The sequence below is a fragment of the Phaethon aethereus genome (assembly GCF_964289735.1).
Source record: "Phaethon aethereus genome assembly, chromosome: 23".
NCBI lineage: Eukaryota > Metazoa > Chordata > Aves > Phaethontiformes > Phaethontidae > Phaethon > Phaethon aethereus.
Genome location: NC_138599.1, coordinates 7,604,495 through 7,748,673, shown reverse-complemented (window position 1 = coordinate 7,748,673; position 144,179 = coordinate 7,604,495). Strand labels below are relative to the sequence as shown.

Genomic DNA, 144,179 nt, shown 5'->3' with positions numbered 1-144,179 from the left:
ATGACGGGCAAGGAGGAGTTCTGGGACACATAAATCTGCCCCACACCTTCTCCAGCTTCACCCAGGAGTCGCCACACGAGAGAGGAAGATGAAGGTCGCTGTGCTCAGCGTGGCCCTGCTCTTCACCATCCTGCTGTGCACCCCAGCAGATGCTCTGGTGAGTCCCCAATGCCACAAGGATGGGCTCAAGGCTGGGGATGGGTCTTGGCTGCAGGACATCAGCTCTCCTGCAGAATGAAATCGTAATGGTGAGCACAAAACCCCTTGACCTCGGTTCTCCCTTTCCCAAGCAAGGGGCTCCTGCAGGCTCCCCTGCACCTCCAGTCCCAGGCCATGCAGCTTTCTCCCTTCCACAATTCCATCTGTTCCCCCCTTCCCCCACAACGAAGCTTCTGATGCCCAGAGCCTGGTTCCTCGGTGAATGGCTGGACGTGCCCCCTCCCTGAGAGGGGCCACCGTAAACACCTGTGAGGGCCCCCAGCCGGTTCCTCGTCTTGGTGCCCCCACATCCCTCCCTTTTGGGCCTCCACATCCCATCCCATCCCATCCCATCCCATCCCATCCTTTTGGTCCCCTCAGACATCTCCTCGCTGGGTTTTCCTCCATGCCCTATCTGGGGTCCCCAAATGCCCTCCCTTTGCTCATTCCCAGTGCCTTTCTTGCACTCTTTCCCCTCAGTCCTTTACCCTTCATCCTGTCCACTGCAGCAGTGTCCCCATATCCCCGTTCTTGAACCCCGACTCCCAAACACTCTCCCAATGCCCTTATTTTGGTCCTCTGCAGTCCTCTTCCTTCTGCCCCCACCAACCACTGCACCTGAAGTCCCCGTATCCCCTCCGCTTGAATTCCTTTCCCCTCACTTCCATCTCATGCACTCATGTCCCACCAACACCCTCAGCCCAGTCCCTTGGGGTCCACTAATTCACCCCCGTGCCCTATCTTTGGGTCCCACCAGCCCCCATCCTCTCTGGAGGCCCCCAATTCCCCACACTACCCTTGTCTCCATCCCCACCTCTGGTCCTTGCATCGAGCGGTGTCCCAGGTGAAACTTGGAGGAATGGGGCTGGGGGGAGCAGGAGGGACTCCCCCCCCTTAGACCAGGGGGAAGCCATGGGCCTGGGGGCACTGGGGACACCTGTGCCCCACCCACAGCCCCACCGAGGTCCAACCCAGACCAACCCTTTGCTCTTTTTTCCTAGCCATTCTTCGAAGCAAGTGGAGGTTATTGTGTCAATGTAAGTAGTGGGGTGGACTTGGAGGGCATCCAGCCGGGGGCACTGGAGGGCACTTTGGTCCTCCTATCCCTTGCTGGGACTGGGGACATCCCAGTGACCAGTGAGGTCTCATGGTCTCTCTACAGCGCGGAATCCGAATCGGGCGAGTGAAGAGGGCTGAGGTAGGTACTACAAGTTCTGCTGGCCCCGGACCCTCCCCTCCCATGGCCACAACACTCCAGGGCACCCCAGTGTGCCTCAGTCCACCCCACTGCACCCTCAGAGAACACCCCTGCACCCCAGTGTTTTCCCAGGGAGGCCCCTTCCCTAGGGCCCCCATTGCATTCCCATCCGTCCCATGACAACCCAGTGCACCCCAGGATGCCCCGGTATACAACCATGCAGCCAGGTGGGCCCCTTCCCCAGGACCCCCACTGCTTTCTGGGCACCACCATACAAACTCGTGTACCCCATTTTTCCCCGGAGGCACCTTCCCCAAGGACCCCATTGCTTTCCCCTGCCTCCCAGTACACCCCAGTGCACCCGAGCGCGTCCCTAACCCTCCCTTTCTCCCCAGCCCCCTGTGGCTGACCAGATGGTGGACCTTGTGCGCCAGAAACGCATGGCTGCCGCCGAAGTCTAGGTGAGCAGCATCATGGGGTCTCCAGCCCCACAAAGGACCCTGGGCCCCAGGGGATCCCTGAGCCCTCGGGGGTGGGCAGAACTTGTGTCTGCGAGAGGGAAACAGAGGGGAGTGCCCATGATCTGTGGGCTGCCCCCACACCTGTCCTTGCACTCAGTGGGGCTCTACGGACCCAGAGGGTCACGGTGCAGGCCAGGCAGGGGCTCTGGTGCCGGCCAGAGTCCCAGGATCGCGCTGAGGGCTGGGCAGGGCTCTGGGAGATTGAGGAGCATCACGGGGTCATGAGACACAAGGGGCTCTCGGATATCCATATGGATCTCAGGAGAGCCAAGTCCTGGCCTCGGTATATGAGGGCTCCAATTCCCTCCTCCTTCCCCAGGTCTCTGCAGAGAGACAAGGCCCCTCTCGTGTTCCAGCAGACGCTGGGGGTCACATTTTTGGGCTCTCTCTTTCAGGACTGCAACTGGTGGGGACACCCTTGTCCTGTCCCCTTCCGGCAGCATGAGATGGTCATGCCTGGATGACCCCACCTGATCCCCTGGGAGCCCTGGGCCATTCCCCTCTCATGACCAATAAACCCCTTCAGCAAAGCTATTCTCTGCCTGTGTGCGTGTCCATGGCCGTGTTCCCTCTCCTCTGCCAGCACCCGGATGCCTGGATCCTCTCTGGCTGCCCCCCTGCGATGAGCAGGCTGGCTGAGGGAGCCCGGGCACCGGGGGTGTCTCTGTAAAGGAGATCCCCTTCCCACCCACCGTGTGCCCCCAGAGAAGGGCAGATTAGGGCAAACTGGGGCGTCCCCCCGGGAGGCTGGAAGTGGCAAAGGGCAGACGGTGCCAGCTTGTTTTGGAGGTACAGAGGGAAAGAGCTTCTTACCGGGGCTCGAGTGAGCACGGTTTGGTGTCGGGGCAGGAGAGGAGCGCGGACAGACAGCCCGGACCCCTGGGTCCTCTGCCCTGCGCTGGAAGGGGCAGCGGTTCCCTGCCCCATGGCCTCAGCACTCCTGGGCTCACAGGCAATTTCAGAGCCCCACGCTGGGACCACGCGCCCTCCTGGAGCCCCAGCCCACACCTTTCTCTGGAACAGCCCCCATCACAGCTCAGGAAGGCGTCCTGGGACCATCGGACACTGCAGAGAATCCCCCAGGGATGCGTGGCCCAGCTCCATCACTATGGGCGTGGGAGAAGCTGGTTCCCTGGCGCTGAGCCTCTGTGCATCTTCTCTGATGGCTAGGTGTAGACTTGGGCACCCGCTGCAGTTGGTACCTCCACAAAAAGGCACAGGCAGGGCTGCTCCCTCGAGCCTGGAGGCCTGCCCTGAGTAGCCCTGGTGATGTGGGGCGCTGGAAGTGGCCAACAGGGCCAGACCTTCTTAGGGCTGGGGAAAGACAGGGGCACATGATGGAAGTGCTGTCATTGAATGCTTATGGCCTCACCTTGGGAGAGAGCTTTCTGGGAGCTGGGCTAAACCTCGGTCCTTGTCTCTGTGCTGTGCTTCTCCTGCCACTCCAAAGCCCTCACACTGTAGCAACAGGACAAGGAGTAATTGTTTTAAACTGAAAGAGGGTAGATTTAGACTACATATAAGGAAGAAATTTTTGATCATGAAGGCGGTGAAACCCTGGCCCAGGTTGCCCAGAGAGGGTAGATGCCCCATCCCTGGGAACATCCCAGGTCAGCCTGGACGGGGCTCTGAGCAACCTGCTCTAGTTGAAGATGTCCCTGCTCACTGCAGGGGCATTGGACTAGATGGCTTTGAAAGGTCCCTTCCAACCCAAACTACGCTATGATTCTATGATCCATAAATGCAGGAAACATCTGCTCATTCCTGATTCACTTTTAACTTTTAGCCTATGTCTGTGACAGCTTCATGAGGCCAGAGACCCTGCCTGCTCAAGAAATGTGACATTTATTCCACGTAGGCTTCTCCTCTTCCAGGGAGCCAGCTTCTGCTGTGTTCCTTCATTTAATGCAGATCTGATCAACCTTTGGAGAGGAGCAGGGAAGAACTGTCAAATTTGCCTGATACCGACCACTGCCTGACACTCCAGCATGCTGCACACTTCACCCCATCCTGCTCCCAAGTGCCTGCAGAAGACTTCTCTTGCTGTCATCCCCATTTCCTGACTGCTGCTCTCCCTGTCAAGGAGCTGTCATGGAGGGGAGCAGGGAGGTTAAAGGGCTGAGCTGGTCTGAGCATTTCTGCTCCCCTGAAGACCCTTCACCAAGGCTACTCCTCTTTGTTCAAAGCATGCAAACCACAATCAGTGCACCCTTCATGCAAGTAATTGAGACTGAGCTGTGCTTCAGCCAGTGGAAAAAAGCAAGGTGCCTATCTTACAAAAATGGGAACACTCCATCAGCAGCCCCCTGAATGACCCTGGTCTGTACAGACCCTGGCCTTCCTTCAGAAAAAGTACCTTCATAACAGAACCCTTCTTTCACTGAGAAGAGACAGAACCCACCCATGCTCACAGGGCAAAGATCTCCCAGTGTTGGAGAGGTGGAGTCTTTGCTCCATGCATGGAGGACAGTCTGGGGACAGGACAACCATTTAAGTCCAGCCTCAGATCTTACACCATGAAAGAGCAATGTAGTTCAACCTCTCAAAAACCTTAAGAAAGAGGTAATTATCTGACTGGCAATTCTAGAAATGGGCTATGACTCTCCAGGTTGGATGCTAACATGGCTGGGAGTTCATCGTACATGGCTGGAATGAAGCAGTACCAGTGAACTTCTTTGGGCATTAAGTGAAAATCCACCCACTCCACCCCACAAGGTACACCTGGAAGCCACCTCAAAGGTGTAGGACGCAGGGCAAGGGAAGAAGATTCCTGGAGGAACACCCCTTTCATGAACTCCTCTTGCTCTCTGGGCAGGCAGGGAGAAGGATGAGCAGGGACGCAGTGCTGGAGGCTCTGCGCAATGGCAGCCAGTCCCCATCTCTGCAGGCAGCAGCTGCCCAGCCCCATCGAGTGCTGCCTGTGGGCCAGCCAGGGAAATGCCCCGAGGAGCTCCAGGTCCCTCACCGCTTGCTTTCCAGCTGCCACGTAGAATTCTTCAGCCCCTCGGAGAGCAGCTGCACCCCAGGATCTCTGAGGTCTTTAGTACCGAGGTCCAGCTGCCACAGGCTCTGGTTGGTGCTGAGCGCATCGGCCAGGTCCCCGCAGCCAGCACTGGTGATCCAGCAGCACTGCAGCCTGCAGGGGAGGTGCCCCAAAGAGGAGCCGGGGGTGTTGTCAGCCCCGTGGGGGATGCAGCCACCCAGCAGCCCCTTCCCAGCCAATGCCCATACAAACCCCACCGCTCTCAGAACACACTCACTCCTCAGCCAGTGAGGGGACAGCACAGGAGACACTGCCTCCTCCCGGCCCTGCCCATGGCCTCCCCACAGCCAGTCCCCTCCCAGAACGGACCAAATAGGTCTTCTCCAAGGTGCAAAGGAGAAGGATGAGAGCAAATCACAGAATCACAGAACCATTAAGGTTAGAAAACACCTTTAAGATCATGAAGCCCAACCATCAACCCACCACCACCATGCCCACTAAACCATGTCCTGAAGTGCCATGTCTACAGGTTTTTTGAACACTTCCAGTGATGGTGACTCCACCACCTCCCTGGGCAAATGAGCCTGAGGGAGTGAGATAGATCCTAGCATGGTCCAGGACTCCCCATCCACAGGCTCCTCTTGCTCTCTGGGCATACACACAGCGATGGGCAAGGACCCAGCACTGCAGGCTCACCTTGATGGCAGCCTCTCCCCGTCCTTGCAGGCAGCAGCTACCCAGTCCCAGCCCCATCGAGTACTGCCCAACAGAAATGCCCTGAGCAGTCCCGTGTCCTTCACTGCAGCTTCTCCAGCCAGCAGGCAGGATGCTTCAGCCCCTCACACAGCAGCAGCATCCCAGTGTCTCCCAGGTTGTTTCCACCAAGGTCGAGCTCCCACAGACTCTGGTTGGTGCTCAGCACTGCAGCCAGGTCCCCGCAGCAGGCACTGGTGAGCTGAGATCACCACAACCTGCAGGCGCAGCAAGTCAGGAATACAACGGGTCTCATCACAGCTGCAATGACAGATGCACACAGATGCACAGGCAGATGCACACACCTCACCAGGCCATTGCCCAAGAGCAGTGGTCACAGATCCCACCTGGACCCACAAAATGCACATCCCTTGGCCAGTGAGGGGCCAGTGCTGGAGACAATGCCCAAGAATATCCACATACATTAGGAAATGCCGATTGGGCACAGCAATGGGGAGAGCTCCCACACCCTTCCTGGGAAATCAGCATGGCTGGTCACTTCTCTGAAGTGCTGTTATGCATGCATGGCAGTCTGCATGCAGCCACAGGGCTTTTGTAGCTCATTGGGATCACAGAGTCATACCAGGATAGCTCACATGACCCTAGTGCTGCAATGAGTAGATACAGGCTTTTTTGGAAGGACATGCTGGGAGAGAAAGATGGGGGACTTGTCCTTTACATGAGAGAGCAGCAGATCACAGCACTAGAATTCAGAAGAGCTGACCGTGGCCTGTTCAGAGATTTGCATGGAAGAATCCCATGAGAGACTGTCCTCCAGAGAAGAGGGGTCAAGGAGAGCTGGTTGACAGTCAAGGATCACCTCCTCCAAGCTCAACAACTATCCATGAAACGTATGCATACAGAAGGTGGAAGCACTGGAAGGTATCCTAGGACAGAGATGCTGCCCAAGTGTTCAGGGATCAGGTTAGGAAAGCCAAACCCCAACTGGAGCTTGAATCTGGTGAGGGATGTGAAGGACAACAAGAAAGGCTTCTGTAGGTACATCCACAGCAGAATGAACAATACAGGAGATGTCAGCATGCTGCTGAATGGGAGCAGGGACTTGGTCACAAAGGACATGCAGAAGACCGAAGTACTGAATACCTTCTTCACCTCGGTCTTCACTGGTAAAACTGACCTTCAGCAGTTCCAGGTCCCTGAGACCAATGGGAGAGTCCAGGGCAAGGCAGACTTATCCCTGGTGCAGCGAATCAGGCTGGGGAATGTTTAAACAAACAGGACATAGGAAGGGATTTTGACACTCTTCTGCAGCACTGACTTAGAGAAACTGATGACTGTTGACTAAAACAGCAGACAGTGAGATGAATTTAAAACCAGCTGAATGGCTTGACTCAAGGATTGTGGCACTGAGTCCACCTGGAGGTCAGTCACCAGTGGTGTACCCCAGGGGTTGACACTGGGGCTAATATTAATGAATATCTTCATCAGACACCAGGACTGAGTGTACCCTCAGCAAGTTTGCAGATGATACAAAAGTAGAGGAGTGGCTGACAGACCAGGTGAGTGTGCAGCCATTCAGAGGGACCTGGACAGGCTGGAGAAGTGGGCTGATAGGAACCTCATGAAGTTCAACAAGGGGAAGTGCAGAGTCTTTCATATTGCGATGAGTATGTTCATACATCAGCAGAGGCTGAGGGCTGACCATCTGGAAAGCAGCTTGGTGGAAAAGGACCTGGGGATCCTGGTGGACACCCATGGTCAAGTTGACCATGAGCCAGCAGTATGTCCTTGCCGCAAGAAAGGCTGAAGATATCCTGGGCTGCATTAGGAGTGTTGCTGGCAGGTGGAGGGAGATGATCCTTCCCCTCTACTCAGCACTGGTGAAGCCACAGCTGGAGTGCTGTGTCCAGTGATAGGCTCCTCAGTACAAGGGAGACATGGCCATACTGGAAGAGTCCAAATAAAGGACCACAAAGGTGATGAGGGGACTGGAGCATCTGTCATAGGATGAAAGGCTGAGAGAGCTGGGACTTTTAGCTCAGACTCACCAGGGTGTATAAACACCTGCCATTGTGGCAGAGAGGGCTGGCACTGTGCACCAGTCACTCCACAGCCACGTTCACTTTCAGCAGCTCACGCAGCCAGGTCCTGCAGCACCAGGAGGACAGCGCCTGGCATCTCAGCACCCAGCAGCAGCCCCTGGCAGCCACTGCAGTGACACGGCAGTGAGGGTCCTTGGTGCTGAGCATGACTAAGGAACGGCCGCCAGCGTGATGCGCTCCTGTCTGCATGAGTGTCACAGAGAATTGTGGTGTCTCTCTGTATGTGTGCCTCCAGCCTTGGCTCCCAGGTACAGCCACACTGACGGGGTTTGTGCTGCCTGCAGCAGAGTCTATAGGGAACAGAGAGGGGAAAATGTACCTCCTGGTTCAGTGAACCCTTTCTTCTGGGTTGGGTTTTGAAGCTTCCTTGAGCAAAGGGATCCCCAGAGAGTCCTCAATAGTGGCGACTGTGACAGAGAAGCACAGGTCAGAGAGCACAGTCCAGCAAATGGCACTGCCTGGAAACACTGAGGCGTGTGTTTGGAGATGGCAAACTGTAGCCGTGCCCAGGTAGCCAGGGGTCACACAGATCAGGTGACAGAGGACTGTGGCAGTAGTGGGAGGAAATGGCAGGGGCACAGTCTCTTTGACTGTCTCCATAAGTCTTTTCACTCCCATCATTGGCGTGTTGCTGAGACACACCTCTGGATTGGCCCAGTCATTGTGCTCCATTTCACCCTGTGGAGCAGCCTCAGAGCGTGGGATCTGGGTTCCCCTGCGATGAGCTGGCCCCAGAAGTTGTGTCCTGGGAGCACAACTAATGCATTCCAGCTGTCTGTAGGCTTCCAGTCCATAGCACAAGACCAAAGGTAAGCCAAAAGGAAAGCAACCCAAAACGTCCCAAGTGTGAACATCAAGCCCTCTACAACAGCAGTTTTGTTGCATGTATCTGATGTCCTGGCTCTTCTCTGCTTGCAAATTTTGACATGGCCTTTCAGCAGACCAATCTCCCCAATAATTCCTACTTGTTCTTATCCCCAGCACAGAATTGGAATTTCTGGCCATTTTGTTTTGTCCAGTCAACTCAGCGTGTATGCTAGTGGTCACACTGCTGTAAGAGGGGGAGTAGAGCTGGATGCTGCTGACTAAACAACTCGAGTGCCATGGGCTGCGCCCCTGATATCCACATGCAGCTTTCAGAGGTGACACAATGTCTGTTCTTAGCCATGAAATTTGGGATGGCAACTGGGAGCCAAGAAGGCTGTGGGAAAAAGGACTGATGGGAGACGGAATGTTAACAGCATGTGAAAATCCCCAGGGAACTCCAGGTCCCTCACCACAGTCTCTCCAGATGCCAGGAAGGATGCTTCAGCCCCCCGCACAGCAGCTGCACCCCAGCATCTCCAACGTCATTATCACCCCAGGTGCAGCTTCCGCAGACTCGGGCTCATGCTGAGCACAGCAGCCAGGTCCCCACAGCCAGTGTGGGTGTTCTGGCAGCACTGCAACCTGCAGGGGAGGCACACAAAGAGGAGCTGTGGGATTGTCACAGCTACCAAGAGACACCAGCTTTCCCAGTTCATTCCCACTAGTCCCCAACCCTGAGTTTCCCCAGTCACCGGGCTCCTCCCAAGGCTACAGACAAGAAATGAGAATTTCTGGGCCCTTTGTTTTGTTCACAAAGTTATCTCAATGTGCACACTAGTCATCCCACCACCGTAATGGTAATTGTGTGGACGCATTCCCACGGCTTGGCAGAGTGCTCTAGAGCAACAGGAGATGCCCTACATGGCTCAAACAACCAGACAGAGCTGTCAGAAGACAACACAGGGCCTACACAAGTGCCCTGATGTTCAGCATGGCAGCCAGGGTGGCAACGTGAGTAAAGGCAAGGACTGGGAGAGAGCCGAGTGGCCCAGCCCAGGATGGGTTCACCCTGGCAGAAAAAGGACTTGTTCCTCTGCCCTCCTTCAGTGCCCCCTCTCATGGGACTGAACCCCTTGAACAACTTGGCTTTATTAAACCTCATACAGTTGGCCTGTCCAGATCCCTCTGCAGAGCCCTCCTACCCTCCAGCAGATCAACACTCCCACCCAACTTGGTGTCATCTGCAAACGTACTGAGGGAGCACTCGATCCCCTCATCCAGATCATCAATAAAGATATTGAACAAGACCGGCCCCAGAACCGAGCCCTGGGGAACACCGCTTGTGATAGGCCGCCAGCCGGATTTAACGCCATTCACCACGATTCTTTCCCCAGCAAAGAGTACACCTGTCTAAGCCACGAGCCGCCACTTTCTCCAGGAGAATGCTGTGGGAGATGCTGTCAAAGGCTTTACTGAAGTCCAGGTAGACAACACGCACAGCCTTTCCCTCATCCACTAGGCGGGCCACCTGGCCATAGAAGGAGATCGGGTTGGTCAAGCAGGATTTTCTGTTATTCTGTTCTACACTGAGGTATCCTCCACCCCACCAACTTAGATTCTAGTGTTTCTTTAAAGATCTGTTACAAACCTGAACATTCATTATTTTTCACCACACTGCACTTTAGTCAGCGACATATTTTTCAGGACAAAGCATAAGAAAGCAGCCTCAGTGCTGTGCGATGGCTGAAAAGGAAACTGAGCGATTACGTGACAACTCCATTCAGGAGTTGATTTTTGCTGCTACCAAACAAAATTAATTCTGTATTCTCTTCAGGGAAGGGCAGCAACCGTCAGTTAACTTGCGAAGTTCTCAAGAGACTCATGTTACAAGTGACCTTGCTTGGTGGGTGTGGTGACCAGGATCAGTTGCGTCTGATTCTACTGGAAACATCTCTCACTCTTAGCGAACATGGAAGAGCTCTAGGATTGTGGTGTTACATTTTGTATTCTTAAGCAAAGACATTTTCCAAATGTCTAAGAATCCAGATTTTGCTGTGGTCTATGGAGGGGCTTTACAATATAGACCTCTTTCAGCATGTCTCACATATCATGCTTGTCTTCACACAATTTTAATTCAAGAGGGAAAACTTTCTACGTTTCACATATAAGGCTGAATTTCCGCATTATTTATTTCCTTCTTCAAGGCAGAACCATCAAAGAGAATCTACCAGCTATCTTTTGAAATTGATGAACACCATAAATGTGATTTACAACTGTTTAATTTCGAACAGAAACAAACTTATTTATGACCTATACTTAGAAGAACAAAATTAAGATATTTAAAATCAGGTGATAACTTAACATTTTGCATGCAATACTGCATTTCCTAAGCATTGATTTTTGCGTATGTGCTGTGAATGGGTTTCTTTTGTGAAGCTGATGGTAATATTAAGATTTACAATACATGGAAAAGGAGGAGAACTTTTGCATGTTGATCTGAAGTAATTTTATTACATCTTGACTTTTGCAGTAAGAGATGCACTGAAACTTCCTCTCTCTCGCTCCCTCTCAGTTTATTTTTGGAAGGGCCAAGAAAAAAGGGTTGTTCACTTAACAATAGATTTATTATATGGTACAAAGACACATAAAAACATTTAACAAGTTAGCTAAAAAAGTATCTGTTAATTGCGAGGATAAACTGACTCACCTCATTTTGTTTTAGACCAAGTATTTCTTGCTAGCTCATACCAATCCAGATCCAAAAGCTCCTGCAAGCAAAGCCTTTACTGGATTCATTGTAGAAGCAAATAGCCCTGGAATCCAAATTGGAAGAATGGTGACGACTGCATATCTGATTTGACAAGCCAGGAATTTTTATTTGCTTCTAAACCAATAATGCAACAAATTGCCATTAAAGAAAAAAGACTGTTAGGCAACTGAACATTTTCACAATGCTCGTGTACAATTATCTTTTCATTTTCATATCACACTAAAACTACTCATAAGACCTACTTAATAATTTTAATTTTATTAATTCATATAAGGAACTATTCATAATGGTCTAAAATAAGATGACTTTGCACAGCTGCAAAAGAATCTTTGAGAATCATTTAATTGACAAGTGCCAATTAATGTGTAGCATGCTTTGCAAGTGTAAGCAGGGTGGACTTTAACCATAAACACACAGTGTGCTTTAATTTTAGCTACTCCTGCTCAAGGAATAGGCCTCGGAGGCACTGGTGGTGGTTCTCTTGCAGGGGGGGTGGACGCAGGGAGAAAGAAGACAAAGAAAGTATTATTTTTAGTAGCAGGCAAAACTAGACATTGAACATTAGGAAAGGAACCCGAAAACTTGAAAATCTCATTTATTTATTTGCTTGTTTGTAGTATAGCTATATTTTACTACTGCCTGCATATTAGGTTCTTTACTTTTTCCTGTCCCATCTCAAAGGATATAGTTGAGGTAAAAAACAAGTTCAAACAAATGAGTGATTACAACTACAGAACTGATTTCACATATAGAGAAAGTAAACCGCCCAGCTTTGATGAATTACAGGCACGCTGGTCTGTAAATGCAAAACTAGTATTTGTTGTATATATTTGGTGATTTTTAGATAAAACTGAAGTGTCTGGGGAAAAAAACAGCTTACTTTACGTTTTGAGTAAACTAAAGAGTGAAAATGTGTTGTACCTTGGAAGAATCCAATTCAGGAAATTAATGTATGTCAGCGCTGCTCTGATACAAGAAGTAACGGCAATGCAAGCGGAACTTGCTAGGATGGCTTACCAAAGAGCTGCATGGGAGCTCGATGCTGGTTGCAGGAATACCCGCGATGCTTCCATTGCAAAGGCATTCGCAGGTGATGTTGCAAACCAAGTGGCTACAGACGCAGTGCAGATTTTTGGAGGAAATGAATTTAATACAAACATCCTGTAGAAAATCTGAGAGATGCTAAAATCTACCAGGTGAGTAAGAGAATGTGATCTTTGTAGCATTATATAATAATAAAATAAACTAACAGCTACTTATTTGAAATCATGATGTACACATATAAAAAAAGTTTTAAGGATGAGAGCAATAATCCTGCCATTTAAAGAAAGGGCATTCAGATCAGGCAAATTCTTGCATACAAAACCCTTTGCATTAGATCAACAACTTGATCTACACAAGAGAAATCTTTAGGGGTGTGGTTTTGTTTTTCTGATGTGGTAACTCTCTTAAATTCTTGGACTCTTCATTTTGAACCTTTTGAACTCTTAGAAAAAAACACTGGAGGAAACACTGATCAAAAGACCAGCGCTTGCTTTGGTATTCTGTAAGTAGAGATGGTTTATGTATAATGCTGTTCTTTTCATCACCTCTTGCTGTGCTCTAAACCTTCTGTCTGAAACTTTGGTATCATAAGATGGGCAGATTACTTCAGCTGAGACAGTTGAGAGATCACCAGCATTGAGTACTGTGGATTAATTATCTTGCACATGTTGTATTAACAGAAGTGTGGCACAACCTGGAGTGATTAGCCATTTTTTTTCCCAAAAAAAAGAACAAAACATGCTCATATTTACTCACGTTTAGCCCATAGTCACCCATAATCCCCAGATCTTTTTCTGCAGTGTTATTACCCAGGAAGTGTTCCGTGTGGTAATTCTTTTCTTAGCACATACTATGCTACAGTTCTTTATTCAGCAAGAATGATTTAATTATGTTCAGCAAAACCAGTAATCTTTTATATTTTCACACCTTCCTGACATTAATAATGAGTAGATAAAACATATCAAAATAGATGACATCAAGAAATGCATGTGGACCATGATCTGCAATGTTAGTTATAGTAGCTATGATTCTTAAGATTCTAGGTAGTTGAAATTTCTCCTACAGCTGACTTTAAAATTAAAACTATTCTCACTAGTGAAGAATTTTTCTCTATCTAAAGATAGAAAACTACTGGTTTGGAATCTAAAGGTTCTTAATCCTACTTGGACTCCTGCAAGTGAGGAAATGAATGAGTAACTGAACTTTGTTATGACTGGGCTTTTTTCCTGTGAGGTTCCACGCTTTTCTAGAGAAAGAGACTGGGAGGGTTAGTTTATTTAAAAGCTGACGCTGTTTTTTACAGGGTCCCAGTTATTTAGATTTTCCATTAGACTGATCCATCATGAATGCATGACTAGGTAACTTTTTTTTTAATTATCAAATTAATCAGATCTAGTATTAAATTTTTGGTGGTTTTTTCCGCTCCCCCTCATCCCTAAAAGAACACAGGAAAGGCTTTTTTGTCTTTATGATTACACTTCCCTATATTACTTCCCAATTCCAGATGGTATATGCTTTTGGCTGTTTGTTTCATGTATAAAAACTTTATTTTCCACCTGTTCTTTTTTCCCATATATTTGGTGTTTCTCCATATGACACAATTCTGCTACTGTGTTTACTGGTAATATTCTTACATGTCCATGCTTTCCTCTGGGTTTCTGTCTACAAATCTAGGCTGCTATGATAGAAACTCTAACTTAGTTTCTCAAATTCAGAAAACTTCCCTTCTTTAATTGTCAATGTTATAAATGATTTAGTCCCAAACAGGATTCCAATTCAAATGTACAATTTATTAAGCGAATAGAGGCAAGCAAACAGCGCTGGATGCGCCGGGAGTCTCCGCTCCACCAAGACGCACGCGGTTCAGTTCCTGTTCCTGGTTTATATCCTGTCCGTTAATACATATTCATGAATAGGCGTGTCTTCTTCGGCGCATGCCCTCTTCTCCTTCTAGAATCTTCTCGACTCTTCCTCAGTGTGATCCTGTTCGCTAATACATAGTCATGTACAGGCGTGTCTTCTAATACATATTAATGAACAGGCGTGTCTTCTTCAGCGCACGCCCTCTTCTCCTGCTAGAGTCTTCTCGAATCTTCCTCGGCGTGCCCCCAGGATGACCCCAAACCTTATGCATGCACTTTCTTTACACAATACTATGCGGTCAGGGGTCAAACTGGTTTGAGCTGATATACCAGCAAAGTAGTTTAACTTTCTCCTGTAAAATACCCCTTTTTATGGTGCAGGAGAAATCCATGAAAGTACAGAAGATTACACTTCATCACACAAATCAGATAAACATATTTCACAGTCAATGACGCTTTAAACTACTCCCATTGGCTTATATACCAAAAGCTTTCTCATGGTTACCTAAGAAGACTGTGGGTTTTGATGTCTTTACACTTGAGTTTCATGGCTGTGTTCATCAGCAAGTAATTTTGATATGGGGTAAGCAGCAGCAGCCAGAGAATTCACTTTGAGAATGAACCGTTTCCTCTGAAGCGAAAAACTAACATGACCACAAGTTGTAGCATCTTTATTTTTTGAAAAGTTTTGTAAGGTTCTTGGGAAGATTATCCCTATTTTATGACTATGTTATCCCTATCTATGAGAAAGTGAATTTGCATGCCTTTGAGCAAGTTGCTAAAGCAAATTTTGGCAGAACTGGGAGCTGAAACACTTAAACACCTAAACTATGTTGCCCTTGAATCATGCTGCACTGTACCTGTGGAGTATATGGCCTTCTTTCTGCATTAGACCTACATATGTGTTTTGTTGTGTATCTTTGGCTTTGCTGCCAGCAAGCCAAACAGAACATATAATGATGATGATGATGATGATGATGATAACAATAAAACTAATAATAATAATTTTATATATTTATATATAACATAAATTATATTATAAATAAATAATGTAATTATTATCATCATCATCATTAAATGTGTTGAAGAGAGTACTAGTTAAGAAGGAGCAATGGGAATAAATGGATGAAAGGGAACATTTGCTATGGCATTGAAAGGCTAGTCAAAGAAAATGCAACACTTTCACCACAGGTCACCTCCTCCCCTCCACCCACCGTTTCAAAACCTACTTTGTAAAACCTAAGTTATGTATTTTCTTACCCAGATAAGACATTTCCCCCATCCTTCTTCACCCACTATGTCTGCTAATTTCATGAGAACCTTACTGAGTTTTGATAAGAGCATCTGAGAGAACACGACTGCCTCTCAGTACCTTGTATGTGGTTTATTGCACTTCACTCGCTGTAGTTATTGAAGTCATGCTGGAGTTTTTTCAGTTTTCTCTGTCTTTCTGCATATCCTAATCCACACTGGTTTAGTGCTATGTAGGTTTACAAGTGTAGAAAGACCTGTTAAAGTATTTTTTTAAATGATCAGCTAACATTACTGCAATTCTTTTCAGATTCATGAAGGAACTGCTCAGATTCAAAGGATGATCATAACTCATGAACATGGTGGCAAATATAAGGCTTAATGAAATGCATCAGGCACGTCTGGCCGCTGCTGTACCATTCTGCGTTCTCATGGAAGAGGATTTTATAGCATTTCTCAATACAATTAGAAAGGTGTAAAAAACCCCCTTTTCCTTCCAAATCTTTTTATTCTGTACATGATTAAGCACTACTTCTCTACTCCACATCCATTCCCCCACTTCATTCTTTCTGAGTAACAAACTTGGTGTTTTCTAAACATTTCTGCATTTCAAAGTGATTGTCATCTTTCCCCACTCACTCTCTTTCATTCAGATCTTTGGTTTTTGGTGGGACAAGAGGCAAAAACCTTCCCTGTAAAATTTATATCACCAAAAAAGTGAACAAAATTCTCATTTTTATAAATTGGGCGGGGGGGAGTGTCTGTGAAGGCATCCAGCATGTAACAAGAAATTGGACTTTAGGTGTTTCTGTATTGTTAAAAATGATACAGATTTGCTCCCACTGTTTGGGTGGTATCATATGAAATCTCAGGGGAAATTTTAAAAAAGCTATTCTGCTTCCTCAGGAATACCTTGTTGCAGCACACGGTCTCTAGGTCAACACTTTCTAAAATAAACACACTAACACTGTGGTTTTGTGGCCTTCAGAAACTTGCATCTTTAAAAAATTTAAAGTGGATACATATTGACTTCTGGGCCTTTCAAAAATATACATTCTCATAAATTACAACACAGATTTGTGTTATTTTTCTCAAACGGTGGCCAGATTACTACTTGGAGATTATCTATATTTTACACATGTTCATGAGTCAGTATGAACAAAAACGACTTTTTGTTTTCATAGGGCTTCTTATCAGTGACTTAACCATCTGCCTCACCTGAATCTAGCAAAGACAGAAATTGTCATTCAATGTGTTCATCTCTGTGCCTCAAAGGAACATTTATGAAGAAATACTTGTTTTCTTGCACCTTAAGCAAGACTACTTCTTTACGGATGAAGGTTAAGCATAGCTCTTGAGAAATACAGGTACACGTTTTTATCACAGTGAGAAAAAAGAAGTATGATCATTCAATTTTAAACAGGTTTTCATTTTAATTGATCCCAGGCAAAATAACCTGTAGGAAACTATGCCTTATTTTCAGTTATAATGATGCTGTTCTAAACTTGGATATTATCCCAAAAGTCTAAGGGCAAGAAATGAAAACCTCACAACACCACATAATTTTACATTTCACTGTAAAATTAGATTATCAAAATATTATTTCCCACAGGCATTGTGGCATTCTAATAAAAAAAATATTTTTAAGCAGATAGGTGTGGTTGCTTTTACTCACTTTGCTTGTCACATCATTTAAATTCTATTTCAGGTAAGTTGTCCAGTGTCTGAAGTCCAGTGTCTGTACTGCAGTTCTCACTGCGCTACAGCCTACAGCAGCTGAATAGCCCTCCCAGCTCAGAGATACCAAGACCTGCATTGCTGATGTCAGCACGTGTGTTGGTTTTAAGGATTTAGATACTAACCAGCAGTAACAGAATATGAGCTTCAGAGAGTGTGGCCTCTTTCACTACTACACTTCTTAAGCAAGTAAATGTTCCATTAGAATGATTCAAGTGAAAGTATGTAGCTTCTCCTGAAGAATGACTTAAAGCATAACACTTATTTCAAATGTAGTATATTTAAACCTATTATTGCTTTCCATCAGTATCTATACTTAACTACATTTCCTGAGAAGGAAGATTTTTTTGTGAGATTTTCTTTTTTTTTTAAACTTGGATAGGCCCTTTTTTCAGCGCTGGCAGCATGCACCTTCCCTGGACTTCTTGGGGAAATCACTCAGCACTGGTGAGGAAGCACCTGGAATGCTGTGTCCAGTGCTGGGATCCCCAGTACAAGCAAGGGATGGGCATACTGGAGAGAATCCAGGGATGGGCCTCAAAGAAGATGGAGGATCTGGAGCATGAGGCTGAGAGAGCTGGGACTCTTTAGCCTGTTGCAAGCTCTGCAGATCTTATCAATGCATATCAACACCTGATGGGATGGAAGGAAGCACAAGGAGCCGCGTATTCCTCTGTAGTTCCCACCAACGGGCAAGAAGCAACGGGCACAAATTAAAACACATGAAATCCCCCCTGAGCACAAGAAAACACACTTTTTTTTACTGTGAGGGTCGGCCAAACACTGGCACAGGTTGCCCGGATAGGTTGTGGAGAGCCCATCCTTGGAGACAGTCAAAACCCAACTGCACGTGGTCAATCAGTTTTAATTTGGAAGGAAAGGGGTTTATTTCTGAGACGAGGCACAGCGACCCTCACCTGCTCTAAGGCTGAGCTCTAGGACTGGGCTCTCCACAGAGCCGCGGCGCCCGGTACGGAGATCCCGCTTCCGGGCGGGGTCCTTCCCTGCCGCAGGGCGCGTCACCTTACCGCCGGGTCCCCCTCGGCCGCGACGCCGCCTCAGTTCGCCAGTGCCGGTCAGGCAAACGGTGCCGGCAGCTATAGTGGGGTCCTGCCGGGAGCTCCCTCGTGCCCCGCCCCCCGGCTGGACGCTCTTTCCGCCGCGGGTGGCGGTGGAGGTGGGTGCTGTTGCCGGCGGGGGGAGAGGGCCCGGCGCGGCCCGGCCCGGCCCGGGGGCGGCGCGGAGGCTTCGGCCCCGCTCGCTCCTTCCAGCGGTGCGCTGACACCCGGCGGGGTGGCTGAGCTGCAAGGAAGCTGTAGCTGTTATTTATTTTCACGTGGCTCCGTTGATGGCACATCGTACTGAGTCAGGGCGCAGCGCTGCCCTGTGCTTGCTCGGGGTGATAAACGCTGCAACTGGCAGCATCGGTTTTAGAGGCGTAGGTTACGGGACGTAGCCTCCAACAATTGGGTTGCAGTTCCAGGAGGTGGAAAAAGTCAGTAACCGCTTATGTCTGGGGGAGGGAAAGCTGCGGTTGTCTTTACTGTCCACAAAAGAACTGGAGGCACCGTTGTTTATGATTGTTGTTGCTGTTCTGAAAACACAGGTTCAAATGCTGCATCGAAAAAATAATGCTTACAGCTAGCATAGGTAAACAACAGGAGAGACAGATATGCATATGAGAATTCCCTTCCTAGTGCAGCTTCTGATTGTGGCAGCTTTGGCACTTGACAGTAAGTTTCATTAAATGTTAGACTTGTTATGTCTGAGACTCGTGGGGATTTGAGCATTAGTTCGGCTACCAAGGTAATAACTGGTGATCTGAAGTGAATTGGTGCCTTGTTACTTGCATGTGTTTAACTTGCCGTTGAGCTTGGTACTTTTAAACTAGAATAGAGGGGAGGAGGGTAAATGTGGTATGTGTTGGTATATATGCACGTGTGCCTGTGTGTATGCGTATGTACAGGCATGCATAATGCAGGTCATATTTATGAGCTGTTCGTACATCCAGAGTTGTTAACGGGTTGGAAAGCATTTGATGCACAAAATTTGTAAATGTTAACAAAGGCACTTTCATTGCTCTATTTTGATGCTGTGCTTATCTGACTAAAAGAATGCCCTGTTTAGGTGCGCAATCTGTCGCAGTATTTGAGGATGAGCAGTGTTTCCTTAGGGCACGCAGCAGTGGATCTCGTGGGATGGCTGTGCTGAATGAAGGCTGATGAAATTCTGGCATTCATCAAACCATGTTAGCCCAAATGTGGTGGAATAGGTGCCAGTGCATGTCACGATCCTCATCTGTTGACCCTCAGCATGTCCAGGCAATAACAGGGTAGTTGTCGAAACAATCACTTTTAGTTAATGATTTTTGATGACTGCAGGTTGGGGAACCAGGTGCTGTTGAATACCAATGGCAAAAGCTATTTCAGTATCTTACTGGAACAGAAAAAATGTAATGGGCAAAACTTTAGTATTGATCTTCTTAGAAAAATTGTCAGATTTGGGAGCAATGAGCTCTTAATGTTCCTTAACTGCATTAAATTAAATGCATGTTGCCTGCATTCTTGAATTTTGTAGCAATCTTCTCAAAAGAGTTCTTAGCTACAGGCTTTACTGGAATTTTGTAGAAAATGACTTTTGGATTTTACAAATAATTTTTGGTGTACGTTGAGGTGAAAGATGCGTATGGAGGAGTAAAGGTTTTCATTTTATAGATACTTATACACAGACATTTATATTGCTGTATACCACAATACATTTAAATAACTAATGATTATATGAACTGTACATTTATGTGATGTGCGTATTTTTTATGTGTAGGTTGTTTACACTTCAGTACTACACGAAAGAAATGTTGTAGTCAGTTCTTCTGTTGTTCCTCGCATCTGCTATTTTTCTGTACAAGTTACAAATTATACCAGTTTGTTGAGCTTTTATGTATTTATTTGGTGTGTACTTTTGTGCTGAGGAGAAGGAATAAGACTGAGACTGTGTCTTATTCTTCTTATTTGTTCATCGTAGCTATCTCCACTGTAGATTAAATTTCTCAGCATCTATTCCGTCTATTATTTTTCTTCTCATGCAAACCGTGATGACAAACAGTACCCAAAAGACTCTGGTGCTTCCAAACAGATGCTTGATTGCTTGCATAATGTATCTCTAGTCCCATCTCAAGGAATGTATTAATGGTCGTACAAATAAATAAGGTAGCATCTTGTTTTAGGAAGAAAGTGTGTTGGATTTGAAACCCTGTGGTAGGACAGAAGCAGATTGCTTTCTTGGGTCAGTGATGGCATGTGTTATCTAATCTGGAGTTGATGTCTGTCACCACTTTAGCTCTAGAATTACTCTGAGACCCAGGAAATTCTAGTTTCCTCAGGCTGCGACCTTGGAGCTTTTCCAAACTGTGGAATCAAATTACTGCCACAAGTTCTAACCCAGCATAAGGAGAAGGGGGCACAGTTTATTTTCTTCAATTTACATGTTGGGGAGGTATAGTTCTTAGCTTAATACTGGATCTTACTGGGAGATGCTTTCACATTAACTGAATGCAACTCTGGACACCCAAAGTTGAAGAGTGTTAGCAAATGCTGATGTAGAGACTTGGTGGTAAACTTAACCTGCCTGTCTTAGCAAGCATGCGTGTTCTTAATTCACAAACACCGTTTAGTCCCGCCTACACATCCAGAATGTTTGAAGGGACAGGTCCCATCTTCCTTTGATCACAGATAACAGTAAGCATGTTCAGATTTGCTTTTTAAGGAAAAAAGGTATGTAACTGAGGGGACACGGTGGTGGGGGCAAGCAAGGAGACCTTGTGGAAGATGTTGAAAGTGACAGCTGGCGTGGCACCATGCACCCGGGCTGCCAGGGCCTTGCAGATATCGCCCACCACAGCGAGGGGATGCTGAAGAGGTGCCCCAGTGCCTGTGGGCCTTGCCCACCCCGGGCTGCTCCGCCCCTGGTCCTGCCCACTGCTGTAGCCCCGCCCTGTCCCAGAGCTACCCCAGGTCCATTTGGCATCTGGCTCTGCCTGGCTGCCAAGCCCCGCCTCCTGGCTGTGGATCAGGCCCTCCCCAAGAGGCTCTGCTGCACCCCCTTGCCTAGTCCTGCCCATACAGCTTGGCCCTGTCCCCAAGCCTGAGGCCACACCCCCTGTCTAGCCCTGCCCATGCAGCCTGGCCCTGCCTCTTCACCCATCACTGCCCATACTGCCTGACTCTGCCCCTGGGGCTCAAGGCCCCACCTCCTTGCTTAGCCCTGACCTATGCTGCCTGACCCTGCCCCAAGATCTAGGCCACACCCCCATGCCACCAGACTCCACCCCTAAATCCCAGGCCACGCCCAGCTCATCTGTGGCCCCGGCCCTAGCCCTGCCCCAAGGCTCACACCCCACCCCTCAAAGCTCCACCCACCAGCTGGAGCCGGAGGCGGGTGGTGGTCAGCTGTCTCTATGGTGATGACGTTGCCGCAGAAGTCGGGGTGAGGCAGAGGCAGATGTGGGGACACTTGGGGCACCCCCCCAAGAGGGACAGGACCATCAGGACCCCATGGCCCAGGACCACCCCGCGAAGAGGGGAAGAGCACGTCAAGAGCACAGACGACATGCCACCACGTGCAGGAAGGGCCCAGAGCATGCCAAGGACAAGCCAAGACACGCTGGTCCCAGCACTGTCACCTGCTCCGTGGGGCCCAGAGCCGTCCAGCCAGCCCAGGGATACTCCATGACATGTGGGTGCTTAATACCGCCATGTGACGTACCAAGGACACCGGTCACATGCCAAAGATGACAGTGGCAAGATCAAGGACACACCAAGGAGATACCACAGGATGATAGGATCGCAGCATGGCTGAGGTGAGGAGATCATCTTGTGTGTCCCCTCTGTTCAAGATGGGCCACCCAGAGCTGGTTGCCCATGACCATGTGTAGTCGGGTTCAAATATCTCTAAGGATGGAGACTCCACCACCTCCTTGGGCAATCTGTGCCACTGCTGGGTCACCCTCGCAGTGAGAAAGTGTTTCCTGATGTTCAGAGGGAACCTCCTGTGTCCCAGTTTGTGCCCATGGCCTCTGGTCCTGGCACTGGGCACCACTGAGAAGAGCCTGGCTCTGTCCTCTCTGCATCCTCCTTTTAGGTACTTACATACATTGATGAGATCCCTCTGAGCCTTCTCCAGGCTGAGCAGTCCCAGCTCTCTCAGCCTTTCCTCACAGGGGAGGTACCCCAATCCCTTCATCACCTCTGTGGCCCTTCACTGGATTCTCCATGTCTCTTTTGTACTGGGGAGCCCAGCACTGGACACAGCACTCCAGGTGAAGCCTCACCAGTGCGGATGGGAAGGATCACCTCCCGCAGCCAGCACTCTTCATGGAGCCCAGGATAGATATCCTCAGCTGCCTTTGCCACAAGGGCACACTGCTGGTTCATGGTCAGCTTGGTGTCCACCAGGGCACATACACACACATATAACACACCCACATGTGACCAAGATTTATGAAGAATAACAGATGATGGTCATCAAACAAGTGCAGGTTAGACTAGATGTGAAGAAGTCAGTACAGATAAAGCATTTGAATGGGTCCGGAGAGGTTACGGACTCCGTTCTTCAAGGGTTTTAGGACTCTGTTGGACAAAGCCCTGAGGAACTTGGGATGGCTTCAGTGTTGATCCTAATGTGAGCAGGAGGTTGGGCTAGAGACCACCCAAGGTCCTTTCCCACCTGGATGATTGATAGTTTCCGTTACCTCCTGATTTATTCCTCCACGTGTGGGTTAGCATCAAGTGTCCCCAGAACAAGGCCGTCTCAGAGGTGGGATGTTCCCTCTTGGGCCTAAAACATTTTAAGTTCACAGTTAATTACACATGACTACTTGCTCAGAACCAGCCATCTTTGTGGCCTGCACCACCAGTGTGTTGCAACATAATGACAAAATTGGTTAGGCATGTGCTGAAAGGTTGTCAGTCAGCCAACCTGGAGCATGAGATGCCTTTCACTTGCTTTCCAAAGACCCTTGCTATCTGGGGAGGAGAGTTTGACATAGAGCAGCTGGTGCTGAGCAAGGTGGATTGTCATCCTGTCTCTTCCCTCCTACTCCGATGGTTTCAGCAGTCCTGACACCCTTGTGCCATGTGTGTAATTGTTCTTCCCCTCCTTAGGAAAGAAAAGAAAACCCCTTCAGAAGGACACTGCAGATGGTACGTGCAATGGACCCGCTTCTCCCTAAATTGAGATGAAAACACACTCCAGTCCAGCTTCAGTACATGGTTGCGATGGATGCTGTATTGGGTCTGGCTGAGATGGAGTTAATTTTCCCCACAGCAGCCCTCATAGTACTGTGCTTGGTACTGGTAGGTAGAACGGTGTTGATGACACACCAGTGTTTTGGCTACTGCTGAGCAGTGCTGGCACAGCATCAAGGCTGTCCCTGCAACATATCCTCCCACCTGGGCTGGGGGAGGGCAAGATCTTGGGAGGGGACACAGCCAGGACAGCTGACCCAAACTGGCCAAAAGGGTATTCCATACCATATGACATCAGCTCAGCAATAAAAGCTAAGAGAAAGGAGGAGGGGGGGGGGGGGCATTTGTTTCCTCAACGTTTGTCATCTGGAAGAACCGCTACCGTACTGAAGCCCTGCTTCCTGGGAAGTGGCTGAACATCACCTGCTGATGGGAAGTAGAGAATAAATCTTTCATTTTCTTTTGCTTCTGTGTGCAGCCTTTACTTTTTGCTTATTAAACTGCCTTTATGTGGCAGTTTATAACAGCAACAAACATGTGTTTGGGGTTTGGTTTTTTTCCATACTAATTTCTTCCCCCCGTCCCGCTGAGGAGGGGACTGTTAGAGCAGTTTGGTGGCACCTGGTGTCTAGTCAAGGTCAACCCACCACAGATGCTTTCTGGGCCTTCTCTAGACCCTCTTTTCCACGGAGTGGAAAGATGAAACACAGAGCTCGGCACATTTTTCTGAGGTTACCTTCATTCTTGGAAGTCCTTCTTACAATCTTAGGTATTTGAGGGATGATTTTTCTGGTTTTACATCCATTTTTGAGAGGGTGAAGAAGAGGGGGAGGAAAATATCTGGAGTGTTCTTCAAAAGGGCCTCTCCAAAGTGCTCTGTCTTGCCCCTTTGTAGGTCAGGAGTGGACAGGGTCCAGAGGACCATGCCCATGCTCTGACAAGACATCAATTTTTGTCCATAAAACAGACTAGTCATGCTTTCCTAATTTCAGGATGTCAGAATTATTTGACTCAGGACCCTCCGTCAGAGAACAAGTAGGTGATGGAAAGAAAGGTTTTCTGACTGTCTGCGGACCCACATTTCGTCTTTCCAAGTATATAGTAGAGGTTCATGGCCTCACCAATTGTAGGCTAAGAATGTCTTCTCACCAGGTTGCTGGTAGGAGGACACTGAAACTTCCACTTCCCCTTGTAATGCCTCTTAGGCTGTGGATAATTGCTGTTTATCAGTGACTCTTAGAAATCTAGAACTCCTTCACCAGGTCCTGAGAAGAGCTTTTTTTTTTGTTTTTTTCAATTATCATGACTTCTTAATGCAGAATAAAATTATATTCTCTCTCCCTTCCTGACCCCCACTTGCTTTAATAGGTGGCTACATACCAGCTGTATTGTAGCCGCTGCTTCTAATTGGATTAGTTAAAAACTGTTGGCCTATGGTTATTCCCCACCAGACCTTGTAAAGGCAAACACCAGCATTCATGCTGGCTCTTACTATTCTCCTACTTAGAAGAGTGTTGAAGCTAGCTGTAGAGAACCTTGTAGAGAGGCAGGTGTGGGGAAACCCATAAGAGTCCGAATACGCTGTGATTGCACTGCAGCTGTAGTATGACATTGGTGGAGCTCAGAGCTGTGCCTGGAGTTTTGTCTTTCCTTTCAAATGACTCTGTTGTATCTGTGATGTGAACATCAGCTTGGGATCCCTCAGGAAAGGCCTCTGGCAATGCAGAGTGTTTCCTGACCAATGCTGAGGGTCCTGGCAGTAGTCAGAAGGATCTTAACGGCTGTTGTGGAGTCCTTGTGTTCTCCTTCATCATTGTATCCATGTGATGTGGCACAGCTAAGTTTCTTCAAACCTGGAGCGCCCTAAGTGTGGACACAACTACATTGACATGCACCTGCTCCCTTATGGGAACTGGCTCTCTTTCCTTGCTTCTTGTCCTGCCATCCTGCCTCATGTTCCTATCAGATGACTAGGACCTTTTTTTTTTTCTATTTCTGTAGCGTTGCTCTACACTTGGCACTGTATCAGGTTACAGAGTGCCTTTAACTTCTCCTAGGGAGAGATCACATCAACCACCTTCATAAACTTTACTGGAGGGTTGAAGACAACAGCTCTGTAGTACTGTCTTGCTTGAAGACCTGAAAGCTCCTGGCCCTCTCTTTTAGCCTGATGAACTTCTCTGTTAGTGACTTTGCTCCTATGTTGCTGCCTCCTAGATCAGAAGAAAGCTGGGTCCATGAAGTATGTTTGGACAGCCTGGAACATCACAGTTTCTCAAAACACAGTGGAGGTTTTGCGTAGGAGGGACCATGCATCTATTCTTTCACTGCCTCCAGAGTGGGAAGAAGGTTGCCCTTATTTTGAAGGACATTGGCAGTATTCTAGGAAAAGATGTGTAAATAATATTTTACAAGAGGTTTTTGCAAAGGTTGAATGAGACTCAACAGTTGGCAGAAGCTCTTCTTGGGGTAAGTTTTTCTTTTCTCCAGTGGTACTTCTTGTTCTTTCAAAACCCTAGCAAAGTACAAGTCAAAGGATTTCTATTGGCCTGCCATGACCTTTCGAGGCTGTCGTGGTTCAACCCCAGCCAGTAACTAAGCCCCACGCAGTGGGACGGCAAAGAGAATCAGAAGGGTAAAAGTGAGAAAACTCATGGTTCGAGATAAAGACAATTTAATAGGTAAAGCAAAAGCTGTGCACACAAGACAAGCAGAGCAAAACAAGGAATTCATTCACCACTCCCCTTCAGCCATCTCCAGGGAAGCAGGGCTCCATCTCACGTAATGGTTTCTTGGGAAGACAGATGCCATAACTCCAAACATCACTCCACCCCCTCCTTCTTCTTCACCCCAGCTTTATATACAGAGCATGGTGTCATACGGTGTGGAATATCTCTTTGGTCAGTTGGGTTCAGCTGTCCCAGCTGTGTCCCCTTCCAGCTTCTCACGCACCTCCAGCCTTCTTGCTGGCTGGCCAGCACAAAAAGCTGGACAGTCCTTGACTGCTTAGCAACAACCCAAAACATGAGCACGTTATCAATATTTTCTCATCCCAAATCCAAAACATAGTCTCATACTAGCTTCTATGAAGAAAATTAACTCTATCCCAGCTGAAACCCAGACATAGGCACATGAACAATCCTGCTAAAGCCAGCTCCCTGCACTGTTTCTTCTCTAGGATTCAGATGACTTGGGAATAGCTGTACTGGATTCAATGAAATATCCATCCAGCCTGGGATTCCATCCCCAAATACTCAGGGAGAAGGGCAAAGAAAAGGACGGGTCTTGTGTGGTTTTTCCTATTAGACTTTTTGGAGGACAAGACTGGAATTAGAAATGGTGCTGGAAAGCTGGAGGAAAGGAGATTAGTCTGTTCTGCCCAGACGTGAGCATGAACAGGAGATGGAGGATAATCTCCAATGGCAACACAGAGGCTTTGGGTTAGAATAAACCTTCTTCCAGGAAGGAAAGCCTGAGGAGGAAGCTCATTTCCCTCTTGGCACTGGAGGTCTTCATTCAGCTTCCTAATGCAGTCCTCCAGGATCTGACATATTCTGCTGCTTCTACTTTGGAAAAGGATGGATGTCACAGTAACTCTCATGTGTCCCTGTGTCCCAATTATTAACACAAGGTGCAAAGGAAATGTAGTGCCTTTCCTTCAGAATGGTGGTTTTTTCCTCTTTCCATGTGCAAGTTTGAGATGGCAGCTAGAAAGCCATTTGTGAGGCCTGTAGGACCTGTGAAGCCCACCAGGGAAGAGGAGTGGGGAAAAGATGATGCCTGGGCAAGATAGGTAGTGGAAGAGCTGGTCACTGGCAGGGATGTGTGCCTTCTCCTTCTGTCCTCATTGGTAGGAGACTGGAGCCATGGCTACAGTGCAATGCCTCAGGTAGCACAAGACACAAGATGTGACGCTGCTTCCCTATGATGGGAAATCTCCAGTAACTCTTGAGGTAAAATCTCAGGGCAGCTCAACGCTCCCAGCTGTAGCTATTCTTTCTGAATGCTCTGTGCTCCGGCGTACAGTACTCCAACTACATTCCAGCCTCTGCTCTGGCTGCTACAATCTTTGGCCCCTGTTTGGGCAGCTGCTGATCTTTGATCCCTCTCAGACAGTACCCACTCAAGACTCTTAAGCTCTGGAGCTTAGGGGTTGGAGCTAAGCTGGAGAAATGTCTGGAGACAAGTGGGTGCCAGAACGGATGCCAGCTCTGAATAGCCATTGAAGGAGCGACTGGAGCTAAGGAGCTACTCAAGCAAGGGCCAGAGCTCAGAAGCCCTCCAGGGAAGATGCAAAGATCATTACCTGCTCTATCTCCTTATAGAGCCAAGGTAGTATTTCTAGCAGGTGTGGTAGTGGTGTGGATGCTCGAGCAAGGGACAAAGTGAAGTTGGAGCCTGAGCAGGGACCAGAGCTGAGTAAGGGCTTGAACAGGGGCTGGAGTTTAGTTGGAGAGCAAGTAGGTTCCAGATCTGAGTAATGTACTGGGGCAGATACTTGGCTTTTCATGCTACTGCAGGTGCTTCTCAAATCCAGACCCTGCTCAAGACATTGCACCCATTTTCAAGAAAGGCAAGAAGGAGCACCTGTGGAACTATAGGCTGGTCAGCCTTATCGCAATCCCTTGGAAGCTGGTGGAGCAAAACCATTTGATGGATTCCTTTGCCCACACCCAGCAGTTGTTACTATCTGAGATGCTCTAGGGTAGCTGAAGTATCAATATGCCGCTTGGAAACCTGACCCAGCACCTGTGGGAGCTCTGCTGGAGCATTAGCTGGTGACCAGTTTAAGTATTTCCAGACACCTCAGTTGAGACAATTTCCTTCTCTCCATTAAAGGGAAGTCTAGACTACTTGATTAGACATCTGCACTGAGGTATCTGGTGTTTGAGGAGACCTCTCTCCTCCCTTTCTTCACCAAAATTGGAGTCAAATATCATTATCCCTGGAGGGAGTGAAAAGGGAGTGTGGATACATGATCTAGAAACACCTTTAAGCAGAGACTGTAACAGAGATACATTGTGAATAGAGCAAATTTGGCCACACAAAAACAGTGTCTCACTGAAGCTGGTCATCCTGTTTCCCAGTATCAGGTGGACGAGCTTGATACCTGGATGGCTGACTCACTGTTTAGTGAGTTGTGGCATGCACACTCCTGGGAGGGAGAGTTTGTAGGGCACAGGTCTCCGTGTGAGAAGCAAAATTCTTTCTTTCTAATGCTGCAGTCCTGACTATAATAGAAATGTTTTGAAAATGTCAATTAAAATGAAAAAATGAAGGAGAAGGGGTTGGAGTTTTGAGCAACAGAGAAGAGCCAGGGGCTGCTGGTGTGTTAGGAACCAACAGGGAAACACTTGTGAAATGCCTCAAAGGAATTAGGGCACATTCCTCTACCAAGCTGTCACAGTCAATAGCCCAGTGCTTCTGTACCGATGCACGCAGCCTGGGTAACAAGCAGGAGGAGCTGGAAGCCACTGTGCAGCTAAAAAGCTACAGCCTAATCACTATCACTATCAATGGGACGAATCACACGACCAGATTGCTGCAAATTGTTCAGCAGGGACAGACAAAGAAGGGGGTGTTACCTTCTATGTAAAAAAATTGATTGACTGCCTGGAGCTGTCTTGGAAAAAGAGAGAGGAACAGGTTGAGAGCTTCTGGATAAAAAATAGGGGCCAAGAAAACAAAGGAAACCTCGTGGTTGGTGTTTACTGAAGGCTGCCTGACCAAGAGGAGCCTTGGATGAGGCATTCTTCAACTGCAGGAAGTATCATGCTCACAGGCTCTGAACCTGCTGGAGGACTCCAAACCCCCTGACATCTGCTGGAAAAGCAACACAGAAAAATGTAAGCAGTCCAGGAGACTCTTGCAGAGAGTTGAAGATAATTTCTTAATCTAGATGATAGGCAGCCTGATCAAAGGAGAAGCATTACTGGACCTGTTGCTTACCAACAAAGATGAACTCATTAGAAATCTCAAGACTGGTGACAGGCTGGGCTGCAGTGATTATGCCCTGGTGGAATTCACAGTCTTGAGGGATATGGACCAGGTGAAGAACAGAGTCGTGACCCTGAATTTTAAGAGCAGATGGGACCCCTGGGGGCAAGCAGGTCTTTAAGAACTTTTTTAGGACACGAGAGCTCCCCCCAGTGCCCAGCCCCTGCCCAGCCCTGCCCATACCCCATGTGTGTGTTTGCAGGCAGCCCTGCTCTGGGGTCTGTCTGGGAGAGGGACAGATACAGGCACTGAGCCCAGAAGGAGGATGAAGCTGATCACATCTCAAAGAGCAGTCCTCCCCCGGTCTGTGGTCAGTGTTCAGGGCTGGAAATTACTGGTATAAGGGGCTGGGTCTGGAACGAGTGTCCAGAGGCAGTTTCTTCTGTCTGTTCAAACAACAACAAGGTGGGCTGGATCTTTGAGGTCAGGGATCGTGTTTGAGGGCCCCTATGGGCATGGGAATGCTCTACACGGTTCCAGAATCTCCTCTGCATGTTCCCTTCTCCTGTAGGTCTCCCAGATGCTGCCAGCCCTGCAAAGGGTTCAGGAAGGGACTTGTCCTCCCTGTGATCACAGCTGGACCACAGGCCTCCAACAGGAGCCTGGCTGAGGAACTTTGTCTAGGGGTTATAACGGGGTGAGGGCTGGCACATGGAGTGGGAGAGATTGTCTTATGGGCTTGTGCTGCAGACGGGGACTGAGGGACAGCAGCAAACTGACATGGCTTTCTGGGTCATGCTTCCTTCAGTGCAAGCTCAGGCACAAGGCTCCAGCCTCCTATTTCATCAAAGGGATGACCAATGGCATTAAGACATGGAGAACTGGGGACTGCAATCCTTCTTCAGCCACTTCCCAGGCCCTGTGGAGCACCAGGACAGCAAGGACAGCTGGCCCTTCACCCATGAGCCAGGTACCTGATTGTACCCATGCTCTGAACATAGGCTTGGGTTAGCTGAATGCCAGCATTGTTCTATTTGATACAATTTCAAGCCCAGGTCAGCTCACTTCTGGTCTCTCCCTATGTCCCAGTCCTGGACTTGCCTTGGTAGAGTGGTATCGAAAAGGCATTGTCAGTGTGTAACCAAGCATAGAGAAAACCACTGCATCAGGCAGCTGCTGCCATGCTGGTACAAGCCCTGCTTCCCAGGAGGGTCGCTGAAGGAGTTTACAGATGGCAATGCAGCAGTCATAGGCCACGACAGTGAGAAGATAAAACTCTGCCGTAGCACAGAAAAAGAAAGAAAAGATCCATGCAATATATCCTACACAGGAGATGGTTCTAGTGTCCCAGACAGAAGTGGACATGGGTGTGGCAAGAGTGGTGGAGATGGAGCCAAGGTTGAGAAGGGAGAGGTTGAGGAGGAGGAAGTACATGGAGATGTGGAGCTTCTCCTTTGGCTGCCTTCTGTTGACCCTTGTGTCCTCCTCCTTCCCTTCTTCCTCTTTCCTCCTGTTGCATCCTGTTGTTACCTTTTTTTTCCTCTTGCTTCCTCCTCCTCATGTTACCTTCTCCTTCATGACGCAACAGGAGGTAATAGGAGAATGATGGAATAGCAGACAAGGAAAGGGAACAGAAGGCAAGAGGAGGAGGAGACAGGAGGGAAGAGGAGGATGCAACTGGAGGCAACAAGAGGAAACAGGAGGCAACGTTAGGAGGAGGAAGAGGAGGAGGCAACAGCAGGATGAGATGGAGGAGTGAACAGGAGGCAAGAGGAACCAACAGCAGGAGGTGGAGGAGAAGACAACAGGAGGCAAGAAGGAGCAACAGGAGGATAGAGGAAGACAGAGAGGAGAAGTAGGCAACAGGAGGCAAAGAGAGTAAACAGGAGGAGGAGGAAGAGGCAAGATAAGGTAACAGGAGGCAACAGGACAATGAGGCCAAAGGAGGCCAAAGGAGGAGGAAGTGGAGGCGGCGGCAAAAAGAGGCAACAGGAGGCCACGGAAAGAGGAGGAGGAGACAGTAGGAGGAAAGAGGAGCCATAAGGAGGCAGAGGAGTAGGAGGCAACACAGGGCAACAATAGGAAAAGGAAGAGGAAAAGAAAGCAACAGGAGGCAAGGGAAGGAACAGGAGAGGAGGAGGCAACAGGTCACAAGAGGAGGAGGAGAAGGAAGAAGAAAAGAGGTAACTGGAGGAGGAGAAAAAAGTAGGCAACAGAAAACAACAGTAAGAGGAAGAGGAGAAGGAGAAGGAGAAGGAAAGAGGAGGTAGCAGGAAGCACGAGCAGAACACTGGAGCAAGTGGAGGAGGAGGCAATAAAAGGCAACAGGAGGCCTGAGAAAGAGGAAGATGCCTTTTCCTTTTGCCTCCTTTTGCCTGCTGTAGCTTCCAGTCCCCTCCTCCTTCATCATGTTTTCCTATTTCTCTCATTGGCTTCACCATCTCCTTCCTCGTCGCCCTCTTCCTCCTCTTACTCCTTTTCCTATTATATCTTGTTTCCTCCTGTTGTGTCTCCTGTTGCCTCCTCCTCTTTTTCTTCCTCTTGCCTCCTTTTGCCTCCTCCTTGTTTACCTCCTGTGTCCTGCTGTGTCCTCCTGTTGCCTCCTCATTCGCCTACTCCTATTGCCTCCTGTTGCTCCTGTGGCATCCTGTTGCCTCCTGCTTCTTGAGCTCTTACTTCTTGTTGCCTCATCCTCTTTTACCTCCTGTGTCTGCTGTGTCTTCCTGTTGCCTCGTCTTTTTCTTCTTTCTGTTTCCTCCCATTGCCTCCATCTTTTCTTGCCTCCTGTGTTTTCTGCTCCTATAGCCTCCTGTTGCCTCCTTCTCCTTTATCTCATACTCCTCTTCTGGCCTCTTGTTTCACTCTGTAGCCTCCTCTTCTTCCTCCTCCTGTTGCCTCCCATTGCTTCACATTGCCTTTTCCTTCTTTTCTTCCGCATCCTCCTGCACCCTCCTGTTCAATCCTCTTGGCTCCTGTTGCCTCCTTCTCCTCTTCCTGTTGCCTTTTCCTTCTCACCCTTCTATTCCTCCTGTCACCTTCTGTTATATCCTGTTGTCTTTTCCTCCTTCTCCTCTTGTTGCCTCCTGTTGCCTCCTGTTGCCTCCTCCTTCTCCTCCTGTTTCCTCCTTGCATCCTGTTGCTTCCTCCCCTTTATGTTTGTGTTGCCACCTGTTGCATCCTATTGTTTCCTCCTATTTGTGATTTTGTTACCTCCTGTTGCCTCCTTCTTCTTTTGTGTCCTGTTGTACTGTGTTCTCCGGTTGCCTCCTCTCTTTTTTTCCTCCTGCTGCCTCTTGTTACTTCATGTAGCATCCTGTTGTCTCCTTCTTCTTCCTTTTTTGTTGCCTTCTGTTGCCTGCTCCTCCTTTACCTTCTGTGTCCTGCTGTGTCCTCTTGTTGCCTCTTCTTCTTTTCTCCTCCTGTTGCCTCCTGTTGCTTCTTGTGGCATGCTGTTCCCTCCTCCTCTCCCTCCTGTTGCGCTCTCTTGCCTTTTCCTCCTTCTTTTCCTGTTACCTCCTTTTGCCTCCTCCTCCTTTACCTCTTGCGTCCTGCTGTATCCTCATGGTGCCTCCACTTTTCCCCCACACCATTGCCTCCTCCACCTCCTGTTGCCTACCTTTCCCTCCTGGTACCTCTTCCTCCTAAGACCCGCCCTGTTGCTTCTGTTCCCTCCTATTGCCTGTCTTTTTCTACACCTCGTAAGACTCTTCTCCTCAACTCTTGCCTTCGGCTGCCTCCTGTTGCTTCCACTTCTTCATCCTCCTGTTTTCTCATCTTGCTTCCTCCTTCTCCTACTCCTCCTTTGGCTGCCTTCTGTTGTACCTTGCTGTGTCCTCCTCCTGCTTCCACTCTTCCTCTTTCCTCCTGTTGCCTCCTGTTGCTACCTGTTTTTCCTTTTGCTTCCTCCTCCTCGTGTTCCCCTCTCTTCCAGAAGGCAACAGGAGAATGAGGGAAACACAGGGAAGGAGAGGCAACAGAAGGCAAGAGGAGTATGCAAGTGGAGACAAAAAGAGGAAACAGAAGGCAACATTAGGAGGAAGAAGAGGCCGAGGCAAGAGCAAGATGATGTAGAGGAGGAAACGGGAGGCAAGAGGAACCAACAGCAGGAAGTGGAGAAGGAGGAGGCAACAGGAGGAAACGAAGCAAGTGGAGGATAGGAGGAAGACAGAGAGAATCATAGAATCATCGAGTAGTTTGGGTTGAAAGGCACCTTTAAAGGTCACCTAGTCCAACCCCCTTGCAATGAGCAGGGACATCTTCAACTAGAGCAGGTTGCTTAGAGCCCCATCCAACGTGACCTTCAATCTTCCAGGGATGGGGCATCTACCACCTCTCTGGGCAACCTGGGCCAGGGTTTCACCACCCTCACTGTCAAAAGTGTCATCCTTGCATCTGGTCTAAATCTACCATCTTTTAGTTTAAAACCATTATCCCTTGTCCTATCACAACAGGCCTTGCTTAAAAAGTCTGTCTCCATCTTTCTTAGAAGTCCCCTTTAAGTACTGAAAAGCTGCAATAAGGTCTCCCTGAAGCCTTCTCTTCTCCAGGCTGAACAACCCCAACTCTCAGCCTTTCTTCAGAGGCGAGGTGTTCCATCCCTCTGAACATTTTGGTGGCCCTCCTCTGGACCTGCTTCAACAGGTCCATGTCTTTTCTCTGCTGAGGGCTTCAGAGCTGGATGCAGTACTCCAGGTGGGGTCTCACCAGAGCAGAGCAGAGGGGCAGAATCACCTCCCTCCACCTGCTGGACACGCTTCTTTTCATGCAGCCCAGGCTACAGCTGGCCTTCTGGGCTGCGAGCGCACATTGCCGGCTCATGTCCAGCTTTTCATCCACCAGAACCCCAAGTTCTTCTCAGCTCTTAATCCCTTCATCTCCCAGCCTGAATTGATAACCAGGGCTTGCCCGATTCAGGTGCAGAACCCTGCACTTGGCCTTGTTGAACCTCATGAGGTTCACACAGGCCCATTCCTCAAGCTGAGAGCAGGTTGCCAGGGAGTCCTATTGACCAACTCCCTCAAGAGCTGGAAGTTTGCTTTCCTAAATTCAGGATCCTGACTTTACTCTTCACCTGCCCCATATCCCTCAGGGCTGTGAACTCCACCAGTGCATGATCACTGTAGCCCAGGCTGCTTCCAATCTTGACATCACCAATTAGCTCACATGCACTGGTGACCAACAGGTCCAGTATGGCATCCCCCCTGGTGGAGCAGTCTATTACCTGGTACAGGAATTTATCCTCCATGCACTCAGGAGTCTCCTGGATTGCCTACAGCTCGCCGTGCTACTTTTCCATCAGATGTCGAGATGGTTGGAGTCCACTGTCAATGTCATTGATGAACATACTAAAGAGTACTGGTCCTAATACAGACCCCTGAGGGTCACTTGTCTTCTCTTAAATGTCCAGTGCCATTGGAAGTGCCCCTGGGTACCCCATTTGGCTGCAAATAACCTCTGTGTTAGCAAGGCCTTCAACACTGTCTCCCACAATAATCTTCTGTCCACATTAGATGTTAGAGTCTACATGGCTGAACAACAACATGGGTGAAAAACTGGCTGGCTGATATGGTTCAGAAGGAGTGGTTAATGGGTCATACTCTACTTGGAGATTTGTGACAGGTGGATTACCATAGGGGTCTATCTTGGCACCTGTCCTGTTTAACACCTTAAAAATGGACTGCAGGCTTGCTCATTGACCTTGTGAAAGACACCGAGTTGCAGGGGGATCAGTCAATAGGATCAAGAGTGAAGCAGTCATCCAGGGGGACCGAGACAGGCTGGAGGAATGGACCAAAAGGAATCTTGCGAAATGCAACAAGGACATCAAATTACTGCTGAGTGTCTCCCTCATCATGGCTGTTCTTGAGCACTGTGCTGTGCCTGCAGACTCACAGTACTTAGATTTTTGTTCAAGAATAACTACAAGTTCAGTTCAATGTTTAATATTTAGGCAGGTTTATTACACACAGAAACAGCTGTAAGACATTTGGATTAGTGATTAGCAAGTGAGTGGTCCAAGCCTCCAAGCATATGCATTTGGGACGAGGTGGGTGGCATAATCTCAAAGGGCAATGCTTAAGACCACTGTGATCATTGCTAAGTATTTGCTCTCTTTTATATTATGAAGAAAATAGCTTCCATTTGTGTCTTTGTTAGTTCTGAGTGTCTCGTTCTAGATTTTCTGATTCTAGCCTTATCTTAATCATCCTAAAACCTAAGACTTCACATAAGACAGCTTAGTCTTTAGTGACTAACCAGTGGGATAACCAGAAACAGATGACTGATCACGAGGATGATGTTGCTCGTGTATGTTTGATACAGTAAGTACCAGAAGTTGATGTTAACCAACTTTATTTGAAGTATAGAAACAAAAGAAATCTTATTACATCATGTGCTCATTAACATCATGAATCTTAGCCAAAATCTTCCTAGGAGAAAATGTCCCGTGTTACCTACACTGTGACTGTATAGAGAACCAGAGGGAATAATAGCCTCATTGTATTTTTTGCACTGTAGCAAGATCTCTTGGGAAAATTGCTCAGTGCAAAAAGTAAACACAGGAACACAGTTTCTTGGAGTTCTAATGGGGTCTGCTGAGAGTTATTAGAGAGGAAACTGTCAGAAGAAATATGAGCATCTCTCCCTGTGGTGATGACTTAGAAGGGAAAGTCAAAGGACCTGGTTACAGGAAGGTAAAAGAAGATGACAGCCAGTTCTATTGCCAAATACCCTCTGATGCATTTTGTCAAATAAGAAATGTCTTACCCTGGTGAGCCTGCTGTTGTCCTTGCCATCTTCCACACCATAGATATTGTCCCTGTTTATGTATATTTTTTTATGCCACTGCACATTTCCCCGCTCATTCATTCCTATGGGAAAATTTGCTATTAAATTAAACATAATATTCTATTTAAATATAAAACTCTAGTATTGCTATTAAATAAAAAAATCCTATTTCCTATGGGAAAAATTGTTTAGCTGTTTGTCCCAGTATTAATCATTGCCTTTCTCAGACATGCATTCTTGATGAATCATGAGGTGCAGTTCAGTGGGAACATCACAGCCACATGAGTCAAGCTCATCTCCAGTGACTCAGTCCCCACCACTGCCACTATCTTGCTTCTCTTGAGCTTCCCAATGTATAGTTCTCTGTGAATCTGCTCAAGCTCACTGAATTGCTACACACAGGTGACCAGGGGTGGGGAATGGCCAGACAAGGTTACTGACCAACATCTCTTAACAGGCCACAGATCCTTTTGATCCACTCATCCCTCCTCCATTTTCCCACTTTTGTTCCTCAGATTGGCACGGGCCCAGCCATGGTCACCAGGCAGGTCGTCCAGGGAGACAGGGAATGGAAAGGAAAGGGCTTTCTCTGGATACTGAGGAACTGCAGGAGTGTAGGAAATCTCGGTGGGATCCCTCCACTAGGTTCTTGGAAAGAATTCCTCCGTCCCAGGGAATTTTTGGTCAGATCCCCAGCAACTGCAGATCTCTTCTTGATGTTGGAGCTTGGGTTTTCTCCGCCTCACATCTTAGATTTCCCCAGAAGACACACGCTTAGTACTGCTGTAATCCCCATAGCGTGACCTTCTTTGAAAGCAAGCAGCAATTCCCAAAATGAGTGACCCACAGATCTCTAATGCCCGCTCAGCAAAAGGAAATTACATGTGTGGGCTCAGGAGCTGAGACAGTTTGAGGTCTTTCCAGCAAGGAAGGAAGCATGACATGGTAGGGTTGCTCATCTGAGGGCTGAAGGTGTTGAGGCACACGAGGGCTTTCCCAACCCTTTGTGCATGGAGGTGAAGGACGATGGGCAGAGCTGCAGCTGAAGCCAGAGGAACAGAGCTGGAGCTGGATCTTGCTGATCCATCAGAGGAGGAGGGAAGGCTGTAGAGACTGATGTTCAGGACTCTTTCTAGGGATGCCGTCTCAGATCCCAGCCATAACTACAGCCCTGCCTCCCCACCCCCTTGCCAAAATTTCCTATCTCTTGTTGCAGCTCCTCATTGCTGCCATCTGGTCCCTAAGGCTGTGCGTCTCCCTGGGCCTGGCCAGAGGAAGGACGAGAGTTGAGCTCCACCTGTTTTAGCTCATCAGGCCCAGAAAGATGTCCTCAGCTGCATCATAAGGGCAGGCATGAAGAGAGGAATGACATTGAGACTAAGAGTTTGGAGAGCTGTTTAAGCTCAGCAGCTCCAAGCAAGGCTATAGCAAGTCTCTCGTGACCCTGCTTGCCAGATCACAGTGGGACGGAAAGGCTGCCTCTGCTGAGTTGCTCTCATGGACAGACACGTACATCTGCTCCAGGAGTCACACCAGGTGCTGCAATAGAAGTGAGGGGAGGACTCTTGGCAGGAGCTGGGCTTGAGGGAAGGTTCCTCTGCCCAGGGGGATGGCCATCCAGAGAGCCTCTTCCCATTGCACTTGACCCCCCAAAGAGGCAGACTGCATGTAGCCTGTGTTAGCAAAGGGTTCCCCTTCTTCTACGCCGTCCTCACGCCCCTGGTCAAGCCCCTCATCTGCAACCTGAGGACAAGGGAGGTCAGGGACACCCTGCAGAAAGGACTCAGGAAAGCCCTGGCCTCCAACCAGACTTTGTGGCATGTATTAGACCACAGTGTAGAAACGGCCCCTCTGTGAGGTGTTGAGGATGAAGCGTGGGAAGGCATATGCTGCATTGCAGGTCCTCTGCAGGTCACCGTGCCTTGTGGGCACTTGTGAGACAGAAATGATGATGGAGGATCCAGTTCCTTAGAGACCTTTTTGTCTTACTTAGACAGTGGAAAAGTCCCTGCTTGTGTGTATCCACACAATTCCACATGAGCCTTGAGCAGGGCTGGGATGTGGTGCCATTGTTCAGGTGCCCCACGGATCTTTTCCAGAGCTCTTGGGTCACCAATGGACAGGCACTGTAGGAACATCCCTAGTGAATCCTTGGAGAGGGCCAACCAGGGCTCTGTAACTGACCACAAGGAGACAAAATTATCCTGGGTCTCCTGTGAAGAGCAAACTCCTTGTGGAATATTGGAGAGAGCTTGGGGAACCGTGCAGAACTTGTTCTGGGATGTTTGAAGACAATTGTGGGAGTGTGCAAAGCTCATGCTAGTTGCTCAGGGGAAGAGCCAAAGGCAGGGATCTGGCAGAGCCAGAGAGGAGCAAAGGAAAATGGAGAGGTGGGGTGATGAGCGAGCAACCCAACATCAAGAAGCTGCTTCGTTGGGGTGTTTGCCTTATACTTTCTAACCAGGTTCTTTTAGATACTCCATGCGTGGGGGGTGTAGTGCTTAATATCAAGTTCACATTTTTGAAGATAGTGTTACACGGATTTAACAGAGTGATGTACTGAAACCACAATGCAGATGGACGTTATAAGTAGCGAAACATAGCAATTGCAATGCACAGTTTAATCACAACACCAGTGGGATTCCCATTACCAATCTCCATGCTATGTCCCCTGTCCATCCTCGATTTGATAGCCCGTAGGTGCAACATTTACTAATTCCACAGTTAGTATTACAATGCAAATGATCTCCTGCCACTGTAGGTACCCATTTAACTCTACTGTCAAAACCATGCGCAGCTTCTCGTACAGTGTTATAAAAAATAGTTAAATTCAAATTAACCTTAGAACTCAGGATTAGTGTAACATTATTGCCTACTATCAGTCCTCGACCTCATGCTATTACAGATGGTATACCTCCTGTAAATGTAGTTCTAAAGATGGGTTTCGAGGTATCTTGGGAGTTGGACTTAATGACCCTTACGGGTCATTTCCAACTCGGGATATTCTAGGATTCTATGATTTTCAATATCTGAGTTGTCCTATGGGCAACGTGGAAAGGCAGAACCTGTTAGAGACAGGTTTTGGATGTACGTTCCAGTTATCAGTGCTCCCACAGTGATAAAGGAAACCCCACATTTTCCTGTAAGAGAAGACACCTAGGTGTTGGACATAATCCAAGCCTCAGTTATGGTTGACTTACCCCCCTTAGTACCTAAAGCATCCCATGCTCCTTCTCCTTCATAAAACAACAGGCACCCAGATCAATCCCTGAGCTGGATGTTTAACCACCACCTCATTTCCAGGGTTCATTCCCAATACCGGTAATTATTTCTACTCCTGGGAGGATGTATTTCCAGCCCTCCTGGTGTTCATTTTAAGGGACTAATACAATCTCCTTGTCAAGTTTCCCAGAGTCCTTTATGTTGCTTAAAAATGGCAAGCTGTTGTCCTTCCACCTGTCCCGCACCGCTATTGGACAAAAATGGATACGCTTTTAGAGTGAGCTATAACATAAATATTTTTTCCAGTGTGGTTTCCCCCATATGTCTCTACCATTTACTTGCCAGTTGGTTTTCATCCAATTTTTCATTGGTTTTTCACAGGGGGGGCACCTGCTCATACAGCATATGAGTCTATGTATAGACACAAGTGGGTCCTTGCTCCAGGGCCATCTCCACTACTCTAAGCTCTACCAGAGCCATCAATTACTTCTGTGAAAGCTTCCCTGGTCTCTACCAGTTCACAAGGAGAATGGCAGCTGTGAGTACTCCACAGGCATCCCAATTCACTCTACACTCTCCTATAGCTTGTTCTCCGTATTTGTCCCATCACTTGTCACTGGGTGATGTATAGACGAAGCCCATTGCTGTACTGTAGTCTTTTGCGCTACACCTAGGAGTAGCGGCTTACTAGTTAAAATCAGTTTTAAAATAAGAATAGGCACACATAATTTCTCTTTCTTGAGTTAATGGCTTGGTGGTTGGCAGCTCTTTTTATGCCGCTGGTAGCACTTTCTAAAATGCAGTGTAGTTCCTCTGGGAGCCTTGCCTGGATTTAAAGGTAGTAGGAGAATCCTTTCCACCTTACACATCTTGCTGCCCTTTAAAATCCCCTTACCCCTTTAACATCCCTTATCATCTATGCCTATATGTAGTGTAAATGGGCATGTAGCATGGATGGGTCCCACAGAGTGTAGGGTGTTTGGATCCCATAAAGCAGTAAGTAAAAATTTCATCTTTTAAAGCAGTTGATGTTTCACAATTTTTCTGATCTCAGTTTCATACTGTGGCTTTCTTCTTTTCTGTTTCCTTCTTCTTTTAGTTCTTCTTTTTCCTCTTTTCTTCTTTTTCCTGTGCCGGATGGCACAGTTTTCCATCCTCCTATCTATCAGGTATATAAAAATGTAACCTCTTGACTTGGTCCTTGCCATTTTGAGTCAGGAACGCTAATATTTAATTCCCGTAAATGATGGACAATAATGTTCATACTTTGGCCAACCGTTTTCTCATCTGGTCCTCTGATCAGAATATCATATACATATTGTAAAATCATAATTTCAGGTGGGAAGATGATTGAGCCTATCTCTTTAGCTAACATGGCATGAGCAATGGGGTTGCTATTAATCTCCTTGCCGTAGGCAATTAAAACCGTACTATATTCCACCCGGTCTTGGTTTTGGTTGGGATAGAGTTATTTTTTTCATAGTAGCTAGTATAGGGCTGTGTTTTGGATTTCTGCTGGAAACAGTATGGAAAATACGAGGGTGTTTTCATTATTGCTGAGCAGTGCTTACACACAGTCAAGGCCTTTTCTGCCTCTCGCACCAACCCACCAATGAGGAGGCTGAGGGTGCACAAGAAGCTGGAAGGGGACACAGCCGGGACAGCTGACCCCAACTGACCAAAGCGTTATTCCATACCGTATGATGTCATGCTCAGCATACGAAGCTGGAGGAAGATGAAGGACAGGGGGATGTTCGGAGTTAACAGCATTTGCCCTCCCAAGTAAGCGTTACGCGTGATGGAGACCTGCCTTGCCGGGGATGGCTGAACCCCTGCTTGCTGCTGGGAAGCGGCAAACGAATTCCTTGTTTTGCTCTGCTTGCGTGCGCGGCTTTCGCTTTGCCTATTCCGCTGTCTCTGTCTCGACCCGTGAGCTTCCTCACTTGTACTCTTCGGATTCTCTCCCCCGTCCCACCAGGGAGGAGTGAGCGAGTGGCTGCGTGGGGCTTAGTTGCCGGCTGGGGTTAAACCACAACACACCCAAAGTTTTGTTCTTGTATTGGGGTTGTAAAGAATGGAACTTTTATGTCTAACACATACCTAGCACATGCATTTGTTGCATCAATTGTATCTACCATGCTAGCAACAGCGGCTCTTAGAGGGTCAGTGACTTTAAATAAAGCCCTACAGCCATGTGCCGTGTCCCATCTGTTTTTTGGACAGGCTGCACGGGGCTGTTATATGATGAATGTGGTTTTATTTTCCCCTATAATACCCGTAATATTACTCTAATCGTTTGGTTCATTCTGTTACAGGTTTTGTGGCAGGAGCAGTTTATTGGTTTGCTATCAGGCAAGAAGGCTGTATGAAATTCGGATTTACATCCACTATTGCAAATGGTAAACCTCGTCCTAACCATATATCGTGCCTTAAGACATGAGTTAACGGTCCACGTCACCACGATTACCAGGACATGTGAGAGCGAAGCATTCAGAGCATGAAGACAAACCTCTCCCATTTCTTCAGCCCCGTGTCAAGGCACGTGACGCTCCAGCCAGGACTCGACAAGATTTCACTAAGCTTAACGATAGAAATTTCGCAGCCTCTTTTGAGGTTTCTCTACTTAACACAAGTGACAAAGCACCATTGGCCGGTGGGGAATCCCTTGTTCTCTCCCGCCGCGGTAAAAATTGGTGCGGAAAAGGAGTCAGTGAGTGCAGCCGACAATGCTCGTCCTTCCTTTGCAGCCCCGTAGCCACGTCAGGCCAGCCAGTAAACCTGGCAGCAGGGGAAACCGAACTTAAACCCAGACCTTCGAGTGGCCGCGCTGCGAACTAAGCCCAGGTTTAAAAAATAAAAAAAAGCAGCATACGTGACCCCATTGCTCTAAAACATGTTTGTGGGGGTTTAAGAAAAAAAATTTTGGGAGGGAAAATATTCTTTGGGCCGTTAATAAATAAAATGAATTTTTTTTGCAGGTACTGTTTTGTCTTTCTCCCAGCTTTATTTAATCCCCGTTTACAAAATGCGCGTAACACAACGGTACGTGCACGTGCGTAAAGAAACCCCTTCAGCGCGGGGGGCGCGGGGAGCTCAGCAATATTTTAGGTATCGAAAAAGGTCGGAGACCACCCCCGGCGGGTGACGTCAGGGCTCCCTTGACCATGACCTGCACCCACCTTCCCGGTGACGTCACCCCATTCCTCCGCGCGTGCGCAGTGCGGTACCACCGCCCCCCCCCCGGCCCCGGCGCGGCGCGGAGGATGCGGGGCCGCAGGTGGGTGCGGGGCGCGGGGGTGTGCGCGCATTGCGGGGGGACGTCGGGGTGCAGCACGGGGACGGCGCGGAGGTGGGGGGGGCACCCTCGGGGGCGCGGGGTGCATCGGGGACGCGCCGCCGTGGTGCATTGTGGGTACTGCGTGCATTGCGGGGTGCGGTGGGGGGATGCGCCGGCCTGAGGGGGCGGGGGAGGCATTTGGCGGGGGGGGGGCACAGCGTGGTGCGCCTCTGGGGCAGGTCTGGGGGCGCGTGCATGGCGGGGGGGGAGGGGCGCGCGCCGCAGCGGCGCATTGCGGGGGGTGCCCGCGCTGAGGGGTGCATCGGGCGTGGCCTTGACGGGCGCGGGGGGGGGGGGGGGTTGGGGGGGTGCAGCACGGAGGGTCGTTGGGGTGCGGGGGGGGGTGTCCCCGTGTTGGGGGGGGCGGAGGCAGCGGGGCGCTGCCTGCCCCCGGGGTGCTCCGCATCAGCGGGCGGGCGCGGGTGCTGCGTGGCGGGACGCGCACGCGCACGCGCGGCGGGGGGGGGGGGGGGGCGAAGCAGGAGCTTTTGGGTGCGTTTTGGGGTGTTCGAGGGGTGTGCAGGCACGCAGGCGCGTGCACGGGTGTGTGCGTGCACAGAGCGGCCCGCGTGGGTTGTGTGCGGCGGCGGGTGGCAGCGCGTATAGGTGTGTGCATGCGGGGGTGGGGGGACTCGCGTTTGGGGGTGCCCGGAGGGGGGGTGTCTGTCAGTGGTGCAGGCGTGTTGGGGTACTCGCTGCACGCACAGCGGTGCACGCGTGTGCTGGGTGCGTACTTGCGTGGCGCACGTGGCGGGTGCAGGCACCCACGGGGCACGTGCGGGAGGAGGTGCACGTGTGCGCAGTGTGTGCTTGCACACCGGTGCACACACGCACCCCAGCACCTGTGCACCGCCTGCGCGTGCGCGTGCATCCTGCGTGCAGGGCACCTTCATCTGCACGCGCCCCTTGCGTGGGCTGCATCGTGCCCGGTGTAGGGACGTGCCAAATTCTGTGTGTGCACGCACCCCTTGCAGACACGCAGCGTGCGTGCGCGCCGTGCGCGTGTTTGTCCTCAGGTGCCCACAGGCAGGGTGTACGTGCACCCCGTACACCTGTGGGGGTGCGTGCGTGCACGGGGTGCGTGCTGCAGACCTGTGGAGGTGCGTGCACACCCACTGCCACACGCTTGCGGGGGTGCACGCGTGTGCAGCGGGCATGCAGACACGCCACACGCACGCGTGTGCACAGGCAGTACTCAAAGCCCCAATCTGGCCAGGTTTTCCCCCAGAAACTACGGCGTGTTTCTGCTCTCCTCCCCAGGGGAAGTGTGACCGGGGCTGGGTGAGTGCGTTGGGGTAGTGGCACCTTTACTGGGCTTACTACTAGGTTACTATTTGCTTCCTATGAGGCTGCTGCGAAGGTATTACTGGGATACTGTCAGTCACCCTGTGAGGGAGTAGTGCGATGCTATCAAGACACAGCTGAGATACTTTCGGGGATGCTGGGATGCTACTAAGATGTTTACCAGGAGTTTACTAACATGCTGTCAGGGTACTCTGCAGACAGTGCTAAGGCACCCTCAGGTTGGCACTAAGATACTGTCAGGATACTATGCGGATGCTACTGAGATACTGTGAGAACACTGCTAAGGTACTATCAGGGCACTACCAGGATGCTATCAGGACACTACTAAGATATTTCCAGCATCTTTCCAGGGCTGATACTGAGATACTATTTATGATGATCCCACTGGAGCAGTGCTAACACAGCATCAGGGTACTCTCAGGATACTACAGCAGATAATGGTTAAGATGCTTTCAGCGTAGTAACATGGCACTAAGGTAATATCTGGATATGACATTGCACTACCAGGATACTATCACGACTCTACCAAGATAATAGCTGTATACTATTACAACAGTGTTAGGATCCTATCTGGACACTGCTCATATATTACTGTGATACTATCAGGGCACTGTTAGGATATAACTAGGATACTATTGGGATGTTCCCTGACATAGTATCAGGGTACTACTACCTGTGGTAGTACACCGTCAGGGCAGTGCTAAGCTATTCAATAGCTGCTACTAGGATACTCTCAGTGTAGTGCAGAGGTACTACCAGGACATTGCTAAGGTGTTATCAGGATACTGCCTGGATACTCCAAAGATACCGTTGAGATACTTTCGCAATACTATCAAGGCACTACTACAGGGCCATTACTGGATACTACTAAGATAGTATCAGGGTACTACTGTGATACTATCAGGATATTATCACAATGCAGTTGTAACCTGTGAGTAGCCTGGTGCCTCACGGGCACCCTCTCCCCACAGCTAAGGTGGCGCACCGACATTGAGGAGGATGGAGGCACCCCTGGTAAGCCTGGAGGAGGAGTTCGAGGAGGGGCCTGGGGATGATGGGGGGACCCCACAACGCACTGCGGACCCGGCACTGGCTGAACTGGAGAGCTTCTCGGCCGAGATGATGAGCTTCAAGTCGATGGAGGACCTGGTGCAGGAGTTCGATGAGAAGCTCACCGTCTGCTTCCGCAACTACGATGCTGCCACCGAGGGTCTGGCCCCTGTGCGGGGGCGTCTCCAGGCGCAGGAAGAGGAGGAGCGCCTCCAGGATGAGGAGTGAGTAAGGCTCCCCTACTCCTGGGGACATGTGCCTCCTCGCGCACCTGCAAAGGCCACCCCCCCCCCCATGCAAACTGGCTTCCTTGCATTGTAACGTGGTCATGCAACACATCAAAGCAGTGGTGTAGTAACCTGTGAGTAAGCCCCCTTGCAGCCTGCGTGCCTCCTTGCGCCCTTGCGAGACTTTCCTGAGCAGCTCCCTGCATTGCGGCGTGGTCATGCACCATGTCAGGAATAGTGCTGTAGTATGCTATGAGTAAGGACTCCCTCAGGGTCTGCATGCCGCCTTGCCCACTAGCAAGGTACACCCCACATGCAACTGTAGCCACGCAGCGGCGTGGAGTAGCTGCATAGTATCCTGTGAGTAGGCCACCCTTGGGTCTGCATGCCTCCTTGCACGGTCATGAGAACACGCCCTTCCCACGGCATGCAGACCAGCCTACCCCACTGCAGCGTGGTTGTGTAGCCCATCAGAGTAGCAGTGTAGTATCCTATGAGTAATGCCACTCTGGAGCCTGTTGCACTTCCTTGCATGATTGCAAGATCTCTACCACATGCAAATCAGCTGCCTGTGCTGTGGCGTGATGATGCAGCACCTTGGAGTAGCTGTGTAGCATCCTCGGAGCAGCTGTGTAGCATTCTATGAGGAGGCACAACGGGGTGCCCCATGTCGCGTTGCAGGGGGTCACGGCAGGCTCTATCTATGTGAGGAGAGCCTCCGGGGGTTGTGAGTGTAAACCTTGAGTAAGGTGTGAGTAGAGCTTATCCTCCTGCTTGCAGCATGCAAGCTCTGCATCAAGCCAGGGGCAGACAATTTGGGGCAAAAACCCCCTAGCCCTGCCAGGATATAGTGGCATTTGCATTAAAATCTTAATTTTCATTTAAAAAAACTTTTTTGTTGTTGTAAAATGCCTTTTTTTTTGCCAAGTTTGTGTGGGTTTTTTCAGCGATGTTTATACATTAATGCCTTTTAATGGACTTTTTTGTGTTTAATTGGGATTATTCTCCAGGCTGCAATTCCTAATACTCATTTTTCACCATGCAAAGTGGTTGTTTTCAACCCAAAAGCCCCCAGATCTGTTTATTTTTGGTTGGGGTTGGGTTTTTTTTTTCCCTTCACCAAAATCCACTGAGGCCGAATTCTTTTTCATAATTGGCCAAACTGATACTTTTTCAGAGAAAAAAAAAATGCAGTTTGGCCCAGTGCCGGGAGTGCCGCGCTGTCGCCGGCAGCCGGCTCACGGCGCCGCTTTGTGCTACTTATTGTGTCTTTTTGGGTCAGTTTGGGCAAAACAGGGCTTTTTTTTTTTCCCCTCCTTCTTGAATGAGCCCTGTGTGCACTGGCGGGGGATGGGCTGGGGCCTTAAAGGCTCTGTGTTTCCCTAATTATTAACCAATTCTGGCATAATTAGCTCAGAAATCTGCTGCTGCTGCTTGCCTGACCCTGCAGGGTGCCGGCCCTCTAAGAGCGCCCAAAAAAAGGCAAATTTTGGGGCATAATCACTTATTTTTTCCTTATTTACTGCATTTTTGTTAAAAATATGAATATAGGGTTTTCTTGACATGTGCATTTTTGTGCGTTAATTTGTGAAATACGTGATTTAGGCGGCAATTCGGGTGAGGTGAGGAGGGAGATGAGATAAATACCCGAAAATGAGCAGGTTTGGGGCCGGGGGGGCAGGCGATTTGGGGGTGGTGTAGAGGGAATCGGGACGTGCGGATATGTGGCAGCGTGTTGGACCAAAAACACCATTTGTGGGGGGAAAATGGGTGGTTTTGCCTTAATCAAGGAGAACTTTTCTGATCTCGTTTCGTGCTTTTTTCCCCATTTTTGACCTCTTTCTCCATTTTTTACCTTTTCCACCAAGTCACCACTTTTCAGCTCTTTTTTCCTATTTTCCCCATTTTTTCTCCTTTTCTCCCTTTTTCTCCACTTTTCCACTTTTTCCCCCATTTTCCCACTCATTCCCCCCTTTTTCTTGCATTTTCTCTTTTTCCCCGTTTCCACCTTCCCGCCCATTTTTTCCTTTTTCTCTCTGCTACCCTTTTTCCTCCTTCCCCATCCCCCATTTTCCCATCTTTCTCTTCCTCCCCTTGTTCCTTCTTTCCCTCTTCCTCATTTTTTTCTTCCATTTCCCCTCTTTTATCCCATTTTCCCTTCCCCCACTTTCCCCTTTTTTCCCCATCTTCTCCTTTTTCCCCTTTTTCTTCTCTCTCTTTCTCCTCTTTCCCCCCCTTTCCCCCTTCCCCCTTTCCCCCCTTCTCCGCTCCTTTTCCTTCCTTTTTTCCCGTTTCCCCCTTTTCCCCCTTTTCCCCCTTTTCCCCCTTTCCCCCCTTTCCCCCCTTTTCCCCCTTTTTCCCCTTTCCCCCTTTTCCCCCTTTTTCCCCTTTCCCCCTTTTCCCCCTTTTTCCCCTTTCCCCCTTTTCCCCCTTTTCCCCCTTCCCCCCTTTTCCCCCTTCCCCCCTTTTCCCCCTTCCCCCCTTTTCCCCCTTTTCCCCCTTTTCCCCCTTTTTCCCCTTTTCCCCCTTTTTCCCCCTTTTTCCCACCTTTTTCCCTCCCCTTTCCCCCTTTTCCCTTTTTCCTCATGTTTCCTCATTTTTCTTCCCTTTTGCTTCTTCCCTCCCTTTTTTCCTCCTTTCCCCTCCTTTTCCCCCCTTTTCCTCCTCTTTTTCTTCCCTTTTCCTCCTCTTTTTTCCCCTTCCCCCCCCCACCCCGTGCACCTGGTTTGTGGTGAAATTGGGCAGAATTGGTCCAGCCCTGCGGGGCAGAATGGGGCACCCCGAATAGTGGGGGGGGGGGAGCAGGTTTGGGGTGTTTGGGGCAGTTTTGGGGTTGTTTCCAGGTGTTTCAGGGCTGTATTTGGGAGCCTTTGGGGGTTTTGGGGCATCACAACTGGTTTTTGGGGATATTTCAGAGCAGCGTTTTTGGGTGTTCCAGGGCTGTATTTTGGGGTGTTTCAGGGTAGTTTTGGGGGTGTTTCAGGGCAGTTTCAAAGGTGACAATTTGGGGTGTTTTAGGGCAACATTTTGGGGTGCTGTGATTGCATTTTGGGGCATTTCAGCATATTCCAGGGCAGCATTTTGGGGAGTTTTGAGGCATTTTGGGCATTGCAGAAGCGTTTTGGGATGTCGGGCACTCGGGGGGATATTTGGAGCGTCGGGGCGATGTCTTGGGGTGTTTCTTTGGGGCATCAGGGCAGCTTTTTGAGGCATTTTAGGGTGCTTCTGGGCAATGTTTCAGGACAGTATTTTGGGGTCTTAGTGGCATTTTGGGGTGTCAGGGCAGGATTTTGGAGGACGTGAGAGCTTTGGGGGATGGTATTTTGGGACAGCATTTTGAGACGTTTCAGGGTGTTCTGGGGCAGCGTTTTGGGGCATTTTGGGCAGTGCTTCAGGATGCCATTGTGGGCTCTTTCTGGGTGTTCAAAGGTGGCATTTTGGGACGTTTTGGGGCATTTCAGGGTGTTTTTGGGGGTAGTGGTTTGGAGCATTTCAGGGTGGCATTTTGAAGCTTTGCGGCTTTGGGGGGCATTTTGAGGTGTTTCAGGGTGGCATTTTGGGGTATTTCAGTGCATTTTGGAGTGTTGGGACCTTTAGGGGCATTATGGGGTGTTCCAGGGCAGCATTTTGAGGTGTTTGGGGGCTTTTCAGAGGGTCTTGGCACTGGGGGGCAGTATTTTAGGGTGGCTTTTTGGGGTGTTGCTGGGGCTTTGGGGACATTTCAGAATATTTTGAGGCATTTCAGGGCATCATGGTGCTGTTTTGGGGTGGCATTCTGGGGCATTTCAGGGTGGCCTTTTGGGGCATCCGGAGACATTTGAGGACATTGCAGTGGCCTTTTTGGGGGTATCGTTTGATGGCAGCGTTTCAAAATGACATTTGGAGGCATCTCAAATGCTGGGGCAGCATTTTGGGGTACTTCGGGGTATTTCAGAGCAGTATTTCATCATGATATTTTGAGAAGCTTTGGGGTCTTCTAGGATATCATTTGGGGTGTTGTGGGATGTTTCAGGCATCTCGGAGTTTGGGGATTTGGGGGGGGATATTTCAGGGTGTTTCTGGGGCTGCATTTTGCAGTGTTTTGTGTCATTTTGGTACGCTGTTTTGGGATGACTTTCTGGGAGGCAACATATTGGGATTGCCGCTCACCACCCACCTCCCTGCAGGGTCTGGGATGCTCTCACCGACGGCTTCGCTCCCCGGGGCTCCCCCCAGCCCTGGCTGCTCCCCAGGGCTGAGACCCCTGACGGCACCGACTCCCAGGTACGGCTGTGTCCCCTCCTTGGCTTCCCAAAACCCACCTGTCCCCACGTGACCCCCTGGTGATGCTTGACAGCTATTAGTCCCGAGGCTCAGTGACCATCAGAGCACTGCAAACTACCCAAAAATGGTATTTTTGCGGTGATGCAGCACCAGCGCAGTGGGTGTCCACATTTTAGGGTGAAATCACACCGAAATGGGCAAGATTAAGTGTTTGGTTTGGCAATCTGGTCTTTGCCAATTTGCCCCCAAGCCAAGGGTTGAGGTGGTGTATTTTTGGGGGTAGAAAATAGTGTGTTCTTCATTGTAGTGAGTTCATGCTGTGAATAGCTGCGTTTAGGGTTGTGGGAGGGCTGCAAAGATGCCCCAAGATCCACTGAATTTAACGCGTTTGGATGTTACGCAACCTGTTGCTAAAGCGCGAAGAGAAGGTAAATTTCTTGGGTTATTTTCTGCTGAAAAGGTGAAATAGGCTGTGAAAGGTGGTAAAGAAGAAGATGCCTCCCCATCCAACATCCCCATCCACCTTCCTATCCAGCGTTCCCCTCTGACATCTCCCCATCTAAGTTCCCCATCCAATGTCTCCATCTGACCTCTTCCCCTTTCAGCATCCCCCCCCATCATCTCCCTATCCAACATCCCCATCATCTCTGCCGGCATCTCCAGCACCTCCCCAGCCAATGTCACCATCCAATATATTAATTAAGACATCTTTCCGTCCAACGTACCTGTACTTCTCGCTGTCCAACTTCCCAGTCCAATGTATCCATCCAACAACAGTCCATCCAGTGTCTCCCCATCCAGCATCTCTACCTGTCTCCTTGCAACACCTCCCTCTCCAATCCCTGTTCATCGTCTCCCTCTCCAGTGTCTCCGCTTAGCATCCCCATACAGCGTCCCTGTCCAAAGTCCCAGCCAACATCCCTGTCCAACATTTCCCCGTTCAGCATCCCCATCCATCTCTATCCAGCGTCCCCGTCCAACATCCTCCCATCCAACGTTCCCATCCAGCGTCCCCTTCCAACATCCTCCCATCCAACGTTCCCATCCAACGTCTCCATCCAACATCCCCATCCAATACCCTCGTCCGGCATCTCCCCATCCAATGCCTCCCTGTCCGCCATCCCCACCCGTCTCTGTCCAGTGTCCCCCCACGCAAACCCCGCCATGCAGCGTGTCCCCCTGAGCTGTGGTTCCTTGGTGGCTCTCCCTGGGCCAGGGCCAGGGCCAGGGCCAGGCCTGTGTCCGTGCTGGGGCCATGCCTGTGCCGGGCCGGGCCTGCGGTGCCGCCAGGGCCGCCCAGCCTGTGTCTCCTGCAGCTCTGCGAGAAGGAGGAGGAGGAGCTCACTGAGAGGAGTGAGCAAGACTCGGGCATCAACGAGGAGCCGCTGCTGACAGCTGAGCAGGTACCGCTGGCCCCCATGGGGGGCCAGACTTCAGCGTGGCCTCAGCCCACCCCAGCCCCACGGCCGTGTGCTCCACGTGCCAAAAACGGCCGAATCCCCTCATCTTGGGATGTGGGATGCAGGGCGTGGGATGCAGATTTGGATGTAGATGGAGGAGCAGGTTGTGGGTGCCAGTGTGGGACTCGGGCGCACATGGGAACATGGGGTGCGGGTGCTGGATGCAAATGGGTGGCGTGGGATGAAGGATGAAAGCATGGGGCCGGAGGCGGCTGCAGCCGCGGGATGTCGACGTGGGAGGCGGGAAGCGGACGCCGGGTGCGGGCGCAGGTGCCGGGTGATGGGAGCAGGACGCAGATGGAGGAGGAAGGGGCGGATGTGGGATGCAGGGTCCCGGAGGCTGCTGCAGGCGGCAGACGCAGGATGCCGGGAGCGGGGTGCGGGCGCGGGCGCGGGTGCAGGGTGCAGATGCGGGACGTAGCTGTGGGCTGCGGGGCGTAGAGGCACGGTGGGGGTGGGCTGCCAGTGCACGACGGAGGACGCTGTGCCCTGCAGGTCATCGAAGAACTGGAGGAGCTGATGCAGAGTTCGCCCGACCCCGAGGCCGACCCTGAGGGTGATGAGGATGAGGATGAGGAAGAGGAGGAGGAGGAGGAAACTGAGGCGGATGATGAAGGCAAAGGCGGTGGCGGGGGCACGGAGCCCATCCTTCTGCACGAGCTGCGTGCTTTCTCCCCTGCCTTCAACAACAACTGCTCCCATGAAGGTACGGCCGGCAAAACCCAGGCCAGTCACTTTTTGGGGGCGATTCTAACCAAACTGGGCGACTGAGTCTCTCCAGGCTTCAGGGCTGGCTTGCCCCCACTGTTTGGCCAGGCCCGTGGGGAAAAGATTAAGCCAAACGGGATCTTGCTTTTAGTGTTGCTTTAAAGGCGCCCGGGGTTTCGCCAAGCGCGCCACGCCTTTTGGGAAGCGCGTTGCGCGTCGCGTGTTGCACGAAATGCCTTTTGCTAAGCGTGCTGTGCCTTTCCCTAAAGCACTCGGCGTTTTGCAGAACGCCCCGCGCCGTTCGCTAAGCGTGCTGTGCCTTGCGCTAACGGTGTCGTGCACCGTCCGTTCTCCGTGCACACCGAGCTCCGTGGAAAATGCGGCGACGCTTTTCGCTAATTGCATTGTGCATTTCCCCAAGAGCACCGCGCGTGCCGCTAAGTGCACCATGCAGCAGGCATTTAACTGATTGCACCATAGACTGGGCTTCTCGCTAACGGCGTGGTGCGTGTCACTAATCGCCCCAGGCATTTTGCTAATTGCACAGTGCATTTAATTTATTGCACCATGCATGTCACTAATTGCGCCGTGCATTTCCTTAATTGCTCTGGGCACGTAATTTGTGGCACTGGGAATTTCAGTAATTGCACAATTGGTGGTCCAGTAAATGTGCCGTGCGTTTCGTTAATCACGTGATGCATTTTAAGAGTTTCAGCGTGTATTTCACTAATTGCCCTGTGCCTTTCATTAGTTGCCCTGGGAATGTCACTAAATGTAGCGTGCGTTTGCTTGCACCGTGCACGTCACTGGTGGCACAGGCATATCACCAATTCCCCTGGACATGGCAGTAATTGCATCGTGCATATCACTGATTGCACGAGGCACGTTACTAATTGCATCAGGTGTTTCACTCGTGCCCCACGCATTTCACTGATTGCTCCAGGCATGTCACTAATTATATCAGGCATTTGAGTAATTGCACCAGGAATGACACTAACGGCACCAGACGTGTCACCAGTTGCGCTGTGCATTTTACTAATTGCACTGGGCGTGCCACTAATTGCACTGGGCGTTCCCCCAGTTGCACTGGGCGTTGCACTTGCTGCGCCGGGCGTTTCACCAATTCCACTGGGCGACACGCCGATTGCCCCGTGCCTTAATAATTGCAGTGTGCGCCTCGCTAATTAAGTAAGGCAGTTCCGCGAACTTCAGCGTGCGTTTCCCTCGTTGTGCCGCGCGTGTCCCTAGGTGCGCTGCGCGCGTCACTAATTGCGCGGGGCGCTCCGTTTCTTGCACCGGGCATCCGGGTAATTGCACCGCGCGTCGCGCCGAGCGGGTGCCTCGCCCTGATGGCAGCGCGCAGGGGCGCGCTTGCACCGGGCACGTGACCGGTTGCGCTGGGCGTGGCACTTAACCGCGCCGGGCGCTTCGCCCGTCGCCCTGGGCCGGCCGCGGCCTCGCGCTTCGCGGTACCGGCGCCGCGCGCGCCTCCCGCGCGCCCCTCTCTAACGGGGACGCCCGGGCGGCAGGGCTGGGGCGGCTGTCGGCGCGGGAGCTGGCGGCGGCGGCGGGGCGCGCGGAGGCGGCGAGCCGGGCGCTGTCGGCGGAGCTGGTGGCGCAGCTGGCGCGGCGGGACGAGCTGGCCTTCGAGAAGGAGGTGAAGACGGCGTTCATCGGCGCGCTGCTGGCGGTGCAGGGCGAGCAGCGCGAGCAGCGGGAGGCCGCCCGGCGCCGCCGTCGCGACAGGGGGCTCAGCCTGCAAGGGGCGCGTCCCGAGCGCGGGAGCCACGCGCCCCGAAAGGTGGAGGAGGGGGCGCGGGGGGGGGGGGGGGGGGGCGGGGCACAGCGGGCTGTGGGCACAGGGATGTGCGACAGGATGGGGCGGAGCGGCGGGGGGGCAGGAGGGCGGGGGGACATGGTTTGGGGTAGGTGGGGGGCGGGATGGGGACAAGGCACGTGGTACAGGGCGTGGGGTGGGGGATGGGGGAGCGGGACAACGTGGGGTTGGGTGGATGGGGGACCTGGGGCCGGGCCGGGGAGGTGGATGGGAGTCGGGGAGCCGAGGGGACGTTGGTGCCCGGGGGGTGCCACGGGGGACGGCCACGTCCCCGGGAGGCGACAGGGTGACGTGCGTGTCCCCAGCGCTTCAGCATGGAGGGCATCTCCAGCATCCTGCACTCCGGCCTGCGCCAGACCTTCGGCCCCGCCGCCAGCGAGAAGCAGGTGCCCTTTTCCTCTTTTTCCCCCCCAAAATTGCCCAAATCTGGCCTCTTTCACCCCCCTCCCTGCCCACCCTATTCCCCTGCATCTCCCAAACGCCTTTTAAAATATTTTAATTTTACAGCCCTGCTCCATCCCATACATCCCACTAATCCATCTTGCAAAAACCACCATTTTTCACCTCAAAAAATCCTCCCTAAGCAGGGGTTCACATCTGGGCAGGTTTTGCAGCATGCAAATGATTCAGTACATCCAAAATTACATGAAAATTAAGTACAGTTGCAGGAAAATCGCACATATTCTGCTTTTGCACTAATTCAGGCTGATTTGTCTTAAGGCATTGCAAAAAATAGGCAGTTTTGTGCCATCTGGATGTTTTTTGGGGTGGGGTTTTTTTTGGCAGTACCTGAACACGGTGATTCCCTATGAGAAGAAGGGGTCGCCACCCTCTGTCGAGGACCTGCAGATGCTCACCAACAGTGAGTATTCATTCAGGCTGCTGTTTTGGGGCAGAATCAGCTGTTTTGCATCACCGCGGTGTGGTGGATTTGGGACGTAAATGCACATTTTGCATTGCTGCAGCCGGTGCGATTTGGGCGCAGCATTGCAACGCCGCCCGTTCGGGGTGCCGTCCCCCTGGTTTTTTGCATTGCTGCAGCACAGGCAATTTGAGGTGCAATCTGTCATGTTGCATCACTGCAACGAAGCCCATTTTGGGGGGGGAAAGACCCGTTTTGCAGCATGGTTTGGGGTGCCGTCACCCATTTTGCATCACCGCAGCACAGCTGGTTTGCAGCACACACACCCTTTTCTGCACCCTACACCAGCACCGATTTGGGGGTAAATCACCCGTTCTGCATTGCCACAGATGGGCTAATTTGGGGTGAACGTGCTTGTTTTGGATGCTCTCAGGCATGGTGCATTGTGGGAAACTCTGGTCATGTCTCTGTGGCAACTGTTGGGCAGGTTTTGGGGTAAAAGGGACATCTGGGGGGCAGTGGGGCTGGGCTGACGGCTCCGTTCCCCCTCGCAGTCCTGTTTGCCATGAAGGAGGGGAACGAGAAGGTGCCCACGCTGCTCACGGACTACATCCTCAAAGGTATCCGCTCCCCTCGTGCAACCCCCACGCGCCCCTCGTGCATCCCTCGTGCAGCTCCCGTACAGCCCTTGTGACTCTTTGCATCCACCATGGATCCCTTCTGCATCCCTGTGCATCTCCCGTGCGTCCTTGTGCATCTCCCAGGCATCTCGTATGCGTCCCGTGCCCATCCCTCATGCATCCCCGTGCCTTCCTTATGCATCTCCGGTGCATCCTCTGTGAATCCTGGGTCCATCTCCTGTGCATCCCTCATGCATCCCTTGTGCAGGCCTTGTGCATCCTCGCACGCCCTTGTAGATCACTGTGCATCCTCCCTGCACCTCCCTTGCAGCGTTTCGTGGTCCCGTCTGCTTCCTTCAGGCAGCTTCATGCAGCCCCTTTCATGCACCGTCGTGCATCCCTCCTGGGCACCCCTCGTGCATCCCCGTTCATCCTCTGTGCATCAACCCGGGCACCCTCGTGCATCCCTCGTGCACCCCTCGTGCACCCCTCGTGCACCCCTCGTGCACCCCTCGTGCATCCCTCATGCACCCCTCATGCATCCCCTGTGCATCCCTCGTGCATCCTTGTGCATCCCCCGTGCAGCCTCCTGCATCCCTCGTGCATCCCTCGTGCATCCCCTGTGCCTCCCTTGTGCATCCTTGTGCATCCCCGCGCAAGCCTGTGCGTCGTCGCACACCCTCGTGCACCCTTGTGTGTGCTCATGCGTCAGCGCGCATCCCCGCGCGCGCTGCCGCGCCATCGCGCGCCAGCGTGTGACCCCGTGCGCGCCGGCGCAGACCCACGACCCCTCTCTTCACAGTGCTCTGCCCCACCTGATGCGGCGCTGCCCTCGCGCCCCCCCACCCCGGCGCCCCCTGAAAACGGGGCCAAACCTGAGGAAAACGGGTCGCCCGCGACCCCCCAGACCCCCCCGCACTCCCCCACCTTTGCACAGCTGGAAAATAAATAATCCGTTTCATTAATTAAGCAACCAGCCTCCAGCGCCTTCATCCCCCCCTGCTTGCGATGTCGTTTTGCAACTTTTCAATAGAAAAATGCGCTTTTTTGGCAGAAGTTACCGACGAGGAAATTTTGCTGTGACATTCATAAATATTCAGCGTTTTATAAAATATGCAGATTTCTGGCTAATGAGGTGCTGGGTGCTCAGAGCCGGCTGCAGCGCCGCAGGCAGCCGCCGCAATACGAGGGGTAAAATTTGGCTGTAAATTCCATTTTGAGGGGATTTTCCCCATTTTTAGCTCTTCTGTAGCCCCATTTTCTGCTAAAAATTGTGCAAAAATAATCTTTTTTTCCCAGAAAATCAATCCATTAATTAGCAATGGCTCACTAGGGAATGGGGAGGGAGCTTCCATTTTGGGGACAATTACTCAGTTTTGGGGTTTGTCACTCATTTTGGGGGACAGTCCCCAGTTTAGGGGTCATTGCTCATTTTTTGAGAGTGACATCCCTCTTGGGGGCAAATACAGTCATTTGGGGGGAAATTCACTTATTCGGGGGAGATTTACTCATTTTTGGGAGCATCACTTGCTTTCGGGGAGAGTCACTCATTTTTGGGAGGATCGCTAGTTTGGGAGAGCATCATTTTGGGGACACGCCAACTCATTTTGGGGACTGTTGCGTGTTTTGGGGGAGAATTGCTCATTTGGCGGAAACATTTTGGAGAGCATCATGGTTTTGAGAAGACAGTCATTTTTGGGGCACCACTCCAAAAGGATCGCTTAATTTCGGAAAGCATCCCTCATTTTGGGGGAACATAACACATTTTGTGGCAGCGTTACCTATTTTGGGGTGGGTCACTTCTTTTGGGGGACCATCACTCATTATTGGAGAATATAACTCATTTTGGGGTGACCATCACGTTTTGGGGGAGAATCACTAATTTTTGGAGAACATAACTCATTTTGGGGTGAGCATCTCACATTTTGGGAGGGGGTTGTGCCGTTTTTGGGGGAGCGTCACTCATTTTGGGGGAATTGCCCCAGTTGGGTAACATAATTCCTTTTGGGGGGCAATCACTCATTTTAGAGGGGGTATGCATCACTCATTTTGGGCTAAAATGACACTGGAGGTCATTTGGGGGGGCATCGCTTACTTTTGCTTTTTTGGAAGTATAAATCCTATTTGTGCCACGTGACTTGCAGATTTGGGTCAGTTCACCCATTTTGGGGCCAATTCGTCTATTTGAGGGGAGTTTGGCCCATTTAGGGGAGAAATTCCCCCATTTTGGGGTTTCTCCCCTCGCAGGAAGAAGCTGCCAATAAAATACAGCTGCGAAACCTCATCTCGTAGCACTTTATAATAAATGGCCATTAATTAATACTAAATTACAATGAATCCTTTATGAAATTACAGATTACATTCACGCCAGATCAGTATCGAAAAATAGGCTTTTCTGCCCATTGCATCATTTTTTTTAACCCCGGCTGCTGCTCGTTGGGGGTTTTTTTCTTCAACTCCTGAAGAGCCAAAACAAAAAAAAGGACAAAAACCGGCAAAAAGCCGCAAAAAAAATCCTTCTTACAGAAACCTGCATTTTTACAGGAGGAACCCGCAGAAGGAAATTCCTTTATTGTTTTTGCCCCGCATCACCCGGGTTTACTTTTGCATTTCCCCCTGCCCCACATTTTAAGGCAAAATTCACCCTTTTGCTAGCATTTAAAAAAAAACCAAAATACATTGGTTTTTTGCAGAGCCACCCCATGGCTTGTTTGGGGTAAAACTCCACCATTTTCCCACACGGGTGGACAATATCAGGGAGAAACCATCTTTCCAGCAACAATATTGAATTTCCTTCCACCCAGGTGAATCCTGGGGGTTGCCATTCAATTTTGGGTGAAAATCTGCATTTTTAAACCCATTTCTTTCCCCATTTTTTCCTCACTCAGTGCCAAAACGTCCTGGGAAAACCTTGCTCCCGGCAGCCTTTGCCCCAACTCTGCATCCAGTCTCAGCCCTTAAAGGACAAGGATGGGGTGGGTTTTTTCCAGATTCGATGGGGTTTTAGCACATAAATTAAAGGATTTGGGGGAATTCCTCCCTTTTCCAGAAAGCTGAGTCCAGAGTCACCAAATGGCCGCAGCATCGGGGCCAAAACAGGGAGGTTTGGGCAATCCAGTAGGTCGAGAGTGTGAAACCCTCCTCAGATCCAACCTGAAGCAGAATTTGCACTTGATGATGGTTTTTTCCCCATGTGCCGATATTTATGCCTGTGAATCATCTTTTGGGGGGAAAACCCCAAAAGCATCAGTCCTAGGGTTGAGGTTTTTTTGCACCAAGAAATCCAAGCGATGGATGCAGTGGCCCACGGTGAAAACCCGGTGTTGCCCAACAGCATCTGAGCATCACGTGGGGAAAACAGCTTCCCCTAAAAACGCTTTTTCTTACCAAAAACGAAGGGAAAAGGGGGAAAATAAGAATAAAACCTGAAAAAAAAAATAAACTGGCCACAATATGTGCCTTGTAAACATGTGTCCTTCACTTCCACGTGCCAACGTGGAGGTCCCCACACTCCTGTGTGCAGCTGGGGCATCCACCTCCAATTTGCTTTTTTCTCACCAATTTTGTTTTTGTTCTTGCCGGGGTTTTTTTGGCATTTGGGGGGGGATTCTGTTTCCGGTGCTGTCACTGATTTGGAGAGGGCGCAGGAGGAGTTATTCCAGCGAGTCACTGTGGTCCAAGCCGAGGTCAGCACCGGGTGCTGCTGGGAGGCCACCAGGCTCTTCCTCCAGCTCTTCCTCCTCTTCTTCCTCTTCCTCCATCTCGTCCTCATCCTCCTCCTCCTCGTCCTCTTCCTCAGTGCCATCGAGGGAGTCGTCGTGGGCCGCCAGCATGGCTTGCTGCATGGCCATGGTGGCCGTGGCTGACGAGAGGGGCTGCAGGTTGTCCATGCTGAGCGAGCCTGAAAAAAAAATACAAATAAGGACGCCCCAGCTAGGGTGAAAAGGACAAAAAGTGCATAAACCAAGAATAAACCAAGCAAAAAGCTGTACCTGGACAGAGCACCCTGTAGTGTGTCCCACATGCCCCAGCCATGCCCCAAGGTCCAACCCTTAATTTTTTTTAGCTAATGTATCTTCATCAAATAACAAGAAACCTTTGTTTTTGAGCAAGAAGATGCCCAAATTCATTGGGCAGATCTTCTCTTCATCTTTTTACTTCCCCCTTCCCTTCATCCTCTCCTCATCTTGTGTGGTCCATGCTCATCTCTGCTCCCTTCACCTTCTCTTCATCTTTCCTACTCCTCTTCATTTTCGTCATCTGTTCTGTCTTCATCTCTTTCCTCATCTTGTCTCATCTGTCTTCTCATCTCACCTTCATCTTTTCATCATCTTTTCATTTTGTTTCCTCTCCCCATGTCCCCCTTTACCTCCTCCCCAGCACCTCAGGGGATATCCCAAGTGATGCCCCATGGTGGGTGATCCTTGAGGGCTGTTTCTATGCCAAGTGATGGCCAACTGGAAGGACCTTCCTTCGTGGGCCACCTCTTCAACATGTTTTGCCCCAGAGAGGCATTAAGGGCTCTAGAAATCCTTAATTGCCGTTAGCCATAATTTAATGTGTGGCCACCCCATCCAGGAAGGGCAGGGGCCACCAGGATTTGTCCTTACCATCAGGGTTTGTCCCCGAATTGGCACCCTGCTGCTGCAGGACCCCAGCAGCAATGGAGTTGGGCCAGAACCGCTGGGTGGGCCGGTGCTGCGATTTGATTTTCTTGGCTTTGGGGGCTGGGTCTGGGTTGCTGGCGTCGAGCATTGGCTGCAGGATGCGCCGCCGGGCGTTGATGAACCTTCCCATGGAAAAGAGAGAGCATGAGAGTAAATAAGTTATGTTACAACAATTTTGAGTTACAACAACAGATGTTACAGCAATTTAATGAGTTGCAATATAAAACCCTTTCTAAAGTGGCTGCATGGTCCAAAAAGCTGGGATTTTTTACCCTATTTCATTTGCCTGTGGCACGTTACACCATTGCACCGATTTTGCAGCTACGAGTCGGCAGCTGCTACATCCCGGCTTTGCCAGGAGAGGGCACCGAGACATCGCGAACGGACACGTCAGTTAAACACACCCGTGCCCATCTCCCAGAAATCGGCCCTAACCGCCCAAGTTCCCCCCCAAAAAGCATGAAAAAATTTCTAAAGCCAGCAAGATGACTGCATGGGCCACCGATGCGCTCACCAGTTGTTGACTTGCAAAAGAGTCAGGTTGGTTTGGGCAGCGATTTGCCTCTTCTCATCCTCTGTGGGGTAGGGGTGCTAGAAAAAAAAGAGAGATGGGGCAGTGAAATAACAACCCATGGGTGCAAAATGGCAACCCCGAGTGAAAAAAAAATTTAAAGCCCACATTTTTTTCATTTTTCCACGCCTGATTTGGTGGTTTCTTGCATTTGCAAGATGTAAGGCTTAAGGGTGGCATCTAGGAGCATCATGGTTTCCCCAGTGTCCTTAGGGTTTTTCCAAGGCTTTCCATCCAAGGCTTTTCCTTGAAGGAAAATATTTTTTTTTTTAGTATTAGCAATTTTCTAATCATGGTTGTTGGTAAAGTTGGGATTTGGGCTTCAAAACCCACTGTCACCCATAGCATTCCTTGTCAGGTGCATCAATGAAACACCCTGAAACATCTGCAGGAGGAGGCTACCAGCACACACAGTTTCAACAACCTCCCAAGCGTGCTAAAATCCTCCTTTCCAACCTGCAAAATAAAATTATTACCAAACCAGCCCCGCATGTAATTTTTCGGAGCCCCAGGCCAGCACCAGCATTGATTGACATGTTTGCCCCCGGAATAGTGTGATTTCCTTGACAAAACTGCACAAAGTCATGGCGTGGAGGAGACTCCTGTCCCACCAGGGCCTCAGGGATACCAAAGTGGTTAAAAATGGGTCTTTTTGGTAAAAGTATGTCCATTTTTGGCATATTATTTCCAGCATTCCTCCCTCCTGCTGGTGCTACAAAACTCCCAAGCCCAGTAAGATGAGGAACATCAATGCTCAGGTGGTTGAAAACCACGTCATTTATGACACCAGATGGAGAAATCTCATAGCGAAGCCCAAGCACCTTCTGACCATGAGGACCAGGCTGAGACCATATATCCAACCATCCAGTAGAAGAACAATTTCTTTTAGTTTTTCGATCCAATTTTGGAAAACTCAAACCATGGGGTTCTGCTGGCACCCAGCAAGAAATCGCTCCTTAGTTTCTGGTCTTCTAAATCCCTTTTCTGCTTGCAAACCTGCAGTTCAGCCCTCTAAAAGCAAGGGAGATGCATGATGCAGCTTGGGATGGTGGCCTAACACGGCGATGTTCTTGTCCTCAATGCAATAAATCCACAATTTCCCATAAAAAGAAAAGGCTGGAAAGTTCCCAACCAGCTGCCGCTCCATATCCTGGGTCATGTTTTACCCCAAGTTGCTCCTTGAAGCTGTTATTTTCTGTCTTGCTGCTACTTTGGGGGGGTCTCCCAGCTTCCAGGAGACCCTCATGCAATTCTTTGCAACCAGCTTCTGAGTGATTTCTCGGCCAAATTATTGAGGAAAAGGGAGGGAGGTTTAGCTTTTTGCCCTTCTCCCAGCCCTCCTGATGGGAGAGCAATCTTCTTGCATGAAAATATCCCGGTTACATCCTCCGAGCTCCCTCCGTCTACCTACATCTCTACCGCCAACCCCAGAAATGGGTCGATGCTGCAGTTGTGCATTTTGACTGATTGCCGACGTGCCGCAGTCGTACCTGTGGGGCAGCTTTCACACCCCGTCTTGCTGGAAAACGGTATTTTAGAGTTAACTGGGTTAACTGCAAAAAAAAGGCTCCATCACCCATCCGCAATAATTTGTGGAACTCCCTCTCTGGTGGTGTTTGCTTCTTCATGCTTTAAGGGAGTGTTTTTTGTCACCTGCAGTGAAAATGGTCATCCCCAAAATGCTCCCAAAATAAAATCAAAGCCACTCTGTGCCTCTGAATACAAATTCAGACAAATCACCACCTCGATTTGTTCATTTTTCGGGTTTTTTGACTTTTTTTCCCCAGCATTGCAGGGTGTTTTGGTGGCTGAAGTGCTCACCATTAGATGCTGGAAGAGCCATGAGCGCATGATGTTGGTGGCATGTTTGGGCAGGACGCCCCGCTTGTTCTTGGACTTCTTGTCCTCACCATCAAGGAGGGAGGTGAGATCCAGGTTCACCTGTGGGGGAGAGGATCAAGGAGAGAATTGGCTGAAAACAGTGATGGGCAACCCAAAAAATAAGCAAAACCAACCCAAAATGGGACTGGGGCGAGTGCAAAAAACTGGCACTTGCAGGGAGCATCCAAAACCCGTTTTATACACCCCAAATTTGCATTAAATCCCCATTTTTCCCCAGGATCTCTATCTAATATCTTCAATTTTCTTGCCACTTCTTTGCAAAGGGCAATGGGCTTTCTCTCCCTGTGATGGCACCGGCACAACTGGCGACCGTGGTGCCAATGTAACAACCATTTGTGATGTGCAGCTAAGGGGGAAAACACTTTTACCTTCAAACAAACAAACAAACAAACAAAAACACACCAAAAAAAAGACTAAACCTGAGGTTAAAACCCTGCCACTCATTAACCCTTTGCAAACCTGTGTTGTTCACCCAGCTGCTTCCCACCACGAGGACAAATGCACCTTTTGAGTGAAAATTTGCTTTTTTCCCCCCGAAAAATAAAAAATAAACATCTTGCTGCAAGGGAAGTTTTAATGAGGTTGCAGGAACTGAACTGAAATCTCAGTGCTTGACTTAAAAAGGGAATTTTTCTTCCACAGTTCTTCATCAAAACACTTCTCCTGGATGAATTAAACATCAGGCCAGCAGGTCCCTGCGATTCCCCTGGGCTCCAGCTGAATAAATCATGCCGGTGGCACGGGAAGAGCATCCGGAGGTGCTTGTCCGGGGCTCTCTCCGTGCCCCGATATTCCCTGCGCACATGTTTTTCCCACCATGGAGGGTTTTGCTGCAAGATTTAAGCCTGTGTCAGTGAAATATTAAAGAAAGAAATCTAAAAAAGCATTGCACAGGCATTAAACCTGCCAGGGACGTGCCACCCATTTCCAACACCCCTTTTGTTGTTTTTTTAAGAGGTTTCTGCAATTAAATTGGGGTGTTTCAGAAAAAAAATTTGCATTTTGCTGACCTGCCCCCAGGAAGCAGCTTAGCAGAAACTGATGGTTTTTTTCACAGATTCCTGGAGAATGGGGGTTTGGAAGAGAGACGGGCAGTGCAGCCAATGGGAATAGCAAGGTGTCCTTATAAATCCATTTTTACCCCAAATTGTCAACTTATTGCAAGAGTGCAGCCACACAGGGAAACCCCGCCTAGTTAATTGCAATGACGAAAAAAGGAATACAAAGACAGCAAATGGCTAAAAAATACCCCAAAATCCATAAAGGAAGGAAAAATGAGCCTTTCCTATGAGTACTGTGACTGCCATATGGGACAGGCAATGCCGGTGATCCCAAATACATAATATAATGGCAATAATATATAACTATCATAACAACATGACACGATATGACGTGATACATCATAGAATTGTTGAATGCTTTGGGTTGGAAGGGACCGTTAGAGGCCATCTAGTCCAACCCCCCTACCATGAGCAGGGACATCTTCAACTCGATCAGGTTGCTCAGAGCCCCGTCCCACCTGACCTGGGATGTGTCCAGGGATGGGGCATCCACCACCTCTCTGGGCAACCTGGGCCAGCGTTTCACCACCCTCGTTGTCAAAAGTGTCTTCTTTATGTCTAGTCTGAATCTCCCCTCTTCGAGTTTAAAACCGTCACCCCTTGTCCTATCGCTACAGGCCCTGCTAAACAGTCTGTCCCCATCTTTCTTCTAAGCCCCTTTAAGCCCTGGCCGGCTGCAGTAAGGTCTCCCCAGAACCTTCTCTGCTCCAGGCTGGACACCCTCAGCTCTCTCAGCCTGTCCTCATAGGAGAGGTCTTCCATCCCTCTGGTCATTTTGGTGGCCGCCTCTGGAATTTAGGATACTCCAAGGGTTGAATTTATGGAGAAACTGGGGTTTTTGCTTGCTCCAGCAGGGCAAAATATTGTGTAGAATGGAAATTTGAGGTGGGAAGGTCTTACCTGGGCGTTGGGGATCTGCAGGGCACCAGGGGCAATGGCTTGGGCAAGGACCTGGCCTTGCGACGTCACCATCGTCACGGGCTGGTACAAGGTTCCACCTATGGAAAAAAAGGCTCGTGGGCGTACCGAAACCCCGTATTTCTACCCCCCAGCAGCTTTCCCACGGTCCCTACCTGGCACCGCGGGTGAGCCGCTGCCGGCACTCATGGCCAAGTTGCCTGGCGGTAGCGCGGCCGCCGGCACCACAATGCCCGGCGGAGGGTTAGAGGCGGGCGGCAGCGCCGCGGGTGAGCTCTGCAGCATCTCCTGAAAAAAATACATTAAAAACTTTAATTTTAACACGTGGCAGAAGCATGCAAGGTTTTAATTTTCCCCCTGCAATAAATTCATCCCGTTGCCTCTTTTTTTCCCCCTAGGTGGTTCAACAGGCAAAATTACAGAAAGAAGGGATTTTTCAGTTTGTTGCAATTGCAAAAAAAGATGGAAAAATAATGATTTATGCTTTGCAAAGCTCCCGCTTAGCGTCTTCCCCAACTTCATCTTCTTTGTGCAGCCACTATTTCCCATACAGAAAAAGGAGAGGAAAAAAAGCACGATAGACAAGAAAGAATTTCTTCAATCTTCTTCTTTCTATAAATTTCTTTTTTTGGTGCTTTGGCTGGAACTGGATGAAGCAACACTTGCTAAAAACTGGGGCAAGCACCGTAGTTTCCCCTTGCCAGAATAATAGTAAAATAATTAAAAGAATAATAATATAACCAATTTGATATCATTCCTTGCAGCTTTAAGCTAACTCCTTGCCCTGGAGCAGCTCTTGCATGCGAGCAGCAATTGGAAAAAGCCCAAATTGAATCATTATTAGAGTATTTAATGCAACATTTTGGGAAGGGAAGGGTGCCGCGATTAAGGATATGGGGGACTTCAGGGCCATGTACCACAACCTCCCAGACAGGCAGGATTTTTGTGCATTATGCCAATAATATTTAGAAAATTATTTCAAAATAAGCCCAAGACAACTATGTAACTCTAATTCACTCAGCTGTAATGGAAATAAAACTGCACACACTTCTTGAAATAAAAATATTTTTTCCCTCTTTTCTACCCATTTTCCCATTCTGCATCACTTGCCTGGTGTCCGTCTGGTTCTCAACTGTTGAACAAAATGCCAACAAAAGGGATTTTTTCAACTTTTTATTCATTTGCCCTTCATTTTGGTGCCTTTCTTCAAGAAACCTATTTCTTGGCTTAAGAAAAGAGGATTTCTCTGGACTAGTGACATGCAATGACACTGGAAAACGTGACCAATGCAAATGTGGTCGTGTTGAAAAAAGCCATAGCTCCTCTCTTCCTTGCAATAAAACTACCGGGATGGTAATTTGAACACACAAATCAATTAATTTTACAACAAGAGATGATGTGGGTGCATCATTTGGCAGGGAGCTAGGCTACCCCTGTGGCCACATCAATGCATTTCCCATTGCTGGGGGAGGAAAACGTCAATTTTGGTCCTTTTTTTTTTGCTTTTCCCCATTACCTTCATGCTTCTATCAGCTTTTTTCTCCATCAATCACCATCGATTTGCCTGTGCAATAGCTCTGAATAAACTCTGATTTCCCTGTATGCTTTTGCTATTAAAATCCCTTGCTGCATTTTCCCCTCCCGTGATGCCGACCCCAAAACATTGCAGCCACTGCCTCTGCCATGTGTTATTTTTGTCCTCTCCATTGATGATACGAGTATTATTTATCTGGAAATTTTGCTGCAATTGCTGTGACTTTAAGCAAAATGGAGCAACGTCTTCCAGAGATTCATTTCCATAGCTAAATGAATTTAAAAAGATGCAAATACGACCATAAAATACTTGTACTTTTTTTAATATCCTTTCCCCATCTCCAGCCTTTTGGGCGAAATGGTTTTTGGTTTGAAAAATGAGGACTTCTCAGCGTACAGAAACCAAAAATCATTTGCTTTTGCATGCACTTGGACTTGGCTTTTGCTAAGCGTCTGGCTAACAAACGCAGTGGAAATATTCATGTAAAACTAAACGTGGTCCTTGGAGAACTTCAAAAAGCAGTCAGATACGGCCAGGGGCAACAAAAGACTTGGACTAGCCCGGGGACCTCCAACTTTCCTCTCCCGTCTTGTTTTTCCATGATTCCTCCAAAAGAAGGGCATCCAGAAAATCATTTTTGGAAGTGCGTTGGGAAGAAATAATTTAGGATATTGAAAAATGGGAACAAGAAACTGCCATTTCCAGATATAAGGGTCCAAGCCATTTTCAACAGCATTTTATGATGACAAAAATTGCATTTTTTTGGTGGCATAGAGGAAAACTGTCCCAAAACACCAGCTCAGTGGTATCCAAAAAGGCAGAATATTGGTAATTACTAGAAAAAGATATGAAAGAAGTTGGTGTTTCCGCAACTTCACTGTGAAACCAAGGGTACCCAATGAAAGTGGAGGCTCTGCCTTGAAATAAATATAGATGCCTCTAAGATTTAGAAAATATATTTTTGCATACTAAATGCCTTGGATCGCAAATGCCAGCCAAATTATATTACACTTGCAATTTTACTGCAGTGTTTTATATTTTAGCACTCAAAGAAGTTGAAATGTTTCTGGCAATTTTGAAACTTTATTGTAAAAAATGTATCACTAGGTGTCTCTGCAGATCTGCATCTTGGCACTAACCTTCTTTCTATGGCAAAACACAGCTTCTCTGAATTAAAAATCACTTTAATGAAGAAAAAGACCTGGTACATATTACATTGCACAAAATTTCACTTCGTGAACTTTATTCGTGCTTGAGTTAAAGCTGTGGAAAATTGGAGTTAGTTGGGGAAAAAAGAAACCTATGAGTTTGCTGAGAAAGAGTTGGCCAAACTCAAATTCATGTAAGGAGATTCAGAGGGCTCCTTCATGGATGGATGGGTGGATGGAGGGAGATGAAAACAAGTTGGCTTTAAATAACAGAGAAATTCAGGGGATAAATTAAGATCTCTACAGAGAAGCACTGCATCAAGTCAGACCAACCCAACCGTCAGCCTCCAGCCACTAGCAAGATGTGGAGGAAGACAAGAAGAAAATGCCTATATAAACATTGCCAATCTGCTGCAATTCTTGCTCAAAATGAGAGCTGAAAAATGCAAGATTTGATCCAATTTAAATGTCCCTGGCAGTGCTGTGGTTCCCAGTGTGATTGGCTTTGTGGTGGATATCTTCTTGCAAGTGAAGTCAACTGGAGAGCAGTGAGGACTACTTTGATGTCGAAGGAAAGTTGAACTGATTTACTTCAAGTGTTGGGTTAGCCTTTTTCTATGCCCTGCAACAAGCACCTCCCCTTTCCTATCCCTGTCTGAAAAATTCAAAAAATATTCATTAAATAAAGAGAGGGAGTTAAAAAGGGTCCGATAAGGACTCCAGGGAGAGGAATGAAGCCATGTGAAAAACAGCCAAGAAAAATGGAAGAAGGTGAATTGCTTGGTGGATTTGCAGGCCAAAGAAAAGGCTAAAACTCCTCCACAAAACAAAGCAGAGCACAAAATGAGAAAGCGATGGAGAAAACAGGGTAGAAAAATGTCTGCAAGGTAACAAAGGTTCAGGGAAGGCTCACCACATCGGAAAAAACCCTAACTTTTCACCCAAACTTAGCCAACACCAGGAGTCACCTCCAGACTTGGCAACATGCGAAGATTTCAGCAACAGCCGAAACACCTGTTTGGGCGCTTTCTCGTCTTTCCATCACCTCCAGGCATTTTTGCATTTCCAGAAATTCTTGCATTTTTCATCTTAGAAAGCACAACTAACACCAAGCTAAGTGCCATCCTTTTTGGGTACACCGGGGAAATCCAACTGTGATTCTCCCGCAATGACATTTTCACAGCTCCAGCCATTATTTTCTCAGTTTTGGTTGACATCCTTGTTATTGCACATCCATAGTGTTTTAAGCAGGCTGTCCCATGGTAAAAAACTTCACAAAAAATGGAAATACTTAGCTTTCACGACCAATCCTGTGTATCTCTGCACAAAACAATCAATGCCCCTCCTACACCCTGAGAAAACCTATTTTCTGAGAAATCTCATTCATTGATATTAATCACATTTCCATTGCTAGGTTTTTTTTAAAAATTCCTAAATTAGTGGCCCCTTAGCTCTTTTACCTGCCCTCAGTGTGAGATTAATAGGATGATAATTAGCAAAATCATCCCGCTTGCCATTTTTTAAACATGGATCCCGTGATTCTTCAGCTCTCAGCATCCCCAGCCCTTCTAACTCCACTGATGGATATAGAGTATTTCCACCCTTTTTTTTTAAGCCTTACCCATGCAAACTCAAGTATGCTCAATGAGTCAAAGCACTCGGGCACTTGACATTGCTTAGCTGGATAATTAGAAAAAATCTGCTGTTTTATCATCACTGGTACATCATCCTCATCCAATGACCAGATGAGATGGTGGCTCATTCTGCTCTATCACCGTGAATATTTTGGCTCCCGTTGCCTGCTGAAAATCCCTTAGTCACTGAGCCAGCCTCTCCCCTCCAGTTGGGTCTTTCCTGAGTACCTTCCCATTTATTTAGCAACTGCCTCCAAATCCTCACTTGAATTTCTCAACTTTAGAGTCTTGCCCAGGAGGGAAATGTCGGCAGCTCTGGGTTTGCAGGAATCAGAGGTACTTGGTATCTCTCCATAGGCCTGATTATTTTCCAAAGACTTCTGCTAATTTTCTGATACGATCCCCACCTCTTTGTGAGGCACTAAATCCTCATTACTTTTCCTGACCGATGCATTCTAATTAGATCAACACTTTAAAAAAAAAAAAGAAAAGAGGGAAAAAAAATCACAATAGCCACAGGACGGCTTTCCATCTCATTAACTCCCTCACTTATTATTTTCATGAAAATTACTGATAAAAAGCGTGCATCTCCATTTGCTGGGACCAGGAGCTTCGTCGGCTCATATCTAACATCTCTCTCATCACCCGGGATGCGAGCTGTTGCCATGGCGACGCACAATAATAGAAACTAATAAATTACAAACGAGATGCTCGTTGAGCAATTATTGTTCTCTTTTATGCAAGTGTCTTGCTAATTTTGATCATAAGGAATGCTACCATAAAGCAGCGAAGGGATAATAAGTCCATTTCTAGAGATTATTAAAAAATAGAGATAGGCTGGGTTCTTTAGATCAATGATTAAGTGGTTTGGTGCTTTCAGGAAACTCAAATAAGAAACAAAACTTTTGGGGGGGGCTTTTCCCTCCCTGCGCTGGGGGAAGAAAGTGGTGACAAGTGTCGTGTTGGGAGCTTCAAATTCTGCAGCACTCAGAGCTGAGCTGCTAAAATCACTTTTTTTTCCTTTCCATCACCCTAAAAATGCCCTGAAAAGCCGTAAAAAAGCCGCACCCCCACCTGCCTCCTTTTGGGGGATAGCTCCAACAGCTGCCTGGGGACACCCTGGCCTATTTGGAGTTTGGCTGCAGTAATTTCTGGTGGGATTGCACACAAACGTTGGGGTTGCAGCTCTGCCAAACCCATGGAAAAGAAGTCCACGAAAAAAACTTAAAAAAAAAAGAAACAAATCACTGCAGCAGCATTTGTTGCACCATAAGAGCAAGATACGGGTTACTTTTAATTATCTTCCTAAATTGGGGATGGGTTTTGATGAATTTCCAGGAGGCCACAAGAGTTGTAGAGCAAGCCCCCAACATCATTAGCCAAGCTCACCCGTTGGCCAACATGCAATGATGGTGATTATAGGAGATTTTAAGGCGTTACCTGCGGGTGGAGGCTGATGGAGGAGGGGTTGGGGGAGTAGGGCCCCCCCAAGTCATTCCTGAGTAGGTTGTCGCTGTGCATCTTGGTCTTGAGGCAGGTGATGTAGCGGTTGCAAAAGTCCTTGCACAACTCGTTGACCTTCTCCAGCTCCAGGAGGTGGATGCGCAGCACCTGGATTGCCTTCACCATCTACGCAAGGGTACAACGGCAGAGTTAAAATCCATTTTTTCCTCAACGTGTTAGAAAAAAGCCTAAAAAATTCTCACCCGAAATCCAACCTGGAACCGATCCCTATGGTAGAATTAAATGCATTTCCTTTCTAAACACACCAGCCAAAGCCAAGAAAATCAGTATTCTCACCCAACATACATCCCAGAGCCCATCCCTCTGCACCTCCTCATTTCTTTTCCCTCCCCATCAATCATACCTCTGAAATCCCAAGAAGTGAAAATTCACAAAATTTACTGTTGCCTTCATGGGAATTGCTCCCTGTGCCCAAAAAAAGTCCAAGCCAAAGCCCTGGATGTCGAAAAGTGTTTGGTTATTCTCCAGAGGCCACTTCTTCTAACAAGATTATGGGGCTGCAACTCTGCTGTAAGCTGCTGCTGGTGCAAAGCCTGGGCCTCATTAAAACGTACCCCATAAACGTTAAAAAATTTACACATAAAACATTCCTCTCGCCGAGCTGAAACCTTAAGTTTTACAGCCGCTGTTTGAAATCTTGCATAATATATAAAATTTCAGCTATTCACTTCGGGGCAATAAATCCGGTTTTATGTAACAAAGCGTCTTTGCATTTCAAAGGCTGTTTTTAACTTGCAAATTTTAGTGGTCATCTTTACAAACTGCGAGTTGCCACGGTTGGGAAGCATCACGAAAAATCCAGGGCCAAAATCAGGTGGCAGCTCCACGATGGAGAAGGCACATTTTGGCTTGGCGAGCAACAAGGATGATGGGTTGTGGCTGGAAAAATGCTCTTTTTTTGCCTTGTTTGGCTTTTTTTTTTGTCTTTTTTTTCCTCCTCCACAGTTGGTGTAGGCAAAGCGCAAGGTGGAGGCGTCGCGCCCTGGCTCTCATCATCCTCCCAGGGCTCAACGGCCATGAAAGTCAATATTCAAGGGCAAAGGCAAGAAGACCTGACACATATATGTATAAAAAATAAATCTCTCAATTATCTCAGCTCATTTGCTTAGGGTCTCATTTTATGTCCCTGCTCCGCTGCACCGTATATCTGTCCGGATAAAAGAGTTACAGTCCGACGGCGTACGTGCACGGGGTTGTAAAAAATACAGATGCTGAATTAATTGACTGTGTGGCACTCGGCAGCTGATTGAGTTGATAATGGTGAGATCTGACCTTTTTCTAATTTCTAATTATGTGCATCTCGGCAGTGAGGAATACATGACTCTTATTCTAATGATAGTTAATGCCGCTGGCCTTTTCATCCCTGCTTTGCCATCACCGATTTCCAGGGAATTGGTGGTGTGAAAAAAAAAACACCCCAAAAATAACCAAAAAAAGGAGCATTGCAAATAGGGAAAAAGTGCCAGCTCAGGAACAGGTTGAAATGTTGAGTTTTGAGCACTGCAAGGCTTTTTCATCCAAAATTCCCTCCAGCTGGCGCTTCCCACCAACAGGAATGGTTCTTCTTCAGCATCACATTAAACATCTCCTCTGTCTTAATGGAGGCCAACCACAGTGAGCGACTTGGACAGCTTTTGGACAAGTTCTGGGCATTGGGTAGAACATATACATACAGCTATGTCCCAGAAATAGGACAGAAATACACGTGTATATATACACATATATATCATTGCACCTTTTTTTTATCTAACTTAATGCAATGGGGTTTTTTTGGTGCACCTCAACATTTGATGCATGTTGAGTCCCAAAGCAGAAATAATCCAAAATGATGCTTTTTTTGGTCACCCATCCCAGAGCGATTTCTGTTCTTGGCTATAAGACATTGCAAAATGGGTTTAGTAATCTGCAAATGAGGCTTTGCATGCCCCGTATTTTTTTGGAGGTCTTGCCACAGACTGCTAGGACACTCTTGATTTACGGATCTCGAAAAACTCTCCTCCATGAGCTGAAATCAGGCACAAAAGATGTGGGTTTTTAACCCATCTTGAAACTTGTTTCTTGCTTTTTTAGGAAAGTGGTAGTTTTTGCACTTGGATGAGCATTGCTCATTGTTCTTCCTTTCATGACTGGTCATTAGACAAACTCACCCCCTTGGTATCTGCAATATTTGGGAAAAGCTGTCTGTGAATTGCCTGGTTTTGCTTCTTTTCTGGGATGGAAATCCCTCTGTGACATGTCCCACGGAACACAACATCCCCTGGGGAGGGTGTTTTGCTCTTTTCTATCGTCAGAGGTGGGCAAAATTGCCTCTTTTGACCTTAAAAATTTCCACCCACATGCTTGCCATGGAGACCACATGTGGAGGCTTCCTGCACAAAATAATGGGATTCGGGGATGTTTCCTGAGGTCCGCGCAAGAGAAAAGCTCCATCCCAAGCAGAGTGTTCTGAGGCGTCTTCCAGCAGCAATGGGTATGGTAGGAAATTTGGGTTGCTATGACAGGGAAGCCACCAGAAACAGTCCAAAGTGTCCCAAACCATTGATATTCATCACCCTTTTGGAAAAAGCTCTTATTTTGCCTTGTTTCTAGGACAAGAGCTGGCCATCACACTTGAAACAAGATGGTGCCAGACAAGAAGGCAGGCATGTTGCACCGAAGAGCAGCATTTCCTGCAGAGATTGCAAGTTTTGGGGCACAAAACCAACCATCGATCTTGGCTGTTTCCAGGAAACACGTTGACCTCATGTCATTTCATTAGTGGGAAAACTAACCAAAAATTGGGCTGGGGCTTGTTCTCACCGTTACGGACAAGGTCTCAGAGAAGGTCCTGGAGAAGGTCTCACAAGGTCTACGGAGAGCACTGCCAAAATGGCCAACACTACAAATGGAGCCCCAGGATGCTGCCCAAGGTGGTAGACCTCCATAACTTGTTCTTCACCCCCTACTCTCTCCCCAACCCCCAAAAACCATCTGCCGAGCCCCAGCTGCCTCTACCAGGTTGTCCAGCTCGGGGTCATCGCTGAAGAAGGGCTTGTGCTCTTGCTCCTGCTGGTGGACAAAGTTCTCAATGTCAACGTCAAAGCTGGCTGAGGTGATGCACTCGGAGCCCTGCGTTGCCTGCTCGCACTTTTCAAAGAGCAGAGTCAGCAGCGGGAAGAGTGGGTGCCTGCAGAGGACAAAGGAGAAGACCCCCCATAATGCCCACTGTTTTAGGTACCATGTCCATTTTTACCCCACACCATCCATCCAGTCCCTCCCAGCTTGCAAGAGCCTGGTGGTACAAGCCTCACGCCCAAGCCAGTGCTGGAAGTGTTCCTTCTAGACCTTTTCCAATAAAAAAAACCCTTAAAAATTGCAAAATTCACCATCTTCACCAGGCAATGACTTCTCCCAACAGCTTGGTGCTTTCCATCATTGCACCAAAGCTGGAATTTCCAAAATGTTTTGCCATGGGCAAAAAGGTTTGGCTTCAGGTTGGTTGTCTTGGAACCATCTGCTGTCTTGGTGGCTTTGCATTTTGGGGATCGACATCAGCACCTGCTCATCAGTGGTAATATTTTATCTGAAAATGTCTCTCTTGTTTGGAGACACCGGATGGGGATAAGCTCATATGTCTATATGCCTGCAGCATCTTTTGGATGGACCTTGCCATGGGTTGCTCCTCCACCAAGAGGTCTCTTTGCACCTCTGTCAAGCACAGCCACGTACACGCACAAAGTAAAAGATGGGTCAAATCCCACTTCTTTCTTACCATTAGATGACTCTTAGAAAACAAAGATTTTCAATTCTTCTTGTAAATCCACAATTTGATCTAATGATGATGCTGAATCATTGCAATATAAAATGAAAATATACGTACAACACCAAAGCACATGGAGAAGAAGGGGATGAAGACCATGAGTTAGTGCACCCCTCCAAGAACCTCTCCAGCTGTGCAATTTAAAAAAAAAAAAAATAAAGTATTTATGGAGTCTTTCAGGGGAGAAATGCAAAATGCTGCTACAGGGATGGTCTCCCCCAGCACCCCAGTTATTCCAGCGCAGTGGGATTTGCTCCACCGTTTTATCTCCAAAAGATGTCCCAAAAGATGATTACGAATCACTTCCCGCTGGTCTTTTCCGAGACAGAGTCAGGCGAAGGGGTTAAACCCCTCAGCTAAGTCTTCATTTGCAGCCGCTAATACCACAGAATATTATAGTTTAATCTGTCCTGATCCCGCTTTAATGCAAGATTCGCCAAGGCTGGAGCGGAGAACGGGGGGCGGGGGGGAATAATTTCATAATTTCGGCAGCCCCGCCGGGGCTTAGCCCAGGGATATGAAAGGCAAATTCCAGGCGCCGGGCTGAATTATTGGGACTTACGAACCGGTGGCTCGGCGGCAGGTGCCTGCTGCCGTTCCCAGAGCTCCTGCATCAATTAGGAGCAAAGGCACGGAATTTCCCCAAGAACGGGGATTTGGGGGTGGGGGAGATTGCAGCCCCTTTGCTTTGAGGGGTTGCATCTACCAAGGGGCAATTGAGAGCGTTGCCGGCATCACTCTGCACTCTTCGGTATTAATAACTGGGGCAGTGCTGCTATCGACCCCCGTGAACGTCTTGGAGCGCTGTCGGGGAGCGAGAGGAGGGTGCAGGTGGCTGAGGGCAGGACGGTTTGCTTTTGAGTAGGAAATAAAGTAGAATAGAACATAATGAAATTAAAACAAATCAAATGAAATCATGTCAAATCAATAAAAATTTGAAAAAAATTAAAAGTTTGATCAATTAAAAAAAAACGCTACAAATAAATTAAAAAATTTAAAATATCAAAATTAAACCAAAACATAACAAACTAAAGTAACGTAAAATAAAATATGACAAAAAAAAAACAATGGGGAGGTGCAAAACGCCCAGGGATGGGTTAAGGAGGAGCACCGCGGCCCCCAGGTGAGCGTAGTGTCGAGGAATGGCGAAATTTGTGTTGCTGCCAGGAGCTATATGCTGGACTGTTGTTGTTGCAATCTTTTTTCCTTTTTGCATGGGGAAAAATTGCAGTTTTCTCCATTTCCAACCTTCCTGTGGCCACAACCAGCCACCATGGGAGTTTGCAGGAGGAGGTCATGGAATGAAAATTGGGAGCTGGAGCCCATCCTCGCTATGAAATTTGGGAGGGAAAATAGATGGATATCCAGGATGCGCTGGGAAACAGGAGGATTTTCCCCGTCGTGAATGTTACAGAGGTGGAAAATCACCCCTATGGCGCAAGGAAGAGTTTTGGGGTGGAAAAATCTGCTTTTGCTGAATATGGTTTTGCAAAAAATCCCTTTATTTTCCAGGGAATCCTCCAAATAAAAGGGCTGAACCAGCCCTGACATTTTCCTGCAGGAGAGAGGTCGTTCGCAGCCACTAATAAAAAGGATTCGACACGGGCTAATAAAGAGAAATGAATTCCTCTAATGGCCTAATTTCGCACCTTCAGCAGGGCTCTGCCCGCAAGCTGGTGGCCAGCAGCACCGTGGGCACATCACAACATGAATTTTTTTTTTTACCCAGCTCCAATATAATATTTTTTTACCCAGCTCCTTTCCCCTCAAAAAAAAAAAGAAAATCGAAAATAAACTTAAATTTTAAAGAAAGAAAGAAAATGAACTTCATGCAAAGAAATTCAGCCATTTCCCACTTGGAAAAATCCAGTTTGCGGTGCTGGGTGGTTTAAGTGTCGGTTCTGGTGGGAGCATCATCTTTACCCATCCAAAAATCCATCGGGAAGTCCCGGCCCTGCCGTAGCCTACAGCGAATAAAATACTTTAGCTGGGAAAAAAATTGCAGCAGAAAAGCGATGCTGCTGGACCAGTCCTGGCGAAGATGCTCCTACGCCAAGCAGGGAGGGGGAGGATTCGTTTTTTCACCTTTTTTTGTATTTTTTTAATGGGTGACAAACCTCCCTCTAGAGCATAAAACCCAGCGGAGTGACCTGTCCAGCATTTTTCATATTTCCCGTCGCATTTTCCCGGCCATTTCTCTCCAGGTTGATCGACCAACGCTTACAAAGACGATGCCTCGTGCCTGGGTGCAATTATTGAAAACTAACAAAAATCCATCAGTTTGGGTGGAGGATACAGCCCTAGGAGGGCTAAAAAAACCCCCGTGCACATCTGATAGCTAATACACCATCCATATTAACCACTGTACAGGCGAATATTCAGATTTTACATGGAGCAAAAAAAGGCTCGTTGGGTGGGTTTCTAGAGATAAAAAAATACTTGGGGTTACTTTTGGCTGGTGCCCAAAAATAAGTATCCAGGTTTGGGCAACTGAGTCCATGCATGGGACCAGCCAATAATTTTTTCCCCCCTTTTCTGGGTAGGAAACACCTCCAAAAAGGTATTTCTGGCATTTTTTGAACCTTCAAATGAAGACTGTAAAAACTCCGAAGGGTTTTTTGTTTTTTGTTATCCCACACAAACCCTCGCAGAAGTGCAAAGAAAAGGTGGGTTTTTTTTTTCTTGAATGACCTCTTCTGCCTTGAGAAAATTATTTCCATCATTGGAAAAAATCTTGAGACCTGCTGCAAATAACCCTTCGCGTTCTCCTGGGAAACCAGTGGGTTTATTCCACGCCTTCATCCGCCTTTCCAGACCTTTTGGACTTGTAATATTTGAATATTCGGAGACAAAATATTTTTATTCCTTCACTTCTGAGCTGCAGCTCAGAACCCTTTTTGGTTCACAAGCCGCCGCGGCCCTGGCCATTAACAGGGGGTTAATCCTTAACCCTAAAACTTGATCTTAATTATAATATTATGCATTAGTGTTATATCATTACTGCATACATTATAATATTGCAAATTATTACATATCACTTATATAATTATATTGTTTACATAATTACATTGTTACTTTTGACAATTATATGATAACGTTACTGCATATATTACAATATTATACATTATTATTGCTAAAGTGACAAAAAAAAAGGGACTGGAGGGCCCCACCCATCCCGCGCCCCAAACAGACGCATGAACCGCACCTATCAGGTTAATACATGACATTGCTCCTTCCGGGTGCTTTTTCGGTCCAAAATCACAGGGTTTTGCCAAAAAAAAAGGCTAATTTGGATTTTCTGGGACATGACAGTTTTGGAGGGGGGGAGATGCTGCAAAACCAGGTCCACGAAGGAGCTCCACCACCGCGCGTTATCATCTGTAGTTATTGCTAAAAAGGAGCTAATTGCTAATCCTCCCGTTCCTGTGCGTTAATTAATGCATTAGAACAATACCAGATTAATAATGCACCATAACAGTGAATGCATCAGTGGATCAATGCATCAACCAATGCATGAGAATAACTAATGCGTGACTGAAAGAATGCATTAATTAATGCACACTGACATCAGCTTGCATCACCTGTAGACAGCTCGCTTGTCGGCCTCCAGCTGTGCCTGGGGGTCACCGGCCGCGGTGGGTACCGGCGCGCTGGCGGCCGCCGCCGGCGTGGCGAGATGCACGGGCTGCGCCTTGGCGGGCTGCTGGGCTGTGGCCGTCATCTGGGAGGGGGGAAAAAAAATACGGGAGAGGAGAACAGGAAGAAAAGAAGACAAAAACGGGGTTTATCGCACTTTTCCACTGAGATTCACAGCCCTCTGCACTGAATTTTTAAAACGTAGGCAGAGGCGGTCCTGCGATGGGGCTCTGAGCAGGATTGTTTGGGGGGTGAAAACGTATTCACATGTCACCTGGAAATAGCAGGATTAGGTTTTCCCATTTTTTTCCCATTTTTTCCACTTTTTACTCGGGGAAAATACAGAACGAAATCCCGACATCCTTATTGCACTGCCAGCAAAGCAAAGGCGGGGGGTCATTTATTAAGGGATGCTTTGCAGAAGTCCCAGATTAAATCAGCCGCAACGCTCGCCGCTCGCCACGGTTTTTTTTCAAAGCAGGTATTATTGTCTAGACACACAGACATTTTAAACTCTTCCAAAATTATGTGAGCTTCTTCCAACTTGCCAAGCCCAAGGATGAGTCATTTTTGCACCGCGAGAAGCCAAAAAAAAAAAAAAAAAAAAAAAAAAAAATCAAATTTGTTTTTGCCTGTGCCCAAATCACCCATCTTTAGCCCGGCTGGTGACCCAGTTCACCGACGCAACGGGCATCGCAACGCGCCGGGGCTGGAAATGTACAGGCAAAAGTACATCTGCTGTGCGGTAAGGCAGGCTGCCAGCTAACATTTTGCTTTTTTAAAACATTGCAATTGTTTCGGTGAAACGTAGGTATTGAGGATGCGAGATGCGCGCGTGCCAGCGCAGGCGCGAGTCACTGCGCGTCCTTCCGGCATCACCCCCAAAACTGCCACCCCCACGTGTACAGGATTGTACATATTTAGGGACAATTTCCACTTAAAATTAAAAATTGCGTTAAAGAGATCTGACATCAGGCTGCAGGCGGGCCTGACGTACGCCACGCGACACATCGCTCTGCCTTCTGCAGATTCCGTTAAAAAAAAAAATTCAGGGAGGAGTTTAATCGATTTGGGTTCAAATGCATCAGCAACCCCCCAAATCTTGTGGTTTTAGCTCAAAATCTCAGTGGAAAATTAATGGAAAGGGGCTGTTTCACTTGCTCTGGTGTGGAAACGTTGTAAAAAATTAGCATTTGCCTGTTCTCGCCTGTAAACCATGAACTCTACCTTGAGCTGGGTAGCAAAAGGAAGCCTCTGCCTCTTACTAAATATTTTTATATATATATATATATATAAAATTTATTTGTCTAATATACTTCTATATTCATTTCTGTGTTTGTTTATATATAAATAAAATGTGTTTATATATACACATATATATATATATAAAAATACCCATGTGTATACATGTGTATGCCCACAGTCTTCTGCAGCCAAACTCACCCTTATACTCAGGTTCTTGGCGTGAAAAAAGCAGATTTCTCACCTCCCTTGAAAGCTGCATAAACCCGAGCGGGGTAAAAACAGCTGCCCCTTTTGCTTTTAAAATGTTTGACTTTAATATCTCCTGCCTGACCTTTTGCTGCCAATACAGCGCTTTTTTTTTTTTTTTAATCTCCTTCATTGTTCATAACGCCAAAGTTTGGCTCCGGCACCTATAAATTAACCCAGCGTTGTTTAATTTCCAACCCCGAATTTGATTTCCATCCTTCCTCCCTTCCCCAGTGCTAAATAGATTAGTGAAAATTTGAGGTTCACTTCCCGTTCCTATCCTAGCAGTTTCGTTTTCTCTTTTTTTCCCCCATTTTCTATCTGAAACAAAACTGCAGGCGGGTTTTGCAATGCTCCAGCCATGCCACTGAATATCTCCCCATCCTTTTTCTTTTTCCCTTTATTCTCCCTATTATCTCCCTTGAAAATTAATTTTTGGGGGGAAACATGGTGCTTTTCCCCTCCCTCTTTTTTCCTTTTTTATTTTTTTTCACTTGTCACAGTCATTTACCGGGATGCCGAAGACCTTTTCGCATCCTGCCCCGAAATCCTGCCAAGTTGGCTGTTTCCAGCCAAGTCTGCAACTAATTGGGCTATTACGCCAAAAAAAAGCCTCCTCTGCGGCTGTTTGGAAGCCATTACTTCACCTTGGACTGAAGAAAATAATAAAAAATAAATAAAAATAATCCCAAATCGGCGGAAAAAGAAGTGAGAGGATGCTCAAATGCATTTGCAGCTGGATAGGGATGCTGGGCAGGGAGGAAGGCAAAAATGCAGCCAAAAATGGCTTTACAGGGAGCAGGTGGGGCTGGGAAAGGAGAAATAAGGCAGCAGCTTTCCGGCTGGGGAGCATGAGCATCTCCGTAGTGGGAAAACGGGGAGATACGGGGGGAAAGGGTCTGGATTTGGGTATCAAAGTTGCAGGCGTTGAAGAAAATGCAGGCAGGGATATTTTTTTTTTTTTTGCCTCCAGAAAATGGCCAAAAATAGTTGCAGGAGGAGAAAAAAAAACATAAACAAAAACATGTAAACAAAAAAGTAAAAAAGGGTCTAAAAATATGTTTAAAAAGTAAAAGAAGGTTTAAAAAAATATGTAAAAATATGTAAAAATGTAAAAATATGTAAATATATGTTCAAAGTATGTAAAAAAGTATGTTAAAAAGTAAAAAATGTAAAAAAAGGTGTTAAAAAATAAGGTAAAAAACCATTTCATTTCATTATGTTTTTGCAAGACTCCCAGTTAAAGTAGAAATTTGTTGAGGTACCATTTGTTTGACAATGCACATCGCTTCCAGTTGTATTCCTTTTTCTACTATATTTTTGTTTTTTCCACTTCCTTTAGGAAAAAAATCCTGTGCCGGAGTCAGCGGCTGCTCACCAGGTGATGTGGGGCTTTCCCGCACAAATCATAATGTGACATCATAAATGTGATAATCCCTCTGGCTTTGGGTTTTTTTGAAAACTGCGGCCAAATATGTCAACTCTAGAGAGCATCCATGGTGAAGCGCTTCAGGTCAAGCATACCTCCTAAATCAGCAACATGGATTAGCGCTTCACGGTGGAATTTCTCCACCGCCATCATACGTGCAAAGCAGCGGTTCTGAGCCCAAGCATGCACTGAGGACACCAGGAGTTGGGGGATTTAATTGATCCTACTGAAAAATCAACATCTCCACCCAATTTTTAATCCATTTTTTAAATACTTTAATAATAAATTTTTTTTTTTTTTTTTTTTATAATTCTCCATTTTTGTCCCTTATGTAACCACCTAAAAAAACACTTTTTTGGTAGGGCAAAGCTGCTTGCATAGCTTTTGATGCTGAAAATGCCTATTTTTAAAACAACCTTTTTTTGCTCACTTTGACAATGAAATGGCTGAAGACTTCCCCTTGGCTTTTTATTTTAATTTATTGTGGAAAACATTACGGATATTTGAGCAGACTCTTTAATTTTCAGCAGTTGGGGTGGCTCGGTGGATGAGATCACGCCCAGTATGACGCTCTGTATTACACTCCTTTAGCAAAACCAGGTGATTATTAAAGCATTTTTTTTTCCTCTGAAAGGCAGCTTCGCCCATCATTTCTGCTTCATTTTTGCACATTTCTGACAGTGAGGGTGATCACTTGCACAGCTTCTGCAGTAAAATATTAATGGAAAGCTCCCCCAAGTCCCTTTTTTAGCACTTTTCTCCACAAAAACACTTTTGCGTTTTCTCCACAGAACACTTCTTTTAGCACTTTTCTCCCTTGTTGATGAGGACCTGGTTGTATCTCTCATAATTAATTTTCTTTTTATTTATCGCCGACCCTCCCCATTTCTACCCCATCTTTGGGGAGAGGAAATTTGTGCAATTAGCTTTCCCAAACCCTCAAAATCCTGAATTTTCAGGTGAAAAGCTCATAGCAGTCACAGCATTGAGTCAAAGCAAGCAACTCTTGGCTGCAGCTTTTCCTCCAAACCCACTAAACTGAAGGAAAAATGCTCGAGCGATCCCACAATAGAGGAAAAAAGGAGAGATTTGGGCAACGATGCTCCTGAGGGTCCCCAAAATTCAACATATTGAAATGGGGGGGCAGATAAGGGACAGGGATGGGGCAAGTAGGGAGGGACATCTCCCTAGGATGCTGCGGAAAATCTCGGCTATTTCAAAAGTCCCTTAAATTGCCCATTAGGACTAAAACAGCGTCGCGGCTCCCTGCTGCGTAAGTGAGAAAGGCAGCGTGTTTCAACACGGGAAAAAAAAAATTGGGAAAAAAACCCTCTTGGAGCGGAGCAGCGAAGCGAGCAAATGATGACATAGAAGTTGGAGGAGTCATAAAAACCCCACCGAGGTGTCGTTTGCAAGAAGTGACCTTTTCCCACCAAAGGAGAAGAGCGGAAAGGAGACCCGGGTGGCTTTGGAGGGGGTGTAAAAGTCGATTTATTTATTTTAGGTTGCAGAGAACAGGCTTGATTTTCTTTTCCTGGGAGGGAAGATTTTTCTGCTTTTGCAGCAAAGATTTGCAGCAAATCAGGGAAAAACTCAAAATTTCCCATATGAACCCCCAAAAAAAGGCTGCTTTGAACACAGAGCCAGTTCAGCGCTCTATTCGGATCACCCCCATTGGGTCACTGCAGCTGGAAAAGGCGAAAAGTGATGTGGATTTGCCCCCCAGAAAATCTCAGGATGGACTGCAAGGCGCAGGACCGTCCCCGAAATCCGACGTCAACCCCCATGTTCAGCCCATTGGGGAGCTCCAGTAGAGTTTCTCTTGGACAAAACCCTCTTCTTATAATAACTTAACTACATAACACTGCTCAGAAAAGTTATTCGACCCCTTAGAGCAACATTGTAGATGAAGTCTCCTTTACCCAGTGCCACAGGTTGCCAAAAAACACCATAAAAATAAATCAAGAGGCCATTGCTATGGCTAAACCCATCCCAGTTTAGCCAGACATTTCATCTTTCCAGCTCATTAACGTGCTCGCTGCAAACACGCCACTGCATCGGCTTTTCAGAAGACCTCACAACCCCAAAATAAGCCAGAAAGGGGAAAAAACCCATAGTTTGACCCAAAACCCTTCAATGCTGGAGATTGCGTCAAGACGGGTTTTAATTTTTGCCAGTCTCTGAAATGAATGTTTTGGGGTGAAATACTTCGTAATAGTCATTATTTAGGAAGGCAGGGTAATTAATGCAGGAGCTGGGAGTCACAAGGGGTCTGGAGGAGCCCATGGGTGATGAGGGACACTCACCTGTGGGGTGTCTTGGTAGGGAGGAGGGGGCACCGTCTGGGTGGCCATCATCGTCAGAGCCGGTGCCGGGGAGACATGGTGCATCCTGGGTGGGAGTCACATCGAGAACCTGTGGGCGGGAGAAATGCTGCTGGATTAAGGGAGATCACCCCCCCAAAATATCCCTTGGGAAGGAAAAAAGAAGGGACAAAAATGAGAGGTGATGTTTCTTGCACGAGAAACCTGGCACAGCACTCCACCACCCAGAGTGGAAGAAACCCAAGAAGATTTGATGACTTTTATCGTAATTTGATTATTTGAGATTCTTGATTTTGCATAAGGAGATCTTCTCTGGAGAGCAACCAGGTAAGGGCAGAGCTCTTGGAGATGATGGCTGCCATTGGTGAACCTCATTTTCTGTTTTGTGAACTCTGGTGCACCCAGGGCATTTTCTTTCCACCCCTTATGCCCATAACCACAGTGCCTAAATGAGAATTTCCATCCCCTTTCCAGTTATTCCTCCTTTTTGGAAACAGGAAGAAAAGTCATAAGTGCAAAACCTTCCATTTTCTGAAATTATACACTAAAAAAAGCCCAAACGATGCATCTCTTTGCCTTTGGCCACCGTGGAGTCACATCCCTAAGCATTGCATGCTCAATCCAGAAGGGACATTGAGTATCTGATGTTGAGTTGACCAACATCGTTGACTCTTACATTGAGTTGACCAAACCAGTTGACTTCTACGTTGAGTTGACCAACACCATGGCAGAGAAATGAGGAAAGAAGGTCCAAACGCTTGCTTGACTTGAACTGGGGAGCAAACCCTCATTTTGCACATCCCGTATGGACATCCTTGAACCCGGGAGGCAGTCTGAGACATGCCACCCTCAACCTCTCTTGAAGTTGCTCTGCTTTCTGTAAATGCATAGTTATTTTGGGGGGAAAATAGATTCTTTTTCTGGTATCTTCAAGCCCCAAGGAGATGGGGAAGAAAAAGGGGCACCAGGAAGGAACAAACTTGTAGAGGAGTTCTTGGCTTGATGCTCTCCCCAAGGATAGACCTGGTTAAGGAATGTAACCAAAAAGCAACTCTTTGCCCCGAAGTGCCTCCTCTCCTATTATTTCACTGCAGCTGTGTGGTTGCTTCAAAAGAAAAGCCAATAATCTTGCATAAATCCTCAAAAAAGTCCCTGTCCTGGGTCCTCTCTGAGGCTCTGGGCTCTGTACTGAGCCAACTCACAAAGCCACCTGGCATAATCTCCCCAAAGCCTCCAAAAGTGCATTTCTCCCTGCAATGACTCATTTTTGTAAGAGGTGACATCGCCCAAATGGTTCACCCCATTGCAATGCCCATCACTGCGCTGGGTTCCCCACTGGCTTCTCATCTAGAGATGTTATGGGAGGTCCTCTGATATTGTACGGGGATATACCAAAAAACAGGATCAGCATTGCTTTTGCCATGAAATGGTGACATGCAGGAAGAAACTCTCTCGCACAAGGTAGAGGAAAAACCAAGGTGCATTTGGGGTCTTTGGATCAGTCTCCACCGTTGTTTGGGGGAAAACTCACAATATTCTGGTCTTCTCCACAAGGCTTTGGGCTTCAACAGGAACCACCAGGCACTGAGTGCAGAAATGCACAAGGAAAGCCAAGTGCTGTCTGCACGGGATTATCGTCAACTACTCTTATTATTTTGCATGAAATTATTTTTTTTTACTTTGCATGAGTATGGATGACCCATGAATGGCGTATTAAGAGACCACACCCAAAATCCTGTGGGAAGGTAGGCCTGGGTCCTTGCATGACACAGACCTCTTGCGGCAGGAAGGATATTGCATTTATGGGATTAAAGTGATGCTTTTCGTCTTTTTTCCCCAACAGCAAAATAGCGGGAGGCAAAATTATCTGCTCCAGAGTGAACTTGTGGCTTAAAATCTTCTGTGTCCAATGTCAAAACTCAGCTCGCAGCTGCAGGCACGCGAACATCCATGTCCTCGAGGGGTAACACCAAGGGAGAAACCTCCCCAGCAGAATTAGCTGCAGCTGGAGAAAAGCAGAATTTAGCCCTGTGACGGTCTAGACGTCTCAGTGGGAAGCTGAAAAAAATAAAAGATTGCTATTTTGGGAAAAAAAACCCTGCTTGGCGTCTATTGTTCATGCCAGGAGTGAGCCTACCTCTAGCGTGCAGCAATTTATGGCGGGGTGAGAGCTTTTCGGCCGAATATACTCCCAGAAGATGGCAGTCCGGAGCCCAGTTTAATTGCTGAATATCATCTAGCCTGCTAAAATCAAGCTGTTCATTGCGGCTTTATGGGTGTTGATTTGTTTGGAGAATAGGACTTATAGTCAAATGTGAAAAAAAAAAGGATAAAAATGAGAGACAGCTGTTGCCAATAGCGGTATATTTATCTCGGGGGGAACAAATGCACTCGGGCGCCGTAAATATCCAGGGAAGCACCTGGCACCCACGGGAAAAACCGGACGAGTGTTTCATGCGGGAGCCGCCAGCCATGAATCTCAGGATAATGGTGCAAAGCTGTCAGCCCCATGGATTTATCAGCAGCCAATCCTTTCTTATTTTCTATATTTTTTATTTTATGCATTAATCCTCTCCTTTTTTTTCTCTCCCCGCCCCCCGCAAATCAATTTAGGTCTTGACCATAGGCATCCAGATGACAAAAGGAGCAGAGCATCACCAAGCCCCTGCCATCCCCTTGCAGATCAGCTCAAGGCAATGATCAAATCTTGGGCAAAGAGTGAATTTTGGGGGGCTGGTGGTCGAGGAGTGCAGGAATTGCAGCCAACTCATGGGGCGTTTGCACAGAGGGAAGAAATGGTAAGCAATAAAACCCGTAAAGGCTCCTTCATTTCCGAAGCGGCAGTACTTTAGGTTTTGGCAGAAACCTGAGACCAAAGTATCCTAAATATCCTTATGAAATAAAATTATTTCAGCTATCGCTGAAATATTGCCATTAAGTTGGAAATGTATTTCCCGAAGAGCTTGCGTCTACCTAAAAGAGTCTCAGATTTATAGGCTACTTTTCTGCCAGCAATATATTACGTCCTCTTTCAAATAAAAATAATTAAAGACTAAGTGGAGAAGTTGGGGGTTTTTTTTCAGCGTAGTCACTGATGCCTTAAAATGTTTAAAAAATCAAAGTGTTGCAGACAGTTGTCCACCACCGACCAGGTGACTACAACCTCCTTGATTAATAAAAAAGCCATAAAACCATATTAGAAGTAGAGCTGAATGCAAAAAAAACCCCAAAAACCACAGTGTTGGACTCCACATTATCGTTTTCAGCAGATAATGTTAATATTAGCTTTGCAGGGTACAACTCTTGTTTCCAAATCGATGGGACAATGGGGATCGTTTTTTCTAGCTCATTCAGGAGCTTCTCCCCCGCAGCAAAACATGCAATTGATAACAGAGGATTCAATACAAGAAATGAGAAAACCAGCTTTTCAGGCATTTCCTCTTCTCCACCCAAAGTTTCAAAATTATTAGAGATACTTGAGGATGTTTTTCCAGCCACGGGAAGATATTTTTCTGTATTAGGGGAAGACTGCCTTTTATTTGAAAGGGTTGTTTGGGGTTTTGGGGTTTTTTTTTAAGATTTGCAATGAGGCAGTGTTAGTCATGCTCGCTCCACAGTGGGCTGCAAGTTTTTTATGCACTGTCTTCATGGAGGGCTTGTGCATGCTGAAGTTTATGATATATGCATCCATTATATGCATATATCTAAGTTAAAATGAAGAAATATAGCTGAGGGGGAAGGGAGAGGCACCTCCAGAGGACAATACATCTCTCTCTGAACTGCCAGCAAGGACAGGTTCACCCTCAGTGGTGATGCCGACTCTTCATTGGCCATAAAGTGAATCAAGAGTGACCCTCTCGCTCTTGAACGTCTCATTTCTATCCACCAACCTTCACCATTTTTGCCTGCTTTTTACCAATTTACGCAACCCTGCGCTCACTAAAAACACGCTTGATGCCATTAAATGGTCAAAAATAGGGAAAAATCCTGGTTCTCAAGACATTGCCCATTCTAGGTCATTTCTCACGTTTGAGGTTGCTTCCAAGTGATGCATCTGAGGATATCAGGAGCGATTGTGCTAGAAATACTACTGGGGCACCAAATATTTTTTATTTTCTTAGGAGTATTTGCTAGACAAATTTCCTCTTTCCAAACCCAGGAGGGTTTTTGCACTGGAAGCATCCTCTGCTCTTGGCCAAGATGCTGGTTCCCTAAACGCTGACCTTTGTACCCTTCCCAGCATCCAGTTAGCAAGTTATTTCCCAATAAAAAAGGAGTCTGTGCTTCTGCTACAACCACAGGCTAAAGCACATGGAGATTCGATATTTCTGCAGGATAAACCCTGGACCAGAGCAAACCCCTTTCCTATTTTTTTCCTAAAAAAATCTCTCAGTCCCCATAAGCACTGGGCTAAAAGGGAGAGGGAAATGACATGTTGGACAATGCCAAAAAGTTCTTGCCAAGCACCAGTTTGGTTTGTCACTGGATGGGACATTGCCCCTCGGTGCAGGGGAAAACAGAATTTATTTATTTAATATTTGCATTTATGTATTTAATATTTGCAAATCCTCCTCCCAACTCCAGCTCCATAGAAAGTGGGGAGCTGCTACAGTGAATTTCCGATGAGAACAACAATTACCGCTAAATATTTCTCTACTCTCTGAAGATACCCATCCCTAAAAGGCTCCAGGGATATCTCTGCAACATAAACACGAGAATAAAACCTGCAAGAGCCAGTCAGAGCTTTAGTAGACAAGGTTAATGTACCTTGAACGGCAGCATTAAACAACTTTGTTCTTTTTTTTTAAGTGGAGAGCTGAGATACCTACATACATTTTAAAGTGTTATTTTTATAGAGGGAGATCATTAAAGCACCTTCCAAAACAAACTGGCACAGGGAAACATCAAAGAAGCTTCTTCAAAGTAATCTGAAAATACTTGCATTTTGTGCAATCCAGCCCCCAGCCCAACAAAAGTTCCCAAAAGAGCAAATTGTGAATTTTTTTGGAGGGCAAATCGAAAAGCTTTGAAGTGAAACCTAGCTGAGGAATTTAAAAAATGTGCAAACTTCCTCTTGCTGGACAAAAATTGTCCAGGAAAAGTTTCCGATTGCCTTGGGAGTGCTTGCAAAAAATAGAGAGTGGATTAATTTTCCAATAGTTCTTCGCTGCGAGCAATTAACTGTGAATAATTTATGATCAAAATCTTGCCCGATGCTTTCAAACCTTGCCTTGTGCTCTTTGTTTTCTACTGCATCCTGCTAATCCCACGAGAGAGGAATCGCTGCATGTCCACATTTCCATCACACAAACACCAAACCTCAATCCCACACCAGTCCCGCAATGGGAAAGCCTCATCCCCAGGGTCCCAGCCAGGTTCAGAAGAGCTTCTTGGAGGACAAAGATGACAGTGACTGAATGTGATGAGTTTTGGAGAGATGGGCTGGAAGAAGAGGCTTAAGTGTGGGTCTGGGCTGAATGACATGGTGGGAAAATGGGAGATTTGTGGGTTTTAGATGTCTTCCGTCCCACAGCAAAGGCAAAGTCAAAGTTGTTGCTTCAACAACGGGCAGCTGAGAAGGAATATGCTCAAAAACAGTCTTGCTCAGCAAAAAATTAACCATCAGCCACATTTTTCCATCCCAAACTGACAACTGCAGTCCTTCACCAATTTCTCAGCCAGCGCAAGTATTGCAGAGTGCAAATCAGACCAACACCAGAGCAAAACCCAACCACAGCCTCAACGTAGAGGCGTGCCAACGATTCCAGCAAAGATCCCACCACAAACTGGATATGAGCCGGCAATGTGCACTCACAGCCCAGAAGCCAAGCGTGTCCTGGGCTGCCCCCAAAGCCGCGTGGCCAGCAGGGCGAGGGGGGGGATTCTGCCCCTCTGCCCCGCTCTGGGGAGACCCCCCTGCAGTGCTGCGTCCAGCTCTGGAGCCCTTGACACAGGAGAGACATGGACCTGCTGGAGCGGGGCCAGAGGAGGCCCCAGCAACGCTCCGAGGGCTGGAACAGCTCTGCTGGGAGGACAGGCTGGGAGAGCTGGGGGGGCTCAGCCTGGGGCAGAGAAGGCTCCGGGGAGACCTTCCTGCAGCTGCCGGGGCTGAGAGGGGCTGAGGAGAGAGATGGGGACAGACTGTTTGGCAGGGCCTGTAGCGACAGGACAAGGGGTGATGGTTTTAAGCTAAAAGAGGTCAGATTCAGACTAGATATAAAGAAGATACTTTTGACAACGAGGATGGTGAAACCCTGGCCCAGGTTGCCCAGAGAGGTACTCGATGCCCCATCCCTGGAAACATCCCAGGTCAGGCTGGACGGGGCTCTGAGCAACCTGATCTAGTTGAAGATGTCCCTGCTCATGGCAGGGATTTGGACTAGATGGCCTTGAAAGGTCCCTTCCCACCCAAACTATTCTACAATTCGGTGATTCTGTGACATTAATACTTGGGACTTTTATCCCCTCAAGACCCCTGTTGAGCACTGAGTGATGCTCAAAGCAAGAGCCAACTGGATCTCTAGACCCAACTGAAAATAAAGTGCTGACGTTCATTGCTGGGATGGATTCACCATGGAGAGAGTGCTCTCACTACCCCGTCCATGGCAGGAGGGTTGGACTAGATGACCACTAAAGGTCCCTTCCCACCCAAACCATTCTATGAGTCCATAAACTATGCAACGACTTTTTGCAACCATCACTGTAGCCCATAAACACACCATGAGCAACAATGAAATTTTTAATAATGCCTTTTTGGGGTGTTTATTTTTCAAATCAAAACCTACAGGCTTCATGCAAATCTCCCAACACCTGCACGTGTAAATGCACCAGGTAAAAACAAATGGAAATCTGCTTTTTGGTAGGCTTGCAGGAATTGGTCGAAATGGAAACCTGCTTTTTGCTGGGCTTGCAGAAATTGGGCTAAAAACAGGAGACCTAATCCAACTGCAGAAACACGGGCGAGACGTGCACGGGAGCGTGCAAAGATTTCCCCACCCATGGGAAGCACCGAAATCTGAGCAATTCTGCAGCACACCTAATAAACCCTCTCCTCCCTTAAATCTGCCTCGTTTCTTGCTACATCCTGCTAACACGCTTGCAAATTTTCCCTTCGGGAGAGGGAAAGAAATCCCTCTGGAGCTGGCTGTTTTCCTCTTTCCCATATGGCAGATAAATCAGAGCTCCCAACTCAATGAGTTTCTGCTTCACATCCCTCTCTTGCAGCTCTCTGGCTCCTCCCAGTCTTACCTCTCCCCTGGATTTCCTTTTTAAATGCAAAATTCACAATGAGCGATGACCCTACAAACCAGAAGTCAAAAATAAGGTTTTCCTTGAGGCATGCCAGGCTTCCCGGTATCAAGCAGGCAGTTGTCCCCATCCAAGCCCTGAGCCGAGACACTGAAGATTGCAATGAGAGCTGCTAGATTAATTGCCCAATTTAAACATCTTTCATTTGCCCATTTGAAAGCAATTTTTTTGCCATATTTCCAGCCTCAATGACAAAAGACTGGTTTGAGACATGACACAGTCATTTATACAAACTCCAGATAGCTAGGGAGTAACAAAGAGCTTGAACTCCTTTAATTATGCTTAATGACACTGTCTTCTCCGTTACTTTGAATGGTAGACCCTAAGATATGTTCAGCTTGGTCTGAACTCAACACAATGAGGAAATTGGGGACAAAACACAAGTGGGAAGTGTTTATGGTATGAGACAGATGTGCCAAATTGTCTTTGCAACTTTTTTTGCACAGCAACAAGAGGTACGACCTGGCCTTGAAGGTGCATCTCTCTGGACGTACAGGCTTCAGGAGGAGGAAAGCCAAAATGGATTTGTGCCTGGAAAATGGAAGGACCCACATTCAAGGTGGAAGAGGCCAAGGGGAACCAAGTTATTTCTCAGAAGATTGTCTTTGGGATAGATAATTTATATCATTAACCAGTTAGAGCAATGCCAGCCTTCTGTTCCAGACAGTAATTTGATGGACACCCATCATCATGTCTTTCCGTGCCTTTAGTGGGATGTGTCTGGATCACGTTGGCACAGTTTACTGAATAGGTTGGGTTTGGCCTTCTTGCTGGAGATGTTTCCCAAGCCAGGTTGCACTTGCGTCCTCCGCAGACACGTGCTCATATGCTCCATGGGCTCACTTTGCTCCGAGGGGGACAACCCAACAAGCCCAAAGTACATTGCAGGGCAACAAGCCCTTCCACGTAAGCGCTGGGCAGCTCACATCAAAATACTGATTGGAAAGAGGGCATGAAGGCAGGGAGGATCTCCCCAAAAAGAGGCCCTTGTGGTGACCACAAGCCCCCACAAACCACCAGAGAAGTGATTTCAAGGTGAGCCCAACCTGCACCTTTATTAGAAACAGGGCAAAACCAGACTAATGAGAAATTCAGCTGCTTCATCACATCCTTAATCCTGGTATTTTTGGGTCAACAGAAGGTCACCGACAAGAATCAGGGCTGAAAGGGAAGCCTGGGGGAAATAATCCTGCTGCTATTGGCTGCTGTTTATTAAAAGGGACTTTCAGAGGAGGCAAGACTCAAAAGAAAAGATGCTCTGCTGCGCTGTGGACCAAATGAAGCTTTTGGGTTTTCCCCTGAGATGCCTCCACCCTTAATATCACCATTTTAGGAAGAAATCAGGCACTTTTTCAGGACATTTGCACAAACTGAAGACAGCACCTCCATTTTCAGTGACCAGAGGTTTCTCTTTGCTCCTTTAGGAGGAAAGTTGCAGCCAACAGGGTTTTATTTTCTTTGTCACCTGCCGTGTGCCTACAGTTTTGGCACAGATCAATCGCTAATTTTAGCAATCGGGGTTGACTAAAGGACTGCGAGACCCTTGGTTTCATGTACCTCTTATTTTAAGCTCTGCGTTTCAGTTATTTTTAGCCGGTGACCATTTCTCCACATCCTACTGATGTGCCAAAATTTTACAGTGATAACAGCCCATATTTCAGGGTACTTTTACAGAAATATATCTCTGTTCTCCTCCAGGCTAGCTATGGCTTGCAGGGCTCTTAACAACATGTTATCAACACTTGAGCTTTAAATCAAGACTCCCTGCACAGTCTGATTTCTGAAAAACAAAAGAAAACACAGCAAAAAAGTATAATTACCCCCTAAATGCTCACCACATTTAGAGAAGGGGTGATATAATTGGGGTGTAGCAGAAAAAAGCAGAAATTCCCCCAAATAAAGACCCACTGAGGTCATGACTCACCACATTCCACTCGATTAATATATCTAATTGCGCAATTAATATATATAATTACCTAATTAATATAAAGTGAAGCAGCCTTACCGTTTGGGGGGTGCTCAGGGAGCCGCTGCCCTGCAAGCGTCCTCCCGCCGCCCCGAAAACAAGATTTTTCTGGGTAGGGATCACAGCCTGGGAAAGCAAAGGATGAAATATTTGAATATTGAGAAAAAATGATGAAACAAGAAGGCAAAATGTTAAGCAGGGGATGAAGCTTTCTGCGCTAGGGAAGGGCTTTCAGTGGCATCAGTGAAGCCCTGGTGGGCTAGTCTGCTCTTAATGCATTTTTTTTGCGGGATAGTGGGGAAAATAGGAAGAATCAAGGAAAACTTAGGTCAGAATACCACCTTGGAGGACAAAGCAGGGCTGATGGTGAGCTAGATCAGACCCCCAGGGTTTTGCCTTGGCAGGTTTGAAGATCTCCAAGGAAGGACAAAAAATAAATCAGATTTTTAGAGGTCAAACCGAGATGTGCCCAGAAAACGGAGGCGTGCTCGTTGCCAGTCTATCTGCAAAGGACGAAGGGTGACGTAGTCTCGTCCCGTCCTTTTTGGCTCCCGGAGGGTGGCGAATCCCCGGCACGGGATCTCACTGGGGGTTAGCCGTACAATCCGGGTCTGAAAAACAGAAAAAAGGGAAAAAACAATGAAGCAGCACTGCCACTGGCCGTGTCCCCGTTTCGCACCGGCTGTCGCCATCGCCCTGGCTAATTACAATCTTCGCTTGGGTGTAAATGTGCTTTTATACCCGGGCTCAGGCTGCGCGAACCAGGGAAGAGCCGTTCACTCAAAAACAGGGGAGCTACCAGCTGTTATTTAATGAGCAAAAGTCCACACAGATGTTAGAGATGATGCTGCATCTACCGAGGATCTGGCCTTTACAGAGGCTGAGGTTGGGATTTCTAGACCCATCTAAGCAGATCCAGCAGAAAAACGAAGATGAGCTGAGCAAAGATCAGCACAGCCACGGAGGCGTTTTGTGTTTGACTGCAAAAAAGGGAATAAAAGAGAGAAAATTCAGCCGATCTCTGAATATACATCACCTCTAGTGAGCCCCTCTGATCTCCAATACACATCTGATGAACGTCCCTCAATATACATCACCTCCAGATATTACCTCTGTATCAGGTGATACACATCAGCTGAGATCTCCCATATATGTCTGATATATCTACCTTGATATATATCACCTGGTAGAGAGCTCCTCAGATCTCCAATATATGTCTGATATATGTCCCTTGATACACATATTCTGTCGAGCTCCTCAGATCTTCAGTATACATCTGATATATCTACCTTGATATAAATCACGTCCAGACAGCTCCTCACCAATATACATCTGACATATACATCTCTGATATATGTCACCTGAGTGGAACTCACATCATTATATATCTGATACATCTACCACGATATACATCACCTCCAGAGAGCTCCTCAGATCTCCGATATATATCTGATATATGTCCCTTGATACCCATCACCTCTAGAAAGCTCCTCAGATCTTCAATATGCATCCAGTACATCTACCTTGATATATATAAGCTGGTACAGAGCTCCTCAGATTGCTGATATGTGTCTAGTGTGTATATATATATATACACACACTTTGATCCACTGAGCTGCTCAGATTCCAATGTACATCTGATATATGCATCTGGATACACATCACCTCCAGGGAGTTGCTCAGATCCCCAATATACAGTTGATATATCTACCACAATGCACACCACCTCCAGGGAGCTCCTCAGATCTCCAAGGCACATCTGAGGGACGCATCTCTGCTATACACCATCTGCAGAGAGCTATGCCTTGCATGGTAAGGCCATATGGGAGACCCATGAGAACCATCTCCCCTGGTTTTAATTCCATCCCAACCCCCTTGCAGTAACAATACTCGAATTTTTGTGCCCTCACAGACTGTATCCATCAACGCAGCCAGGAGTATGGGTCCAAAAGACAGAGCTTATATAGGGAAGCTTGCATAAGAAGTGCCATTTCTGGAAAACTGGACATCAGCTGAGGCCATTGGTCAAGGATAGATATGGAAGCAACTGGGTGATTTCAGGGCAAAATGGGGCAGAAATCCCCAAACTTGGAAAACTTCGTGAAAGGGAAGAAAGGTCAAGATGTTTCTTGACTTCTTGGGCAAGCCAAGAAGTCCTGCCAAGAGGTTGAGACCTAATCTGGGTTATGCTAAATGCTCAGAAGGGGCTTGAGTCCAAAACTCTTCCACCCGCAACAGCAGCTGAAATATTAATGGTATTTATGATCAAGAATGAAAAAATCCTACGGGCTTGTGCCGTGGAGGAGCATGCATAGGCTGACGCCAAATACACATCGAGGACCCAGGACTTGATTTGCATTGGATTTGTTCTGACAACGTGATGAAAAAGCTCATGTTTTGCAGCAATCCTTCCTCCCTGTAAAGAATTTTTTCGGTCCCACGGGAGAGACTTTTGTCATCTGGGCTTGCTGTGTAAACAAAACATGAAGACTGGAGGAAAAGGAGCAGCTAAATAAGGATCTGCCTGTGCTAAAAGAGCTCTAGCAGACTGATTTTCATCCTCGGAGGTGATCAGGGCTGAGGTCTTGGATGCTGCATGCATGTAGGACAAAAATATTTGTACAACTTTTAGAACTTCTGCACAGAAGATGCCATTTTTGTCCCCATCATGAAGAGCACCAAGAGCCAACCCCACCAGGGACATCTCCCTGAACACCCTTGGAGAGGGATATAAGTCTTTTTTGAGCCAGCGCACACTTCTAGCGACTTCAAAAAGCATCCTTTGAAGTTTAGCAGGGGCCTTTGAAGTCGTCCTGACGCGAAAGGGAATGGAGGAGATGCCTCCTTCAAGACTCTCCACTGCAGGCGATGCAAGCCAGCAACATACACAGTGTCCCAGGCACTCATTGGTTGCATGGAGCAGCTGCCTGAGAGTCATCACTGAGACATCATTTATGACAAAACATCAATCCCCCAAAATGCCCTAAATCCTGGTCTACTTGACCTGAATAACATCCCATGGCAGAGATGGGAACCCAGCATCCTGGGACCTCAGCCTGTACCCAGGTTGCAAAAATCCAAGGGCAACCCTGTTAATAAAGAGTTAATTAAGTGTAAGGGAATGCTAATAAAGCTGACATTTAGCAAAAGAAAATCCAGGATTTTTGCAAAAAGTCTAGGATTTTAAAGCAAGAAGGCTTTTCCCAGCATGTCACCTTGTTTCCAATGTAAGCAGATCATGATGCTTCCAACCTCATCATATCAATGCTATTTAATTGTGACTATCATTTTTTAATAAATTTAATGCCAGCTCCTCTGGTGGAAGTGGAAACCACAAATGCTGAAATCCCTAATAACGCTGCTGGGTTTTACTGGATTATTTTTATACCCCACTCTACGCCCAGGAGCAAGCTGTGCTGGCCCCAAACTGCACCCAGGGGGAAAACCAAAGAAACCCTTGTACTCCTGAAAAATAGCGTAAATGCAGAAATCAAAGCTCAAATTTCAGTTTAACTCTTTAAGGAGCTCCAAGGGGCGATCGCGACTCTCCAAGCACCTTGGCAACACCCGCTGCCATCTGCACCGAGGACCATTGCAAAAAGCCCTTGGATTTGTCGGGGTTTTTTCCCCCATGGTGCAGTTGCCGCAGCATCTCCAGCTGCTGCGCAGGGGCTGGGGCTGGAAGGTGGGGATGCTCGAAGGTGCGAAGAGCAATGTGGCATTTTCCTCCTTCCACCTCCCCAGTCCCGCAAGTCAAGCCCGGTGATGCACTAACCCCGTCCTTGCTCAGAGTGAAAAGATTGAAGACGTGCCCATCACCACGCCGTATTTCTGTATTTCTGCATTTCTGCTGCAAAACGTGGTCTGGGAGAGACGAGTCCATTGGTGGAGCCCCGCTATAGCCGATTTGCATTATCCAAAGGGGGCACGTACGGAAATACCGGACACCCCTACCCCTGGACATACACATGTGCGCACATCTGGGCCCGGGGAACAAAAGCAGCATCCCTACACCGCGCTGATAAATAATGGAAAGTCGAGGTGCCCCACAGAAGCTGCACCACACTGTTTGGCCTCGGGCGAGATGGAGGAAAATTCGGTACCCATGAGGTCTGGAACAGTGGGATTAATAACACATCAATTTTAATGCAGGGTGGGTTATGGGGGTTTTTTTCCCTTTTCCTTTTTTTTTTTTTTTCTGCTTCACAAACAGCAAAGTGAATGTTTGAGCATCTCGGCAGGGGGTTAATGAGGACTCTGATTAGTTATTCAGATTTGCCGATGCTGCCTCCATCCATCCTCGGATGGGGGAATAATGGGAAAGGGTTTGCAGAAAAAGCTCTTAAAGACGACCTGCTCGGCTTCCGCTGCTCAGGCGGCCACAGGTTTTGTGGGGCTCATGCCGCAGAGGTCCCCAAAACTGAAATCCTAGTGCTAGCTTTGGGGCGAAAAAGCACATTTTTCCATCATTTGGGGAGGGATGCAAAAAGCTGCTGCATATTGGGCCATGATGATTCCTATAAACGTTCAGGGGAAAATATTTGGATTTGTGGGGGTTTTTCACACAAAAAACAATTTCTTGGGTGCTTTTAATAAAATCTGTGTGCAATTATGGCCAGAGGTACATGACCAAAAATGATGGATGCATGGATGAATGGATGCAAGGATGAACAGACGCATGGATGCACAGATGCAAGGAAAGATGCATGGATGCAAGGATGGAAGGAAGTAAGCCACCAGCGGGCTGCAAAAATGCAACATATTCCACTGTTGCAATATTTTATAAAGCCTCCCATAAAAGTATAATAGAATACTTTATGTCCTATGCAAAAGCAAGGAGCTCACCTCCCTGCTCCTTGGCCCAGAACTATGTTAAGCAGTTGAGCCCACCCACCACTGGAGTGTTTCGGGTTTATTTCCAGATTTAGGCTTTTGTTCTTCTGCATCACCTGCATCAAAAAAAAAGGCAACCTGAGAAAATAGATGGCAGGTACCCAAAACGATCCTGCAAACAGGCTTAAAGGATGGAGCCCGAGCGGTGTTTCGTGGCACTGCAAAGGAGGCTCATCAAAAAGACTAGGCATTATTTTAGGATTCACTTTAGGATTCATTATCTTCATCAAGAAGAAGTATTTTAAGGATGGACGGGGTAGTGAGAGCACTCTCTCCATGGTGAATCCATCCCAGCAATGAACGTCAGCACTTTATTTCCAGTTGGGTCTAGAGACCCAGTTGGCTCTTGCTTTGAGCATCACTCAGTGCTCAACAGGGGTCTTGAGGGGATAAAGTCCCAAGTATTAATGTCACAGATTCACAGAACAGTTTGGGTGGGAAGGGACCTTTCAAGGCCATCTAGTCCAAATCCCTGCCATGAGCAGGGACATCTTCAACTAGATCAGGTTGCTCAGAGCCCCGTCCAGCCTGACCTGGGATGTTTCCAGGGATGGGGCATCAAGCACCTCTCTGGGCAACCTGGGTCAGGGTTTCACCTCCCTCATTGTCAAAAATTTCTTGCTTGTATCTCATCTAATTCCCCACAACGCCTGCCAAAAAGAAAGACAAACTGGGGTTATCCATCTGATTTTGCAAACACTGGGTCTCTCCATCCCAAACAGGCTCTTTTCCCTGGGACCGCCTCCATATGCTTCATCTCTGTTTTAAATGGCGCGTTAATTGTTCTGAATTAACAGCTCCAGCTGGAGGAGCAAACAAGCAATTTGCAACCTTAAGACAACACCCAACTTATCTCAAGTGATTTAAGTTGGGGGGCTTTTTGAGGGGAAATCTCGCCTTTCTGGGGCATCACTCAGAGTTTGCCTAAAATCACATCACCGAGAGGATTAATGCACCCGTTTAGCCCATAGCCACAGGAGGAGGTGGGATAGTAGGAGAAAAAGAAGAAATAAGAAATCTCCACATTTGGCTTTACTTTAGAGACAGGAGAAACAGAATCTGTCCTCTTCACTGCTGGGCAACCCAATGATTGCAGTAGGGCTCACAAAAATTTTCTCCACAACACACTTTTTTTTGGTATTACATTTACATTTTGTTCCAGAATATTCACGCTCTCAAAAAAAAAAAAAAAAAAAAGAAATCTTTCAAGCTTTATCCCTTTGCCCTCTTTCATCTCTTTTTCCCTTTTTTCATTTGCTGCTAGATAGAGGCGGTGAGAAAGACAGACTACAACATTTATTTGTTTACAGGTCTTCAACATGGATAGGTTGTTTGTGGGGGTTTTTTAATTAGCATTTTCACTACTTTAAATGCTTTCTAATATCACCCAGGGTGTGGGAGTCACGACGCAAAGACCATCCCCATCTTCCCACCCTGTCATGCCTAGTTTCAAGAGGAACAAACGGTGCTGGCAGTGAAAAGGACTCTACAGAAAGGTTATTTCTCCTGTGGGAATGCATAACTGCTTTGGAAATGCAAGAAAAGCTTGCTATGATTACGACCAAGTGCCTGCTGCCGGAGCGAGTGGAAAATCCTCTTGCTATCCCAGCCAAGGCTGAGTTGGGAGTCAATGTCCATTGCCCCCAACAGCTTTCCACAAGCATCAAGGTTGGGTCCCAGCAGATGACCAGTTTGTGGATGGAGTCGTGGTCCTCCAACAAGGTCTTCTGCTGAAGTCAGGACAGTTTGTCTCCATTTTACAGGGAAAAAGGGGGTTAACTGTGTCCTGAGGACACCAAGAAGAGACACAAAGGCTATCCTCAGTACAGACACTGCACTGCAATGCAATGATGCATCCTTCTCTAGCAATGGGAGGTACCTCCAAAATACAGACCCAAAGTCCAAGGCCACGGGCAACGCTGCTGGGACTAGAGCAGCCTTGGATGCCTTGATCCATGGGGCCCAGCCACCCTACCTGACGACCTCCTGGCTCACATATAAAGTAACAGGAGAGGCGATAAATCGCTTTGGCACCTTCCCTGGGCATGGCAGCCCTCGATAAAAGACCAAAATTCAAGGGAGGCAGCCTGACACCACACTATTCCCAGCGCACCCTGTTACGCAGATTAATCTTTCTTGATGGAGAATTACAATTAGGGCTTCGTCTTAAGGAGATATCAGCAATCAGATATCTTATCAAATGCCACCTCAATTATTCAAATAATCCCTAGCTCTTAGGTTTGGGTGCTGTTTAGGGAAAGCGGTCCGATTAATGTGCTGACACTTCCCCATCACGTCCGACATCCTCAACTTCATGTCTGATTACGGAATTTGCATTCAATTTAATTTTTTCCATCTGGAGTAAATGAATAATCCGAGTACCTACCCCAGCCTTAATTACATTTGTTAAATTAAAAACCCGGGATGTGAGAAATTTAAATGCATGTAGCTCCGCGGCCAGACAAACCTGCACGTTCAACCTGCCGCAGCCCTGCCATCTCCTGCTCCAATTTCTCTTCCTTCCCCACAGCCATGCATCAAAGAAATTACAACTAGAAAACAAAAATTCTTTCTAAACGATGAAACAATAGATGATCTTTTGACATTTCCAGCACTGTTTGTAGGGGAACGAGATAAAACGTAATAAATTCATATACTTCTGTGTGTTTCTTGGCTCCAGCAGCTAAAATTTCCATCTCTTTATGCAGGAGTCCTGGGGAGCAGAAATCCTTGATAATGCCAAACAATTCGACACTTTATTTTCTCTTTACTCCACACCATGCAAAACACAGGCTTCAAGCTGCCAGCTGCTGGGAGTGAAACCAGATGCCACATCCCTTTTCCATATGGAAACAGAAACCGCCCCGTCTGGGGGCGCGCGTGCTCCCCTCGGTCGCAGCCCTCAGTGACCCTGGCACGTGGCAAAGCCTCTCCCCAACATCAAAAAACATTATTGCAAAGGTGCAATTGTAATTTTTTACACCCGACTTGGCTCAGGCCAGATTCTGGTACCATCAGCCCCAGAGCACAGCAGGGAAGATTCTACCCCGAGCCACCAAATTTCCTAATTTTGAAAGAAAAAGGTAAACAGCAGGGTGGAAATAAAACCATTGAACTTGACATTTTTTTAAATAGCTTTGCAGAAGCTTGCTAAATTCCTTTTTGGAGAAGATTAAACTTAAAAGGCTGGAATTAATAGGTGGACTCAAGGTGGTGGCAAGAAAAGTGTCTGAATAATTACAGAATAATTAAATATAAATGGAAGATAAAGCATTTCCAGCTCTGGCCACTTCGGGAGCAATAGTCCATATATCACGTGATGGGAAATGTCAAATAAATACATTTGGGTGTTGATCTAGATGTCAGCGACAATGAAAACATTGAGGAAAGTCTGTTCTTAGCGCTCCCAAAGACTGAATTAAATAACTTATGTGTGAGTGACTGCAATGGCAATAATCCCCATCGGTCTGGGGCTTGCAAGACTGGTAATAAAAGACAGCTAAAAATATTCAGGAAAGCCACGCTCGGGTAAAGTGAGACAGGTGAGAGCGGAGCCAAAAATAGCTTTTCCCTTTGCTCCCAGCGTGCTCCCAGCTCAGGCAACATTTCTGCACTCCGGGGAAGCTGGATTTGACTCCCCACCCCCAGAAAAAAATCCCCTCGGAGGGGTGTAACAGAGCGTCTGCCCCCCGCCCAGGCACAGCGGCAGGATTTGGCCATGAGAGAAATCCCCTTCAAGCAAGTGGCTCGGATGCCGTCTGGTGCTTGTTGCGGTTCCTCATCCTTTCTGGCTTCCTTCTGCTTTGTTTTGAGTTAACAGTTATGGTGCCGGAGGAGAACACATCATGTTTTAGCAATGAGGTCCCCAGTGAGGCTGTTTAAAAATTAATTAGTGCCATGCAACATATTAGCAATGAGTAGTAATTTTAGCTTTTCTACCTACTTCATCGCCTTCTACACCGCCTTATTTCAGCTTTTCTATGGTCTTCCCAGACAACCAGGACCTAATATGGAGGGTACCCAAGAAATTGTTGCCTGTGTCTCCTGGAAATACCCCACCCACCACCAAACACCCCCACCATGTGTTTTCTGTGGAGCTTTTAAATAAGTTAAGATTGCTGAGCTGGCCAGAAGGTAGGAACCTGCTCTCCCCACAGAGCAGGTTCCCATCTTCCCAAAACCACAGTCTCCAAGGGCACGAGCTTGGCTAGACCCCTTATGGCTCCTATGCAAGGTCGGTGTTGTGGTATGGAGGAGGTTGTGGGTCCTCACTTCACCCAGGATGGAGGATGGAGATCCTTCATGGGTGGAGAACCTCCAACCCCAAGGATGGAGAACCTTCAAGAATGGAGACCCCCCAACTAGGAGGATGGAGAAACTCTGAGGATGGAAATCCCCCATCACCAAGAATGGAGGTCTGTCAACCCCAAGGAAGAGGATTCCCCCAACCGCAAGGAAGGAGAACCCCATAATCCAAAGATGGAGAACCCTCCCCAACTCTGAAGGTGAAGATGCCCCAGCTTCAAGGTTGGAGCTCCACAAAACACAAGGATTGAGATCCTCCTAATGCCAAGGATGGGAATCCCCCCAACCATGGGGATGGGGATCCTCCAGCCCCGCAGGTGGAGATCTCCAAAACCCAAGAATGAGACCCCCCAAACCTCGAGGACAGAGACCCTCCTAACCCCAAGCACAGGGATCCCCCCAACCCTGAGGATGTAGATCCCCAAAACCCATGGACCTTCACAGCCCTGAGGATGGAGATCCCCCAAGCCAAGAATGGAGACCTTCCAAGGAGAGAGAGATCCCCTCCAGCCGCAAGGATGAAGATTCCCCCAAAACCTAAGGATGGAGACACCCACCCCCCCTTCCACAATCCTAAGGAGGGCGATCACCCCCTGGGACCTCACTGGCTGGACTCCTCACCCCACACTGCACCGGGCAGGACCTGGGGGCATCACCCTGGTCCATTGGTGGCCACTCCCCAAACTGCAACCCCAAACGAGCCACCATCCCACTCCTTCGGGACACAAGCAAGGCAGCGGGGACTGAGGAACCTCGCCGTGGCGGCCGCCTTCAGGTGGATGGCGAAGGCGAGGGGAATTTGCAGGGACATCTGGAATATATTCATTTTACGGCATGTTTCGTATCACAGACAGGTACTTTGAAGCAGTTAAGTAGTAGCAGCGCGGCACGTCCCCATGGGTGGGCTGCGGTTTGCGCTTTCAGCCCGAGCCGCCCCAGCATGACAAAGGGGCTGGGGAGACGGAGCTGACGTTTTCCAAACACAGCTTTGTGCCTCTGGGGGCAAATCCAGAAAGAAATTAAAACCCGAAAGGCCAAAAAAAAAAAACCCCCCCAAAAAAAAACCCACACCACCAAAAAAAGAAACCAACCCCCACGTCTAAGTGATGTTGATCCCCACAACAGGCTATTAACAGTCCCATCACAAATTGTAAATGACTCAGATAAATTAAATGGCTTAGCAGCTGCGAGGAAAGGCCCTTCTGAAGATTCATTTGTTTCGCGGAAAAGAAATTAGTCGGGAATTTAAAATCTTTTCCAGCAGCTTGACACAGACACCCTGCCAAAGCCCACGTGTTGCTGCTCGCACAGCCCTGGGATGCAGCCGGCCCCGGAAAGGAAAAGTCCTTCACGAGCCTCCAAAAGCGGGGGGATGCGGGCGTGCTCCCGTTAGCACGCCACTAGCAAGGCTGCACCTCCTCCCAGCAAACCTATTAAAAGCCTCAAGCGATGACAAGGCCTGAAAACGGGAGAACTAGACCCAAAACACCCCCACGGTGAGGGAAAGCCAGCGACCGAGCTGCTACAAAAATAAAAGGGGGGACGGTAACGTGAGGAGGGCTCGGAGCAGGGCAAGGAGCTGGGGCTGCACCCCTGGGTGCAGTGAGGTGCAGTGATTCACCCCCAGAAATGGTGAGCCGCAGCGGTTTACCCCCCAAATACAATGAGCCGCAGTGATTCACCCCCCAGAAAGAGTGAGCCGCAGTGATTTACCGCCAGGTGAGTCGGCGTGATTTACCCCAAAAGCAGTGAGCGGCAGTGATTTACCTCCAGGTGAGTTGAAGTGATTACCCCAAAAGCAGTGAGCGGCAGTGATTTACCTCCAGGTGAGTTGAAGTGATTACCCCAAAAGCAGTGAGCGGCAGTGATTTACCTCCAGGTGAGTTGAAGTGATTACCCCAAAAGCAGTGAGCGGCACTGATTTACCTCCAGGTGAGTTGAAGTGATTACCCCAAAAGCAGTGAGCGGCAGTGATTTACCGCCAGGTGAGTCGGCGTGATTTACCCCAAAAGCAGTGAGCCGCAGTGATTCACCCCCAGAAGCAGTGAGCCACTATTATAGCAGGTGCAGTGAGCCGCAGTGAGCCGCAGTGATTTACCCCCAAAAGCAGAGATGGCTCCCCACAAACCCCAAACCTCCCCACTTCCCTAGTGCTTCCAGGCAGGGGAACACCAGGGCCCAGCTGCGCTCGCCGCAGGTGCCCGTTCTCCAGCGTTGAGACATGAAATCAATGCATTAAACCTCCCCACATTCAGAGGCTTCCCTGGCAAAGACCTGCTCCCCAACCACGTCCCTTTTAGCTCATGCAAAATTGACGCTTTTTTCACCTTCAGACGCTATTTCGCAGGCACCAGCATCTCAAAACCCCTTTTAGTGGAAGTTCAGAGGTATAAAAGATGCAAAACGCCCCTAAATTATTCACACGGCATCTCAATCGAAGCCTGCTGTGGGATAAAGGGAAAGATCCGGTGACAGAGCCACAACCCTGGGATGTCTCCTCGTCTCTGTTTGGATGGAAAAACCTTTCTTCTATTTACTGGGGAATGGAAAAACCTTTCTTCTATTTACTGGGGAGAAGGGAATGGGGGAGAGGGTAAAATGAAAGGGTTTTCCCCACCCAGAAAGGGCTGGAGAGCGAGGAAACGCAAGGAGCACCCGCTTTTCGGTGCTCCAACCAGAGCAACCCAGTTGCATTTGCCCTTTGGCAACACTGAAGCTTGTCAAAACTCTTACCGGGCTGAGGAGCAAAATTAAAGTGAGGCACAGGAGGAGAAATTGCAAATCAAGAAACCCCACCCCAGCAACAAGGGGTAGAAGCAACCAAAAAAAAAAAAAAAAAGGTGAAAAATTAATAAGAAACTCGGAAGTGATTTTGCATTTCAAATACAGGAGGTTTTCAAAAAGGATAAAACCCTGGAAGACCTTTTTTCTTCAAGTTTTTCCTCTCTGTTTCGCTGCTTTCTGTTTCATTGAGCATCCAGGTGCTCCCGAGCTGGGATTTCCATTTCCCCAGCTTCTACTCAGGGCAAAACCCCAACAAGCCAGCGCAAAAAAAAACCCAAACCCCAAAAGTAGGACACCAAGCCCTGCTCAATCCAAACTCAGCTTGACGCTAACTAATTACCCGGTAATAGTATTTATGTGCTGCTGGCACGCTCAGAAATGCAGCTCCTAATAACCAAGGTCCACATCAATATTAATGTCCCGGCTTGACTCTCGATACCCGGGGACTGACGAGAGACAAAGAAACATCACAGCAAAGTGAAAAGAGGGGAAGAAAATGAATTTTAAAAGTATTTTTCTGTGTTTGGCAGGAAAGGAGTGCTTGAGATCAAATGATGGGATCCCCCCTTGGCGTGTATCAGCAATAAAAGCAAATATAAATTGTAAGTTCCCATCTCTGGGGCACAAGATCTTCCAGCACCAGCAATTTTTCACCACCCGTAAGCCCTTCCCCAAACTTTGAGTTTCCCCTAGGTAGGAGAAGGCTGGAAAAACTCTTGTTTTTTCCTGAAAATATTCTTGTTATGGGAATGGATTTCTAAAATTTGGGGCCTTCCTCTCTCCCGAGTTACGCCGAGACTATCGCCTTCAAATATTCACCCCTGCAAACTTCGGTCTGCTTTTGGTTGCTCATGCAAAACCCCAGGCTTTGCGCTGTCTCAGCAAGAAACGCCGCTTGAAACAAGCTCCTGAAAAGCATTAATTTCCCAGGAATGCTTCAATCCTTATGGGAAGAGGGAGCACATGCCCCAGAATTCACCAATATTATAGTGCACATGAACATGCACATGAATATTTGCAGAAGCGTGGCTACGCAGGGCATGGGGCGGGTTGCAAACGTGCCCCAGCACCACTTTGTAATTTGATTAAAAACCTCTTTTCTTAATAATTTCTAAGCAGAGACACTTGGCACACCAGGAGCATTTAGGCAGAGTCTAAATGGAGTTAATAACCTATTAATAGCCTGCAGTAAGGCTGTGACAGATTTGAGCTGCATGTGATTGACGCACCTCAGTACAAAGTGTTACTACCGATGTCTGCGGTCGGTGCGCATCAAAAAAATCATGGAGGTCTTCAATGGAAAATGCACTTCCAGGAAATCCAATGTTTCTCATGGAAAGATGGGTATTTTCAGGACTTTTTCCGTGGAAATGAAATCTGGCAAGTTGACAGTAAGCGTGGATGTGATGGTTACCCTGCAGAGTGTTGGGTGAGGTGTGAACCCACACTGTTAATCAAGTAATTTGTGTTGATTAATATTCAAAGAGAATGAATGGAACCCAGAAAGTTCATGTCCAGAAACTCAATATTAGGTTGTTCCCAGATCATTGTCTTTCAGTGCTTTCATTTCCATGGAAGTTGAGAATTTCCCTATTTTTAGTCAAATTCCAAGCAAGAAAAAGGCCAGTTCTGGAAAATCTTGAAAATAGATGTTCCGCTTCCCCAACAAACCATGGTTATGAAGCATTTACTGACACGGATTTATTTGAGCAGTTATTAAACAACGTCAACGAGTAACGCATTGACCCTTTAGAGGAGAGACCACCCTGTGCTGATGACTACAACAGCAACGAGTAACGCGTTGACCCTTCAAAGACAACCGAACCTTGCATTGATGACTATAACGGCAACAAGTAACGCGTTGACCCTTCAGAGAAAAGCCAACCCTGTGTTGATGACTATGCCACACAGAAGCAGGACTGAAGCCAACTGCCCAAAGACTGCCATAAAAATCAAACACCACTCTAAAGCGACTTCAGATATTGCAAGAAACCTCCAGAAAGAGACTATTTGTAACCTCATTTGGCAATTTGAGCTGGAAAGAGAGCTCTGCAGTTGTAGCCTTGGCCATCAATTCTGCTCAAGCTCATGAAGATCTTTCTAAAGGGCCACTGAGTGACCCAGTGGCAATGGTAATTTTTCAAACGGAAATTTTCCTGAAGCTTAAATCACCTTTTAAAAAATTTTTCTTAGCTTTAACTGGTGGAAAGAGGCCATGAGCTCTATTCCAAGAGGACTCATCTTTGAGAAGAAGTTAGAGGGTAGAAACGAGCCTTTCTCGGGGAAAAAGTGAGGATTTCCACTTAAGAGACACTGATTGGCACTACTGGAGGACCCAAAACCAATCTCTAAAAGAGGAGTTTTCTGTCTGTGTTGGGGTGGTGAAAGAAGAACCATGAGAAGAAGAAAAACTTTCTTCCAACTTCCAGGCGCTCATCACCTTCTGGGCATTCAGAAATGCCATTTCTCCAACCAAAACCACATCAACCCACAAGAAGACCCTTCCCCACTGCTCCCAGCCTTGCCCCAGTCGTTCCATCAGCACCAGAGGAAACATCCAAATCACTGCAGCTTGCAAATCCCTCCCTGCCTTCCCCCTCCTAATGGCTGCTCTTCCCCAAGGAACTTCCAAGATGCCCAAAACCTGCCCAAAAAACATGACCTACTGTCGCGGTTTAGCCCCAGCCGGCAACTAAAAAAAAAAAAAAAAAAAAAAAAGATAAATGGGGCCAATTAATTAGCTGGAAACTGATGCAAGTCAACACACCGCACGATCAACTTGCCGTGTGGCCGCCTATGCCAGACACAGCTGGTTTATCGGCGCTTGATGTTGGCCCCCATTTTATTTACCATGAAAAGGAAGCTGCAGGGACTGGGATAAATAAGAGTAAAAGCAATTTTGAGGGTCGTTGTAGCTTTTCGGCTCTCCGTTGAGATATTATTGGCTGACCTCCTACCCAGCTGCTCCCCGCTGAATAGGCGCATCCCACCTCCAACGCTGTTGGCCACCAACCAATGTGGGAATAAATAAAAGTTTTGGGTTTTTTTTCAGTTGACATGACTTGTTTGGGGATTTTTTTTTTTTTTTTTGAGGAATATGCAGTGATTTATCCAATATTGCAGTTAGATGGAAAAAATCTCCTGTCTCATCTCCACCAAAGTGGGCAGCCAGAGGAGCTCCAGCGTGGTGACCCCCATCCCGCAGTAAAGTGGGCTGGGACTATTTAATACCGAAACAGGGTGGGAAATATTTGATTTCTTCAGCAATAAATGCTTCTTTTTCCAAAACGCTAGTTCAGAATGGAGAAAAACACTTTGAGTTTTGAAATGCCTCAATGAAATTTAATTTTTGGTTTGAATCAACAGCTTCACTCGGTGCCATTTTAATGCTATTTTAAGTTGAAATGTCAATTGGAAACTAACATTTAAAAATGTCAAAACATTTCACGTCTGCAGACAGAGCCAATAGTTTTTTGCTTCCATGTGTCCAAACAGAAAGCTTTGGGAACTTTACTGTGAAAAAAAAAAAATTAAATATTTAAAAAAAAAAAAAAATCAATATTTTGACTTCTTGGAATGAAAACAAAGTTAAAATATAATATTTCCTCCAGGATGCAAACAATATTTTCTGACAAGCTGTAATCACCAAAAAGTAATCTGAACCAAATGTTTCCTACCACGGTCTGTTACAGCTACGCGGCAAGAGAAGAGAAACAGGGATTTTTGTTATTGCAGGCTCTCTGAACCCTTTTTTTGCCAATTATTTCCATATTTCCACAGCTTTTATCTCTTATTATACTCCCAATAGGATAAAAATTAGGGTGCAGGAAGCCCCTTCCACCATCCAGAACCATTTCCAACACACTGATTTTCCTTAATACCGGGGGAAAATACTGGAAAAAAAGATGCTTTTTCTCCTCTAGAAGACTGGGGGGGGGATTTTCATTGTATTTTGCACCAGGACACCCCCTCATCCCCATCAGTTTGGGGGATTTGTGGGGGGAAACGGTACTGGGAGTTTTTTCCCGCGCTTGGCGCCGGCTGCCGAGGGCACGTGCATGAGGGGGTGGGGTTTTTATCCAATATAAATGTAATTTTCCAGTGATCTCACCTTTTAAATTCCTGTCTTGGCCATGCACTGCCAAAAAAAAAAAAAAAAAGGCAATCCAGGCCAGTTGCTGTAAAAAAAAAAAAAAAAAAAAGAGTCTTACTGATTTTTCTGGTTCCAGGAGCAGGGTGTAAAAATGCAGCATCGCAAAACGGGGTGAAAAGTGGCAGTTTTGGAGCCATCGCTGGGCTGTAAAGCAAGTTCTTCATCCCAAAGCTCACACCTCCACCATCCTTGACGGAGCAGCTCAGCCGCCCTCCATCACCTTTGCGTCTCCCCCAAATTTCTCTTTCTCTTTTTTTTCCCCAAGCCTGGGCTGCAGCCCCGCACGGGGAGTAAGCGCAATTATCTCGTCTCGCCACATTTTACCAGCCCTGCCTGAGGTTTAATTAAAGCCAAGCGAAAAACACAGAGGAGAAGGGCTCAGTTCTGATATCGCCCCGCCGCATGCGGCGGAGGGGAAAAATAGGAAAAAAAATAAAACCTTTTTAGTCGACTTTTTAATTCAGCAAACCTTCCTGGATATTGCTCCTTTATCATAGTCCCTTTAAAAATACATATATATGGGTATGCATGCGCACGTGAGTTCATATGCGTGTATATATATGTACACTAGGATACGCACACACCCTCTCTATATAAAAAAAAAATATATATATATACGAGTACCCTAATCCCCTGTAATCTCCTTGAATTACACCTAAACCACCCTCCCTGCAGGTGACCTTTCCACAAAAGGCTGTTTCTATGCCAACAGCATTGTTTGAGTCAGGCGAGAGAAAAAATACGGCACAATAATCTTTAATTTTTGTTTAATTCGGTGTTTTCACCGATGGCCAGGAGCCTGCTGATGCTACGACACCCCCCTCCCCGTACTGGGAAACAATAATAAAAATGAATTTATTTCTATAGGATTTGAATATTAGGGGGAGAGAGTGGTAACTTCAACGCAATTTAGATTTTGCCTAAATTCCCAGCATCATTTTTGGGTGGAATTCCCCTCATTTGGGGCTGTAGGAGCAAAATACTATCATTTTAAGGTCTTTTTTACCTTAAAATCTACATTTCTGCCTCCCGCCCCATCTCGCCCTGCTAACACGACCCGTAGGCATCGGTTCCTACCAAAAAGTCCAAATATGTAAAATTCTGAAAATTCCAATTTTTTCCATTTTCACTGATTTTTAGGGAATTCCAGGAAGGAGCTTGTCTCCAACAGGAAAAAAAAAAAATTACAATAAATATCTCTGAAAAATTCAGAGAAATTGTTAAAAAAAAAATATGCATCATGCCAGAGAGTAGTCCTGGGTAATAAGGAGGCGATGAGATTTTACGTGAGTGATGAGAGTAAAAGCAGCTCAATATAAATAATTTTCCACAGATAAAGGCTGTTTTGGGTCTGGATAATTTTACTCCATTGAAAATTTGGGATATTTTTCCTCGCTTTCTTGAGTTCCTTGAGTTCCAGCTCAGCCCACAAGGCTGCATCCCAACCCAGAGCATTTAAAAAGGATGGAGAGATGGAAAAAAGGGATTTTTCCGGCACAAGTTACCCTTTTTCCCTTTGTTTCTGAGGTTTTTTGGTGTGTTTTAGAGGTTTGCGCAAGGACCCACGGCCTGTTGGGTTGCAGCATCCCCAAAATTGCCTTTTTTTTGCTCATTGCAAGAGGGACATCATCCAAATTCCGGCATATTTTGGTTTTATTGGCGGGTGGGGATGTATTTTTATTTTCCTTCTGACCCGACCCCAACACCTTCGTGGGTCTTGGGAGGGAAGATATTTCCCGACAGCTCCATCTCACGAGGCGCCGAACCAAGAAGATAAAAATACTGGTTGCCATGGGAACATAAACTCCGGAGTTTGGAAATACCAGAATTAAACCTTGCACTAATTTCGGTCCTTAAATCCCTGTTTTTGCATCCACATTTTGGTGGGTTTAGGGGTTTCGGAGCAAAAATCTGCATTTCAAGCAACCCAAACAGGTTTTAACAACCTTTTTTCCCCGTACAGATGTTTTCCCACAGCTGGATGCATCCCCAAACCATGAAGACCTTTAGAAAGAATTTTTTTTTTTTAATTAAAAATCAGGATTAATCCCGAATTGTGGAATCGCCTGTCGCCATCCTGCCTCAGAGCCATGGTCCTACATCGGCCCCACAGATGCATCCCGGTGCCGGGGCGAGGAGCTGAGCATCCAGGGCTAACAGATGTAGTAGGAATTTCTGCGTATCATCCGGAAAAAATGCTCATGAGACTTAATTTTATTCGCTCAAAATACACCACGATCGCTTAACAAATACCAAATTATAATAATAAGGCCCCAGCACTAACGATGCTCGGCCACAGCATCCCCTTTTCCGGCAGCATCGATAGACTTAAAGCAACTTTTGGAGTCGGCGTCTGCAAAACTGCTCAGCCTGAGCAGGGAAAAACCAGCTCAAAGGAAAAGAAATCATTTTTTCCTTCCTCATCGGCAACAAATTCGGGATCGCAAGCAGGGGGGGAGGCACCCGGTCACGTACGAAAAGCTGAACGGTAATAAAAGGCTGAGGAATTAAAAGGGGGCACGGGTAATCCTCTGCAGGGGAAGATTCCCATCGTTAAACTTGAGTTTCCAAAGGCGAAACAGGAGGAGGAATTCATTCCTCGCGTCACAAAAGCGCCGAGTTACCGGAACCAATTTGTTGGCGACAGCAATAAATCGGCTCTACGCTAGCACCCGAGGGACTTGGCAGTTTGAAGGCTTTGCGACGTGATGCAACGCGGCTGCAGGTTTCGCGACGCGACGCGTTTGCGCGTTCTGCGACGCAACGTGTCCGCGGGTTTCGCAAGGCAACGCAACGCATTGGCCGGTTCGGCAACGCAACGCAACGCCTTTCTAGGTTTTGCGATGCAACACGTTTTGCAACGCAACGCAACGCAAGGCCTTCGCAGGTTTTGCCACACCACGCGACGCGTTCGCGGGTTTCGCAGGTCAGTGCGTTTGCGGGTTTTGCAATGCAGCCTCGCTGCGGGTTTTGCGACGCTACGCGACGCAACTGCAGTTCTTCCAACGCGCCGCGCGCTCGCGCTTTTGCAGCTTTCCAGCGCAATGCGTATTCCCGCGTTTTCCAACTTCGCAATGCAATGCCGGGGGGTTTTTGTTTTTTTTTTTGCGACTTTGCCTGGACCTTTGCGACTTTGCATCGCTGCAGACACGTGCGCTGGAAGCGCTGAATCGGTTCAGCCATCTCCGTAACACGGGGTTTTCCTGCAAAATTCAGGCCGATGCTTTCGAAACCACCCCCAGTCTCAGCCCCAAAACGCCAAAGGCAAAACTCCGGATGACAGAGACAACGCGGCGCCCTGTTATTTCCACAAATGACTATTTCCACGCTCTTTTTGCCCAAAATAGGGGGGGGTCTGCACAATTTGATTTCTCTAGAGCAATCAGGCCACGATCCTGCTGCATTCTGAGGGGAAAAAGGCTGGTTTGGGGCATTTGTGGCTGTTAGGGGACCCTCCACTGAGTGCAGAAGCAACCGCAGGAATTTACTTACCCAGGTGCTGCTTTCCTTTTTCAGCAATATCCCCCCCAAAAAAACGGCGTGGGAGAGAAATGAGCCCAAAAAGGGCGGGTTTTACCCCCAATTTCTAGCTGGGAGAGGAGGCTTGGCTGCTTGCATGCCTCTGCAAAAAAAAAAAAAAAAAGCAAGGCAAAGCAAGTAAAAAAACGGATGGAAAAGCAAAATAAAAGCAAGGAAGAGCATGAAAAGGCAAGGAAAAAAGGAAGGTAAGGCAAAAAAAAAGGCAAAAAAGCAAAAAAGGCAAGCAAAAAGGCAAAAAAAGGCACATAAAAACAAAAAAAAGCAAGCAAAAGCAAAACCAAGCGAGCAAAAAGCAAGCTCCTCGGAGCAGTTTGGGGAAAAAAAGATTGAAATCAGCTTCGCCGAGCTGCTTTCCCGTCGCCCCACAATCCCTCGCTGTCCCCCAGTGGGCTTGTGCAAACAGCATCGGAACGGCGAGCGCCGGGCTCCGGCCACGCTCCTCCGGGCTGGGATTTTAAATAAATACGGGAAATCTGCTGCGGGGCAGGGGCAGGGAGAGGGGCTGCAGCCGGCGTCCCCGTCCTGGCGGGGGGTCTGCGCCGCGGGGCCGCCGGGAGGCGGGTTTGGGGGGATCTGTTGCTCCCCCACGCCTGGAAATAGGAGTTTCTGGGTAGCACGGGAAGGAGAAACTCCTTCCCGAAGGCAAAGCCAGTGTTCCCTCGGATTATATATGGATTCTATATATATCCACATATATGGATTCTATATACTATATTCTATACCTTATGTATTGTTTATATTATATGTTATATATGTTACATGTTGCATATTACATAGTGTATATTGTATGATATGTATGCTATAATATTGTGTATTATGTATTTATTATATATTATATACCCTGTGTTATATAATATATATTATAGATCCTATATCATATCATATATACTATAGACTATATACTATATAGTATATAGTCTGTAGTATATACTATAGACTATATACTATATAATATATTATGTTGTATATTATGGGAATTATATATTAGTTATTATTCCAATAATATATTGTCTCTTAATCCCATATATTATATATATTACATGGTATGGTACGATATATTATCAGATATGGGAACAATAAATAATTTATTGTCTATTATTCCCATATATAATAACGTATATAATGTGATGGGAATAATATATAATACATTAAGTATTCTTCCAATATATATTATCTATTATTACATTGTATTGTATTGTATTGTATTATACTATATATAGGGTACGGTATGATACAATACAGTACGATATGATACGATACGACAGATACGGGAGCAGTAAAGAACATATAGAATATTAAGGGAACAATACAGACTACCTTACATATTTTATAACATATGTTCATAGACACGTGAGCTTCGCTATTTTTCCCGGGCCCTCGGGAGGAAAAGGTCTTCCCAGCGCGGTACCCGGCGAGAGACGGCGGCGCCGCGACCCAGGAGGTGACTCGCACGGGGGCAAAGGAGCCGATTTGGGGGGGTGCGCCCGAGCACCAGGGGTGCAGGGCAATGCCGACAGCCGTTCGCAACCCCTGGCACCAAAACCGCCTCTTCTTGCCCCAAAAAAAGCCCGCTGCATCGTTCCGGGGACGCTTTCGGCGCTCCAGAGTAATTCAGATGCTCCCAATGGCCAAAAAGCAAAGGAGATTCCCCGCACTGAGCACCACCCTCGCAAAAAGGAGCCGAAATTCGGTGCCTTCCCCCACCCCCCGGTTTTACCTGGACCTGGCTTTCGGCCCTTCCTTCCTGCCAAACAAGCCAAGAAAGCGAAGATGAAAATAGATTCGTTAGGATCGATAGCACTCATTAAAAGCGGCCGCGGCGGAAAGCGTGACTCTGCTCCGGAGAAGTGCGGGGGGAAAAAAATGCAAATTCTTCTGCATGAAAAGCGGAGATTTCCCTAATCGCCCCAATCAAATGCCGGCGCAATTATCTGTGGCCAACCCAACGGGTTAAAATTATCCTCTTCATCTCCGGACACAGTAAGGAGCCGAAAAATGTTTCATTTTAATAAAAATGAAATCTGGACCCTGCAGAAACCAGCTCCGCTAATGACGTGTTTACACAGAAAAAGACAATTCCTATTTAATGGTGATTACTAGCGAGAAGAAATTAAACTTCCTGGAGTATATGGGTTAGAGATAATGGGACGGAGAAAAGTTACTGGGGGGGTGTACATCAGGAGAGCCGCACGCGGGGGCTGCATCCGCGCACGCCGCTTGCCAGGAGCGCGCGCCCCCGCCTCGCCGGGCTTGTGCGCGCCAAAAAGGCGCGGATTTTGGTACGAGGACTTTTGCGCCTACGCGTGTCCCTGCGTACGTGCAAATACCTGCGCGTACGCACGTGCAAACGTGCAAATGCGCGTGCAAAGGGGCACGGGCACGCGTGCAAACGCGCACGCGAACGGGCAAACGTGCAGGCAACGACGCGCGTGCAAACGCGCTGACGCGGGCGCAGCGCGCGGGCGCAATCACGCCGGCGCAAACGTGCCGGCGCGTGCAGCTGCGCGGGGCTCCTCGTAGCAGCGTACGGATTCTGCGTGCTAAGCTCGCCGGGTCCCGCCGCGAGCGGCGCTTCCAGACGTCTGGTACGGGTTTTTTGCTCCCACCTCGGGAGGAAAAAGTGCAAAATAGGGTTTGAGTGTGGAAATTCAGGGGTTTGACTTCTTGGGTTACCTGCGCTGATCCTTCCTATTAATTTTTTTTTTAATTATTCATTTTTTTTCCAGGGAGAACATTATTTTTTTTCCAAAAAAAGCCAAGCTGAGACGAGGACTTTTTGCAACCAGCTCCTGCATAGGATGAAATAAGTTTTCGGGCTCCTCCTTGTGCCAAGGCCGTTTCCATCCCGCGCCGACCTGCGCAAACCCATCCCGGGGCAAAATCATTTCGTCGTTGGGCTTTAGTGTCTGCTCCTTTACAAGCAGAGCAAACATCTGCAGAACAAGCCCAGATGCGATTTGTTCGTGTCCCCCCCCATTCAGGAATTTCAGCTGCGAGGCACATAACAAGGCAGCGTCTGGGACGGTTTAATAATAGTAAAATTAAAATTGTTACTGAAGCATAATGAAGAATGCGCTCGCGAGGAGGTTGGCGGGGGGGGGGGCGGAAAAACAACCCCAACCCTGAGCTGAAGTCTCCGGGGAACCGTTGGTGCAGAGGAACGGTAAACAACGCGCAGAAATGCAACTTAATTATCTTTACAACTGGAGTACGCAAGCGGCCGCCGCCGCTGTCGAGGGCTGTGGCAGCGGAGAGGCGCGCGCGGCCGCGCGCTGACGACCGGCACCCCAAAGCAGCAAGAAAAGGGCTTTTTTTTGCAGGGTTTTGCCAGTTTTAAACAGAAACGTGTTTTTATACACCTATATATATATCTCTCTTTACATATATAAGCTGGAAATCGGGTTAATTTAAACCGAGGACGCTGGCGCGGAGGCCGGCGAGGAGCGAAGCGAGGTTTAAAAGCAAAGCGTGGGGATGGCTGGGAGGAAACCAGGGATGCCGGCTGAAGTCAGACCGGGGACGCTGCAGGGGACCGATGCAGGGATGCAGGACAGATCAAACCGGGGATGCTGGTTAGTCCTGAACGAAGGACATCAGCTAAAATCAAGCCAGGGATGCTGGCCGGGGCCAAAGCGAGAACGCCGGGGAGGATTAACTCAAGGACACTAGGATGGAGCCGCGGCGCTCGCTCTCACCAGCCAAGGCTGCGAGCTACACACAAGCCGAGGATGCCTGCGAGGCTCAAAGCAAGCGCCAAGGACGCTACCCAGGCGCAAGCTGAAAGTGATGCCTCGGGCTGCTGGAAGCTCGAACCAAAGCACCGACGCTGGCTAGGACTCAGCTAAGGATGCGGGTTAAAATCCAGTCAAGGATGCTGGCTAGGCTCGAGCCAAGGACGGTAGCCAAAATCAAAGCGAAGATGCTGACTAGGACCAACACGAGGATGCTGGCTGGCACCGAACCGGGGATGCTGGCTGGCACCGAACCGGGGATGCTGGCTGGCACCGAACCGGGGATGCTGGCTGAAATCGAACCGGGGATGCTGGCTGGCACCGAACCGGGGATGCTGGCTGGCACCGAACCGGGGATGCTGGCTGAAATCGAACCGGGGATGCTGGCTGGCACCGAACCGGGGATGCTGGCTGAAATCGAACCGGGGATGCTGGCTGGCACCGCACCAGGGATGCTGGCTGAAATCGAACCGGGGATGCTGGCTGGCACCGCACCGGGGATGCTGGCTGAAATCGAACCGGGGATGCTGGCTGGCACCGAACCGGGGATGCTGGCTGAAATCGAACCGGGGATGCTGGCTGGCACCGAACCGGGGATGCTGGCTGAAATCGAACCGGGGATGCTGGCTGGCACCGAACCGGGGGTGCTGGCTGAAATCGAACCGGGGATGCTGGCTGGCACCGAACCGGGGATGCTGGCTGAAATCGAACCGGGGATGCTGGCTGGCACCGCACCGGGGATGCTGGCTGAAATCGAACCGGGGATGCTGGCTGGCACCGAACCGGGGATGCTGGCTGAAATCGAACCGGGGATGCTGGCTGGCACCGAACCGGGGATGCTGGCTGAAATCGAACCGGGGATGCTGGCTGGCACCGAACCGGGGATGCTGGCTGGCGCCGAACTGGGGATGCTGGCTGAAGTCAAACCAGGGATGCTGGCTGGGCTCGAACAAGCGAACAGCAAACGGAAGCTGTTGGCTAGGACCAAAGCAAAGACACGGGCTAAAAGCAAAGCTCAGAGACTCTCCATGTTGATCCAGCTTTTAAAAGACGTTTTAGCCCTCCCCTGGCTGCCAGCAGCCCGGCGAGGCTCGGCGCTGCTCCGCAGCCCCTCTGCTGAGGGGACGGAGGGGTTTTTGTTAACCTGACTGAACTAGCCGCGAAAAACAGAGACGCTTTCTGGCACAGTTTGGGGCCCGCAAGGTCCGTCCCGCTCCTGGCTGCCGAGCCGAGGGCAGCCTCGGGCTGCCTGCACCCCGCTGCCTGCGCCGCGCAGGCATGCCTGTACGTCGGTGCAACTCCCCGAAGCCCCACGGGCTATTTCTTACCGTGGGATTGTTGGGTTTTGTCCGCAAAAATCATTTGCTGCCGCCGTTGAACTCATTGCACAGCCCCGGAGCACAAATTCGGTGATATTTTGGTCAAAAGGTGTTTTTTACGCTAAATTTCTTGCAAAACACACTGCTCATGATTTCTGCACCAGGCACGGGGCTTGGCTGCTGAACAAGGGATATTCAGCTTTTATCAAAGGCTTCCAGCAACCCCAAATCTGTCCCAACAGCTAATTATCCTCAGTGACCCCCCGAAAAATCTGTATTTAGTTCCCAAGCTCATAAGCAAACCTCAAGATTTGGGGTTTTTGGGGGTTTTGGAGACTTCCTGACACCTGTTTGCATTGGTAAATCAGCTGTCCCCAGCGCAGAGTAATTAATTCCAGCCGTATGCTTTACCCACCCCCCAAAAAAAATATTCCTGATGCTTTGAAATTCAGTCAACTGCTTTGTTTCTTCTATATTAAAAAAAAAAAAGGGAGATTTTTCCCAGAAACATCTGATTTTTTGTCACCTCCTCGGCACACCTGAGCTAGATGTAACCCCCAGAAGTAACTCCGGAACAGAGAAAGCTGCAAAAGATGGTGTTTCCCCTGCAAATTTAATAGTGATGCAACAGGTGGAGGCAAAAAACAGTCCCCAACCACACACCCCAATTACACCCGGTTTCCAAACGGGACAGCAAATAATTCCTCTGCTGCGCTTTGAAGCCAAAAAAGCCGCTTTACAACATTTTTCTGCCCCGGGATGAAGGTAAATTAAGCCCTGTGTGTCACTAAAGCCCCGTGCAATGTTGCATCCTTAAAAAAAAAAAAAATTGCAAAATGATTTTATAACTATTTCAATAAGGATGCAGCTCTGGTACGATGAGATGAGATGCTCTGCAACCACCCTGGGCCTTTTTTTTTTTTTTTTTAACACATTTGAGTGCCGTAACGTCACGATCCAGAGCCGGGGAGGTTTGGACGCGTGGTTATACGAGTTCTGTGCTTAATGACAGGAGCCTAATTAAGGTTGGGGAGCACCGGCTTCATCAGGAGACTCTGCGTCAAGGCTGCCCTGGGTTTTGTCGGAGGCAGGAATCCCTGGCCGTCTGGTCGCTCGTCCCAGCAAGGTCACGTCTGCAATAATTAAGTATTTTGGCTCATCAGGTTGCACCATCCTTGCATCACCAGGGCCGCTTTTTGCTCTGTGCCGAAATAATCCCGAATAATCCCCCGAATTATTCCACCAACCGAGCTGGTGCTCACGTTCCCAGGGAAGGAAAAGCACGTGGAAAAACACAGATGCTCTTAAATTCCTTGGAAGTAAGGAGGGATGAAAACTTGGGGGGGTGCAACCCCCAAGCACGGATGCTAAATAGGATGAGGATGAGGATGCTTGTAAGATGAGGACGAAGGCAACGGCGCGCATCCGTCCCGGCCAGTCACCGGATGGCGAGGAGCCCCGAAAGGACAAGGCGAAAATTAGCAAGAGCCATCAACTTAACGAAGTGGAGGTCTGGTGTGGTCCCAGCGCCGGGTTAATGGAGCTCTGCAGCAGCAGCTGGCGCCCGCCTGCAGGAAAAACGCAGGATTTTGCCCCAAATCAGACGCTAAAACACGCTTTTCGCGCGAGGCGAGGATGCAAACAGCCGCAAGCCGTCGTGGCCGGCTGCCGGTCGTTGCTCGTCCCCCTCCCCGGCACACGAACTCCTGCAGAATCGATTTAACGGGCGGCTTTTGGCGGGGGGGGGGGCTGAATTTGCACCACGTCTCGGATGCTTCGGCATCGTCCGGCGCAGGCTGCCACCGCTGCCATTGCCCCAAAATTTGCCATCCCAATTTTAGAGGTTTTTCTGCTTCCTAAACCTAAAATTGCAGCTCTGGACGGCTAAATTAAACCTAAGGTCCCTCCCATCGTAAGTCACCCCAATTTCGCAAGCTGTTCGATACCTATATGCATTTGCATGCCTAAAAAATGCCATTTTTATAGGACAAATCCCACTGCGCACACCTGGCTGGAAAATAAAGCTTGAAGGTCAGTTAGTTCCTCAAAAAGATAAAATTTGCAGGGTTTTTTTAAATGCATTTTATCCCTTTTTATCTCTTAGAGGGAATAAGGGTGAGCGGCCCCTTTCTCACGGCTCCCTGAAGAATGCACGGTTCAATATTTCCATTATTATGCGGAAAGAAAAATACGTTTGCAATGAAAAACCCTTGTCCCTATGGCAAAAATTATTATTTTAATATTTTTTGAATGGGGCACAGGCAGTTTTTGGGGGAGACACCCGAGAGGCGCAAAACGGAGCTGAAGGAAACCGCGGGACGCGACGATGGGCGAAGGATGCGGTGCCGGCCAAGCAGCGTTCAGAGGCATTTTAAATAAAAAAAGGGATTTTCCTGCGACGTGGCAAGATTCGCTCCCCCAGTTTGGTGGGCAAATCCATATTCCAGCAGTTTTAACACCCAGAAGAGCTGAAGCTCTCCGGCGCGATGACTACGCGAAGGGCGGCGTTCCGGCGCCGTACGGACCGGTGGGAGCCCCCGCGATGCCCCTCCTGCCCAGGCACTGACCCCCAGTAAACCTGCCACCCCCCGCAACAGCCATCCCCCCCTCCCCTTTTAATCTTACAAAATATATATATGTCTTCATCCTTCATCTGGATTATTATACATCTATATATTAGAGATACGTACGTCTTCAACAACGTTATCCAATTATGTCCATCCAAAATCTGTTATGTGATTATTGTGCATATATTAGATATAGAGAGAGAGAGATATAAGCTATATATGTCTTCATCCCCATTATCTAATGAAACCCATCCAATAGATATATTTTTTGATTATTTTATGTATTACATGGATATAATTGGATAATGGGGATGAAGACATGTATGTCTCTACATATAACCATCCTACATAGAGAGAGAGAGAGAGAGGATGTTATGGGGGGAGAGAATAATATATAGAGGGGACATTAAAAAAATATATGTATAATATACATTGGATTGATATGTTGGAAATATACTACTATATATATTCAATCGATATGTTATATGGCTATAATATATCCAGTGGACACATATAATAGATCCAGTGCACGGATATGATGTAATAAATCAAATATATCTGATATACACATCCAATATAAAAGATCCAATGGATGGAGGTACTGTAATATATCCAATATATACCTAATATATCTACCCGACCTTCTGCAAGCATTAACCCTTTCTGCTGCCACGTTTCCTCTCCTTTTCCAAACTGATGCATTTTCTTTAAAAAACAAACAAACAAACAAACAAACTTACTTCCCAAGTTTTTGCCTTTTGCCCCTCCAGCGCGATGGTGATAATTCAGATTTTTCTATGATTGCTATGATTAGAGTATTTTCCCCTTCATTTTGGGGTGCCCCTTTCACGTGGCTTCCAAAACTAGTTCTTTTTTGCAGGTTTAGCAGGCATGATGCTTACGAAAGCAATACGGCTCCTTCAACCCAGTGTTCCCCATTTTGAGACACCCACCCAAATACCTGCTCATCCCAGCGTTGAGCCTGGCTCTGAGTATTTCACTAACGGGGAATTCTGCTTTTTCAAAGAGTTTTCCGTGAGTTTCCAGCTGAATTGTAACTTGCGGTGAAGCCCCGATCCCGAGCGAACGACGTCGGTGTTGGCCATCACACGATGGCCAAGGGTTCGACGTTGCCTTTTTTTGCAAAAAAAATGAAGTCCTGCTGGGAATTGATTCATTTTTTGCCAAAAAAAAAAAAACCTGAGCCATGGCACCCGACCCAGCACGGGATCGGATGGATCCCGGCTCCGTCCCAGCACCTGGGCCCCATCCGCGTCCGGCGAAAGACGGGAAAACGCAGAGGCAGGATGGGGAAAATGGGGAAAAAACTTTAAAAAAAGCTTTCACGAACAAAAGTAACGCTGAAATAACATCTGCTTGAGGGGTAAAAACAACACCCAGCGAGGCTTCAAATTGCAACCAGAACGATTTCAACCTTTGCCTCCACCCCGGGCTGCTGGGCCAATGCGTTCGGTAGCAGAGAAGGGTATTTTATAGCAATAAATAGATTATATAGTAATATATCAAGCAATATGATTATTGCTAAGAAATAATCTATGCTGTATAATAGATAGAAACATAATCATTATTAGCAATATATTATATCACTATGTCAAGCATTATATATCAATACAAGGTATTGCTTATATCAAGCATATATTATATATATCTATAATACAGAATTATGTAATGTAGTTAGTTATTTGTAAATGTATTCATATATTATATTAATATATTGTTATATTATGCATTATATTGCTATGTATCGTGTATCTCTATAATATATATTATATTTATAGCACTAAATATAGTATATCACTCTATATATAGCCAACAAAAAAGGAAAAGCCAGTTTTTGCCAGCCAGCAGGAAATTAGAGAAAAATTATTATAAAAATACCCCCAAACCCAAAAAAGTTCAAGGCCGGAGATGGAGACAACACGCACACATCTTGGCGATGCTGCAAATGTAATGGTCCCCAACACCAAAAACACACCGCAAACCCTTTCATAGCAGGGAAAGTTATCCCGATAAAATAAAAGTAGTTGTTTAAATATCTTTTTTTTCTCCTTTTTTTCCCCCCCCTTTTTTTTTTTTTTGCCCACAGAGCTGGAGCTGGGAATCCATTAGCCTTTAATGAAGTGAAACCCTCATCTTGCCGGAGCCACCTCATTTAGCGCAATTGTTTCGCAGCCATTACGGAAAGACAATTACAAGGAAGCGGCGAGAGTAATTGGAAATGCTGGCGGGAGTTGGGCGAAATGATAATAAATAAAAATATTCCCCCTAATAAGCTTGCCAGGAGGGGGGTGGGCTGGAGAAAATCAACATAATTAGAACTGAACCTCGGTGAGGAAAAACAGACAGCGGGGTGGCGAGCGCTCGGCGCGGAGAAAACTTCATTTTTTTGCCTCAAAAACAGCAGGAAAAAATACTTTTCCCACCTGTACGAAGCCACCGGGAACCAAAAGTTGCTGGAGAGGAGGATGCGGATGCTCCTCCTCCACCGCCCGCCCCAGGGAGGGTTCGCTCCTCCGTCACCTGCGCTGGGCTGAACTTAAAGCCAAAAAAACTGTAAAAACAAGATGGTTCCGCTCGTGGGACGGCGTGGAGGAGCATCGTCGGGTACCATGAGCTTCTTCACAACAGAGGTGGTGTTTTTTGCACGCGAAATGCAATTATTGTAGCAAAACCTGCGTTTTTTTGATGGTACTTAAGTATAAAAAAGCGTTACGGACGGGGCTTGGGGAGTATTTTGCTTGGTGAAGGCAGGGAAAGGGGTTAAATCACGTTCAAAACACGGCGCAGGCAGCGTCGCCAGGTTCCCTCCTTGCTCCTAAACTCCTGGCTTTTTCCCCCAAAATAAGCCCCGTGTCCTGCACAAGCATCCAGGCTCCGTCCCCATCCTCATCCTGCCCAATGCTGCTTTAGCAGCTCCTCCAAAGCAGCCTGCAGCAAAAAAAGTCCTATAAATCGGGCTTTTCCACCAAAAAAAGGCATCCAGGCAGGGGCTCGCAGCAAAACAAGGTCCTTCAAGCAGGGGTTTGCACCCAAAGACGTCCTTAAAACGGGGCTTTGCACCCAAAAAAGTCCTTCAAGCATGAGCTTGCAGCAAAAAAAGTCCTTTCAGCAGGGGGGTTGCAGCTAGAAGAGTCCTTAAGACAGGGGTTTGCACCCAAAAAAGTCCTTCAAAAAGGGGTTTGCACCAAAAAAAGCACTTCAAACAGGGGCTTGCACCAAAGAAGTCCTTCAAGCAAGGGTGTGCACCCAACACCGGCCTTTAAAAAGCGGTTTGCACCAAAAAAAGTCCTTCCAACAGGGGTTTTGCAGAAAAAAAAGCCCTTAAAACACGGGATTTGCACCCAAAAGAGCCCCTCAAGCAGAAGTCTGCACCCAAAAAAAGTCCTTTAAAGAGGGTTTTGCACCCCAAAAGCCCCCCAGCACCTTTCCTCTCCACTCCCATCTCCATACACCCAGTATTTGCCCCAAAATGCAGCTCTGGCAGCTGGTCTCAGCACTGTGGAGGGCTGGGTTCAGTCCCTATCCCATCGTATTTTCCCAAATATAGGCGAAATACCGTCCAGGGAATTACATTTTTTATCATTCTGTTCCTACTTGTAGTCCCTGTGGGATAAGCCAACAATGCTGGGAGCATCCCAAGCCCTGACCGGGATACTCCCAAATATAAAACACCCCCCCAAAATAATGAAATACCCCAAAGAAATAATAAAATTACCCCCAAAATAATAAAGTACCCCCCAAAAAACAGAATATGCCCCCCAAAATAAAATACCCCCCCAAAATAATAAAATATCACAAATAAATGATAAAATATCTCCACAAAATAATAAGATACCCCAAATCTCAGCTCCAGCCCCCTGGAGCGAAGGCGACTTTCATTTAAAAACCACGCACGTTTTTTTCCTTGCCGTTTCTGAACTCCGTTAAGATCATTATCACAGAACGAGATCGCAGATAAAACATTTTTATTTTATTTTATTTTCCTTACAGTGGGATTTTTCAGCAGTGCATCCCCCCTCCCAGCTCCCATGGAAGTCAGCTCATGTGGAGAGTTAATGTTTCGTTAGTACATTTTTTTTTTCATTAGTATATATATTTTTATTTTAATTTTCCGTATTTCTCCTCAGCCACCAATTATTTTGCTCTCGAAGGGGTTATCGCAATCCTTCCCACAACTTTTTTAGACTTACTGCCTTCCGTAAGCCGCAGGTGATGCTCGCGCCGCAATACCGCGTTATTAAATAATATTAAGTAATATTAAATATCATTACCTGCTATTAAATATTATTACATTCTATTAAATATTATTACATTCTATTAAATGTTATTAAATATCCTGCAAAGCTGCATGCACAAATATTCGGGAGCTGCAAAGGGCCTGGGCTACCCGGCTGGGATGTTGCGCTGGGTACCAGCGGGCAAAGCTCTTGCAAACTGGGGGATAACTGGGCTGTTTTGGAGCTTTTTAGCTCACTGATGGCAGAGGAGGGAAGAGGGAGGCGGCTGTGCTTGCTGGGAGCGTGCGTGGGAATGTGCGCGGCGGCGTGCAGGGAGCGTGCATGGGAGCGTGCATTGGACAATGGATGGGAGCTGGAGGTGTGCAAGGGAGCGTGCAAGGGAGCGTGCAGGGCAACATGCATGGGAGGACGAAGAGGAGCTTGAGGTGTGCAAGGGAGCGTGCAGGGAGCGTGCAGGGGAATGTGCATTGGAGGATGAATGCGAGCTTGAGGTGTGCAAGGGAGCGCGCAGGGAGCGTGCAGGGAGCAAGCAGGGGAACGTGCATTGGACAATGGATGGGAGCTGGAGGTGTGCAAGGGAGCGTGCAGGGAGTGTGCAAGGGAGCGTGCAGGGAGCATGCAGGGCAACATGCATGGGAGGACGAACAGGAGCTGGAGGTGTGCAAGGGAGCGTGCATCGGAGGATGAATGCGAGCTGGAGGTGTGCAAGGGAGCGTGCATGGGAGCGTGCAGGGCAACATGCATGGGAGGATGAACGGGAGCTGGAGGTGTGCAAGGGAGCGTGCAGGGAGCGTGCAGGGGAATGTGCATTGGAGGATGAACAGGAGCTGGAGGGAGCGTGCAAGGGAGCGTGCAGGGAGCGTGCAGGGAGCGTGCACGGGGGCATGCATGGGAGCTGGGAGCGTGCGCGCGGGTGCCAAGGAAGGTGCCTGGGAGCACACAAGGAGCACGCAGGGAGCGTGCGTGGGACTGTGCCCGGGAGCGAGCATGGCGGCACGCGGCAGCGCGCGTGCACGGAACGCGCACGGGAGACACTCCGAGCGCGTGACTTCAGTCAGAAACAACACGAACAGGAAAAGAAACTTGTGGGAATTGTGCAAAAAGTTGATTTTCAGGGAAATTTCCTTTTTTTTCTTTCTGGGGAGGAGCAAAAGCAAAAGTCACTTTCGATACAGAGGAGTAAAAAACTACAAGTTTGCTCCGTATTCTTATTTAAGCACACATGCTTAAATGCTCTTGCAGCCCCCAACTTCTGCTGCCAAAATCTGCAATTTCGCTGATTGACACCCCCTTCCCTACGGGGTCTCGAGGCGCCCACTCAAAATCCCACTGGATTTGCCAGAATTGGGAAAATTCACAGCGTTACTGCGCCCACCAACCAGGGGACGATTCTTCGCAGAGGACTTGGCATCACTTCTGCATTCGTGGCGATGCTCAGGCAGTATTATTATTATTATTATTATTATTATTATTATTATTATTATTATTATTATTATTATTATTATTATTATTATTATTATTATTGAGTAATTTGGGAGTGAACATTCGGAGTGAATCGGCATCGCTGCTGGTGGTGCACTGGGCTATCAGCTCCAAGCAAGGTGCATGCGAACTGGTATAATGTGGAAAAGGCTGTGCAATGATACATACATATACATATATTTAAATAATATATACAGAGTTATAAATATTACCTATCATATATAACTCTGTATAGTTATTATATATTATGTATTATATGTTAGCTATACTATATGTGTTGCCTGTATTATATAATATAGTATATACTATGAGATATACTATACATGTGCCTATGTATATACTATAGGTATATAGTATATATTATATATCATATATTATATATACAGGGCTAATAGTTTATTATATATACACTATAAAAATATATATCATCTATTATGTATAATAAATATGCAGAGTTCATATAGTTCATCCCGTATTATCTATATACACCGTATTATATATAAGTGTATAGATAATATGGATTATATAATATCCATGTACCTATATTATCCATATATATTATATGTATCTGTATTATCTATATATATATTACATGTGATGAATATACAGAGTTAATATACTTTATTCCATAGATACACTATATAATGTAGTTAATATAGATAACATGGATAATATAGACGATACAGAACATGTAATGATGGAGATTATATATATCATATGTTATATATGTCATTATATGACCTATATGTAATAAATACACCGGGTTCATACAGTTTATTCTATGCACACACTACATACCATAGATGATACAGCAGATCATCTGGGTGATATAATGACACGACATACAGAGAGTTACTATAGTTATTCCTCGCCGCCGGAGCTGCGGCTGAAGGGACGGGGATTTTCTGGAGCCGCCTCTCCGGAAAATGGCGGAGCGGAACGACTGGCGCCGCACTCCGGGGCGGCGGAGCGGTGGGCGACCGGGCGCTCGGCGGCTTCGCCGCCGCAGCGGGGGGGTCCCGAAACCAGACCGTGGCGGCGCGTCCCCCGCGCCGGGGAGGCCGCAGCCGCGGGAAGCGACGGAGAGGAGGGAGCTGGGGAGGCCTTCCTCGGCGCGCGACCGTGTCGGGGCGGGATGATCCGAAGAACCCGACGATTCTCCCCACGGAAAAAAAACCAGCTCGCGGCCAAACCCCCGCAGCGACGCGTCCCCGACTCCAAATTTCCCACCCAGGTTGAAACGATCTTATTTTACGCAACCCCCACAAACACGTTTTCGTATATTTACTATACACACGCACACATATAATACACATATATCTATTTTATATGGGCTGAACTGCTTATTAGCTATTAAATATTAAGCACACATATTACACATTCGATTATATATCATAAATTTATTCTCTATTATCTATTATATGCAATATGTTAATTATATATTACATACCATATTCTCTATTCTCTATACATTTTATTCAAAACCCATGGTTCAGCCCATATTTTATAGAAAACACATCTTTTTTTAAGTCAAAACCTGCAGTTCAGCCCCTAAAGACACCCAAAAAGCTGCAAAAAGACCCAAAATCTTTGCCATCCGCAGCCGGACATCCATGAGCGGGCAGCACATCCCTCTCTCCCGACCAAATTTGCATTACTTAGACTCGGTTTATGATAGAACTGAGACTTATTTCCAGGGCCAGGATCTGACACATGAGCCATTTATAGGGATCATTTCTCATTTGATAGAAATAAATAAATAAATAGATAGATAGATAGATAGATAGATAGATAGATAGATAGATAAAAAATAATTATAATAATCATAAATTTGAGCTGTGTTGAGAAATAGTAACATTTGAGATATTTTAGAATATCTCATTTATAGGGATCTATCCTCTCCCGTTCTATTCTATTTAATCCAAAGCCAATTTGCTCGGAGGTTCCCACGGGGGACGGCGGAAACAGAGATTTTAGGAGAAAAAACATCGATGCACGACTTCAGATCGAACGGGACTTTCCTGAATTGGCGAGAATTTCCTTCCTGAATTTCCTGAATTCATTTTCCTGAATTTCCTGATTTCTCAGGATTTTGCTATCCTGATGCTGTGGCTCTTTGGAGAAAACCCAATTTAGCCCCAAAACCCTGATGACAAATTTGGGGCTATTTTAGAGCCTCAAAACCCCGCTCTGATTTTTCCCAAGCAATCCACCCCAGAGGAGCCAAAACCCTCCTGAATTCAGTACTTTGCACCCAGAAATACATCTATTTTTTTTGACGGACAAGCATCCCGACGTGTGGCTGCACCTGTCCAAAAAAGGGGACGCTAAAAAAAAAGCTAAAAAAGGGTTGCAAAAATGAATTAATTTGCCAAGGCGACGTTCGCATCCCACGGTCCCCACGGGGTTTTTTTGGTAGCCAAGTGGAAAGGTTTATTTAGCCGGCAGCGGCGATGGCTTCACAAACATTTCCCCCTATCCTGCAGGGAGAACCGCACCAACCGAAAGGAGATTTAATTAGCGAAAATCTCGTTAGGCAAACGAAATTATCCATAAGACAATACTCCTCTGGACAGGGGGTATGATTAAACAAAGCCATTAATTGAGAAAGGCGCTCCAACAGTCGCCTGGGCTCCAGGGTGGGGGAGTATTTTTTTTTCTGGCGGGGTGGGGGGTGGTAAGACCCCTCCGTGCTCGCCAAAAAGCCCTTGAGCATCTCATCAGCACGCCTTGATTGCATCATGCAAATCGCAAGCCGGCACGCGCCGACCCCCCCGTTAGGTTTTTTTTTTTAGTTTCATCGCCCCAAAAAATAGGGGAAAAAAACCAAAAACGCACGTGCTTCAGAGACGCGCGCGGGGCAAACCCCAAATTTACGTGGGGGATAAGGTTGGTGGCCCCCCCAGGACCACATGTCCGCATCACGCCACTGAGCGCTACGTGATGCAAATGCTGGTTTTATAAGTTATTTTAAGATATTTTGGCATTCTTTCTAGTTCTTACTCAAGGGTTTTTTACCCTGAGGCTGCGGGCGTGTTCACACTGGTCCCTAATGACGCCCTGGAGCGGCGTGGCATCCACATGTCGTAATGCTAACGGCGTTCGTTTAGACAGCACGGCACTATAGGGAAAGCTAAAATAGCTGATAGCACAAGCTGCTGTACTTAATAATTCCCCGTGATTTAAAATCAGAGGTTATAACAACCGGCTGGAGAAGAGAAGAGAAACGCTGCTGTTCTTTTAACCTTTTGCTTTATTAGTATATTATGGAGCGACCTATAAAAAGCATCAATTCAGGGCAAGAGAAGCTTTCCCTTTCCCTGGAAGCGCTCCAGGATCCCTTAAAAAATGGGGGGAAAAAAGCAAAAACCTCATAAGTAGGTACCCAGCAAACGCTCGGGGAGGAGGGGTGTTATATATATATATTTTATATCTCTCTCTCTCGTTCCAGAGGAGTCGCTGGGGAACTCACGCCTGCCACCGCCCCAGCAGCATCTTCCATCTCCAATTTTTAGCATCCCCAAAATGATGCTCTTTCCCCGCCCCCATCGGTTCCAAGCGACGCCTGGAGGAAAGACGCAACATCACCGTTGCCACCCAAAAAATAGGGAAATTTGGGAGGTGTTAGGCGCACTGCGAAGATGAGCTCGCCAAAAACAACCCAGGGATGCAGCAGGTACCGGGGCGAGCGAGGTGATGGCACGGGGCGGCGATGGATGCTGCAGGAATGACCCATCCGATGCCGGCGGGAGCAGCAGGTAATTAAGAAATCCCAATTAAATCCCAATTAAATCCAAGCTGGCAGGAGAGGGTTTGCAAACACCCTCTAATTTTGGGCGGGTTTGAGCCCATTTTGGCCAAGATCCTGGCAAGCGCTTGCACGGGGCAGCAGGCATCTGCTCCTCCATAAACCGCTGCTGACGGCTCTTCCCGGTCCAGATTTAAAAGGTAAAGAGGAAAAATCCTGCTTTTCCACGGACAAGGCAGGCGGGATATTTTTTCCCCTCCTACATCACGTTTTGGGAGGAAACCCCATGCAATTCACCCCCACCCCACCAGGATTTCACCTCCCACTGCTGCAGGCATCAGCATCCCTGGTGGGATGCCGGGCATCCCGTCCCCCACGGCCTCCCCGAAAACCCCAGCCGGATCCCGCTTTGCTCCCGGGGTGGGAATAAAATACCCTGCTGAGGGTTGCAGAACAGATAAATTATAGGGAATGGCTGAGCCCTGAAGCACGGAAAAAATTCCCCATTATATATGGGGAATATATATAATATTCCCACATATATACATAAAAAATATAATATTCTCATATATATTAAAAATTCTCATATATATACATATATGGGAATATTACATATATTCCCCAATCTCTCTCTCTCAGTTCCCCAGTATTCCCCCATATATATATTGGGGGAATATATATATATTGGGGAACAGATATTATATTCCCAAAAATATTCTCACAATGTATTCCTCATTATTACATATCTAGATACATATAGATATAAAATATTATATTCCCATCCATATGTGGAATATTATATAACATTATCTAATATTCCCCAATATATACTATTCCTCAATACATTTCCTCAATATATTCCCCAATATTATATATATAAAAAATATATATTCTATTCTCCAATATATATGGGTAATAGAATATAATATTCCACATATATTGGGGAATATATTATATGTTATATTTTATAGTGTATAAATATTAACATGTGTTAATATAACATTATAATATACTATTTTACATATAATATTCTCCAATATATTCCCCCATATTATGCATTTATATATATATCTTTAATATATAACCCCCAATAAATTTAATTTAACCCCCAATATACACAGGGAATATATATTCCCTGCAGTGTGTTTTTCAAATTTTTTCCTTTATTGACTTTTTCAATTGTCCATCGAGTTTTAAACTTAAGTTTTAAATCTCATTTCCCTTTTTAACCCTCGCTGATTCACAGCCCTGGGTAGCCCATCAGTCCCCCCCAGTCCCCGGCTGCAAAAAAAAAAAAGAACCCGACCAGAAGAATTCAGCAGTTTTGCTCCCGAACGGGCGCGTCCAGAGTTTTGGGTTTTTTTCACGGAGAGGGAGCAAAAGCCCGGGTGGTACCCAGGCGCGGGGCTGACGCTGGCGGGATGCGCTTGGAGCATCCTCTCCCTTCTCGCTTGCTCTCCTCCATCGCACCCAACCCCGCAGCAAAAACCCCCCGTTTTCACTAAACAGCACAAAACCGCCCCGGTTGGCACCGGCCTTAACTTAGAAGCTACTCAGCGGCTGCAATTAACGCCGTTATTTGAATTTTTTTGCAACGCCCATCAATTTTTCCACCTCTTGGGCTCAACTCGCTGTTGTCCAATGTCTGCCCCAAATTTGCTGTGAATTTTGAGCAAAACCCACTTAATTTTTTGCAGGCAAAACGGGTTTTCCCTTTAACGATGCTCACAAGGTCCCACTCTTGGGACACAAAGAAACCACTGAAAAATGTGGTTTTACTAAACCTGGTTTCGTGAGAAAATCAGATTTTGCCGAAAAGCTCTGTTTTTAATGAAAACCGTCGACGGGCACCAAGTGTGGACGGGAATTACGGACCTCGGGCATCAAACGTGGCGACAAATTCGTTTTTCGGATGAGACGGGAGCGACCAGAGGGGATGTTCACACTTGCAGAGAGGAGCTTTTTGGGTGGCTCTGGGGAATTTTAATGCTAAAATGAGAACGCAGCTGCTGGGGTCTTGAATTTGGGTGCCCTGCAAGGGTCTTTGCTAATTTGGGTGCCCTGCTGGGGTCTTTAATTTGGGTGCCCTGAGAGCACTTTTGCTAATTAGCGGGCCCCGCAAGGGTCTTCGTTATTTGGGTGCCGTCCCACGGGCTTTGCTCATTTAGGTGCCGCGCGAGGGTCGTTTCTGGTTTGGGTGCCCTGCGAGGTTCGTCGCTAATTTGGGTGCCGGTGGCTTCGCACCCCGAAATCCTGCGCGGAGCACGTGGGGCACGTCCTCGCGGGGGCAGCCAGGCAGCTGCCGGGACGCCTCGCCGGCATCGGAGCGTCCCGAAATCCCACCCGCAGCCCCCGCGCCGCGCTAACGGCTCCTATTTTGCTAATTGTACAAACCTAATGGGGGAAGGCGCCGGCGGGGGAAAAAAAAGGGTAACGGCCATCAGGCCAGCAATAAACCAAAATTAATGGTCCGTGGGAAGAAATCATGTCCACTTAATACCAGCTTTGGAACTCTAATCGAATAACGTCAGGCTGCGGGGGGTTCGCTCCACAGCGGGGTCGCCCACGGCACCGTCCGCCACGCGCGGCGCGGGACGAGTTTGGGAGGTGGGCAGGGAGAGCGAGAGCACCCTCCCAGGGAGAGCGAGAGCACCCTCCCAGGGAGAGCGAGAGCACCCTCCCTGCCCCGGCGCCGGGCGGCAAGCGGGAGCGGGGAGGGGGAAGTGCCCGGGAGGCGGGGGGGCAGAGCCGGCAGCACCCCACGGCGGGGGGCAGAGCCGGCAGCACCCCACGGGGGGGGCAGAGCCGGCAGCACCCCACGGGGGGGGCAGAGCCGGCAGCACCCCACGGCGCGGGGCAGAGCCGCCAGCACCCCACGGGGGGGGCAGAGCCGGCAGCACCCCACGGGGGGGGCAGAGCCGGCAGCACCCCGCGGGGGGGGCAGAGCCGGCAGCACCCCGCGTGGGGGGGCCCTCCGCGGGAAGCGGAGCTCGGAGCGGGCCGGGGGGGAGCGCGCTGCAAAGCTCCTTGCTGGGGCGGGCCCGAGGCTGCCGGATAGTCTCTTTTTATTATGTTTTTTTTACAATTTTTTTTCCATTTTCTTTTTCCTTTTTTTCTTCTTTTTTCAATTTTCCAGTTTTCTTTTTTCTGTTTATTATCTTTTTAACTTTTTTCCTTTTTTACCAATTTTCTTTTTTAAAATTTTCTTTTGTCATCTGTTTTCTTTTTTCCCATTTCCTTTTTTCTTTTTTTCTCTCTTAAAATTTTCTGTTTTCAACTTTTTTCCCATTTTCTTTTTCCTTTTTATTTTCTCTTTTAAAAATCTTTTTTCATCTTTTTTCCCATTTTCTTTTTATTTTATCTCTTAAAATTTTCTTTTTTCATCTTTTTTCTTTTTTCCCATTTTCTTTTTCCTTTATATTTTATCTCTTAAAATTTTCTTTTTTCATCTTTTTTCTTTTTTCCCATTTTCTTTTTCCTTTATATTTTATCTCTTAAAATTTTCTTTTTCTTTTTTCTTTTTTCCCATTTTCTTTTTCCTTTTTATTTTATCTCTTAAAATTTGCATTTTTCATCTTTTTTCTTTTTTCCCATTTTCTTTTTCCTTTTTATTTTCTCTTAAAATTTGCATTTTTCATTTTTTCTTTTTTTCCCATTTTCTTTTTCCTTTTCATTTTCACTTTTTTTTCCAATTTCCTTTTTTGATTACCTTTTTTCTTTCTTTTCTTTTTTATACTGATTTTCTTTTTTTTTCCCCTTGAGAAAGGAAAACTCAACAATTCCCCTGCCACATCGAAGGGAAAAAACCCACCCAGAACCTCTATCGCACTAGCATCCCCAGCAAGCCGGTAGCACCACGGCCACACCACCCAGGGATTCACAATCCCTATTTTCAGTATCTCTCATCCAACCCTTTCCCCAGCCCTGCTTCATCCCAGTAAAAATTTAATTTTTGCAGGACTTTTGCTCACCCTGGGACAAAAAAACGTGTACGAATATCCCTGCTCCTGGCGGAGAGGGAGGGCAGGAGGCGCGTCCCAAACTTTTCCTTTTTAAAAAAAAAAAAAAAACAAAACCCTGATGCGAAAAACTTTTGCCCAGGAAAGTTTGGGCACGAGCAAAGCCCTTAATTCCAGGAAAACAGGGATTAAAAGCGGATGTGGAGTATTTATATGAAGTTGTGTAAATAAGAGACGCCACAACCCAGCAGACGTCACCAGCGCTTTTAAAAATCTAAAGTATGCAACGGGAAAAATCCGTGGTTTCCGATCAAGCTACGCCAGCCCACAGCCTAAAGACCAGTAAAAACCAGCGTTTTTTATTAATTAACCCAAATCATACTGATAATGCCACGGCACTGGAAGGATGCCGTCTCCGGCAGCATCCCAAAGCCAGGCTGCGATCCCCATCTCCGGCTACAGGACGGCTCTGCCTGATGCCAAAAACCCCTCACGGAGGCTCCAGAGCTTTTTCCTAGGGGAAAATCCCAACTTTTCCCCCTAAAAATGCCAGGCGGGGATGAAAAATGCTCCTGCTGTTGAGGAGCCACCGGGGGCCGGAGGAGGATGGGGACGATGGATCATCCCAGGCTGGACCGAGGATGCGCAGGGATGCTCCAGCTCCCCGTGCGCAGGGGGAAAAACAAGCACCGAACACGGATACGCTCGGTTCCCAGATTTTTCCCCGAAGGATTCAGGCTATCCACACAGAAAACTCAACTGGGATCACAGGCACGAGCTGTTTGCATCCCCCACCCCAAAGCAAAAGGAGGAGCGAGTGGCCACTCATCCAAATAAACCCGGGAGAGAAGCCGGGGATGCGCTGGACCAGCCATGCTACACCACGGCCGAGGCTGGTGCTGCAGCATCGGGTGCGGGGCCGTGCCATAAAGGGCTATTTTAAGATGAGATATCGTTTCACCAACAGTCTCCCTCGGTTTCATGTGACATCGACCCAGCACCCCTAAAATAAACAGGTGACCGCTCCCCCGTCTTAAAGGGAATGGAAATATAAATGTCAAATACGGTAACTCAGACACACAAATAATCCATATTAATGATTTTGCTTATTTGGGATTATTTATAGGAAGGGGAATAAAAGCACGCCGAGGGCGAGAAACGCTTCAGATTCCAGCAAATATTTGAAATCTCATTAGTTAAAAGTACACCAGACTCAAAGATCCGGCTGAGATCTGGAGCTTGGGATCACGGAGGGATTTGGGGATTTTTACCCTGATCTGGGGAGTTTCCCCACGGAAATTAAACCCCAAAACAAGTTATCGCTCGGGGGCGGGACTGGTCCCTGCCAGCCGCGCGCTTGGGGTTTTCTTACCCAAAGCACTGGCAAAGACATGGTGCTCCGTGTGCCAACATCGCAAAAGTTGTTGGGAAAACTATTGTTCTCTATTTTTTTTTTCTTATTTGCTGTCCGCAGCAAGCCCAGCATGGATTTTTGCTGTTTGGGGCCAAAAATCTCTAATTTAGGATTATCCCCATCCTCCTGCTCCCTGGAGCTGCTTATTTTTGTTGTGCATTAAAATAATTTCCTATTATATACATTAAAAGGCTTTTGCTAAAACAGCCCAATCTCCCAGTTGAAAACTGTCATTTATCAGCTGGGAAAATTGTTTGCACCTCTCGTGGGAGATACATCCCGATTTTTGCAGCTAAAACTCGCTTGGCAGCCAGGATCAAAGTTGGGTTTGACTCTATTTCTGCAGTTTAGAGAACTCGCCGCTGCGTTATTGACTTTCCTCGCTTGCCCGTTTGCGAAACATAAAGTTTGAAATTCGTTATAAGCAAAAAAATCAGCACCAGGGCGAAGATTTTTCCAGGAATCTGAGCACCCACAATGCTCACGCGCTTGAACGCTCACGGGAAGCGCGTCGAGAGCGCGCGCAAGCGTGCGTGCGTATCCGAGCAGTGGTTTTCCCTGGAAATCGCCGTCACACGGCGCGCCGGGACGGTTAACTCGCATCGGAAAAGTTATTTTTATTTATGAGTATCTGGGCGGGTCGATCGCCAGCTCGCTCACAGAGGGTGCGACGGCGGCGATTTTCCTCTCCCAAAGCCGCGACGGGGAAGACGACGCGCTCCCGGCGCGCGCTCCGCTCCCCTGCTCGATAATTTCCTATTATAAATCGATCCGTCGATAATTTTCTGCTCTAAATCAATCAGCCCGTGATTTTCTATTATAAATCAATCGATCGATAGGTTCTTTTATTGCAAGTCAATTAGAACGAAACCAAACTTCATTAGGTTTAGGTTCAATCGCTGCCGGGCTAAACGCCACCGTGCGTGTCCCCCCCCAAAAAAGCAGGTATTTATAGCCGGAGCGTCTCATCCCCGCTGCCCTCGGCCCCAGCGATTAATTAAATTAGCACAAAGAGGGGCTTGTTGGGCGTCCCCGGCCTCGCGAAGCCGAGCCGGCGAACGAACAAAGGGTTGAATTCTGCCCGGGCAGCCGCAGGGTGCTGGGCGGCCGCAGGGTGCTGGGCAGCCCGGGCGGGGAAAGGCAAAAAACCAAACTAAAACCCAAAACCCCCGAGCCCTTCCCAACTCATCACAGGAGCGCGAGCGCGCTGATGCACCGAGCTCCTTTCCGAGCGCAATTAATTCCGGGTGAAAAAGCCCCCGGTAATTCCCGCAGGGATAACAACGCCGGGAATTTCTCTGGCTTCCCCCCACGTCGAGCCAAATCCCAACATAAATGGTTGCAGGGAAAATAAAACCCCCCGACGTCTATACCTGGAGATAACCTTGGCCACTTCCCAGGCGCTCGGCTATTCAAGATGCTACTAAATTGCTTTATTTGGTGGTTTTAGCATAAATATTCTCGCCGGGTCCTTCAGCTACGCTGGCTGGGATGGCAATTTTAAAAGGGGAGGACGAGGGAAAAAAAAACGTTTTTGAAGGTTGTTTAGGTAAGGAGGAAGAGGAGGAAGGATTTAGCGCAGCGCAGGATGGGATTAAAATGGAAAAGGTTACGGTAAATAGAAGGAAAAGCTTCCCGATGGCAGGAGGTGGCTCCCAGGATGAGGGGAAAACGCTGAAACGCTCAAAAAGAGTTGAAAGGCGACTCAATAAAAAGCAACGTGTGCCACGGCGGGATTTGTGGGGGTTGGGGAAAAATAGTGGGAATGGGGACGCGTTTGGGGTGAGTCGCACCCAAAAAGCTGGAGGAGCCTCACTAAAAATGTACGAGCGTCACTGACACTGCACCGGTGTCACTAAAATTGCGTGAGCATTCCCAAAATTGCACGAGCATCCCTAAAATCGCACCAGCATCCCTCAAAGTAGGCGAGCATCATTAAAAGTGGATTAGCATCCCTGAAGTTGCACCAGCATCCCCAAAATGGCACAAGCATCACGAAAACTGCACCGGCATCCCCAAAATCACAGGAGCATCCCTAGAAGTAGTCGCACCAGCATCCCCAAAATCGCATGAGCACCACTCAAACTGCACCGGCATCCCTAGAACGACACCAGCGTCCCTAAAACGGGACCAGCGTGACGGAAATCGCACCAGCATCCCCAAAAATTGCACCAGGTTCCCCAAAAACCGCACCAGCATCCCCGGCGCGAGGCGGGGCGGTGGGGGGAGCCGCGGAGGGGCCAGCTTGCCGGCGCCGAGAGGGGGGTTAATTAATGGCTCATTACGAGCGTCGCAGTTACCAGCTGAAGCTTCACCCAGCCCAGCACCCCTCCGCGCCCCAGGGAGCGAGCAAATCCCCAAATCCAGCCGGACGGGGATGCAAACGGCCCCGCTGACGAAGGGGAGAAGGGGAGGCGGCCGCCATCCAAGGATTTCCTAGACCCCACCCCGGGAAAAGCGATGGATGGGAAGGGAAGTCACTCATCTCCTGGAATATTACATCATCATTATCATCATCATCATCATTATTATTAAAAATATTAATATTGTTGTTATTTAATAGTATTATTAAATAATAATATAATATTACTTTTATAATTTTATAATATTATTATTTAATAATATTATTAATATTGTTGAAATTGTTAGTATTATTAGTATTATTAATATGAGTTTGTATAAATTGCTCTATAAATACTATTAATAATTCTATAGATTTAAATAATTCTACAATTATATAATAATATAATTAATAATAATAAATCATTAGGTTTATTTTCTTCAGAGTGCAAATAAAGCAGGCTCCTCGTCCTCTTATTGACCATCACCTTTAAAATCCACCCGCGCTATTTAAATCCAGAGCCGGGGGGGGATGCTCCAGCCTGAACAGCACTGGGAAATAAAGTCAGGACTAAATCTGAGGCAGATTAAGCTCAGTTAACACTGCCTAGAAGTCTGTCTCTTAATCCTGGTTTATTTTACCCATCTTATTACGTGCCAGAATCTTACAGGAAAATAACCCACCAATACTATTTTTTTAATTATTTATTTGTTTGTTTGTTTGTTGTTTATTTATTATTTATTTTCTTACTTACTTGTCATTATTACGTTTCTTCTTCGTTGTCACACGGACAAGTACCCCAATTTATAGAGCGGCTCGCTTAAAGCCAAACAGCGTTCACAGCCTAAATATTCGCCAGAAGCACCACTTCCACCTAGCGAACAACTTCAAAACGCATTTAAAATGCTATTTTTACAGGTTAAAACGCACTCCAGAAACAAAGGGGTGGCCGCGGTGTATCAACGCCTGACAAAAGGCCCCACTTAATTTTTTTTTTTATGGCAATTAATTAATTGCCAGAGTTAAGAGATGTTGGATCTGGCACCGAGATATAAAGAAACCAATTTCCGCACCTAAACGTATTAAAAGACCTTTCCGGGCATTTCATATAAATGGGATTTTCTTGGGATTGAGATAATAAATAATAATTTTTTTTTTTTTTTAACTCCTTGAGCAAAGTTGATGTACTTGGGAGCCAGATTTTGGGGGGGTTTTTTTAATAATTTTACCTAAATTGGGTGAGTTATAAGGAGGAGCAAGGTCAGGGAGAGGATGCAGGAGGCGAGAGGAAGGATGGGGAGCACGGGATGCGGGATGCTCCGGCGGGGAGACCCCCACCCACCACCCCCGAGTCCATTATTTATAATTATTTAGTATACACCGATCAAGCGGCTAATAAAATACAGGATCCGGAGGGGGTTCGGCTCATCGGCCCCACTCACCACGGGTCTTCCCTTCGGAAAGCGGAAGTGGAAAGATGCTGGAAAATAGGGGGAAAAATAGAAAATAGGGAAAAGACACCAGAAAATCAAGCAGGCAAAAGTCTTTTTTTCTGGGATAAATCACCAAAATCACCAAACCGCATCCCGGCATCGCCCCCGGCAACAGGCGGCAGCGTTCGGACGGAGAAATTAGCAGCTTGGAACAATAAATTCCCTTTTAAATTTATTGCTCGGGAGCATTAAAAATGTCTAAAGCGGTTTACATCCACCATCGCAGTGGGAATTTGCTGGAGGATAAGGGAGCTTGTAATTGCTGTTCTAAAACTTGCCTTAGAAGCCTCAAGTAGTGTTTAAAAAAACATTTTAAGGGCTTTATAAAGCCATAAAGTGCCTTCCGACGTACCTAGAAGTGATATATCTGTAAAAGACTAGTCCTGCCTCAGCCAAATAATCCAAGGAATAACAGGCAGCTGATCAGACAATGTGAAATGAAACCATTAAAATTAAATATTCTGACTTTTTTTTAATTATGTGGAAAAGTTTTGACTCGCTGCTTGATCAGCTGAGTTATTTTGGCGTCGCTTGCAGCTTCGGAAGGGGATGAGCATCGGTGAGTCCCCCGGGACACGGAGGAGCCCTCTTTGGAGGGCAGGTTGGCTTTGCTGCCAAAAAAAAGGAAAAAAAAGGGGAAAAAAGGGGGAAAAAAGGAAAAACTAAAAGGATAAAAGCAAAAAATAAAATAAAAAAGCAAAACCAAAAGAATAAAAAGGGAACAAGAAAAAGAAAGATAAAAGCACAAAAAAAAAAGATAAAAAGGCCAAAAAAGCCAAAAAGAAAAGAAAGAAAAATGAAACAAAAAAGAGAAAAATCCAAAATTAAAACAAAAATAAAAGGAAAAAAAGAGAAAAAGGCAAAATAAGAGGGGAAAAAAGGCAAAAAGGAAAAAAGAAAAAAAGGGGGAACAGGGAAAAAAGGGGGGAGAGGGGAAAAGGGAAAAAAGGCAAAAGGGAAAAAAGGAAAAAGGGAAAAAAGAAAAAAGGAAAAAGAGAAAAGGGAAAAAAGGAATCAAGGAAACAAGGGAAAAAATAAAAAAGGCAAAAAAAGGCAGAAAAAAGCAAAAAAATGGGGGGAAATGGGAAAAAAGGGGAAAAGGGGGAAAAAGGGAAAAAAAGGGGGCGGAATGGGGAGGAAAAGAAAAATAAAAAGCAGCTTTTCCCACCCAGGAAAAACACCGGGGGGTCAAGCGCTAAACCAAAGCCAAAGCCCGAACCCGAGCGCGGGGGCAGCACCTCTCAGGTAGCGCCGCCGCCGCGGCTGCCGGAAGCCGTTACGCTTCCCGACGGGGTTTTCACGGGCCGAATCCTCTTGGCAAACACATCCCTGAAAAAATACAAAATTGAGGCGAAATAAAAAAGGAACCTCTCAAAACGCTCAGAAATCGGGATTATTTTTAATTGGCTTTATGTAATTTATTGAGAGGAGAAAGCGAGATGACGCGGCCGGGGAAAGGGAGAACCGAGCAAAAAAAACGTGGTTTTGGTTATAACTTTTTTCATAGTTTTTGCAACACCTTATTAAAGTTGAAAGCTCCATACAGAACATTATTGGGGGGATTTTTTTTTTCTCATCCGCCCAAGTAGGATTTGACGGCAGCTTGCAAAACTCTCCTCCACCTGCACCGAAATAATCTGGGTTTTTTGGGGGGAGCATCAGCGGTACTGCATCCCTAACTTGAATTTCTATGGCTTTTTGGTGGGACTAGCTGGATATTTGGGATTTTCCTGCCTGGATTATAGCTGGTGGACACGAGATGGGACAGGTCGCACAGTGCGGGATGCTGAAAGGTAGTTGAAGTACGGAATGGAAAATAAAACTCGATATGAAAAAATGAAGTAAAAAATTAAGTAATACATAAAATAAAATTTAAGAATTAAAAAATCAATTAAAAAATAATAAATTAATTAAAAATCAATGTGTAGTCTTGGTGCTTAGGGACATGGTTTAGTGGTGGACTTGGCAGTTGGACTTGATGGTCTTAAGGTCTTTTCCAACCTAAATGATTCTATGATTCTGCGATTCAACCAAAAGAAAAAATAAAAAAAGATAAAAATAAGAATAAAAAATAAACTTAAAATGAAAATTTAAAATTAAATTTAAAATTTAAATTTAAATAAATAATAAATAAAATGGAATATTATTTCTAGTTGAAACGGCCCCTAAACCGGAGTTTTAGAGAAGCCCCATCCCCTTCCCAAGCCCTCCCCACCCCTTGCTCCTCCGGCATCGGTCCCTCAGAGCATCTGCATCTCGTTAGCTGCAAAGAGCATCGCGCTAGCGCAGCGCTGACCAAAAAAAGAAGCCCTTTTTGGCCTCTTAAAAAAGAAAAAAAAAAAAAAAATACTACGCCAGAAGCTCGCAAATATTGAACAAATGCTAATTTAAACTGAGGTGTGGGCTAACGAGGGGTTATCTTCCCTTTCAGAAGAGGGGGGTCCAAAAAAATAAGATATAATCAGGCGGGGGGAAGAGCAGAGGCCAAATTCTCATCTTATTTATACAGCTGCAACTCACAGCTGGGCAAAAGCGACCTCATCCCACCGGGACCGTGGCTCCATCCCGATGGGATCGTGGCTCCATCCCACCCCGGAGGGACTGGTTTTCCCATGGGGATTACCTGGAGAGCCGCCTTGGTCCTTGCAAGGCTGGAAGGTGATCAAAACCAGGTCTACATTTAATTTAATAAACGGGATTAATTCCCATCCCTCCGGATTATTATTTTGAGCCAGCATCTTAACGATCCGATTAATGATGCCATGAAATAATTTATTTTTTTGCTAGTTAGAGGGCATTTGTTAACACCCTCTTTGGTGGCAGGTGAAAATTATTTGGGAATCGAGTTATCCAACAGCACGTGGGACATTAAATTCAACCGGGAGTTGTCTGGATCCAGCAAATTATCCCGCCAACACCCCAAAAAAGCACCTTTCCACATCCCGAAGTAAAGTAAGGATGGAGAATAATTGGGGACGGGATGCTGAGATGGACAGGGGGTACCCACGACTTGAAAAAAAGAAGATATTGGTGCTCGGTCTGGCTTTCCCAACGGGGTCAGGGATGTCAAATCTCCCCCGATTTATCCCTAAGCGTGGCAAAAGTTTCCTCTCGACTTTAGGAAACGCGGCGCGCTGCTGCGATTCGGTATTTCTGCGAGGAATAAAGACAGACGTTGATGAGGGGGGTTTTCGCCAGAGCTGGGGCAAAGGGAGGTCGGCATCATAAAACTCTCACTTTAGTGTTTTAAATTAATGTTTCCCATTACAGCAGAGGCTTAAAATCCTCATCTTTTTATCCCTGCCTGCTTCTGTGCCACGTTTGCGATCGCCATCCCCGCCCAGCGCCTCAGCCGCCCCATCCCATCGCCGGGGACTAATTTTACTAATTATTTTAAGCCGGAGCAGCTCCAGGGAAAATAAACTAGGCAAAACTGGGGGTGTCTGAGCACCCCGGGTTATTTTTCTCCGTGTCCCCAGGCATCCATCGCGCACCTCAAACCCGACGGCGCAGCAGAACCGGGACGCGGATGGTACTGGGAGGCGCGGTCCAGCCCCCGCATCCCTGGGGATGAGGATGGATGGGTGAAGGATGCTCTTCCCGGCGGGACCGCGCTACTGTTTAAGTTTCCTGGGAGGAAAAAAAAAAACACCAAACCTATTATTGCCCAGAGACTTGTGGATGCTGTCGATCAACGTGAAAAAAGAACCATGAAGTAATTGAAAAGTTCACTGGAAAAGCAAAAATCACCCGAAGTCCAAAGCTGCCCCATTGCAGGGACTCGTTTTTATCCCTGAGTTGGGAAAAAAGGTTATTCCCTGATGCTCCAGTGGATAAAACCTTCCCCTCCCAACACAACTTTCTACGTTTACTTTAAAAAAAAGATTTCCTTTAAAAAATTACGGAATTTCCTTAAAAAAATATTCCCTTACAAAAATTGCAATTTCCTTAAAAAAGGGTGATTTTCTTTAAAGAAAGGGAATTTCCTTAAAGAAAGAATATTTCCTTAGAAAAGGCAGGTTTTCTTAAGAAAAGGGAGATTTTCTTAAGAAAACGGAGATTTCCTAAAAGGGAGATTTCCTAAAAGAAAGATTTCCTTTAAAAAAAAATCCCTTTAAAAAAGGCGATTTCCATTAAAAAAGGCAATTTCCTTAAAAAAAAGGGAGATTTCCTTAATAAAATTATGATTTCCTGAAAAAAAACCCCAAGGTTTCCTAAAATAAAGGAGTTTCCTTTACCTCTCCCTCCCAAAAATGATGGAGGGAGAAGGAAAAATGTTCCTGCAAGCCCGGCGGGGATGCTGAGCATCACTTTTATCCCGTGATATCAGGCGGGGGGGTGTTTAATGTCATGTGTATATATATATATATATATATATATATATAAAAAACATGTTATAACGTGTTATATAGATAATGTTAAAATTAAAGGCGTTATGGGACCCCCCGAAGCTGTTGGGTGGGGGGGCTGGGGCTGCAAATTGCCTTAAAAACCCCAGTTTTGGGATGATGGGGAGCTGGCGGCTCCTTCCCTCCTCGATGCCGCCAGCTCCCCTATTAACCTCTGCCGTAATTAGCCTCGAGCAATTAACTTTTGCCCCAAATGAAGGAATCTCAGCACAGGGAGTTAAATAAAATAGGAGGGAGGGGAAAAAAAAAAATAAGTGGGGAGTCCCGATCCTGTCGTCCATCTGCACTGTATGGCAATCCCCCCCTCCAAAAAGCAGTCATTTTTTTAGCCCAAATCACCCAAAATCCAATTAATTCACCCGAATCCCCCTCTGCATCCACGCGGGGCTAAAAAACACCCCGGAACATCAGACCGCAAAGGTTTGGAGGGATTTTTTTTTCAGGGAGCACTCCCCCTTTTCCGCGACTGGAAGATGCCAAGTACGCCGAGTCAGCACTTTTGGAGGCGTGACGCCCGAAAGTTTCACCAAAGCCGGATCAACCGAGCCACGCATGAGTTCTTCGCCCCTCCACTCGCACCACTTTTTAGGATTTAAAGGTAAAATAAGCCTAAAAAAAGCAAAATTAGGTCGTTTTCCCTCCTATTTTCCACTTCTCCCCCCCCAGCAGACAGCTGCCCCCGCATCCCGGCCAAAAATAATCCATCCCCCCCTTTCCCTTAATCTCATCTCCCCGCCTGGGAGTTTGAAAATACCCTGCTGGGTCTAGGGTTTCCCGTTACCCGGCGGCGGTGAGATAGTGGGAAAAAACGATCCTCGGAAGCGAGAAAAACCGGGAAGAGCCCAAACAAAGAGCCGGAGCCAGAGCCTAAGTTGAGCCTCGACGCCCGGCGAGGAGCGGGATGAATTGGGGGAACGGGACACGGACCCCATCCTCTCGCCAAAACTTCCCGAGCCGCGCGACGCCGCCGGCAGAGCCGCCCTCCTGCAGATGTAAATCCGCCACAAAAATTCCAAATCAATTAAAAGCGATCACAATTTTTGTTTAAAAAGCCCCCCCCGGCCTTGCTGAGAAGCTGCTGAAATGGATTTTATTTTATTTTTTTAGCATTTACCCGCCCCGGCGCCCACGGGAGGGATGCACCGGGGGGCCCCGCGGGACCGTCCCGGGGGACACGGGGTGCACCAGGGGAAACGGGGCGCAGCGGCGGGGGGCCGGGTGCGCCAGCAGAGCCGGGGTGCAGGGGGGTCCCCCCGGGAGACGCGGGAGGCCGCGGCACACCGGCCAGGGCCGCGCTTCGGCGTTGGCGTCGAGCCCGCGTGGGGCCCTGCGAGGCGGCAGCGGTGGGTGCCCACCCCCCCGTGGGGTGCCCTGGGGGGGGGGGGGGCCCTGGGGTAAGGGGGGGGGGGCTTGCAAAGCGCTGCCGACAACGCGCCCCCCCCCCAGCCCGCTTTGCACGGGGGGCAACTTTCCAGCCACCAAATGCAACGAGCCGGAGGGGGCGGCAGCCCCCGGGGGGGCACTGCAACAGGTCGGGGGTTTGCAACCCCCGGGGGGGGGCACTGCAACCGGCTGGGGGGGCTGCAAACCCCGCCGGGGGCATTGCAACCGCCGGGGGGGGGGCAAACGGCCGAGGGACATTGCAGCGGCGGAGGGGGGTGCCACCCCCTGGGGGGGGCACTGCGCCTGCTCGGGGGGCTGGAACGGGCTGGGGGGGCCGCAGCCCCCCGGGGGGGCACTGCAACCGCTTGCGGGGTTTGCAGCCTCCTGGGGGGCATCGCAACCGGCCGGGGGGGTGCAACCCCCCGGGGGGCACTGCAACCGGCT

At 47.6% G+C, this 144,179-nt stretch overlaps 2 protein-coding genes across 2 annotated transcripts; one reads left to right on the top strand and one right to left on the bottom strand.

Annotated features, from left to right (window-relative positions):
* Nucleotides 1-45,015: 45,015 nt before the first annotated feature.
* FEZ1 (fasciculation and elongation protein zeta 1) lies at nt 45,016-56,295 on the top strand (the record flags this gene model as incomplete). Its single annotated transcript, XM_082009955.1, has 9 exons — nt 45,016-45,290; nt 49,460-49,556; nt 50,873-50,959; nt 51,512-51,722; nt 53,254-53,525; nt 53,867-53,947; nt 54,348-54,423; nt 54,978-55,043; nt 56,285-56,295. 9 exons carry the CDS (start codon nt 45,016-45,018, stop codon nt 56,293-56,295), a joined length of 1,176 nt encoding a protein of 391 aa, XP_081866081.1.
* A 1,537-nt stretch (nt 56,296-57,832) lies between these two features.
* Nucleotides 57,833-82,747, bottom strand: PKNOX2 (PBX/knotted 1 homeobox 2; the record flags this gene model as incomplete). The annotated part of the gene is made up of 10 exons (XM_082009859.1): nt 57,833-58,944; nt 59,654-59,832; nt 60,225-60,301; nt 62,103-62,222; nt 64,145-64,242; nt 64,318-64,450; nt 69,919-70,107; nt 72,997-73,168; nt 77,383-77,522; nt 82,664-82,747. The coding sequence occupies 10 exons, from the start codon at nt 82,745-82,747 to the stop codon at nt 58,697-58,699; spliced, it is 1,440 nt and encodes a 479-aa protein (XP_081865985.1). The 3' UTR covers nt 57,833-58,696.
* Nucleotides 82,748-144,179: the final 61,432 nt, after the last annotated feature.